This window comes from Pistacia vera, unplaced genomic scaffold, assembly GCF_008641045.1.
Source record: "Pistacia vera cultivar Batoury unplaced genomic scaffold, PisVer_v2 Contig800, whole genome shotgun sequence".
Taxonomy (NCBI): Eukaryota; Viridiplantae; Streptophyta; class Magnoliopsida; order Sapindales; family Anacardiaceae; genus Pistacia; species Pistacia vera.
The window spans coordinates 452,724-566,250 of record NW_022196669.1 but is presented as its reverse complement, the minus strand read 5'-3'; the positions used below and the strand labels follow the sequence as shown (position 1 = coordinate 566,250).

The following is a 113,527-nucleotide window of genomic DNA, read 5'->3' as shown; positions in this document are numbered from 1 at the left end:
GTACATTTGGATACTCGAATCACATTATACATATACCGGAAATTGGCACCAAATGCTTGCCGTCCAAGCCAAAGACAAGGAGAAGATTGCGAGGCGCTTCGTGAATCGTGACAGAAAACTGCATTGTGTTTGCGTTAAGATTACGTTTCTCTCTTCCTGTTTGACATTGGCTGAGTTACTGACATTATCTCACAAAATGCTTATTATAAGCAGACACTGCCGTGCAGAGCTGGGCGCCCATGACTATACCGCCCCTCATATTACTACCAAATTGGATTCGAACAGTGTAGAAGTAACAGAGCTAAAAAGTTTTTGCTTATTAGAAATGCCAGTGTCAATAATAAAATTAAAATGTTAATATTTATTTTTTACTTTCAAAGGGAGTTTTGGAGGTGCATAATGGATAACTTGAATATAGAGTATACACATAATGTGATATGTTTATTATATTAGAGATTTTTTTCTTTAAACTTTTAATTTAAATCTTTGATACTACGTTTTTTATTCCGTTTAAAAACGTTTTATTTACGGAGTAATACTACACATACATAATTTTCATACAATATTATGTGGCAAGATATGATTGACTAATTTAAAGTTAAAATTAAACTTTCATCCATTCATATCTTGCCACATAATATTGTATGAGAAATATTGTATGAGAAATATTGTATGAGAATGATATATATGTAGTATTATTCTTATTTACGATAGAATCAAGACGAATTTCAAATATATAAAAATCATTAATAAGTTCATTGTTATTTCACTTAAACATATCAACAAATCAAATCTTCAAATTAACTAAAATACATGATGAAGACCCTTTGATCGTGAACGAAATAGAGGCAACAACAAGAACAAAATATAACAGTAAAACAAATCAAACAGTAAACAAGGAAAATAACACGCGTAATTTACCTTGGTTCACCCAATGTGGGCTACGTCCAGTTGAGTCAATATTATTGCAATATGTCTCACCTCTCTCGTTTACAATGAATGGATTGCCCTATGATTTGCTATCACACCCATAACAAGAGAAAAGTTTATTTATATACTAGGTTTAAGAGACTAAATATAAGACCCTTACAAAGGGCAAGGGCATGCGTGTGGCTTTCATCCTTAGCCACAGCCTCGCCAAGACAACACACGGGTGTGTGTTGAACAAGGATGGCTGAGATCAGGCGTGGGGTGTTTGAGTGTTGGGACGCCAAACACTTTACTGATGAAATGGCCTGCGGGGGTGGGCACTTGCAAGTTGTAACATGTGCGTGTGGGCATGTTTTAACATGGTCGTATGTGCTCAGGAGCAGGCTAGACAGTGGCACACGAGCTGGGACGTGTGCAAACATGCAAGACAACTAATGGGCGGCTGAGTTCATGCATGAGACAGAAAGCTACGTGCGTGAGGTGCATGTGAGTGTGCACTAGATGATGGAAACAATCAGACAAGGCTGCATGGTTGCTGGACCAAGGCTGTGGGGTAGTTAGATGTGTCCAGGTTCATTTGTATGTAAAGCAACTGTCATGTAACTGCTGATAAGACTGTAAAACTGTTATGTAACTGCTGTGCCATTTGTATATAAGGCTGGCAGATGTCACATTCGTGATATAGAGAGTGAAAGGGCAAGGGTTATGTGTTTGTAAGCCTTGTTGTAACTTGAGTGCGAATCTGTGAGTGAGGATCAGATTGTAAACGGTGGGAAAACACTGTGTGTGTGCTTGAGTTATCCTTGTATTCGGATATATAATATAAGGTTGGGAATTTCCCGTATATGTTGTGCATTGACTCTCTTTAGCCTCTGTTGTATTGTGTTTGTGATTTGTAACAGGGGGGAACGCACAACTTGAGGTAGGCTTACAAGTGCTCGGTGTGCTTGTGCCGCGCAGTGCCTAGAGGCGAAAAATAGGCCCTGTGACACTAAACCTAGTTTTACAAGGATTCATATTCCTAAGCCCAACCCAATAAGGAATTAGTAACTTAAAAAAAATCCTACAGCGGGACCCCTGAATGCGTCTGCGTTACCCATTAATGCTGAAGTAGTCGACAACTCCAACAGATCGATCACAAATCCCCAATAGATATTAACTTGAGATTATCAACACACTAAGTGATACATTATGTATTCTCTCTTTTATCTATGCAGTGTTTGTAAATCTGTAAATTTCTGAAATTTTGCCTTACATAACCAACTGATTCGTGAAGGGAAAAGTTTAAGCAAAATGGTATAATAACAAAAATCATATAGAATTGAACTTAATAACTGTTGCTTTATTAATATCAAGCTGTACACATAACGGCAGCTTCAAAACTCTACAGCTTCTGTTATTGGATTTTGACTTGCAGTCTTAATTTCTTCGCATTTACTCTGTCTATAAAGGAACATCAGAGGGGTAGTCTTGTGGGTTTCGATATACCAAATCCACCCTCTCGAATTAAATCATATTCCTCTGATAAATCATTTGTTGCAAGATGAACGTCGGGAAAACTGTACTTAATAGAATCCTTGATATACAACTCAGTCCTCAGCCCACATGCAGCACAAAGAATAGGAACTCCTGAGGATCTCTTTCGCAAGAGATTCTTATTCTGTGAAATTTTTATCCTCTGAGAAGTTGACGAAAGTTTATGCTCTTCTTTATTATTCACGCCTGGAATATAAACAATATGACTTTTACTTACGCAGAGGTGACAAAAATGTAACTGAAATCACAAAGCAATAGCATAATATTATATCATCATAATTTTCTAACTTTTTACACTTAAAAAAAATATGTATATTTTTGTTTCTCATAAAGAAAAATATCATTCTTCGATGTTAAATGAAGCAAATTGAGAAAACCAATAAATTAATTTTTCAGTTCAATAAATATGAAAGACTTACTGACCTGATTTTTCTTGCTTAGAGTGAGCGCCAGAATCAAATGGAAAGTAATATTGCTCCGGTAAACCATAACTGGATGAAGACATCATATTGCTGTCCTCGGAGCTGTAGATTTCATGAGAATAGCTTTTGATAGAGATAGACTGCTGATCAACATTTTCACGACGGGGAACTGGCTTTGAGAAGGAGTAAAGCAAGTTGTGCTCTATAGGTGCACCTCTTTCATTTGTTGCATGAGACCTAAAAACTTCCACAGCCAAGGTATCTGTAATCATTGCAACCTTCGAAGGTATTTGTTTAAGATAATACCTCAGATCCCTCTTAAGGTGCCTGCAGGATGTGCAAGTTACTACTGGAAGCCAAATGTTGATTAGGGAAAAAAAAAATTGAGCACGTCATACACATAACATATAACAAGGAAATAAAGAGTTATTTGATTGATTGCATTAATTTAATATAATGATAATTAAACACCTATAAATTATAAATAGAGTGGCAAAAATGGTTGAACAGTAAAAGAATATACAGGGCATGCATAGCCTTCTAGACTAAGAACAGAGGAATAATCGAATGTAGAGAAATTAAAGTACCTATCAAGTACGACCCAAGTTGTTTTACACGCTAAAACCTCTTGCAGTATAACCTTCTTAAGGGGAGTCCCAGCAGTAATTTTAACTTCAATATTGACCTAAACATGAAAAAACATATTAAAATTACAAACAAAATCCAAGAGTAGTAACTGATAAAAACTCTCGTATCAATATTCAAACAATCTATAGCATATGTATTACCCCTTCATCTTCAAACGCGTCAGCACTATGAAGAAGCATTTTAGCAAATGCATCTGCTTTCTTTTTAACTTCTTCCTCCATAGCACGAACACTCGTTCCAAAGTTTCCGGTACATGCTTTGGCTTGGTAACCCACTATACCAACCCAAAACAAATAAATAAAGTTACATAGTGAGTTATTACACTTGAATCTAATTAGTTATAAGACCACAAATCATCTTATGGACGTAGTTTATGCTTTTATATATGCACAAATGAATAAACAGTGGATTTAATTAGTGGTTAATTATAGACACACCTCTTTAGCTTTCATGGAATCTCAAACGGATTAGAGTTTTGGGTAAACAACCATTTATTCCACCCTTAAAATGGACTATAATTGAACATACTTTTTATACAAATTAAGTAGAACAATTACCCTTTAACTGATGAGTTAAGTACTTATTTCAATGAACTTCTCATTTATGTTTTGATTATATCAAAGTTAAAAAGGTGCGTTATTGTTAAACCTGTATTTAGTTTTGCACTTTGGAAACCGTGGCTTCATGCACCTTGTAAAAGCAATAATGAATACAACTCAAAGGTATCAGAAAACCCAGTTGAGAACATATAAGCACGATAATCAAAGTAAATAATAGTGTTGATATAATTATGGAAGCAATCCATCAAAGACTTACAGGGGTGAGTGACCCTATGCAAAACGCCAAGCACAAGAAGGGTATCACCTCCACGAAGAATGTCTCCTCTCAGTCTGATTCTATTCACAGTGACCTTAAGCTCATCTTGACCTCGTTCCTTAGTTGCATCATATGCTATCACAACATAGGATGGTGAAGGAGGAGTCTCCATAACTAACTCGAGAGACACAACAAATCAACTGGCTAGCTAAGTCTTTTTCTTTGAAGATAATAGTAACAACGATTACGGGGTTTTAAAGAGCGTAAACCAGTTCAAAGGGTTTCGTAGAGCATGGGAAAATTGATGAAGGATTCGATTGGCTACCCAATCATCTGAATTTCGGTAGAATGATCAAGTTTTGTTTTATTTGTTTAAACGTTTATCTCTTCCTGTTTGACACTGGGGAGAGGAATTTTTGAGGAATGAGGATAGCATATGAGATATGCTTTTGGATATTCGAACAGTATACATATATAAACCAGAAATTGGCGCTGTCCAAACCAAAGACAAGGAGAAGATTGCGAGGCGCTTTAAGACAGAAAATTGCACTGTATTTGTGTGCTAAGATTGCTTATTTATTTATTTCCTTTATTTCTTCTTGATTGTAGGCTGAGTTACTGACATAATCTCACAAAATGCTAGTTATAAGCATAGACTGATCATACCCTGTTAAGCACCCAGGCCTGTGCTGGAACTCATATTACTACAAGTTGGGTTTGAACAGGGTAATAGTAGTAGAGCTAGAAAGTTTTTGCTTGGAAATATCAGTGTCAACAAGAAAATAAATATGTTAATATTCAATTTTTACTTTCAAAGAAGTTTGAGGAGTAGTAATGGATGATGTAAAATATATTAATTATGTATATAAATAGAAGTTTCGGTCGTAATGGATGATTAAATATATTGATTAGGTACATAGATGATGTGATATGTTTATAATTTTATTTTTATTTGTTTTTTTAACTTTTTTGATAATATAATTTTATTTTCAAAAATGTTATGATCAAATAGGAATATATTTGACTTTTCATATAAAAAAGCTTATTTGTTTTTAGTGAATTAAGAAGTAAAAAAGTGATTTAATGCTTATACATATACATTATCCACAAGCTTTGATCAATCACAAATCACAAATCCCATATAATATATAATTTATTGACTTGAGATCATCAAATATTTGAAGAATCTCAAGCATTGGAAGCCACTCCAAGTGATAAATAATTTATTCTTTCTTTTATCACCGCAGTGTTGGTATTTCTGTAAATTTCTGAAAATTTGTCTTACATGATTCGGTAAAAGTTTAAGCAAATATGCTACAATGACAAAAATCATATAAAATTGCACTGAATAATTGCTGCTTTATTAATATTAAGGTGTACACACATAACGAAAGCTGTTAACATAACGATAGCTTCAACACATAACAGCTTTCATTATTAGATTTTGACTAGTAGTATTAATTTCTTCACATTTCATCTGTCTATACGGGAACATCAGAGGGGTAGTCTTGTGGGTATTTATTGATAGTTTCTCTGAGCTGATTCTCCTGCTCGCGAAGGTTTGATGGGGGAACATCATAAACATCAGAGAACAAGTCTGAAACTGGTGGTTTTTCTGTTTTCTCTGCAGCTTGAATTGCCTGCAACAACTGCAGGAAGTATATTTATTTTAGTATTTAAAGAATAAAATTGCTTTGACATTGTTAAAGAGACTGTAAATGATGTCACTAATTTTTACCTGCTTTTTCAGGCTGCTTCGAAGCTCGGTTTCTTCAGTGTCACTCCACCAGCCATTGCTTTCAACCCAATTTCTAAATCTATTTACAGGATTCCTTGCCGATTTCCAATATTCAATTTCATCAACTGGCCGATACTTGGTGGAGTCGTCAGATGTAGAGTGGTGTCCTACTCTGTATGTAAGTGCCTGAAAGTTGGAACAAGTTCAATTCGTCAACAACTGAACGAGTACAATTTAATTGGTATATACAATATTTTGATTCCAAAGATAGCACTAGTTTGGCAATTTAATCAGCAAGTAGATGCTATGCAACAAAGTAGTTCTAAAAGGAGTTCAATCTCACCTCCACCAATACAGGTCTCTGTTCACTAATAGCCATTTTGCGAGCACTGTGAATTGCGCTGTAAACAGCAAGTGCATCATTTCCATCTACCCGTATGCTTCGGACTCCATAAGCTTGACCCTTAACCACAACACCGTCGCCTGCCAGAACAATATGTCATATGTAATTGTGTGACATCATAGCTGATCCTGGAATTAATTTACTGTAAAATGAGATAGATGTTTATAGATCAATGAAAATAGTACTTCGAAATTGTTCTGATACATTGGTACTAATGGCCCAGCCATTGTTGCGACAGATGAAAACAACAGGGGCGTCCGTAACTGCTGCAAAGTTCAAAGCTGCATGAAAATCTCCCTGAAGAAATAGCAATTAACAGTTAGAAACTGATGGACAAATATAGTCTCACTAAACAATTAAAAAAAAGAGAGTATGAGAAATTATGCTATGTTGCAGTTACCTCACTGGTACCGCCATCTCCAGTATATGTGACTACACATGCATCCTTTTTATCCATTTTAAGAGAGTAAGCAACACCAACAGCTTGAGGAAGTTGTGTACTGAAACATATAATTTGCATTGAATATAATCAGAGAAGTTACCATGCACATGATAATTGAAGAAATCTAAACAAGACCGTAATTGAAGTTTTCTAATCTGAACTAAATATCTTACGCGATAGGCGATGATATGGTGATATAGTTGTGCTTGTTAGAGCCATAATGAATTGGCATCTGCCGGCCTTTCCCATAATCAGCCTTGTTTCCAAACAGTTGGTTGGCAAATTCTTGTATTGTGAAACCTCGCCACAACAGAACTCCGGGCTCACGGTACTGTCATATAATCCAATTGTTTTAAGATTGTGGGAGTTTAGGCGGCAATGAATTGTAAATAAAAGGCTTATAGTTACCTGGGGCAATATATAATCCTCGGTACTAAGTGCAGCTGCAGAGGCTATGCTGATACCTTCTTCACCCATTGAGGTAAGATAAAAAGAAATTCTTCCTTGCCTCTGTGCTTCATAGAAGATGTTGTCCATCATTTGAAGTGTGACCATGTCATTGTACATCTTTACTGCAACTTCCTTGCTCACCTAGAGAACCCAAACAGCTGGAAACTTGGTATCTAACCTAGGGTAGAAAAAATTAAATAAAATCTATAATTTATTACTTGCAGAAGACAGAGGTACCAGTTCAAGATCACTGCCATTGATAATCTCTCCATTGTCATCAAGAACTCGATAACAGGGAATTCTTTTTTCCTGAGACTCGGAAATGAATCGCATTTCAGAAGTATATGAAACCATTCCACCAGGGAAATCCAAGGCCTGCCACAATACAAGAGATTCATAATGTAACTATTGAAATTCATTTCAATATCAAAAACAGTCAATGGATTAATTCCAGTACAGAAAATTAGATTAATTTCATCATGAAGCAAATGTTGTTGTACTAGAGCAACAGAAGAGCAAAGTATTCTTCCATAACCAAATCCTCCCTTTGAATTAATTTTATCAATTTCACCAACTAAACTAGCAATGTGACCACAATTGATTAAGCCTTTTTTCAAAATTAATCCTAAAAAACACTTGTTTGTAATAAAATGATGGGAAAATTTTCATGGGAAGGCCGAGCAGAAAGCCATGAAAATCAAAGTAATCAAACTGAGGAAAATTATGAAACCGGTAGGCCCGGAGAAGAAGACAAGAATTTAGTTCTGGGTTATTGTTTTGATCAAAGAACAAAAACAGAAAAGCTAAGCAGTTGTGTCTTGGACGGCATTGTTAAAAGTTCAAGTCTGTAAAGTCCGCTTTCTGATTTTAAGGGACTATCTGTATTCACTTTTGTTTATATAATCATAATTAAGTTACTGATTAAGGCTAATAATAAAGAAATGTGGTTTCAAGTAAGAGAGTAGGTATATAACTATTACTACAAACTACACAAAATCATATATAATATAATATAATATAATGTGAAGTCAATTATTGAATGAAGTTAAGACTGAGAAGAATGTGATGTTACACGTGTGAGTGGTGCCCAAAAAGGTTTGGGGGTAATGGGACAAATTGAATAATATAGATTTCGATGAGGATACAAATGTAACGCAATTTAATTGTTAAGTGTCAAATCTAACTTGTTTTATGGGTCTGCCTAATCCACGTGTGCGGTCTCTTCCTTTTTCTTTTTCCTTGTACAATTGTTATTGTTTTTACATGTTTTTCCCGTTTGGTTAGAGCCATCGTGGCAGTGACAAATTAATCAAACCTGGGATAAGGATCACCCGAAGGCGGAACGTGGACGGTTAAGGTTTATCCTCTTTGAAGTGGAGTGTTCTCAATCACGCCACACCCATAGTTCAAATAAAATTATCAGTCATACAATATGCTTTAATTGAACAATCTAAGTATTTCAATTTTGTGTGGTGGCTCTAAGTAAAAAGTGTTGACAATTTCATAGTTTGGTGACCAGCTGTTAATCCTAAAGGATTGGCCTTGTGATCAATAAAGTTTAATCATTTTATTGATTTTTTAAGTTTAAACCAATTTGAGATCACCTATCACATTTGTGGTTTATCTGGAATATGTATTAACGACCCGAATACGCAGTTATAAAAAAAAAAAAATATATATATATATATATATATATATGATGGAGCATATTTCACGTAGAGGTTATGTCTGTGTAGGCACGTGTTCATTTGATTTCACTGATTGAAAATGAAAATTAAATTCAACAGTTTTTCATGTTTAACTACCATGAATTAATAACAACTCTGTAAGCAATTCATCTTCAATAATCTACCGATGATTTTTGTTATATTGATTAACCTATTCCTTTTATCAAATTCAATGAACGAAAAAGAGAATTGAGAGTTACCTGCTCATCGTCGCTGTCACTAGCAAACGCCGTGGAATCCAGATGTTTCAGAGCAACTGTTGATTTAAGACGCTTATCAGAGACAATGGTGGTTGAGTATTTGTATGCAGAAACAAGTAAGTGCCGATCATGATTTGTTGAAGAAGGAGCAGAAGCATGCAAACGTTGAAAGGAATTGCTACTCTCCAGGCCAAGGATTCCTTTTAAACCATATTTGTGCTTTAGAGTTTGGGCTATGGTTCTTGATCTTCGCAGCCAGATGGTCGCCATAAATGATTGAAGAAAGAAGAAGAAAAAATGATTTAAGATGCTAAAGAGAGTGGATAAATTCTTATCACAAACGGCTTTGTCTGCGTCCAGGGCTAATTTTAGAAGATATATGAAGGAACAAAATTGCAGTGCTTTTTGGACATGACAGCTCACTCCTCCCTATCCAAGTATGGTCATATTTAATATAAAAAAGATTTAAGGGAGATAGAGCTCTTATAGGATCGTAAAAGAGTGAAAATCTCCTCTAAATTTTATGAAGTATAGAATACAATTGCTTTAATTAGAAAATGAGAGAGAGAGATATCAACTCTACATGAAGGATGAGATTTACGCTCAATAATTCCATCCTACAAGTTCGGCCAAAGCTGTAACGTGGGGAGAGGAGACTTGGGTAGCTCAATAATTCCTTCCTACAAGTTTGGCCAAAGCTTTAACGTGGGGACTGGGAATCCAAAAAGATTAATACAAAATTTATCTTCCCCTTCAATAAATGTACATTGATGTGGATTATTGATTTTTTTTTTCTTTTTTTTTATCACCGAGGTTATCTAGTCAGTCGCATCCTTATTAGTGTCCGAAGAAATTCGAATTCAGTAATTAATGAAACCTCTTTTTACTCTTCTACCATTATCAGGTCATCCAATGATAATTGATTATTGAAATATTTTATTTCACATTAATAAAGGTAATTTTATTGTCTGCGAAGTTGTTTGGTGTATGATGTACTACTAAATAATGTAATACAATGTATTGTAATAACTTTATAGGTCAATTATATGACATTACCTAGTCTTAAAGACAGTATAGTATTAAATAATACAATACTATGTGTGATTGACTTTTACTGTACTAACGTATACGATGTATAAGTTGTCAATGCATATACATTATAGTACCACATTATAATAATGCACCAAACGCCCCAATTATATTTAGCGTAGAATTCTATTGAACTATCAAATACAACACCAATTCTATTTAATGTAAGACCACACAATATGCATATTATACATTCATGATCTAAATACAAAAGCTAAGACTACAAGAAGACAAAAAAAAAAAAAAAATTATAATTGCAATTTAATAGACCTTGCCTGACTTCTAAGCATAAATTTATATTAATTAGTCACTCTCTTGATAATAATTGCTGTTAATTACTAATTCACACTAATCACTTTCAAGATAAGACACTTGTATGTTGCTTGAGAGTAACATTACTCTAGCACCTTCAAGAGAAATTTAATGATCCTGGATGAAAAGTCCCAGTCGATCACTAACAAAGACTCTAAAATTGAAAATTACACAACATTGAACAAACACCGCATGTTTAACGGAATCTTTTGTCTGTTTGCTGAAACAATTAAACCAATAATAGTCCTCTCTTGTAAGTTGTTACATGGTTCTAATTAATTTATGCACTACTTGATTCTGATGTTTTTGGCTTTCAATTAGCATTTTCTCTCCACGGTCCACACACAATACTGCAATCTTGAGCACTTTAACAATGATATCACGAAGAATCTGATTTCCTGCTATAAACGAATAAATTAAACAATTTGTATCATGTAATTCTTCATTTCTTCTTGTCAATATCCACTTTTCTGTATAAAATTTAACTCAAATGGCAAAACTTAACATGAATACACTAGGATATATATATTATCATACCAGTAAAACGATAAATTACTACATCAGATGGTTTGGTATAATCAACTCAAAGAAAACTTACCATGTATAGTTCAGGATTAATATCACACCAGGCAGTTCGATCAAAAAATGAACCGTATCAGAAAACTGATCTTCATTAGTATTGGGTTTACGCACACCCCCACAGCTCTAACACTGTCAGTAGGTACTGATATTTTATAATCTGTCATCGCATAGTTAATGGCTATAACAGAGGAAGTATCCACAAAACTACAACTTCGATATGAACATGAAGAATTTCCATCTCTTTAGTTGCACCATGCTGTTACTCTCCAGCAGCATCCAATTTATCGTGCTGTAAATATACACAACCTTCATCCTCCATCTCCCATATCAGTAATCTCAAGAATAAATAAATTTCTTTGCCGCCATGATGCTGTAATTGTTCAGCATTAAAAGTATATAAATGATTTCTTATTCCAATCCAACTGCATCCAGTCACCTTCTTCACCACACCTTTCTGTCTCATGGCCTTCCTCACTCTGACTACGCCCTCCCATCTGCCCCTCATCTCATATGCCTGAGCCAACAGCAAATAAGGTAGAAGTGATTCTGGTTGCAAGTCCATCATCCTCTCTGCTACATTTTCAAGGAGTTTCAGGTCTCCGTATATTGCACAAGCACGGAGTATTGATTCCCAAATTAAATAACTGGGTTCATACGGCATTGTTTTTATCACATCTGTTGCTTCCCTCAGTTTCCCAGCTCGACACAATAAGTCAATAATGCAAACATAATGCTCATCACCAGGTATCACACCATATACCTCTTTCATCGATGAAAATATGATCATTCCCTCATCAACAAAACCACCATAGTTGCAAGCTAATAGAACCCCAGCTAGTGTTACTTGATCTGGATATGGACCGTACTTAAGTAGTTCGTTAAACATATCCAGCGTCTGAGCCAATCTACCATTGTGAGACAAGCCCATAATGATGGTGTTCCAGGATATCAGATCTTTTATCTCCATGTCAACAAAAATTTTCATGGCAGAATCAACTGAACCAAATTTACTGTACATATCAATGAGTGAGCTGCCAACAACTGCATCGGACTCAAAACCTAATTTGATTGCCAAGGAATGTACTTGACTTCCACACTCGACTGGAAGATCTGTAGTAGAACTTACAACACTGCTTAGTGTGAACTCAGTTGGCCTAAAATCCTCCCTCAAGCTGAGCACAAAAAGTTGCATAGCATCCTCCCCAAAACCATGCCTTGCATAGCTTGAAATCATAGAATTGATAATTGCAGAATCCCATCGATCTAGCTCTCCAAATAGCATAACCGAATCCTCCAATCTGTTGCATTTGGAAAACAAATCAATAGTAGCACTCAAAAGAATGGAATTACAAAGAAATCCCACCTTGACACAGAGAGCAAAAATTTGCTTACCCTTTTCCAAATTTTGCATATTAGAACAGGCAGTCATTATAGTAGAGACTGTAAACTCGTCAGCTAAATACCCTGAGGATCTCATCAAACAAAACCGATCCAATGCCAGTTCTCCATAGCCTGATTTCAAACACCCTGAAATCAATGAATTCCAAGAGATAATATCCAACTCCTCCATAGTAAAAAACACACCAAATGCATAGTCAAGAAAACCAAGCTTCCCATACATAACAATTAAACAATTCCCAAGCACCACATTCGATAAACTCCCACCTCTCCTAAGTATAGCACCATGCATTTGCTTACCATAAATAGCACTTGACACAGAGGATAACATAATCGAGAAAGTGAACCCACTAGGTCTAACACCATCATTCTGCATTTTACGAAACAGTTCCAACGCAAACTTAAAATACCCACAGGAGACATAACCCGAAATCATAGAATTCCAACTGACGACATCTCGTTCAGGCATTTCATCAAACAGCTTACGTGCAGTACTAAACTGATTAACTTTCAACAAACCCTTCAAACAAATATTCCACGATATGCAATTCTTCTCTGGAATTTCGTCAAACACCTCCAAAACATCATCAACAACACCAAACCGAGAATATAAATCGAGGCAGCGGTTACCCAGGTAAGTATGGCCATTGAACCCGACTTTTATCAACTGGGCATGGATGCTTTTTGCAAAATCAAATGACTTGAGGGATAAACTGTGATCTATTAGTTTAGAGTAATAAGAGAGTGAGGCTTTGTCAAAATGAAGTTTTTTCAGATATGGGTACATAAAAATTAAGTTCTACTAGAAATCATTGTGAATGAAATATACCGTTTCAAATACCATGATCGTTGCTGCAGGTTCACCTTCTTCTTCCATCTCTAAAGGGATTGAATTTATTTAGCAGTTTAAGATGTCTTATTACAGGATTAACGTTATGAATGTTACATTACTGAAAAAATAGATTATTAAAAAAGTTTCAGATAAATGTTTTTGTGGGGTTAAAATAAATTGGTAATTTGTTATAATAATATATTTATTTGGGAGGGTAAAGTGAGCATATTATATAAATTACTTATCATCATTTTTAAATAATAATTTAATATTATTTTATTTTATATTTTTTTAATTTTTTCTTTTAACCTCTTAGTCTGAAATTTTGTTAAAACGCCTCAATTATATAAAATTTTAATTTATAGTAAAATTACTCTCACTCACCACAAGCCACTGTCAGCAACTGCAGTAATGACATACGATCAGTCGGATCTAGTTGGTCATGCGCCTGTAAAGCCTAATTCGACCATAGATTTGGTTAGAAATGGCTAGATTTGATCGTGAATATGGTTGTTTCGCAGCCAAAGATCTGGCTTTTTCACGATCGGAAACATCCTTATCGACACATGACTAGTAAAATCATGTTGGTCTCGTGCCGATATGATGACTTTCACCTGCGCCCAACAGTGGTGGCTAGCAATCGATGGTGATCTTGGATGGCTAGACGTATTTTGTTAATTTTTAAACTTTTTGTGGTTGGAGTGTTTTAACTAAATTCTCAAATATAAGAGGTCTAGGTTAATTGTTATTTGATAGACATATGAGGGCAAATGTGCCGAAATGATAAAATATTAAAGGCAAAATATGGTCAAAATTAAGATTACCTCGGTAATCTTATATTAACACCCATTGGGAAGGTAATCTAATTACCCCTAATATTACTAACAATAAATACTATTTACATTAAAAGATTACGTAATATTTTATTACTTGACAACCAAACAAAGAAATCTTGAAAATTAAACAAAAATTACAAGATTAATTTTATATTACCCTGAACCAAACGCAACCAGAAAACAGTTCTAGTTGATCTCAATTTGGTTAGGAGAAGTTACTACTTGGTAGGTTTGGCAAATAAAACATAAGTTACTCAAACCAATATACGGTAAAACTTCTTTATAGTGATACTCTATATATGAATAAACTCTATATAGTCATAAAAAATTATATTCCCAATTTGGGATTGTTATAAATAAGAACAAACTCTACATTGTAATAAGTTATAATTTTTTTAATTCCCGTCTGAAGGAAAGTTGTCTGCACATAGTAATAATTATATGTATATTGTAAAAAAGAAATATATTATGTTACATTAAATGTTTAAGATGAAATAAAATATTTATCTAAAGTTGTTTAGGACAATAATTTATGCTTTAGAGTTGTTATCACATCTTTTAATTTGCAAGTACATTACTTGCTAGCATTGACATTTTCTTGTTGAAGCCAAAATATTTATAGCTTTTCAAGTATGTTTAGAGCTTCTTAGTACAAAACTTTTTGTATTTCCATACTATCATCCTCATAATTATTTCATTTCTCTTCTTGTCTATTTGTAGCAATGATTTATTCTTTTGTTAAAGCATACATGACTTGATGCTCATTTGGATAATTAAGGAAGATATTAATATCCATTTGATTAATGTAGTGAAATTGTCGAATCTAATCAATCAATTCTATAATGACTCTTTAATTCTCCTTATCCACTTCAATTGTAACCTGCAATTCATCAACATCGGGACTCCTAATTTTGTAATGCTTAAAATAATTGGCAATTGTTTGTGGCTTCACATCAATTGATCATGCATCAATTGTATTTATAATTCTATCAAAGATAGTTATCTTTATTGATTCCAAGACACGATCTTCTGTCTTTTTCAAAAGTAGGTAATTGAAGTGCTGAATTGAAACCCTAATACTATTAAAACATGAATCGAAATCCTAATATTGTAATACTAAAACATGAATTATGAAATAAGAAATTTGTGTAACTACACCTCTATTGAGTTATAATTTTTATACACATCAATACTGCAATTATACAATATTAAAATAATTCAATATTTTAATAACTCTAGTTTCGGATTAAATGATTTTATAACATTCTCTTGTATCTCAAGTAACAATCTCAAGTTCGAATACATGAAATAAACTCAGATATATTTTACAAAGGTAATAGTTGAAACGTGATAAATCTTTTCTGAAAAAATGAAAAATATTTTATAGATGTTATATTATCAGATACTCTGTGTTAATGAAAAAAGATTTTTCCGTCTTAATTTTTGTTATAGAATGATCAGTTTCGTGGCTTACGAAAGCAGTAGCAGTTATTATCTGATGAAATTATCAACAAATTAATCATTTACAAATTGTGGAAACAAGAACATAATCCATGACACCCCATAAACATTGGAAAACCCAACAAATTTTCATTGCAGGCTACGACCACCTTTGGGTGATGAAGATGGTTTATAGTTGATAACTCTTGGGACAGCATTTCCTACAACCAAGAAAAAAGCTTGATGACAGAGAAAACAAGCAGCTTTCTTGCTATGGCCAAGTTGGACTTGTGTATAGTTTTCTGGTTGGCCGAGTTCCCATGAATCAGTCAGATCAACATGTAACTGTAAGCCCGCTGCAAAAAAAGTATCAGCAAATGATAAGTTGTAAACTAAATTTCAGTCACATGTAACAAACAAATTCCCAGTTGGTCCAGATAGCAACAGTAGCAAAAGCCGAGACATTCCTAAATGGCCATCGCACTCTGCGTATGAATTACCTGCCTCTGATAAGTATACAACCTAAAACTGTTGCCATCCCAGGGTAAAATAATCTTCTCAAACTAACTGGTAAAGGACTGCACATGGTTGAACCAGTGAACGTGATACCAAGTCAAGCTCCAAGAATGTGTTTTTTTCCTAATGAAGATGAAAGCCTCACCATTGGAACTTTCGGTTCAATAATAGCAAAACAGAAGCCAAACATGTTCACTGAATTTTCATAAAAGTGCCCTGATCAACAGAAAAGCCAGCTGCAAAAACATGATATTAGTAAACAAATAGTTTAAGCAATGCCACAGATGAAGTTACCATAAAATATAACAGAATACAGTCACTTTACCAAAATCGCAAAGCAGATAGAAGATGCTATATGGCTGGAGCACAAGCAACTATTTTGTGGAGGTGATAAGATCTTGATTGTAAATTGTGTAAGCATTTGAAATGGATATCAAAATAATTTATTTGGGCTCACTATAGATCTTGGTTAAATCCATTCATGCATGCATAACATGCTCTCCTTAAGAAGTCTCATCGTCTAATTGATTTACCCCTGTGAAAATGTCTTGTTCAACCATCAGCCCAGCTGTAACCAGGATTCTTTTTCACTTGCCTCTGCCTCATTACCTTTCTGACTAGAGATGATTTTTCCCACTCCCCAGAGGTGGCAAATATGCTTGAAAGCTGTACATAAGCACCTGAATTCTCGGGATCAAGTTCAATGATATGTTCTGCCACCTTCTTCCCGAGATTCGTATCTCCATGGGCCACACAACCTCTTAAGACTGATGACCACATGCTTGCATCTGCCTCAAAGGGCATCTGTTCTATTAGTTTCACTGCTTCCTCAAGGCAACCAGCACGTGCAAAAAGATCGACCATGCAAGAATAGTGCTCAATCTCCGGATCAATATGATAGTCCCATTTCATTGCATTAAACCANCCTATTAGTGACGCGTTCTCAGATTGAAATAGATAAAAGTGTCCGAATTCCCTTGACCCAAACCCAAGGGAATAATACTATTTTTCAACATTAAATTGTTGAGTAAACAATTTAATGTTGAAAAGGAAATATTTGTTATCCACTTATTTTTCTTAAATATCAGTGAAGACCCTAGTTTTAGGATTCCTTATCGACCTAAATGAAATTTACCATATATCATTTGCCTATTAGTGACGCCTTCTCATATTGAAATAGATAAACGTGTCCGAATTCCCGTGACCCAAACCCAAGGGAATAATACAATTAACTCTCCATATTTGTATTTTTCAACATTAAATTGTTGAGTAAACAACATTTTCCCACCCAATGTTTGGCGAATCTACAAGTTTCTACCTATGATTTCATAAATTCTAGATTCCCACTCTTAAATTAATACCATTAGTGATTTTTAGGTTTTGATATAATACATAATGTATTATTACCAAACTGCCCTTTAACTTTTACTTTTAATTATGGCGGCTAAATATCAAAAACCTCCCTGAAAGATGGAAGCTTGTCCATCGCACCCCTACAAGTTGGGCAAACCCTAGCCACCACAATCGGCACCATAAAGCCAATGGCAGCAGCGGTGCAAAGGAGACTGGGAGCGATACCCTCCACCCTTGCATGACCGTTGCCCACCAAGCAACTTTTCCTCTTAACCACTACCACTTCCAAGCCATTTCCAGCCGATTTCGACATCACCAAGCTCCCCCGTTACCACCATCAGAATCTGCATGCCACAATCACCAAAATACGTCACACTCCCACCCCAATGCACCCACAAATCGCCGACCGAGAGCCCCTGCAATCTCGTTCAATTCTCCAAGTTTACGATCAGATTCCAATTGATTTTGACATCGAAAATACCCTTTTCACAACCATTCGAATCCTCATCCTCTCCACAACAAAACCCACACCTCCACCATCCTCCCCCACTCGTCATTTGCCATCCACGAGCTGCCAAGTAGCGTTTCTGTTGTAGAGGTATGATCGTCTGATTTCAAACTTGAGATGTGGAGGGTGCTTGTGAGAGAAATTTGAGATGTGAAGGGTTATTTTGAAATTTTTATTTTTATTTCAACTTTAAAGCAGTATAAATGACACCTTTACCTTTAACCATTCCATTAAACCATTTTGTTAATTCAAGGATAGGCATTTAGAATGTATGAAACCAGGGTGGGAACGGTAGATTCACCAAACCTTGGGTCGGAATATATCTTTACTCTTAGGGTACGTTTAGTTCAGGGAATATTATATTACTGGAAAGATAGATTACTAGGGAATTTTTAGAGAAATGTGTTTAGTTGGTTGAAATAAATTGGTGGGTATGTTATAATAATATGTTTGGTTGAAAGGATAAANATTAAATACAACACCAATTCTATTTAATGTAAGACCACACAATATGCATATTATACATTCATGATCTAAATACAAAAGCTAAGACTACAAGAAGACAAAAAAAAAAAAAAAAATTATAATTGCAATTTAATAGACCTTGCCTGACTTCTAAGCATAAATTTATATTAATTAGTCACTCTCTTGATAATAATTGCTGTTAATTACTAATTCACATTAATCACTTTCAAGATAAGACACTTGTATGTTGCTTGAGAGTAACATTACTCTAGCACCTTCAAGAGAAATTTAATGATCCTGGATGAAAAGTCCCAGTCGATCACTAACAAAGACTCTAAAATTGAAAATTACACAACATTGAACAAACACCGCATGTTTAACGGAATCTTTTGTCTGTTTGCTGAAACAATTAAACAAATAATAGTCCTCTCTTGTAAGTTGTTACATGGTTCTAATTAATTTATGCACTACTTGATTCTGATGTTTTTGGCTTTCAATTAGCATTTTCTCTCCACGGTCCACACACAATACTGCAATCTTGAGCACTTTAACAATGATATCACGAAGAATCTGATTTCCTGCTATAAACGAATAAATTAAACAAATTGTATCATGTAATTCTTCATTTCTTCTTGTCAATATCCACTTTTCTGTATAAAATTTAACTCAAATGGCAAAACTTAACATGAATACACTAGGATATATATATTATCATACCAGTAAAACGATAAATTACTACATCAGATGGTTTGGTATAATCAACTCAAAGAAAACTTACCATGTATAGTTCAGGATTAATATCACACCAGGCAGTTCGATCAAAAAATGAACCGTATCAGAAAACTGATCTTCATTAGTATTGGGTTTACGCACACCCCCACAGCTCTAACACTGTCAGTAGGTACTGATATTTTATAATCTGTCATCGCATAGTTAATGGCTATAACAGAGGAAGTATCCACAAAACTACAACTTCGATATGAACATGAAGAATTTCCATCTCTTTAGTTGCACCATGCTGTTACTCTCCAGCAGCATCCAATTTATCGTGCTGTAAATATACACAACCTTCATCCTCCATCTCCCATATCAGTAATCTCAAGAATAAATAAATTTCTTTGCCGCCATGATGCTGTAATTGTTCAGCATTAAAAGTATATAAATGATTTCTTATTCCAATCCAACTGCATCCAGTCACCTTCTTCACCACACCTTTCTGTCTCATGGCCTTCCTCACTCTGACTACGCCCTCCCATCTGCCCCTCATCTCATATGCCTGAGCCAACAGCAAATAAGGTAGAAGTGATTCTGGTTGCAAGTCCATCATCCTCTCTGCTACATTTTCAAGGAGTTTCAGGTCTCCGTATATTGCACAAGCACGGAGTATTGATTCCCAAATTAAATAACTGGGTTCATACGGCATTGTTTTTATCACATCTGTTGCTTCCCTCAGTTTCCCAGCTCGACACAATAAGTCAATAATGCAAACATAATGCTCATCACCAGGTATCACACCATATACCTCTTTCATCGATGAAAATATGATCATTCCCTCATCAACAAAACCACCATAGTTGCAAGCTAATAGAACCCCAGCTAGTGTTACTTGATCTGGATATGGACCGTACTTAAGTAGTTCGTTAAACATATCCAGCGTCTGAGCCAATCTACCATTGTGAGACAAGCCCATAATGATGGTGTTCCAGGATATCAGATCTTTTATCTCCATGTCAACAAAAATTTTCATGGCAGAATCAACTGAACCAAATTTACTGTACATATCAATGAGTGAGCTGCCAACAACTGCATCGGACTCAAAACCTAATTTGATTGCCAAGGAATGTACTTGACTTCCACACTCGACTGGAAGATCTGTAGTAGAACTTACAACACTGCTTAGTGTGAACTCAGTTGGCCTAAAATCCTCCCTCAAGCTGAGCACAAAAAGTTGCATAGCATCCTCCCCAAAACCATGCCTTGCATAGCTTGAAATCATAGAATTGATAATTGCAGAATCCCATCGATCTAGCTCTCCAAATAGCATAACCGAATCCTCCAATCTGTTGCATTTGGAAAACAAATCAATAGTAGCACTCAAAAGAATGGAATTACAAAGAAATCCCACCTTGACACAGAGAGCAAAAATTTGCTTACCCTTTTCCAAATTTTGCATATTAGAACAGGCAGTCATTATAGTAGAGACTGTAAACTCGTCAGCTAAATACCCTGAGGATCTCATCAAACAAAACCGATCCAATGCCAGTTCTCCATAGCCTGATTTCAAACACCCTGAAATCAATGAATTCCAAGAGATAATATCCAACTCCTCCATAGTAAAAAACACACCAAATGCATAGTCAAGAAAACCAAGCTTCCCATACATAACAATTAAACAATTCCCAAGCACCACATTCGATAAACTCCCACCTCTCCTAAGTATAGCACCATGCATTTGCTTACCATAAATAGCACTTGACACAGAGGATAACATAATCGAGAAAGTGAACCCACTAGGTCTAACACCATCATTCTGCATTTTACGAAACAGTTCCAACGCAAACTTAAAATACCCACAGGAGACATAACCCGAAATCATAGAATTCCAACTGACGACATCTCGTTCAGGCATTTCATCAAACAGCTTACGTGCAGTACTAAACTGATTAACTTTCAACAAACCCTTCAAACAAATATTCCACGATATGCAATTCTTCTCTGGAATTTCGTCAAACACCTCCAAAACATCATCAACAACACCAAACCGAGAATATAAATCGAGGCAGCGGTTACCCAGGTAAGTATGGCCATTGAACCCGACTTTTATCAACTGGGCATGGATGCTTTTTGCAAAATCAAATGACTTGAGGGATAAACAGTGGTCTATTAGTTTAGAGTAATAAGAGAGTGAGGCTTTGTCAAAATGAAGTTTTTTCAGATATGGGTACATAAAAATTAAGTGCCACTAGAAATCATTGAGAATGAAATATACCGTTTCAAACACCATGATTGTTGCTGCAGGTTCACCTTCTTCTTCCATCTCTAAAGGGATTGAATTTATTTAGCAGTTTAAGATGTTTTATTACAGGATTAACGTTCCATTCAAAGGGTGCGTTCGGTTTAGAAATGTTATATTAGTTGGTAATGTTATATTATGAAAAAATAGATTATTATCATGTTTAGTTGGTTAAAATAAATTAATAGTTATATTATAATAATATATTTGATTGAGAGAATAAACAAGTGAATATGTTACGATAGATTACTAAATTATCATCATTTTTAAATATATTATAATATTATTTTATTCTATATTTTTAAAATTTTTTCTTTTAAACTCTTATATTTGAAATTTTGCTAAAATACTTTAACTAAATAAAACTTTAATTTATAGCAAAATCACTCCACTCATCCCAAGCCACTACCAGTAGCCATCGTAATGACGTACGAGTAACCGGATCTAGTTGGTCAATGCACCTGTAAAGCCTAATCCGACCATGGATTTGGCTAGAAATTACTAGATCTAACCGTGAATATGACTGTTTCACAGTCAAAGATGTGGCTTTTTTACTGTCAGATCTGGTCGTTTCCGACCATAGATCACAAATCCATGGTTGGAAACGTCCTTATCGAGGTCTTGTGTCGATATGATGACTTTCGCCAGCGGCCAACAGTGATGGCTAGCGACAGACGGTGGTCTTAGATGTCTAGGTGTATTTTGTTAACTTTTAAATTTTTTGTGGTTGGAGTGTTTTAACTAAATTCTAAAATATAATGATCTGGACTAATTGTTATTTGGTAGACATATGGGGGCAAATGTGTCCAAAACGATAAAATATTAAGAGCAAAATATGGTCAAAATTAAGATTACCTCGGTAATCTTATATTAACACCCATTAGGAAGGTAATCTAATTAACCCCAATATTATTAACACTAAACACTATTTGTAATAAAAGATTAAGTAATATTTTATTACATGACAACCAAATAAAGGAATTTTGAAAATTAAACAAAAATTATAGGAATAATCTTATATCACCCCGAACTAAACGCAACCAGAAAACAGTTCCAGTTGATCTCAATTTGGTTAGGAGAAGTTACTACTTAGTAGGTTTGGTAAGTAAACCATAAGTTACTCAAACCAATATACATATAATTTTTATACACATCAATACTGCAATTATACAATATTAAAATAATTCAATATCTTTATTTAATAACTCTAGTTTCGGATTAAATGATTATATAACATCGTCTTGTATCTCAATTCTCAAGTAACAATCTTAAGTTCGAATATTATTATTATTTATTGGGTTTATTCTTATATTCCTGACGGGATTATTTAATTTTAGCGCATCTAAGGTTTTTGAAAACTATCAAAAACTCCCCTAAAATTATTAAAAATCTCTGAAATAGAATTTAAAGGGGGTTTTATTATTGATAGAGTTTTTTATGGTTTCTGAAAAGTTTGGATATGTCTATCAAATAATCTCACAAGAGTATATGAAATAAACTCAGATATATTTTACTAAGGTAATAGTTGAAACGTGATAAATCTTTTCTGAAAAAATGAAAAATATTTTATAGATGTTATATTATCAGATACTCTGTGTTAATGAAATAAGATTTTTCATCTTAATTTTTGTTATAGGATGATCAGTTTCGTGGCATACGAAAGCATTAGCAGTTATTATCTGATGAAATTATCAACAAATTAATCATTTACAAATTGTGGAAACAAGAACATAATCCATGACACCCCATAAACATTGGAAAACCCAACAAATTTTCATTGCAGGCTGCGACCACCTTTGGGTGATGAAGATGGTTTATAGTTGATAACTCTTGGGACAGCATTTCCTACAACCAAGAAAAAAGCTTGATGACAGAGAAAACAAGCAGCTTTCTTGCTATGGCCAAGTTGGACTTGTGTATAGTTTTCTGGTTGGCCGAAGACTTCTTCTCTTGTTCATTGTTGCAAAGAAAAGCATATTGAGCTCAAAATATATCACGCATGGTCACTTCAATAAGCAGGCAAGAACACAAAGGCATTGTATATCTCCAGTCTCGGATGAGGTAATATTTTTTATCCATGGCTCTTCCGAACATGGAGCTTCAAATGCGACGTAAGACTAGTGGTTATCTAATGAGGTCTCGCAGCAAAATCATCTGTAATAAACATGACAATTTTTTAGCGAGTTCCCATGAACCAGTCAGATCAACATGTAACTGTGAGCCCGCTGCAAAGAAAATATCAGCAAATGATAAGTTGTAAACTAGATTACAGTCGCATGTAACAAACAAATTCCCAGTTTGTCCGGACAGCAACAGTAGCAAAAGCCGAGACATTCCTAAATGGCCACCGCACTCTGCGTATGAATTACCTGCCTCAGATAAGTATACAACCTAAAACTGTTGCCACCCCAGGGTAAAATGATCTCTTCAAACTAAGTGGTAAAGGACTGTACATGGTTGAACCAGTGAATGTGATACCAAGTCAAGCTCCAAGAATGTGTTTTTTTCCTAATGAAGATGAAAGCCTCATCATTAGAACTTTCGGTTCAATAATAGCACAACAGAAGCCAAACATGTTCACTGAATTTTCATAAAACTGCCCTGATCAACAGAAAAGCCAGCTGCAAAAACATGATATTAGTAAACAAATAGTTTGACCAATGCCGCAGATGAAGTTACCATAAAATATAACAGAATACAGTCACTTTACCAAAATCGTAAAGCAGATAGAAGATGCTGGAGCACAAGCAACTATTTTGTGGAGGTGATAAGATCTTGACTGTAAATTGGGTAAGCATTTGAAATGGATATCAAAATAATTTATTTGGGCTCACTGGTAATAGATCTTGGTTAAATCCATTCATGCATGCATAACATGCTTTCTCCTTAAGAAGTCTCATCGTCTAATTGATTCACCCCTGTGAAAATGTCTTGTTCAACCATCAGCCCAGCTGTAACCAGGATTCTTTTTCACTTGCCTCTGCCTCATTACCTTTCTGACTAGAGATGATTTTTCCCACTCCCCAGAGGTGGCAAATATGCTTGAAAGCTGTACATAAGCACCTGAATTCTCGGGATCAAGTTCAATGATATGTTCTGCCACCTTCTTCCCGAGATTCGTATCTCCATGGGCCACACAACCTCTTAAGACTGATGACCACATGCTTGCATCTGCCTCAAAGGGCATCTGTTCTATTAGTTTCACTGCTTCCTCAAGGCAACCAGCACGTGCAAAAAGATCAACCATGCAAGAATAGTGCTCAATCTCCGGATCAATATGATAGTCCCATTTCATTGCATTAAACCATTTCCTTCCATCTTCAACCAGTCCACAATGATCACAGGCAGACAGAACCCCAGTAAACGTAATACCAGTGGGTCTTATACCAGCATTTCTCATTTCATTGAACAAGGCTAGGGCTTCATATCCTTGACCATTTGTAGCATAACCCATCAACATTGAATTCCAAGAGATCTCATCAAATTTCACCATTTCATTGAATAATTTTCGTCCAATTTCAACAAAACCACACTTGCAATAGAAATCAACAAGGGAAGTAGAAATGATCTGATCGGATTCAAGTCCAATGACAGTAACTCTAGCAAAAACCTGTTCACCAAGTTCAAGTGAAGAAATACTAGCAGCAGCACTGATCACACTAGCCAGACTAAACTTGTCCATCCTCAAGTTCAGTTTATTCATCTCGCAAAAAAGATTTAATGCTTCAATTGGACAACCATTTTGACTAAGACCCACAATCATTGAATTCCATGATATCAAGCTTTTATTTGGCATCATCTTAAAGATCTGTTTTGCTTCCTCAATTCTTCCACAACTGGAATAAATTGTGATCATGGTATTAAGCAAAATCGTATCAAAGACTTTGAGTTCACTAAATAATTTGCAAGCATCATTGGGTCTACCACACTTGGAATATGTGTCAAGCAGAGAACTAGCTACAACGACATCATCAATTACTCCAAATTTACAAGCGTGACTATGAATTTGTTTACCATGTTCGAGTACTCCTAAAGCACTACAGGCACTCAAAACACTAGTAAATGTCGAGGAGTCTTCCTGAACTCCATTTTGTCGCATCTTAAGAAAGAGAACTAAAGCTTCCCTGTCCTCATTATTAGAAACATAACCCGATATCATTGAATTCCATAACACAACACACGGATCACTTTTCCGATCAAAAATCCTTCTTGCATCATTCATTCTACCACATTTAGCATATCCCGAAACCAATGCTGATAACGAGAAATCATCTGGTTCCTTCATCATATTCAAAACATGATTGGCACTATCCAAATCACCACATTTTCCATATAAATTAACCAGCGAACTCCCCAACACCGAGTCAAACTCCAAACCATCAATCACAATACGTGAATGAATTTGCTTTCCACACAGTAGAGCAGCCAAATCAGCACAAGCCCCAATCACCGTGGCTAAAACAAATGTATCACCACGTAATCTCCCAAATGTTTCTGAATCCATATCCTTAAACATCTTAACAGCATCTCGTGCACGACCATTTTTCAAATAACCATGAATCATCGAATTCCAAGCTACCCCATTTGTCCTCGGCATGTCATTTAACAAACGCCTTGCGGTATCTAGTTCACCGGATTTCGCAAACCCCGAAATAACCAGAGTCCACGAAAAATCGTTCTTGTGCGGCATTAAATTAAAGAATTCTATTGATTTTTGTTTGTGTCCGGAGTTCATGAAGCCTTCGATCATTGTGTTCCAAGAGAAAGAGTTTCGTTGGGACATTTCATCGAACAAAAGGATCGCGTCGCTTGTGTGGCCACAACGCATGTACACTTGGAGAAGACGATTGGCTATTGAAAGAGTGGAGTTTAGGATACCCTTTTTGAGGAAGAGGAGGTGGAGCTGTCTCCCTTTGTGAACGGAGTGGCGGGTGTTGCAGGATTGGAGTAGGCAAGCTAGAGAGTGTAGCCTAACATCCATAGTGATGATAATTTATTCATTCACTGATTTTGAATGCACTATGTTTTTGAAGTTCCGGATATTTATACCCGAAGCCGATTGCAGAAAGCTTACACATAAAATAACCCAAATCTTCTGATGTCGTTAAACTTGCCAATTAGTAGTTAAATGAAAATGAGTTAAATACTCAATGTTTTAGGTTAATACTTAATAGTATGATGAGCCAGTGCTAGTCAGTACTCGATACTCGATAGTAAAGATGGGAAAGTGCTTCATCAAATCAAGTCCATCGCAACCCTTGATATTAAAAATATACTGTGAATTTTTTTTTATCAAGGTTCATATCGACTTATTATCATGGAGTAGGAATAATTATCCTTGTAAGAAATGAAGGGTGATGAATGACAAAAGCTGTAGAACATTAATCGAAGATTGACGAATACAAATCACTTCCAAGTATTAAACAATTTCCTCAAAAAAAAAAAAAAAGCTTTATTTGAGCAAAGGACTTATAATTCAACAACATTTGTATGCTTATTGTCCCTTATATAAAAAACAGCTATATGATCAAATAACTATAGTCTTTTCTGCAAATACCACTCACTTTTTTTTTTTTTTTTTTTTGGTAATCGCATCTCAACTAATCTTCGGAGTCCATTAAACACCCTACAAATCCAAAGAACCAAATAAACCACAATGTTATTATGGTAAATGACCGAAGGTTTGAACTTAAGAATTTAAAGAATTAAGCAAACTTCCTTGACCGTCAAGCCAACCCCTTGAAGTTTTAATACCACTCACTTTTACTTTACTAGATTATTCTTCTACCACTTTTGGTATGTCCAATAGCTCCGGTAGATCTGTAGTGAATCCTCATATGAACATTTTGCATAGAACTCGACTTCCGTATGATATGTCCTATACAACTGAAAAAATGGCTTTCACTCCCAAGATCCTAAAAGAATGGATCCTAATAATGCTTAGACATGTTTGGACATTCTCCCGTGCACTGATATAATGTCAATTCATCCTGTTGTAGTTGGTGACGATCATGTTACCTCCTTACTGTCGATTTTCATTCCAAGAGCGATGTCAGGGGAATGTGAGGTACTTCTGTATAAAGAGGTTTAGCTACGAAGCTTAATGTCCCTCACCACTCTTGCCTGCTGCAGGGAGTTCTAACTTGGGGAATGTGGAACTTAGATTAAGTTGCAAAAGGATTCAATTCAAGTCGTTTGGCAGCCCATTCTCCCAACTTCAGGTATCCATGTTTTCTGCACACATCATCGACTTTTTTCAACATTGAAACAGTGGGATCGAATGGCATCTTCTTCAAAAAATCCTCAAGTTCCTTCATGCATCCATGCCGTCCATAGAGTTCAATCATGCTCTCATAGTGCTCCACTCGAGGTATGATACAATATTTATTGCTCATTGAATCAAAATACTCTGAACCCAACCTAACAGACCTTCATATATACAAGCTAGCAAAATTCCCTGAAAGGTAATGTGGTCCGGCTTGATTCCTTCCTTCTCCATCAAATTAAACAATTCAATTACATCTCTGCCCCTTCCATTGTAACAACATCCAAAAAATATAGAGTTCCAAAGAATCACATCGGTAGAAGGTCCCTCTTTAAATACCCTGAGTGCATACTCAAGACAACGACATTTAGAATACATGTCAACCAAAGCACCTCTGACCACAACATTTATCTCATAACCATTTCGAATCATGAAACCATGAGTTTGTTTGCCCTGTTCAAGGGCTAAGATGTCTGCACATGCTGCCAGAAGGGCGCCAAATGTAAATTTACTGGGTTTTGCCTCCCATTGCATTTCTGAGAAAAATGGCATTACATGTTCACTCTGACCATGCCTAGCAAAGCTAGTCAACAATGCATTCCAGGAAACCCTATCACGCCATTGACTCATTTGGTAAAACCAAACTCTGGCACTTCTCATGTTCCTACATTTGAAATACATGTCAAGAAGAGCATTGCTGACAAATATATTAGCTGAGAATCCACGTCGGTAGATAAAACCGTGAACCTGTTTCCCCATCTCAACATCCAAAAGGCCAGCACAAACATTTAGAAGCAACCCAACAGTGACATAGTCAATGTCTTTAGTTGTTTTTTGCATAACAAAAATAAAATCCAAAGCCTCTTCCCATTGAAGGGCACGAGTATACCCTGCCAGCATTGCATTCCAAGAGACCACACTCCGTTCAGGCATCTCATTAAAAAGCTACCTTGCCTCTCTAATTCTCCCACTTGTTGCATATCCCGACATAATAGAAGTCCAAGAAATCAAACCCCTCTTTCCCGGTTGGTAAAATATCCTATGAGCATCCTCTAATTTCCCACACTTAACATACATATTAATAAGGGAACCCAAAACCACCTCATCCCCTTCGAAATCATTCTTAATAACAACCGCATGAATCTGCATTCCCTCCTTTAACTTGGACAAAACCGAACAAGCAATTAGAGCATTAACAAAAGTAAAATTCAAGGGCCTAATATCTTCCCTAAACATTTTAAAAAACATGAAAACAGCCTCATTCTCATCCCCTGCCTCAAGATACCTCCTAACAATCACATTCCAAGAAACAGCATTCTTATTCTCTATCCTATCAAATATTCGCCTCGCGTCACTCACAATCATACACTTCCCATACACATCCACAAGCGAGCTTTCCAGAATCATATTCCCACAAAACCCACGTTTCACAATCACTCCATGAACTTGCCTCGCAAGACCAAGCTCCAATTCCCCACCACAAGACCGCAAAACGCTAGCAAAACTAATCTCATTCGCTAAAATCCCCGCCTTATTCATACTTACAAACAATAACAACGCTTTCTACGCAAACCCATTTTGCGTATACGCGCTAAGCATTGCATTCCAAGACCCACCATCTCTCTCAGGCATTTCATCGAACAACTCCCATGCGTCACTCAAATACCCGCATTTTTCATAACATTCTATAGCTCGGTTCAAGAGAAACGTGAGTGGCGTGGGACAGATCGTAACCAGGTGAGATTCCACTTTCCGGGCCTCGACAATGGCGTGCTGGGAAGAGCAAAGGTTGAAGAGTTGCGCATAGAGAGAGTAAGGGACGGGATCTGGAGAGGCGAAGAGGACCGAAACGGCTTCGCGAAGACGGTTGGCTTCGAGGTGGGTTAGGATAGTGTTGGTTAGGGTTTTGTTAGTAGCGCGTAGGGTTGGTGATTTGTGAAGAAGATGCTTCAGTACAGTGGCTGCATTCCCCGCCATGCAAACACATGCAGAGCTGGACTGGTTGAAACGGTCTTTGTGTGCTCTTCATGTTGTTCTTTCAGCTACTTTTCTGCCTTTGTTTGTAAATTAATTGTTTTTAAAATAAGGAAATTACCTAAATGACCTTTATTTTTATTTTTTTCGCATAGCAATTAAAATTAAATTCTTAGACAATTTGAAGAGAAAATTAAATATTTATACTCACCTAATTAGCACCATTAACATTAATTTAACACTTATAATTTATTTATCATGATACTAAATAAATATAATAATTTATTTTTCATGATTGATGATACTGAATAATGTATATATGTTGATGTAGTTAAATTATCTTAAATGTGTTTTAAGGATTTTTTTTTTCATTTAATTTAAGTATTTTTACTAATGTAAAAAAGTGTAATGCAGAATGTGTTATTTAGATTAGTTTTCCTATAAAATAACCAAACTGTTTGAAACGTGTTTCAATATAATCATCTATAACCTAATATTTTTCTTTTGGAAAAAGGGTTCCTTCCATCACTTTTCATTTTATGTTGTTATGACTGGGGAAATAAGGGCTGATGTGGGAAAGTCACGTGAAGAGTGACCTGCTCCCGTCAGGGCAACACGCACACGTCAGACCTGCTACATGATATGGGGCTCACACGCGTCCCTTTCCCCTGCAATAAATCATGCGAAATCAGCTTGGGAAGAGAGCAATGGGACATAAAGCCGGATTATATTCTGACAATCACACCAACCCATGGATTTAATGATAATTACACGCTTCAGCTTGGTATAAAATGAGGAAGACCCCTTCATTAAGGGGATTCGGCCATTTTTGCAAGGACTCTCTCTCTCTCTCTCTCTATCCTGTAAACACATTCACTTTTCATAATTCCTCTGTAAGTCAGTCCGCTTACCGACCTGACCCACACTAATATCAATACAAATCAGTGGACGTAGGACTTGCTACCTTAGCATCCGAACCACTTTAAAAGCTTTCTCTGCATTTATTTCATTTCGAATATTCATTATCACGTGTTAATCCACCAATCAGTAGTACGCACGTGACAATTAGTTGGTGTCAAAAACGAGCATCAACATATGTTATAAAATATTCAACTCTAAGTAGAATTTATAAAATGTTTGTTTTTTTTTATACAAAATTACATATACATATAAAATTTACAATAATACTAGATGTACAAACAAATTTTACTAAAAATTGTATACAAACTAACGTAACATAAAATGAATGAAAGAGTGAATATAAAAAGTCAAACTTATTATTTTTATTTTTTTATTTTTTTTGTGTCACATCAGTTTGTACACAAATCTTTATTTGATGTTTGATGCAAAATTACCTATACATATAAAATTTAATAGGCGGCAAGCAACCCTTCTAACAAAATTGTCTACCTCAATGAGTAGATCTCAGACCGATGATACTTGCAAAGAGGATAAAATATTTAATCGTCATAGGCTGGGAAAAGGTCCAATCATTCTCTTTCAGCTTATTGTCGTGTGAAACACTCCGATTACTAATGTCATGGGTTGGATTAGATCGACACAAGATCTAACCAATAGAACTAACATTGTTGCTAGACACGCCCCATTGACCAAAATTTGCCTTATTGGCTAGTTTTTTATTTTATGTAAGGGATGTGATCTTTCAATTTGGTCCCTTTTTTTTATTTTTTTAATGATCGAAAGTATCCAATTCAATTTACACCTATCTCAACTGGTTATCTGAGACCTCGAAACTATTGATCGAGTAAGAGTGTCAATGACTATCCCTATTAACAATTAAAAAATGATTCAAAGTTAGGACATCTTGAATAATACACTCAAGATTCAATCGTAATTTCAATACAATCCAAAGGTGTAAGAATTGTTGAGCTATCAACATGATAAGTATTTTCAAACTCTTTTTGTATCCATTAAATTGCAAAATATCAACCATTGAAAAAATATATCTCAATTTAAGTAAAAAGTTTAAGTTAAAAGATCTGATCTCTTTATATAAAATTAATATGTTGTCTATTGAATAATTAATTTAAATGAAATAATTATCTTTTAAAAAATAATTTAGAATTTTTACTAATAGATAGAGTATTTGGGTAATTAATACAGTGGTAGTTTTAGATTTTTAAAAGCCAGAATTCTTTTATAAAAAATAAATCATTTACTATTAAAATTTTAATATAATTTCTCTTTAAATTAGTTGATAGAATGCTTTTTAAATTATAACTTATGAAATAAATGATTAATAAAAAAGTTATAACAATGCCGACTACAGCTAAGAATGTTTTAAATAATTAATGGGTTATTAATAAAAGTCATGAAATCTATTTTTATTTACATAAATAGATAAATATATAATACTGTCATCATCTTCTTGAGCCACAAAATTAGAATTTGCATATGTTTCATTTATGTATAGTAAATTATTTTTAAAAGATGCAATAAATAATAGAGAACTTGGGAGTTGGGAGATCACTATTAACAAGGTTACAACATCAACAGTCTTTTTCATTAGCAGTTAGGCAAACATCACCCAAATAAATATCAGATGTGTTTGTTCGCTACTTTGGAATAGTATTTTTTGAATATTATTGGTAGGTGAAGGGGGTGACTATTGCAAGTTATAATTTAAAAATTAATTAAAAAATCTCTTAAGTTTGCTAATTTAACTAAACATCTCAATATATAAAAATTTTATAAAATAACAAAAACACCCCTATTCACCCCAGTTGCCAGATTCCAGTCACCATAACTGGAATTAGGCTGGAATCTAGCGTTACAGTGCACGATCGATTGGATCTGGCCGTTTAGGCCAGATCCACCATTAATATGATCAGAAAATGCTAGATCTGGTCGTAAACGGTGATCTAACAGGAAAATACTAGATCTGCTCATTATCGGTCAGTCCCAGCCAGTAGTGCATCGTTGTGATAGGTTTCAATCATCATTGATGATGGTTGTCAGAATCTAGCAACTATAGATGAATAGGAGTGTTTTTGTTAATTTATAAAAAAATTGTTGAATGTGTTTTTATCGATTAATAAACTTAAAGGGTTTAAAATATTTCTTAATTTATGATATGATTTTAAAAACAAGAAAACAAAAGGTGCGTTAATATTTGGAATCGGGAAATAATGAAACAATGGCAGCCTTTTGTCCAAGTGTTCAACACAACAAATTAAATATCAATCTCACCTTCTTCTTTTTTTAATGAACCCGGATAAAAAAATAGTACTGTAGTTGATAAAAAAAACATTTTATATAATTATTTCGTGGGTACGCTGAAGTTACCCAGATTATCGAATTGATTTACGGAAGAAAAATAAAGAAGGTTGACGCAGACTAAGATATAGCAGATGAAGTTGATTCCCTTCTTTCTAGATTGTTGGTGAAGTCAAAACTTGGAATTATATGTATTTTCTACAAAATAATAAATTAAAAATTGTAAACACGAGTGATTACGATATTTAGTTTTACTTTACACCAAAGTCTACGGCATTTTGAGAACAATGTATTAACTAAACGGATGAAAATATATTTCTTTATTTTTATTTTTTAATAACAAAATTTCCATTCATTTTTTCAATGAAATAAGGAACTTTTTTTTTTTTTTTTTGGTAAGATAATTACTTATTCCATCATTACAACACAAAATTCTTAGATATAACTTACTCCAATAGTTAAATAGTTTATCGTTTGACAACAAAAGAAGAGGTTAAAATAAATACCTTTTGAAAATCTTAAAAGGGTTTCAACGTAATTTAATAATTTATTATTTTCATTTATTTTAAATAAAGTTTGGTGAGAAGAGGAAGATTATTTTCCAAGATTTTGTGTTTATGGTGGTCCTTGGGGTAAAGTAAAAGGAAGATTGAATGAATGAGAAAGAGAAAGAGAAACTTGGATAAAAAGAAACAAATAATTCATGAATTGGGCTCCATGATTGGAAGCAAAAACAAAGTTGATAATATACCAAACAAATCAAAATTAAGTGCTATAAATTTGATTTAACTTCACTACACAAAGATACTTTGATAATTGGTGAGGACCACAATCCTTGTTGTGTGTAGCTGCCCCATCTTTCATTTAAACTTTTTACCAATACTTTGGTCTTGGTGGACGCTTCGTCAGCTATGAGCTAAGACTTCAATTTTATGTTTTCAATTAGTCTTTAATTAATTTCACACAATTGCTTCCTTTGGTATTTAATCATTATATTTTGCAAACCGTGTTAAGGTATTATCCTAAAAAATGGGGTTTTTCTAATACTTGGCCATTAAGCAAGTAGTTCATTTAGATTAGTTATTTAATTAATATAAAAAATAAATCCTTTGGTTTCGTTTTCAACAAGGCAACCGTTAGCCAAAACAAAAAGAAGTCGTTAAATGATGACACGAGGATTTTCGCAATCTAAACGCCGCTAATTAATGGTATTCTAATCAGTACGGCAATCGCTCGTGGGCTATTTACTTTAACTTAAATCAATTTAAAAATTGTCTCAGATAGAAGAGCGTCGAATCTGGGCTTTACACATGTATCCAAAAGGGACTAATTAAAATTGTATAAAAAGGACAAATACCACTAAATCCTGAAAAGTTGCAAACGGTCGTGGCTTTATTTAGACATTATCATTGCTCAATGGCTCACAAAACTTAAGATATTCTGCTTTGCCATTGTTTATTAACTAATTAATCAATCTTATTAGTAGCTCCGTATTTCAGATAATCTCTTATTAAATAATTAATCAATTTAAACTGGGAGGTCTATTCAATAAAAATATAAAAATTATCATCTGAATGAGAAATTTAGAAACTGTAAGGATAATATACGATATTTTCTCATTTAATTTAGATACGTCAGGAGATGCTAGAAAAAGTCAAAAGGAAATTAGTGGTAGGCTTTCTTTCCACATGAAAAGACAAGATATAAAATAAAAGCAAATAAAGTTCCTCGAAAGACGAAATAAATACAAGAAAGAAAAATAAATAAATGATAAGAGATAGAGCCTAGAGGGCCATTCAGGCATTCAGCAACTGCTTACGCACCATCTGCCATCTAGAACTTCTTGACTTTAATATCCAACACCCCCCACCTCAGCCCCACTGAAAACAATTTTTTGAAAACAATTTTCGAAACAATTTCTTAATGCTAAAAGACAAAGTTTAGCATTAGAGTCGGTGGTGATAACTGTTAACACCCTTGCACCTCACTTTCTTTCTCAAACAAACCACAATCACACCCTCTGTTTTTGCTTCAACCAAAAAATCTCACTTTCCTCAGGAAAAAAACCATGCTTGAACCCCAAACAGAACCCGCCAAGAATTATGGTAGTTATGGTAGTTACCATGTTAAAGAGTACGGTAACCGGCCGAGAAAAGCGGCTCAGAATTATGCGAGTTATATGGGTTCTTTGAGTCGACGGGATGCGGAGTTAAATGGTGATGATGAGTCTTCGTTATTGTCACCACCGTTGTGGAAGATGAGTCCGACTGCAAGTCCACAGCATCGAAGGAATAATTATAGAAGTTTGTCCCCTGCGTCAAAAGCTCAAGCTATTGCCAGAGGGCAAAGGGAGCTTATGGAAATGGTGAGTAAAATGCCCGAGTCGTGTTATGAGCTTACTTTGAAAGATCTTGTGGAGCAGCAGCCCGTGGATGAATTTAGTAATAGACAAGAAAGTTTTAGAGAGGAGAATAGAGATCCGAGGGAAATAGTGAGAAAGAGTGATCAGAATTATAAGAAGGTGCAAATGAAGAGAAATGGAAGTTTAAATAATAAAAATAATAATAGCAATGAGGGGTTTTTGCTTAAGATGGTGTTTCCTGTTGCGTTCGGTTCCAAGAAAACGAAGAAGAAGAAAGAACTGGTGAGAAACAACAGTTCGAAAATTTCTCCGAAGTCGCCTGTTAATGATGGATCTGATAAAAGTGTTGATAAAGAGTGGTGGAAGAAGAGTTTTTCGGTGTCGAGTGAGAACAGTGGAAGCACTGGATCGAGTAGCAACGGTGGGAGTGGCAAGAGCAGTTCTAGCAGCATTAGTAGCTCTAGTAGCAGGTATGTTTTAAAACTTGTGATTATTTTCTTGGGTTCGCAATATTCAATAATACTTATAAATCTGGTTTTTTTTCTTATTGGGAAAATTCTGAAGAAAGTGAGTTTTGGGGTCAAAGATTTTCAAGAATTGAAACTTCTCAGTGAATCTGTTCCAATATGAAACAGAGGAATCTTGTTTATATGGATTACAGAATCTGTTAAAACAATAATCTTTTTTTTTTTTTTTTTGTTGTAGCAAGTTATAGTAATGTTTTATTTGTTTATCTGCATTTTTCTGAGGATTTTCCTCTAAAATCTTATAGAATAACCATCAAACTCTGTTAAAGATACAGAGAAGGAAAAGAAACGGATCTTTTTCTATTACTTTTTCTTTGTTTACTCAAAACTCATATCATAGGTCTCATACGACTAGTTTAAGTTGCAGAAAACTTTATGGTCTTTAAAGTCAATCTTTGCCTTCATAGATTTAAACCGGTTTCCCAGGGAGAGGAAAACTTGTGTTAAAGTTTTTGATAATCAGTATTAGGCAAAAGATTTGACAGATTGCAGTACATAGCATTGTACTACTTCAAATTTTTGCAATATGAAATGATAGTTATCAGAACCTTTATTTGAATTTGGCCCCTGCTTAAATGTGCTATATTTTGTTAGCTGCAAGTAACATTTTAATTTTAATGCAGGCATGAGAAGGATGGTTGCTGGCCTTTCGTTCGCACCAAGAAATGCATAAAGGCAGCATGAATCAGGTGCCTCAATCCAGTTGCAGTACAATATAAACGTTTTGTAACTATCCTTTAATTAATGTTTATATAGACTAGAAATTACAATAATATTAAAGGAAAACAAAATTTCCAGGATAGCATGTATATTCGTTAATGGTGTTTGGTTCTTTCTTTCTTTTTATTTTTTGTTTGGGAGGTTATTTTCTTGGATTTTATATATATATTTTCAATCTTTGCTTTGTGAGATATGAGTGTTGTTTTTGTCGATCGATGAAGACCGATCAGCTGACGATTAATATTGTAATGAATATGAAGCAAGTGCTACTGTAAACAAAAACGAACCCGTGATGCGCAAGAGGAATCTGTGACTAAAGCACAAAGTATAAAATGTAATGATGTTGAGGTTTCAACTTACAGAAAGAGCCAAAGGATAAAGAATAACATTTTATCTTTTTGCTGTCTTTGTCTTGATCAAACATATATTATTTAAAACATAACAAAAGTTTAAATGATACAACAACATTCCTAGTCTCTAATCGATTGAATCTTCTTTTATAGTACTGTCGGTGCACAATCTAATTAAATACCATTGTTTGATTTTTTTTTTTTTTCTATATCATCAAATATAACAACCTTAAATCGCCTTGATAAAAGTTTTGAAAGTGGGATTAGAAGGCAGAAATAAAAAGATTGGTACTGAAGAAATAATAATTTGGATGTGGGCGATCTTTGTATTGGATCATGCCGGCCTTCTAAGCAAGGAAATTAAATAGAAAAGTTGCTGGTGAAATGCCATTGCCAGCCTTGATGATGACCTTCCAGAAGAAGTACGCTATCAGATAGTACACAAGAAGAAGAATGGTATTATTTACAATCACTTGCTATAATTGATATATAATAAAGAGCAAGAAAAATCCCTTATCCAGTGCAGGCTATGTTTATATAAGGTGGGTGATTATGATATTAGTGTTATTTCCCCATGTTCATATTAATGTTTGTGGTACTAAAAATCATATATTCTTTTTTCTGAGATTATGGGAAATTCTTGAATGTCTCGAGCCATAGGTTTCCTTCTGTTGATGCGTGATTTGAACACCAACTAATCGACACGTGCGTAACGTTGATTGATCAAGGGACACACGTGATTATGGAGAAAATGTAGAACAAATGCAATGAGAGCTTTTTAAAGTGGTTCGAATGCTAAGGTAGCAAGTCCTACGTCCACTAATTTGTATTAGTATAGTGGGTCAGGTCGCAACAGCGGACTGACTTACAAATGATTAGTAAAAGTAAATACGAAGTTTGCAAGAGAGAGAGAGTTTAAGTGAAAAATGGCCGAATCCCCTTAATGAAAGGGTCTTCCTCTTTTTATAACGAGATGAATGCATGTAATCATCATTAAATCCATAGGTTGGTGTGAATGTCAAGACATAATCCGGCTTTACGTCACATTGCCCACGTCCCAAGCTGATTTCACGCGATTTGGAGCAGGGAAATGGACACGTGGGAGCTCCATAGCGTCTGACAAGCTTGACGTGCGCTTACCGTTCTGACGGGAGCAGGTCACACTTCATCACGTGACTTCCCACGTCAGTACTTGATTTCTCAGGCATAACAGAAGTCCCCTAGTTTTTAAGGTTTGAGGATCGAACCTTGAAAACTAAGTCATGCCGCGATTGGAGGTTCTGGTAATTTCGACCTGAATGGAAGAAGCTCGGGACAGGGCCTTTTGCGAACACGATCTCGCACAATCTTCGCCCAAACGACCTGACAATCATCATCCTAGCACCTGGATTCATCGGACGTTTCTTACCGTGCCTTAGGGTCGGAGATTCAATGAGCTTGTTTCCGCACTGTCAGGCGCTCTGCACGTGTTAAAGCGTCTGCCAGACGCATTAAATGCGTTGTGTGCTGATCCGGCGTTGTTTTGACAGCATTAATTGCACGACACATTTGAAACGACGACCCTCATCACAACATTGAATGCGACGTGGGGCGCATTTAATGCAGAGAGAGAGAGAAGGTTGTCGTTTCGATTGCGAGAGGTGGTAACCGTCAGTTCGCAGTCCATATAAAAGGCCAAATTTTTCAGATGATGCCACCAGAATCCCTTCTACCTCGAGCGAAAAATCTTTGCAAATCGGAAGCTCTTCTTTTCCGATTGGCATCTCTTCGACATCCAAAACAAGATCCGTCCTCGGTCACGTGCCCCAGAAGGTAAGGTCATTTTCCTTCTTCCTCTTTTTTTTTTGTTTTTGTTTTTTGTTTTTTGTTTTTTGTTTTTTGTTTTTTGTTTTTTGTTTTTTGGTTGGCTTGCTCAGGTTCAGATTGGCGGGCCATTTGTTGCTGTAGGACCAGTAGGTTAGAGATTCTCCTGATGAAGGATGAACGCTAAATCAGCCCTTCTTCTAGCGCCAAACTGTTGATGCGTGATTTGAACACCAACTAATCGACATGTGCGTAACGTTGATTGATCAAGGGACACACATGATTATGGAGAAAATGTAGAACAAATGCAATGAGAGCTTTTTAAAGTGGTTTGGATGCTAAGGTAGCAAGTCCTATGTCCACTGATTTGTATTAGTATAGTGGGTCAGGTCGCAACAGCAGATTGACTTACAAATGATTAGTAAAAGTAAATACGAAGTTTGCAAGAGAGAGAGAGAGAGTTTAAGTGAAAAATGGCCGAATCCCCTTAATGAAAGGGTCTTCCTCTTTTTATAACGAGATAAATGCATGTAATCATCATTAAATCCATGGGTTGGTGTGAATGTCAGGACATAATCCGGCTTTATGTTACATTACCCACGTCCCAAGCTAATTTCACGCTATTTGGAGCAGAGAAATGGATACGTGGGAGCTCCATAGCGTCTGACAGGCCTGACGTGCACTTACCGTTCTGACGGGAGCAGATCACACTTCATCACGTGACTTCCCACATCAGCCCTTGATTTCCCAGGTATAACACCTTCATTAATCATTAATTGTTGCTGATAGCTTCCTTTGTGGGTGTTTCTCATCCACAAACTATAGCTTCCTCAAACCTGACAATATCTTTAAATTTTGTCTTAAAATATCATCTGTTGCTTCACATGTATTTTATGCTGCAGAACCTCAAAGTCAATTTTCTAATTTTCGTTGCCACTTCACCTGAACCTGATTTGCCACATGTTTAAAATTATCTTATCTTTTGTTAAAACTATACTCTCCTCAATTCCACATCTTATTACATTTGTTTCTTATGTAAGAGTCTGAATGCCACACCAACCACACGTCATTGTTCATGAACACAAGAGTCAAAACACTCCTCACAATTAACAATATTAAACATTAAATTATATACAACCTGTCAATTTCTATTCATACAAAGGAATTGAGCAATGACTTAACAACTCTTTTCTTTTCCAACAAGTCTTTAATTCTTACATGTCAATGTCATTTATTCAACCTCATTTAATTTTGTAAGGGGATTTTTTTTTTTTTATATATTCTTAAATAAAGGTTTTGCTAATTACATGGGTTTTTTTAATACTATTTTAATAAAGTGGACGAGTTAATATTAAATAACTTAGAAAAAAACAAAATAAATCATAATTTTAATTAGTTAAATTAAACCTAAAATTCTTAATAAAAAATTAAACTTTGAAATCTTAACGAAATTTTATCAAAAAAATAAGTTATTATTTTAGATACATGAGACATTAAGCTATAAAAAAAAAAAATATATTATCAGAAAATGTAATTTTCCCTGGTGGAGTGGTGGGGAAGAGACTTGGGGAAAATGAACATGATGACGTGAAGTATAGAGACCAGACCGGCTACTTGGACCATGGATCGGCAGTAAATTTCCCGGGTTGGACCGAGTCAACCAAAGCGAAGGATATGGTCCCACATAAGCTCGTTGACTTTTTAGGATTAGAGAAATCAGCCAAACTCTAGCCGTTCACACACTTCAGTGGGTCCGGTCGGCTCTACAGCAAAACGCGTTTACGGCTGAGATTAGATCAAAAGTCAAAATTATAAACATCCAAATATATTTAACTTAATTAAACATATAAATAATACGAGGAATTGTTTAGGTATAACTGTGATGCCATGGTGTCCGTCACCTGTTCCCCGTGACTAACCAATTAAAAAATTATTCATTAATTATGTACTTTTAACCTTTTATATAAAAAATATATATATGAATTTATCCTTCGGAAAGGATGATTAATATTTTTCCAAAAATTTGTTGAAATTAACATCATATAATAGCAAATTATATTAATCCTTTTGGTATTACTTTTTCGAACAGATCTTATAAAAGAAGAGTTTATTTAAAGGGAATTTATCATAATAGAACTTTTATGAAGAAAAAAAGTAATTATTTAATAAAAAAACATAAAAGAGTTTTTAGTATTAATTTACTAAAAAAGATTTAATATATAAAAATGAGTCCAAGTCAAAAATATAAAATAGAATAGAAATATTTTTAAAATTTTAACATTTTAAATAAGCTAAAAATGAATTTATGAAAAGCTTCTCCCATAAGTCTTAAAATAGCTTATTTATAATTCTATAAATTTTTTTAAAATGTAACTAAACAGCTTAGAAATATTTAAAAGGTGCTTATACTAAGTTGTTTTAACCAAATAGTCTCTAATTATTTTATTATAGATATAGAGCATTTCACTCCAAATAAAAATAAACGATTCGTCTGTCATTAAGGCTACCATCACAGGCAGTTACGTGGAACCATTTTAAGCAAAACCCATAGTAATAAATTAATTAAAAATAATCTCTTTATCTTATTTAGAACTGAGAAAAATGCTAGAAAGTTCATTAATTTGATTCTAAAATAGCAGAGAAAATAAAATATTAAACGCCACCAAACTACTCAAACCTATAAATTCTTTAATCTTTCTTTTTTAATCATATTTCCTCTTATAAAATATTCTTCAATCTCTTTTTCTCATTCTCTGCTTGTTTCTGGGTTTTTCAAACCGGTAAGCTTCTCTCAAGATCCTAACCCACTTCGTCTCCCTCTTGATCCTTTTCATCAACTGCGGTTTTAATTTTGTCTCCAAATAAGATCAATTTGATTGCAAAATTTAAAATTTCGGTTAATTTCGATGATGGGTCTAAGAGATAATGGATTGTTTCTTTTTTGTTTTTTTGATTGAATTTTGTATTGGGTTTTGGAAGATAAAGTTTAGAGCTAAGTTAGTGGCAAGTGGCAACTGGGTGTTTAATTTGATCTGATCTTCTTGTTGTATGATGAAAGATGTTAGTTTCGCTGCAATTTCGTGTTCTGGATTGAAATTTAGGATTGATTATTGTGTGGTGAATTGTGTTTTAGGATTGTAAGTGATTAGGGAATTTTAAACAATGGCTAATAATGCGGCGGCGTTTGCTGAGAGGGCGACTAGTGACATGTTAATCGGTCCAGACTGGACGATAAACATCGAGCTGTGCGATATTATCAACATGGATCCTGGGTATCATTCTTTCGCTTTCTTATTTTTATTTTTTTGTCCATATGTTTATATACGTTGTCAATTTTGAATTTTGCAATATGGGATTTCATGTAATTGTGAAATTTATGAGTATAGTTGAGTGATAGCTAAAATTGAATTTTGCATTTGTTGATGCTAATGATTCTGAAGCCAGTTCCGTAGACAGATTTGTCGTCTCCTTTTTCTGTTTCATTTGTTCACTTAGTGTATGTTTATGTGATAAGGAGAATAAACTTAGGTGAGTTTATTATTTGTATCTGCTCGTACTTCTATGTTTTATGGAACCTTATCTAATTCTTTTCCTGCAATGGGCTTCGGTTTAAAATTCATAATAAGTTTTGGAATATGGCTCTGTACGGTTTACATAGTGTAATCTTCTTGAATGAAGGAAGCTGTAGACAGTGTTTGTGGGAGAAAACTTTTGTTTCTTGGTACATTTATTGATATTTAAAGGCTAGTTGAGGTAAAAAATGGCTGGTTGAGCTGTTAATGAAATCTGACATAGGTTTTGAAGGGAAGTCCAATTTAACTTGGAACTCATAAGTGTTTGCCTTGCATCTGTTTATGTTCCGGAGAAAACTAAAAATTTGAAAAACGCATTATTATATTAAGTGGAAACATGAGCAGAACTTGTTCATATTTAAGCAGTGAGTGATTAAGCATTCTTGCTTAATTGTTTAAGTACAATTGATTGTTGTAGTCAGCATTTGAAGAGGTCTGTAGCTTTACCACTTAGAAAAATTGTAACTGCGTTGTTAAACCTCTGCTCTGTTGGCTAGAACTTTTCCACCACCACTCTGTGTTTCAGTGTTGAGTGCATTCTGACCTTTTAATAACTTTAAACGCCAGTTTGCATACTGTAATCTGAGGTGAATTCATGGCTTCCCTAAAATTTAACTGCATAATTTTTTCTTCAGTTTTTAGTCATCCTTGATTGTGTTGCAGGCAAGCTAAAGATGCATTGAAAGTACTGAAGAAGCGCCTGGGCAGTAAAAGTCCTAAAATACAGCTTCTGGCTCTTTTTGTAAGTAATATTTTTCAGTGTTCGAAACTTCCTTGACATGGCTTCTTTATTTGTTTAATTTAAAGTCATAATTTTGTTTTTTTATTATGTAAATTATGAAATACTTTCTTCTAAGTTTTCTTCTTGAATGATCTTTACCGAAAGTCTAGTAAGTGGGTGTAAATCAGTATCGATATTGTCAGTAAGGTGATATATATGTCTTGCTCTGTGTACAATGAAATAGGATCAACTATCTGACAATTATGATGTTTGTTATTGTAATTTTTGATCTAGGCACTTGAGACTATCAGCAAAAATTGTGGTGATAGTGTATTTCAGCAGATTGTTGAGCGTGATATCTTACATGAAATGGTTAAAATAGTAAAAAAGAAGGTGCTTATTTTCTCTTTTGATCTATTGACAGATTTTTCTTCTTTTGCCATTCTGGTACTGATTCATTGTATATTGTATCTTTCTGATTTGATTCTTCAGCCAGATTTGAATGTGAGGGAAAAGATACTTATTTTAATTGATACGTGGCAAGAAGCTTTTGGAGGACCAAGGGGAAGGTATCCCCAATATCATGCTGCATATAATGAACTGAGGGTAATTATTTATTTTGCCTTTCAATTTGCACTTTGCTGTGCACATTTATCTTTTCTTTGCGAGCATCAATTCCTTTTGAGGACGTAAATGGATTAACATTTACAGGGGAAGTCTATGCCTGACTTCTAGAACTTCATTCTTTCTGCTTAGATCAACACATGCAAGGACATGTTTTCAATTAAGTGGTAGTATGTGGATATAGAGGCTAAAATGGTTGTGTACTCTTTCTTCTAACAATTAATAACATTGTACTAACTATTTATGTTTCGATATTGTATATTTATATCCATAGCCCAGAGAACTGTATTTCAGTCATCACATTTTTTATTATTTTGCTAAGAACTTCAGTCATTAAATCTTTGTGCTCATATTGTGTTTGTTGTGATGTTGACACAAGAAGGGGATGGTTCTGGTTATTATTTGTGCTATTAGTCTTCATATGTCATTAAATGAATCTTATTTGGTAACTGACAGTCTGCTGGAGTTGAATTCCCACCCCGGGCTGAGAATAGCGTACCATTTTTTACTCCACCACAAACCCAGCCTGTAGTTAACCCTACTTCATATGATGATGCTGCCATACAAGCCTCTCTACAGTCAGATGCTTCTGGCCTCAGGTATCAATTGAAGAATATTCTGTGTCCAATTTCTTCAAAGTTTGTGTGTAAGCCAATAAGGATTCTTAAAGCCTTCATCATTATAATTTGCCATCAGTTGGTTTTGGTTATAAGATCAAACATGTGGCTTCATGTTAATTATATAAATACAGTTATCTGATTTCATCAAATCTTGGGGTAGTTAACTCTTTGGAAAAAAAGTTGAATAAATTAGTTCATTTATATGGCTATTTGATGTGTCTTGCACATCATGATTTTTTTATGCTGCAGATGTTGCACTGTGATTTGACCTATGCAGAGATTTTCAGTCTGTGCTTTTCTTCTTCCAATATATAATATATTTTTTCCTTTTTCAGCTTGGCAGAGATTCAAAGTGCCCAGGGAATAGCAGACGTACTAATGGAAATGCTAAGTGCCTTGGATCCAAAGAAACCTGAGGTAGAATTTTCTCTCCACCTCTATTGTTTTTTTAGTAGTGTATGTGTGAGAGAGAGAGAGAGATTTGCTTTGATGTTGAGTAACTCCTAAATAACATAAGCATGGCCAGATGAAAAATTGCTTGCCTATTAATCAATCATCGTAGGATTCCTCTAATTCTGGGTATATTTGACAGGGTGTGAAGGAAGAAGTAATTGTTGACCTTGTTGATCAGTGTCGTTCTTACCAAAAACGTGTCATGCTTCTTGTAAATGATACAGTGTAAGAATTTGATTCACATTGTCATCTTTACCTTCATTTAGCATTGGTGATGCTGATAATTACTGTTGCTTTTCTTACAGGGATGAGAAACTTTTATGTCAGGGTTTGGCTTTGAATGATAGCTTGCAGCGTGTGCTTCGTCGGCATGACAACATTGAGAAAGGAACTCCTTCTGCAGAAGTAACAGAGACTCCAGTTGTGCCATTTGTTAATGTCAACCACGAGGATGATGAGTCGGAAGATGATTTTGCCCAGTTGTCTCACAGGTGACTTTTTAAAACAGATACTTCAGTAGGTTTTCTTTTCTTCTTTTTAATTTTTTAGTCTTTTATTCAATTTCTGTCATTTGCATTCATAAAGCTCATTGGCATACGAGGTATGATGGACTTGTGCTTATTGTATGCTTGTTCTTTGCTTGAATTGCTGCACAATCTAATTTTGGGATATGGCAAACCCCATGTAAGTTTTCTTCCGAGATATGGCTGTTGAGTGTCTCGGTGATTTTATTAGGGATCACCATTGATTTTTTTCACTTTTTTCTTTGGGAGAATATGTGGGGGTTATAGACATGGAGTTGAACTGGAAGTATAACATAACTTTATAAATGAAAATTGAGGACTTTAGTAGGCATTATCTTCTCCTCATCTTATAGTATACATACATATGTATGATTGTACAATTGTATGTGCGTATATATATTCATTCTCACAAGTTGTATATTCATTCATTGCAGGAAACCAGCCAGTACTAGGAGTGAACCAACACGAGTCAGCCCACTTCTTCCTCCTCCTCCATCATCAAAAAAGCCGGTCTTCACAGATGCTGGCACAATTGATTATCTCAGTGGTGATGTGTACAAATCTGAAGCATATAATGAAACACCTGAACGTACACCTTTTGCAGCTCCAACTCATTCGTATACAAATTCCTCTCCGCCATTGACCCCAACCCAATCTTTCTCACCCCCTTCCAATGCTGGTAACTCAAACTCATCACCTCTCTATTCTTCACGGCCTGTATATGATGAGCCAACTCCTGAGAAGCTACCCTCTGCTCCTTGGGACACTCAACCAGGTGGAAACCTTCCGCCGCCACCTTCCAAGTACAATCAAAGACAGCAATTCTTCGAGCAGCAATATGGTTATCCTGCTCAATCAAGCAGTGGATCTGGTTCCTCTTATGACAGCTTAGTGGGACAAACCCAGTCTCTCTCTCTGAATTCATCTACCCCCAAGAAAGAAGAAAAACCTGAAGATGCTCTCTTCAAGGATCTTGTTGATTTTGCCAAATCCAAGTCATCGTCTTCGCCAAAGCCCAATAGGTCATTTTGAGTTGAGTGAGTAGCAGAGAGTACTTGTGATACAGGTTTGGAGTATATTGTTAGTTGATTAGGCTTTGCATCAGATAAATAAACATGGGTTTCTGATTTTGGATTCTGGTTTGACGTTGCTCTTTAGCCTGTTAATCTTTTCAATCAACTCCTCATCGGATATTATTTTGGTATATATGCTCCAGTATATCAATGTATCATATGATTCTATTTGTTTCTCTACTGCTTCTTCCTCTTCAATAAGCGATTATTCTTTTTTTATTTTTTTTAAACATGGGCTCCAAGCCTCCAACCACTAATATTAAATTACACATAATTTTAACCATATGTTAATATGATTTTTGATATTATAAATTCATGTTAATCATATTATTTATTGAATAATGATGAATGTAATCGTCGTTTTGTTAATTAACGACACTAACGCAGCTTGTTATTTAATTATCATATGATAACAAAGGTAATAATGATGATATTAATGGTTTAACTGCATGTAGTTACCATTGTTCTTTATAGTAATGAGATTGATTGTACAACCATATAAATGTTTGGCTATTTTGTGTTAAATTTAACAATCAATGATTATGAATGTAATGATCAAATTTGTGGACATATTGATAGTAAAATTGCTGTTTTCTTCTTAGAAATTTCTTAGTGTTCTCTATTTATTATAGGATGTGTACATTGAATTGAATGAAGTTGCAAGGTGAGAATGACTTAAAAAGATCTACATGCAAATTAGTTTAAATAACTTGCAAGTGATACCTGTTAGTAAACTCACACAGGAACTCATGCTCACCTTGATTTATTTCTAACAGAGGAGAGCTCTTTATCTGGAGTTGTTGCGCCTCTTAAGGGCAAATTCTCTGCACATTTGGCAAGAAGTTCAGATACTGATTAGTTTTAGTTTCTCGTATTACTGTTATTATAGTTTGGATGCCTAAGAACTCAATATAATGTCCTCTTCTTTGGGACAAAATTGAAACACTCCGGTCCAGTTTCAAGCCCCTTTGGACGTGATGTCTACTGTCTAGCTGGCATCCTTGGCTAAACCATTCTTGGGCTATTCTAAATCATCTATACACTTTTGGTTTTGTCTTGCTCAGCACGCCAGCCCACTGTTAAAATATTGTGATTTTTCTCTTATCTACCTTAAATAGTAGGGTCAGAGAGTGCGTCTCCTTGATTGAATCCTTGGCTAGTTCAATTGTAGGATATTACAAAAATAGTTATAGTAGCAATACCAAGTCAAGTCATCTTGGGTTGGACAAGAGACATTGTCAGACAATGAAAGCCTAGTTTACTTTAGGTTTTAGTTCAGACTTTATACATCATCCCAGGGGCTGTCAATTGTGGAAATTTATTTTGGTTAGCCCTACTCTAGCAGAGGAAAGTTCACGGAATGCGAAAGTCATTAAGTCATGACAGTTACCACTTTAATGCCTGGCCTGCTTCTCTAATAATGCTAGCCCTCATTAACTGGTCGCTGATGTCCTGTGGCTTCAGCCATCATCATCAATCCTGGTTTTCTTCCATGTTCCTACAAGGAAATAGTCGTAATTTCTTGCTTCTTTTATCAGCTGTGAAACTTAGTTAACTAATTATTGTTATCTCTATTTAGATTAGTTTTATCTAAATAGATACGAGTGTTAGTGTTCGATTTAATTGTTTAGTATTAGGATTCCTAGTTTAATTGTCATTTTATATGTGAGAAAAAATTATGTGATTGACAAGTTTTCTCCCCCCTGTTGTTGTTAGCTTGATTGTGTTTAGTATCATATTAAAATGAAAATTTCTTACATGTTTGATGTTATAAGGAATTACTGATGTCTCTATTCCTTCTTGTCCTGCTTCTTCGTCAGGGTAAAATCTCATCTTTATATGATGGGTGCTTTACAATAAAAAATGAACTGTAATCTTCTGATGAATGGGTTTTCATATACCTTGATTTCCTTGCATGGAGAATTTAGTTGAGTTAACTTGTCAAAGACTTGACTTTTCTTAGCCGGTGAATTTCAATTGGTCTTGCAATCAAAATTTTATATCTGAAATGTGTTTCCAGGACTGTTTTGAACATTCATTTTAGAATATTTAATGCCTTGTTGACTTGTAGGTGTAGACTTAACAAATACTCTATTTAACATTGTATAATACAGCTCAACAGACGGGACCCAGCTGAGATAATTTATAATTTGACATCTGATGTCATATAAATCTGATATCTGGTTTTTTTTTTTTTTTGCCTTCTTTTGAATGGCTTTTGAATTTTCAAAACTCCAGTAGTCGCCTATGTGTTTGAATTATTTTTCTGGCCATAGGATTTTACACATGATCATTCCTAGAAGGCACATATCTTGGATTTGTCTTCTCTGTTTTCTTAGTGATCTGTTCTCCTTGGTCCTATATAACTTGTAATTTAATCATTTAGTTATCCAACTGGAAATAGAGGAGTAGCTTATAAAAATGGTAGCCATGTTATTCTTTCTTCTTCTCTTTACAAATTTTCGGGCAACAACTCAACAGGAGCATCTCAATATAAATCTGTACTCTTCTCTAACCCCCACGGGAAACTCCTCCTGGCTGTCCCCTTCTGGTTTTTATGGTTTCGGATTCTATTCGCAAGGAAATGGTTTTTCTGTGGGAATTTTTATCGCAGGAATACCTCAAAAGACTCTTGTTTGGACAGCGAATCGTGACAGCCCTCCAGTTCCAGGAAATGTTACCTTGCATCTTACGGGTGGTGGCAGTCTCATGCTACAATCAGCAGATGGCCAAGAAGAATCTATTATAAGTACTTCTGTGCCTATTGCAAAAGCCTCTATGTTTGATTCAGGGAATTTCGTTCTCTACAATTCCGATGAGGAGATAATATGGCAGAGTTTTCGGAAGCCCACAAATACAATATTGCCAGGCCAAAGTCTCTTGGCAGGGGAAGAGCTGTATTCAAGTGTCTCGGAAACCGACCAATCAACAGGGATCTTTCGTCTGAAGATGCAATACGATGGAAACCTGGTGCAATATCCGAAGGATACTCCAGATTTGGCTCCATATTCTTATTTTTCATCTTTCACAGATGGAAGAGGTGGTAATGTGTCTCTAAACCTTGATTCTGATGGCCATCTGTATCTGCTTGATTCTAAAGGATCCAATATAAAAAATTTTACACCAGGAGGCAATTCTACAAAAGAATTATTTTATTTGATGAGAATTGACATAGATGGGATCTTCCGAGTGTATTCATTTACATTAAATCAGAGCAATCTGTCAGTTGTATGGGTTTCTTCGAATGAGAAGTGTTCCCCAAAGGGTATTTGTGGTTTAAACAGGTATTGTTTTTAAAATGATCAAGAAATTGGCTGTCAATGTCTTCCAGGATTTGCAGCTAGTGGAGAGGGCAGCAGAATTTCGGGAAGCTGCCAAAAGAATTTCTCGACCGAGAGTTGCGAAAGCAAGTATGGAAACATCATATACAGTATTGAGAGGGTTGCAAATACCACATGGGAGGACAATCCGTATTCCATTCTGTCATTACCGACGGAAGAAGAATGTGTAGAAGTGTGCTTAGAAGATTGTAATTGTGAAGCTGCAATGTTCAAAGATGGAAAATGCAAAAAGCAAAAGCTTCCTCTCACATACGGAAGAAAACTTAGCGATTCAAATATAGCTCTCATCAAAGTCGGCGTTTCAAAATTTGCAGCTTCCCCAAGAGAAGGGGTTGAGCCTCAGAGAAGCAAGAAGGAGCGCCAGGCACATTTTTTAATTGTTGGTGTTTCACTGATTGTGTTTGCACTCACTATTTTGATAATTTCTGGAGTCCTCGTCTACAGGAATGGAGTTTACAAGTACAAAAAGATCTCAAGTAAAATTCGATTAGATGAGGATGTTGGTCCAAAATCATTTACTTACTTGGAACTATTGAGTGTGACTAACAATTTTAGTGAAGAGATTGGTAGAGGAGCATTTGGGACAGTTTTCAGGGGGGAAATATCTCATGGTCAGAAGGTTATTGCTGTTAAGAGACTCGATAGAGTTTCAACTGAAGGAGAAAGAGAATTTCTGATTGAGATGAAAGCAATTGGGAGGACTAATCATCGGAACTTAGTCCGTCTACTTGGCTACTGCCATGAGGGGCCTAACAGGCTCTTGGTATATGAGTACATGAGCAATGGTTCACTTGCAGATTTGCTCTTTACACCAGAAAAGCAACCTTATTGGGATCAGCGGATGGATATTGCTCGCAACATAGCAAGAGGTCTCCTATACCTCCACGAAGATTGTGAAACCCGGATTATTCATTGTGATATAAAGCCTCAGAACATTCTCATAGATGAGTATAATTGTGCAAAAATATCAGACTTCGGATTGGCAAAACTTCTGAACCCTGACCAGACTAGATCACTTACTGGGATTAGAGGGACAAGGGGGTATGTTGCCCCGGAATGGCATAGGAAGCTACCCGTGACAGTGAAAGCAGATGTTTACAGTTTTGGAATTGTACTATTTGAGATCATATGCTGTCGACGATGTGTGGACTCGACCCTTTCTGAGGAAGAAGCTATTCTTGAAGAATGGGTTTACCGTTGTTTTCAGGCCGGTGAGCTTAGAAAAGTTGTGGGTGATGAAGTTGTTGATAACCTGGAGTTGGAAAGGATGGTTAATGTGGGACTTTGGTGCATCCAATATGAGCCACCACTCCGTCCTTCAATGAAAGCGGTTGTATCTATGTTGGAAGGCGTAGCAAATATCCCACGTCCTCCAAGTCCTACCTCTTTTTCTTAGTGCCAATTATAATTTTTGTGCTTGCAGTTATTGTAAATTTGATGAAAGCTGGGTTTCCTCGTGGTATATTCCTGAATTGTGATTTTATAATTTGTGTAATTTCCTCTGTTTAGAAATGCTATAGATGGAAGCCAAGATTAATTACATAGATATCTATATGTATTCATGTACTACATAATACAAGCTTAGAGCACAAATCTTTTACCATTTCTATATGGAAAGAATTAGAGTTTCTTCTATTTCAAAGTTAATACACACAACTTTTGATACTCAATCGTACTGTTTTGCCTATTGGCACATCACATAGGAATAGTATTGTGCATGTAAATTTTCATAATATAACTATAATGAAACTTTTGAATAAAAGACTCTCATGCCATGTAAGAGCAATGAGAGTTGGTAAAATTGTTTATGTAGTATTGTTTGCAGATAGTCCTGAAGCATTCTTCTTTTGTTTATAAATTAAGCTGGTTGGAATTATACTCTGTTTTGAAATGTGGTTAATTTAAGTTGTGAATTTGATGAATAATGTGATCTTCTTTATCATAATTCTTTTAATGCGAGGCTGTTGAAGATTTCGGATTCTTTAGTTAGGAAGTCCTACAGTTTTGTGAAATATGTGATATAGAATATTCCCAATGGTGAATTGTTCAAAGTAATGATATTTTGCTTGAAACAAACATTTTTTTATTATTAAACATAAGCTGGAAACTGGCGGCAAAAGGGCAGAATTTGAAGTGGTGAAGTTGGCTTGGGAGCAGTTCACCGTAGCTGGTTTTTAGTCATGATGAAGTGATTGTTTTTGGTGAATTCAGCATACATTAAGCTGCCTACTTTATATCAAGTTAATGTGATGTAATTTGAGTTGCTAAAGATGTATGGTTAAGATGTATTTTGGGATTAAAATATGTTTTATGTTAGGTACAAGTAGGATTAAAATGTATAAACTTTGTTGCTTCTTGATGAACATATATTGAACACAAGTCTTCCTCTCTATCATCTCTTCCTTCCTTTAGTCTCCCGGGTAATTATTTGTGTTCGTGCTCCAATAACCAACATGAATATGGTTGGACATAAAAGGATACTGCAATGGATATCCTTTTCCTTTTGCTATGATAAACGGGAAGCAAGCATGGGCTGCACATTTGTACCACAACTTACACGAATGCTAATGTCCAAATCTACTTTCTGACAGATTTGGAGCATTTGCTTGTTCTTCATATTTATAAGGTCAGGTGTGACACCTTCCAAAGCAGACACTTTCTATTTGGTTGGGCTCATCCGTTAAGGTCATCACACCCACCCCATTAGGTAGGGGGATACCTGCCCTCTTGGGTGGCAAGCTTGCTTTGTCTCCTCGTGAGGTCTTCACCTGATGAACGTGATCTCCTTGTGAGGTCATCGCACCCGCCTAATCCGTCCATCAGACAACAAGCTCACTTTGTCTTCTCGTGAGGTCCCCACTTTATGTATTCGCCTTCTTGTGAGGTAATCACACTCTACCCAATGACCTACTTGGTAGTGAGTTCACTTTGATACAAATATCATCCCATTTAAGAAAGGGGATATGCCCTACCAATTGGAAATTTTCCGCTTTGAGAAATGGATCATGCCCGCACAAGTTTATGTATGTTGATGCGCATTTTTGCACCAACGAAACGCATGTGTAAAATCCTATGCGGACCTAGAAGACACACGTGAATGTAATGGATAAAGAGATAGTAAATGCAATGGGGACAATTTTTAAAGTGGTTCGGATGCTAAGGTAGCAAGTCCTACGTCCACTGATGCTTATATAAATGATAAAGGCCAGGTCGCTTTTAGCTGACTGACTTTACAATAATGTTACAAGGTATCTAATGCTGAGAATTCTAGAAAAGAGAGAGTAATTAATCAAGCGTAAAATATGTCAATCCCCTTTAATGAGAGAGGAGCTCCCATTTTATAGTGGGATTCCTTGAGGTAATGATCACTAAATCTGTAAGTTGGTGGGATTATCCGTGCAAATCCTTCTTTATGTCACATTGTCTACCTTCCAGAGTGATTTACGCGATTTAGAGCAGGGATTGGACACGTGGGAACACCACAGCTCTTGACTAACCTGACGCGCATCCACTATCCTGACGGACGCAGGCGGCGGTTGTTCCAATGATCTAACTTTTGTGGGCTAAATGGACCTGATGTCGGCCCTTGTATTTTTTAGGCATAACAATGTACATCTACTTACTTAAATCCTGTCCCAAAAACTTCTCTGTTCACTCTTGGGATATTGCAGTCATCCTCTTGCAAGTTTCTCCATTTGTTGCAGAAGATCGTTTATCACTTATCATTCACTGAATTCTATCACCATAGAATGCAGAAGGAAAAGAGTGGGAAGCTGAGAAAAACTTTTGATATTCCGTGAGTTAGCCTTCCCTTGTATATTAAATCAGGCATCATCTCTAACTCTGACATTGCTAGCACTTTTATATTGCACAGAAATTTCCAGGGGCTTTAGCCATCATCATTGTGTCATGAACATCAATCCATGTTTTGCTTCAGTGTTACTTTAGGGAAATAATCATACATAATTTCTCACCAATGTAGCATATTGAGAAACAAGGTTATACTGTTATAGTCATGTCATGGGTTCTCATTGTAACTTTGATTTGTCTTCTACAGCAATTGTTTTTTTCATCTACTTTTGGATTGTTTGCATGCATGTTCACTCTTTGGCTTTCTTGTTTAGACTTTTCTTGGGTTCTCTAGAGCCTTAGAGTGAACCAATTAAACAATTTTAAGTGCAAATTGATTTAAGTTGCAAGTTTGAGAAAATATAATTGCTTAAGCTATCTAGAACATAGAAATTGTTTCATTTCTATTGCTATATGTTTGAAAATTAGTTTTTACATGACTGTAGTCTCATTATGAAAGATTTCTTACCTTATTATTATTATTATAATTATTATTATATGAGTGAAGTGAGTTCAGAATCCTCCAGCAAGAAAACGTGTTATAAGGTCGGATAATTTTCAACTTACAGCAAAAGTTTTCTGTGAGTCAAGTCACAGACGAAAATGGTGGCAGATAACGCTAATTTAACCGCAAGCTTGCTTTTGGGTTTTGAACTAACTTTTATTCTACTTTCTATCAAATAAATTCACTAAATGGTAAGTCAACATGTTTTCTTTGGTAGGTTTAGAATCATCTTGTTCTTGTTTTTGGTCTTTATTTTTCTGAAGAATGCGTTTGTCAAAAATCAAACTCATTTCGTAAAGCATCTATCATGGCTTCTGTATTAGTTATGTGCTTATCATTCTTTCCACTTTTTTCGCATATACGAGCAGAAGTAGAAATAATTTAGACTGATAGTCATCTTTCCATGGTCAAAATGCGTAAACTTTTTTACTAAAAAGGCTTTATTTATCTTCTCTTTCAGCGACAAATCTTAAGAACTTCAAAAAATACAACCGCTTTCAATCAGTCCCTATAATGGCTTTGCATATGTATTTTTACTATCACTCTTCTTCTTTTTCAAAGCTATTGTTGCTAAACATCTATCACACTGGATAAGCCTAGGCGCTTCACTGTCTCCGACCAGGGATCCTATGTCATGGGACATCTGGCCATTTTAAGTTTGGATTCTACAGAGAAGGCAGTGGCTATTCAATAGGAATCTGGATAGTTACTTTTCCAGAAATCACGGTCGTTTGGACAGCAAATCGAGATGACCCTCATGTGTCATCAAATGCAACACTTACAGTTACCATGGATCATAAGCTCATGCTAAGAACTGGCGATGGCCAAGAAAAAACAGTTAGTTACACTCGAGAGTGCTTCTTTCAATTCCATGTTTGATTCTGGTAACTTTGTGCTCTTTATCAACCCTTCTAAGATCATCTGGTCAAGTTTTTGATTTTTCTACTAATACGATATAGGAAGGTCAGAATCTATATTCCGGATGTGAACTGTTTTCCAGTGTCTCTGAAACCGATCACTCAACTGGGCAGTGCTGGATGAAGATGCAGAAGGATGGGAATCTTGTTTTGTATCCCATAAACACCATTGACAAGTATTCTGAGGCTTACTGGACCAGTGAAACTGACAACAAAGAACAGCATCATTTGTTTCTGAATTATAGAGGTGAACTACTCACAACAGCACCATGGCTAGAGCAAAGAGTTTTAGCTCTGATTATTATTATGACGAAAGGCTCAACAGCTCAACCATCTACCTTGCAACACTAGGCTATGATGGGATTTTGTTGTAGATGTGCATCTAAATACTACTACAACCAAAAAGTGATGCCAAGGTGGCAAAATTTTTGTTAGTTTTTTTTACAGTTATTGTTCAGTTTATGTGCAGTTTGTAAGCAGTTGTTTTGCAGTTTTTTTTTGGATGCTCTATAACTTTTAAACGCTTTCTAGTGTGTGAGTGTGTAGTAGAAAAAAGTTCAGTTTGATTAATGGTGAATCAGTTTTTTTCTGCAATTGATCTTCTTAATTTGCTATTACATTTGCTTTAATTGTTCTATGCTACAACAAATTGGTATCAGAGCATAATTCTCAAGGGACTTGTGAGAGGTGTGTGAGTAAGAATGACTTCTAATTCATTCAATCCAGTTGCTCCACCAGTGTTTAATAGTGAGCATTATCATGTTTGGGTTGTAAAAATGACCACGTTTCTACAAGCTGTAGATCTTTGGGAAGCTGTAGAAGAAGACTATGGAGTAGAGCCTTTGTCGGATAATCCTACGATGCAGCAGATTAAAGCTCACAAGGAGAGGGTTACAAAGAAGTACAAGGCTAAAATGTGTCTTCATTCAGCGACTTCACAAGGCTTGTTCACGAAGATAATGAATTTTCAGTCAACTTATCAGATTTGGCAGTATCATAGGGTAGAGTTTCAGGGTAATGAAAGAACAAGGAGCATGAATGTGTTGAACCTGCGAAGAGAGTTTGAACTCCAAAGAATGAAGGAGTCCGAAACTGTCAAGGAGTATGTAGACAGACTTCGTGGGATTGTCAACCAGATTCAACTTCTTGGAGAAGAGTTTTTAGATAGGAGAATTATAGAGAAACTCCTAGTTACTTTGCCTGATAAGTTTGAGGTTAAGATATCAACCTTGGAAGAGACCAATGATATGGCAACGATTTCGTTGGCAGAGCTTTTGAGTGCTTTGCAAGCACATGAACGAAGATTGCAGATGAGAGAGGAGGGGTCTGTTGAAGGTGCATTAAAGGCTAAATTACAGATTTGTGATAGCAATAAAGAGAAGAAGAAGAAGAAACAATGGAGGAAAAATAAAGAAGCTGGTGCTAGTAGTAGTAACACTAGCTTTGGCAGATTGCCTCCATGTTGCCATTGCGAAAAAACTAATCATCTAGAAATCAGATGTTGGAGGAGACCTGATTTAATTTGCAGGAGATGCAAACAGAAAGGTCATATAGAGAGGTTTTGCAAAGGCAAAGTTGTGCAACAAGAGAAGCAGCAAGAAAATGAAGCTCAAGTTGCAAACCAGCAGGAGCCGCAAGAGGAAGATCAGTTGTTCGTAGCTACTTGTTATGCCAGCAATAGTTCAAGTGAGTGTTGGCTTATTGATAGTGGCTGTACCAATCACATGGCTTACGACAAGGAGATTTTCAAAGAGCTTGATAAGTCTTTAATTTTCAAAGTTAAAATTGGAAATGGAGATTTTATTAAAGTCAAGGGAAAAGGAACAGTTGTCATTGATAGTGTATCAGGTACTAAAGTTATTCATGATGTGCTTTATGTTCCTGAAATTGATCAGAATTTATTAAGTGTTGGGCAATTACTTGAAAAAGTTTTCAAAGTAATTTTTGAAGATAAAACTTGTAGAATTTATGAAGAGAATGGTCAGGAGTTGTTCACTATTAGAATGAGAGGCAAGAGCTTCTCATTTAATCCAATTGAGGAGGAGCATGTTGCTTGTTTGAGTCATGTGAGTAGTGGAGAAATTTGGCATAAAAGAATGGGTCACTTTCGTCATAGGGCTCTTCTTTATATGCAAAGGAATGAGTTGGTTAAAGACTTACCAACTCTAAAGGAGGATGTTCCTACTTGTAAAGCTTGTCAATTTGGCAAGTTAGTTCAGACACCATTTCCAAAATCTGTGTGGAGAGCATCTCAGAAGCTGGAACTAATTCATACTGATCTTGGAGGACCAATGAAGACACCATCTTTGAAAGGAAGTAAGTATTACATTCTGTTTATTGATGATTTTACCAGAATGTGTTGGGTTTATTTTCTTAGATTTAAATCAGAAGTGGCTGGTGTGTTTTGGAGGTTCAAGGCTTGGATTGAGAATTAAAGTGGTCGTAGTATTCAAGTGTTAAGATCAGATAACGGTAAAGAGTATACTTCAGGGATGTTTAATAGATTTTGTGATGAAGCTGGAATAGAGCATCAATTAACAATTCCTTACACTCCACAACAAAATGGAGTGAGTGAAAGGAAGAATAGAACGCTTATGGAGATGGCTAGGTGTATGTTGCATGAGAAGAATTCGCCTAAAAAATTCTGGGCTGAGGTTGTGAGTACAGCAGCGTTTTTGTTAAATAGACTTCCATCAAGAAGTTTGAATATGAAGATTCCATATGAGGCATGGTACGGGTTCAAACCATCAATTAAGAATTTAAAGGTGTTTGGGTGTTTGTGCTTTACTCATATACCTAAAGAGAAGAGAGATAAGCTAGATGTGAAGGCTGAAAAAGGTATTTTTATAGGCTATAGTAATGTTTCAAAAGCTTATAAGATATTTCAGCCACAGTCAGAGAAGTTTCTTGTGAGTAGGAATGTTGTTTTTCTTGAAGATGAATAGTGGAATTGGGTTGAAGAAGAGAAGAATGACAGCCCTAAATTCGTTCAACAAATTGAAGACAATGTTGATGAAGAACCAGTTAAAGGAACCAGGTCATTGTTTGAAATTTATCAACAATGCAACGTGGCTGTTTTGGAGCCAGCTGGATTTAAAGAAGCTGAGCAGGAAGAGAAGTGGATGGAAGCTATGAAGGAAGAGTTAAAAATGATTGAGAAGAATCACACTTGGGAGCTTGTTGAGAGACCTCAAAATAGAAAAATTATTGGGGTCAAGTGGGTGTATAGAACTAAGTTGAATGCTAATGGTTCTATTAACAAGCATAAAGCAAGGCTTGTGGTGAAGGGTTATGCACAAGTATTTGGTGTAGATTTTTCTGAAACATTTGCACCTATTGCTAGGCTAGATACGATAAGGATGTTATTAGCAATTTCAGTCCAAAAAAGGTGGATTGTGTACCAATTAGATGTGAAATCAGCCTTCTTAAATGGATTTCTAGAAGATCTATGTAGAGCAACCTGAAGGGTTTGTTAAAAAAGGGTATGAGAGTCATGTATATTTGTTGAAGAAAACTCTCTATGGGCTTAAATAAGCTCCAAGGGCTTGGTATAGCAAGATTGATGAACATCTATTGGGACTAGGATTTGTGAAGAGTCCTAGTGAGACGACTTTGTATGTAAAGAAGGTGAGGAATGAAGTTGCTGATATACTTGTTGTAGCCATTTATGTTGATGATTTGCTTGTGACAGGAGGTAATGAGATGCTTATCAATGAATTTAAAGTTGAAATGTTGAAGGTTTTTGAGATGACTGATCTTGGGAGAATGACTTTTTTTCTTGGGATGGAGGTGAAACAAAGCCAGGAGGAGATTTTTGTATGCCAACAAAAGTATGCTAAGGAGATTCTTAATAAGTTTCAGATGAGTGAGTGTAAGGCTACAAATACTCCTATGAATCCTAAAGAAAAGTTCAGCAAGGAAGATGGAGCTGAAAAGGTTGATGAGGGGCTGTATAGGAGCTAGATTGTGTGTTTAATGTATCTCACTACAACAAGGCCTGATATAACGTATGCAGTGAGTTTGTTATCCAGGTTCCTGCATTGTGCTAGTGTGGTTCATCTACAAGCAGCAAAAAGAGTTGTCAGATATATTAAAGGCACAATTGATTATGGTATCAGATTTTCCTATTGTCAAAATTTGAAGTTTCGTGGATTTTCTGATAGTGATTGGGCAGGTTCAGTAGATGACATGGGGAGTACAATAGGTTTTTGTTTTAGCTTTGGTTTGGGAGTGTTCTCTTGGTGTTCAAAGAAGCAAGAACTTGTTGCACAAAGTACTGCAGAGGCTGAATATGTAGCAGCTACAACAGCAGTAAACCAAGCTTTATGGTTTAGAANTTAAAGGCTTTGCACTATAACATAATAATGTATTCTTTGTCATTTAATTGAGTGAAGAAAGATTTTTGATGGTGTGCAAACTGCAGACTGCAATTTTGCAGTCAACATTTTGTAAACTACAATCTACATTTTGCAAACTGCAGTATGCAAAATTGCATACTACAGTTTGCAAGCTGTAAAATTGCAATTGGCATTTTTGCACTAGTGATTGTGAAGTTGAATATTTAAACATGTTCTTTTAAACTTGCATGGTGCCATTTTTTAGAACTAGTGATTGTGAAGTTAAAGATTTAAACATGTTCTTTTCCTCTTTCTTTTGCATTAAATATTTGGGGTGTTTTTGTCTTAATCTTTTTTTGAATTTACAATATATATGTGTTGTCATCTTTGAGAATATACAAGGGAATTGAAGATTTTTTGTATTAATGGTTTTGTATGTTGTGAAAATGCATGAGTATTTTTTTGGTAAAGCACAATTTGGAATGGAAGATGGTATGCATGATGGTTTTTGTTGTTAAATTTTTTTGAATGATTGGAAGGTATTAACTATTGCTCATAGTTCATTTGTAAAAATGATAGGTGCATATTTGTTAGGCATATATAAAACTTTTTGTATATGAAGGTTTATATGTTACAAAACGTGATATGATATATAAAGCATATTAGATTTTATGGATGTAAAGGATGTTAATTGGGTGTCTATTTATTAGGCATATATGCAAACTTTTTGTATATGAACCATCAATGAAATGTTCTTTGGAAAATTAGTGTATCATTGTTTATAATTTGTATTATTTAAGTAACAACTATAACAGTTTTATATATGCTATAACAGATACATTGTAACACTTTCAAAATGTTATGGAAAATAATTTTGTAACATTTACTAAATGCAATGAATGATACTTTGGTAGCACTTTTAACATGTTATTAAAAACTCTTCTGTAGCATTTTAACAATGTTACAGAAAACTAAACTGTAACAGGTTAAGAATGTTACAAAAACTTATTTATAGCATTTTGAGATGTTACAGAAAACTAACTAAACTGTAACAAGTTAAGAAAGTTATAGAAAACTTATTTATAGCATTTTGAGAATGTTACAGAAAACTAAACTATAACATGTTAAGAAAGTTACAGAAAACTTATTTATAACATTTTGAGAATGTTACAGAAAACTAAACTGTAACAGGTTAAGAATGTTACAAAAAACTTATTTATAGCATTTTCATAATGTTACAAAAAATTAAACTGTAATAGGTTAAGAATATTACAAAAAACTTATTTATAGCATTTATGCAGTGTTACCAAAAACCATTCGTAACTACAAATAAGTGCTACAATATACTTAACAACATCATTTTATGACAGTTACTAAAATGATTAGTAACATGCAAAAAGTGTTACCAATGTCTACTTTTTTGTAACATGGGCTGTCATAGCATCCTTATAAATGCTACGAATTGCCTACGGTAACACTTTTTGCATGTTACCGTAGACTATTTATAAGAATCACATTGTTGCAAAAAATCCTTCACCGTCTGGCGCATATTAGACCAAAAGAAACTCTGTGTGATACGGGAGAGAGTTTTATGAAACCCAAAGTGCCCACCTATGGGTGATGAATGGCAGTTAGCCATTATCTTTGGAAGCAAGGGTGAGGTGGGGCTCAAATAGACTTTGTCTCTTTTGAACTACACGCCATCACGTTGGAGCAGCTTGTGGGTGGCTTGAGAGGGGTGTTTCTGTAATAAGTCTACATAAAATGAGTCTTGTCGGACTTCCTTTTGAAGCATTGGCCACCAATCTGCACGTGGTTGAGAAATGGATAAAAATTGGAATTCAACTACAAGTGACAAAGAATTTGCACCTTGATTTTTAGGCCCACATTTATACTCAATTTCGTAATCATAACCAAGGATTTTTGGCGGCCATCGTTGACACAACCCGTCCCGAATTTCCTCATCCCGTAGGATCCGGGCGCTCCCACAAGACTCGGATACCCGAGACGTGCCATGTAGAAAAACTGTGAAACCTGTTTAAAGACATACTTTTCTTGAATAACATCATAGTATTTCCAATTCCAACATCTCAAAAAAAAAACATGCATCATCTTTTGTTTTACAAAAGAAAAGCTTAGGGAAACTTGTGGTATCAGGTTTTCCACTTATACTACACATTCCAAAATATGAAACAAAAGCAAACACATGAAGGAAAACATGAGTTCTTGAAACGAAAGTCCAAATTTTACAATGCGACATAAATATAAAAACCCACATAAAAGATGTCAACGCGTGACACAACCCTGAGCGGAGGCTCACTGCTCGGCACGATCTCCTGAAGGTCCTGGTGGGGGGAAAAACATTTAAAAAGGGGTGAGCTGAAATACTCAGTGAGTGGGGAAAAAGGGGGAGTTTGCAAAACATTCGTCAAACAAAAGTTATGGCATGCAATGGTTTTTATAAAATACAGAAAACAACATGATTCCATGAACATTCTTTTATGGTGGCAGCTAATCATCCATGTATGCATGCATAACTCATTTCTAATTGTTCTAAGTATTATAATCTGATCAATTAAACTGACATCAATTTCTGAATCCTAGCTCATTACTAAATGCTGAAAATTCTTTTATGAGAACTTAAAGAATTGCTGTAAAAGCTTATGCTTCTAAAGACAATGTTTTCTATAAATCGTGCTACAACATCAACTGTTTCATATAACTAATGCAAACTATCCATCAGATACTGAAAACTGAAGCTATTAACTGATACTTAAAACTGTAGGTTGGTATCTGATAACTTTTAACTGATATCTTGTTTCTAATCAGTAAACTGATACTAAAGGTTCTCACCACAACTAGTACCCTGGGGAAAAATCTCGATACCTGGTGGGCATCCCACACACAGGCAGAGCTGGGAAATACATCTCGATACCCTGCAAGATCTATCATCGCGCGGGCAGAGCCTGAAGAAAACCATCTCAATACCCGGCGGACAAACTCAACGCCCAGGCAGAGCACTAAATATCTCAATACGCATGCGCAGAGCCTGAAGACCAAATATCTCAATACCCAGCGGAATCCTGCATCGCGTGGGCAGAGCCTGAAACTGGGGGAATGGGTACTTCGTAGGGTGGTTTTAGCACCACAATATATTCATGCATAATCTCATGTAACATGTAAGTCAAGAGTATATTACGTATGTGCTTATAAATCATACATATATGACATAATATTTAGAAATCGCATATAGGGGTGAAACTGCAATTTTCTAAACATGTTTCAAAAACTGACGGTATAACCCAGATTAAAAATTACTTCAACATCACATGATCTTAGCATATAGCCGATACAAATCATAAGCAAATATCACTTTTAAAAGTCAAAACTCATATAACACGTTATAATTATAATTAAACCCAAGAGCAATAATAATAATAATAATAATATAAGAATATTTCATATAAGGATAAATCATGCCAACATATGAGATTTCATGGAAAACAGGGGGTAAAATGCAAGTTTTTAAAGCATACTTTCAAAACTGACGAAAAGCACCCCATTTGCCCTTTTTACTGAGAATTATTTACCAACATCACAAATCTCAGTCCTTTCTTTCATATGCTGTCCAGTCAAGCATGCAGTTTAATACCCAGCAATAATTTCATCAAAAACACTTAAAAACTCAATCAAGCACTTCAAAGATTCGTCCAAAAACATGTAAAAGAAAACAATTTAAGCAGTCTTCACAAAATAACAAGGCTCTCAACAAGATATTAATATACAAACATGAGTCTTGTGTTTTTAGGAAAAATCTGGTGACATGCAACACAAATCAGCTTTGTTAAATTCAGATCTGAGACACTTTCACTCAAAAATTTGCTCAGCCGGGACATGCTAAGGTAAAATATCCAGCCTACATCACAATTTAGTCAAACAACCGAATGCAAACAGGTGCAGCTAGCAAGCAAAATACACTCCATTTTAAGCACCAAATTAACCAACCAAACATTCATCCAAAAGCATGGAAAGGAAAGCAAGTTCAGCAAGCTTCAAATTCAGCTCAAAACTCATCAAAAAGCAAAAATGGCCAACTATATTTAACATGCAAACATAAATCTGAATTTTTTAAGAAAACTTTCATTTGATCCACTCACAATTCTAACTCAGCCGAAGCTCCCTGCACTCTCCTCCACTCTTCTCTCTCACTCTACCATTTTCAGCCCAAACCCATTCTCCTCTCTTCTCCTTTTTCTTCTTTTCTTCTTCTTTCTTTCTTTCTATCCTCTCTTCTATCTTTTCTCTCTTATCTTTCTCTCTTTCTCCTTTCCTTTCTTTCTTCTCTCCTTTCTCTCCTCTCTTCTTCTCTGTTTTTTTTTTTCTTCCTCTGCTCTCGTTTTCTTCTTCTTCTTTTGGGCGAACTGCCCAGTTTTCTTCTTCTTTTAAACAAAACATTTTTCTAAAATTATAATATGCCCCCCAAAAATTCTAAATTTCAATCTAACCCCGCCACCTAAGCTTTTCTTTACAAAAATTTCCAAATTTTGTGCCCTTGTTACATGCAAACCCAACAGCTTCCATTTCTTCGTTTTCACCACTAACCAAACTTTAAAATTTGACAGAAAAGTCCCTCCTTATAAACAAAACCAAAGGGAATATATGTATATTATTAGAATGGGGTTTTACAATCGTGTTTGTGCTGGTGTAGTAATTCGTTGCTCCAGTAGGTACTTGAGACTTTTTTGGTTAGTGCAGACGATAAATGGTTTTCCCATCAAGTATGGACGCCATTTCTTGATTGGTTTGACAATAGTCAACATTTCTTTCTCGTAGGTGGACAATGCCAAGGCTGAGCCTTTCAATACTTCGCTAAAATACGCCACTGGTTGATTTTGTTGGGTAAGAATTGCACCAAGTCCATGTCCGATTCCAATTCCGCTAGCATCGCATTCAATTATGAATCGTTGAGTAAAATCAGGAAGGTGTAAGACTGGTGGTGATGTCAATGCCTCTTTTAATTGTTTGAAGGCCATCTTTGCTGCCTCAGTCCATTGAAATCCATCCTTGCTCAAGAGACGGGTCAAAGGAGCTGTTATACATCCGAAATGATGGATAAATTTCCTGTAGTATCCTGCTAAACCGAGGAACCCACAAACCCCTTTTGTTGTTGTTGGTGTTGGCCACTCAATGACAGCTTGTATTTTGGTTAGATCAACTGATACCCCCTACTCTGAAATGATATGACCCAAGTAGTCGACCTGTAAAACTTCGAATCAATGTTTCGACTCTTTTGCAAATAAACTGTTAGTTGATAAGATCTGTAGAACAATTTGCAAATGTGTGAGATGGTCTTCCCATGATTTCGAATACACTAGAATGTCATCAAAGAAAACCAAAATAAATTGCTGAAGATAGGGATGGAAGATATCATTCATGAGACTTTGGAAGGTTGCTAGAGCGTTACGTGAGACCAAATGGCATCACAATAAACTCGTAATGCCCTTCATGCGTCCGAGATGCAGTTTTAGGAATGTCGTCTTCGTGCACGCGGAGTTGATGATATCCAGACCGTAAATCCAATTTGGAGTAAAATTTGGCACCGTGAAGCTCATCTAACAGTTCATCAATGATAGGAATTGGATACTTATCTTTAACTGTGATGTCATTTGGAGCTTGGTAATCTACACAAAATCGCCAAGCGCCATCTGCTTTCTTTACCAATAGAATTGGGGATGAGAACGGGCTGTGGCTTGGCCATATCAAACCAGATTGCAAAAGCTCTTTTACCATTTTCTCTATCTCAGTTTTTTTGGAAATAAGGGTATCAATAAGGCCTTACAGTGACTGGTCCCGTGGTCTGTTGCAATGGAATGTGATGATCATGTGACCGCCGTGGAGGTAAGCTAGTAGGTGTTTCAAATACCTGAGAGAATTTTGCTAGGAGGTGGTCTATCGTAGGTGGGTAGGAAGTTGGTTGGTTGCCGCTGTTAGAAAGAATTATTTGAAAAAATAGCCTAGTGCCTTGTAATCCATTGAATTCTTTGTCAGTTAAGGCTTCAATGCCAGTTCGTCCCAATCCTTGGAATGTAAGGGAAGGTTCTGCCATATTGAAGTTCATGGTGAGCTGCTTGTAGTCAGTCTTGATGGGTCCGAGAGTTGCAAGCCATTGCACTCCCAATACCAACTGGCATGCTGCGACAGGAAGAATATAGTAGTCGGCAGTGACAGGAAGTCCTTGAATGGTGAGGATGAGCGCCCGACATTGTCCAGCACATTCTATCTTCTCTCGGTTAGCAACCATGACTTGGAATTTCTTATCCTGGATTACTGGTAACCTGAACTTAGAGACTATAGCCTGATTAATGAAGTTGTGAGTGCTGCCACTGTCAATTAGCACCGTTACATGCTTGTTTTTCAACTTGCCAAGGACACGTATGGTTTGTGGGTGTTCGGTGAAATTTCAGGTAGAGCTTCATGAGGTTCAGGTTCTAATTGATCGCCCTCATCATCCTCTATGCCCGTATGGGGTGAATCCTCAATCATAAACAACTGTGGTCATTCGCAACAATGGCCTGCAATGAACTTCTCATCACAGTAATAGCATAACCCTTTCTCTCGACATTCTCGTGCCTCTTGATTAGTGATTCGGCGGAAGGTTGGTAGTTGAGTATTGGAACTTTGGTTTATGCGCTGGGTTGTTGGAGGTCCTAGTACACTAGCTGTTGGGTTGGATGACACTCTTGGTGTCACTAAGGCTGGTTGGAAACGAATTTGCGGACTGGTTTCCTTTGCAGCTGGTTTCGTTCCTCAATTAGTCGAGCCACTCCTATTGTATCTGCCAAGGTTCTGGGTTGTTTGATTTTTACATCGATGCGAATTTCATCTTGAAGTCCTGCAATAAAACAACCAATTAGAAAATTTTCGGGTAGACCGTCAACTCAGTGGGAGAGTCTTTCGAAAGCTTCTTGATAAGCGGCCACGGTTGTGGTTTGTTTGAGGCAAGTCAAAGCTTCCGACGGGTCCTCATAGTCGGTTGGACCAAATCGAAGTTGTACAGCCGTGGTAAATTCATCCCATGTGAGTGGTCCACGAAATTTCGTCAACCATCTGTGCCATTGTAGACTGATGCCTTCTAAATGGAAGGAGGCCAACTGAACTTGTTGGTCTGGTCCCACATTTTTGAAATCAAAGTATTGTTCTGCCTTGTAAATCCAGCATGTGGGGTCATCTCCATTAAATTTAGGAAAGGACAATTTGAGGTGTTGGCGATGGTGGTCATTGATGGGATTAAGACGAGAAGTATGTGGATGTGAAGATTCTTCACGTGCTAATGAGTTGGTTTCGGAAGAGCTAGTGTTTGAGGTACGTGAGGTTCGAAGAGCTTGAAGCTCAGTTAACACCGCTTGTAAGGCAACGCTCACCTGATCGAAGCTTGATTCATGTCGTGCTAATGTTTCGTTGACTTCGTTGCAGAATTCTGCATTGGTTTTTTCGCAAGTATCCATGGTCGAAACCGCGCTCTGATACCACTGATATGAAGGAATTTAGAATAAGAAAGGAATAGAAGAAGGAAGGAACTGTGTGAGAATAAATTGCATAACTTTATTGACTCATTCAGGCTATATATAGCCATACAACTAGGAGGGAAAATAACAACAATGCTAAAGAATGGCACCCATGTAACAGACTCAACAATACTAAAGAATAGCACCCACGTAATAGACTCAACACACAACTAAATGCTAAAGAATAGCACCCACATAACAGACTCAACAATACTAAAGAATAGCACCCACGTTTAGACCAAGTCTTCCATCTTGCCACTACACTTCGTGGACTGGTTTGGTGCATGTAAAGTGGCACATATCATACTATTGTAAGCTCTCACAACAAATATAAAAATAGTGGACGTAGGCTCAATATTCAAACTTGCCGAACCACTTTGAAATTCTCGTGTTATTTATTTTACTGCATTTTGTATTCATACATGACTGGTTATCTTTAATTACGCACATATTGGTTCCGATTCAATCAAAGTCAATCGGATCACTCTAATTGATGCGAATTTTGTATCAATAGAAGCAAACCTCCTTGATCGCCAGGTCAACACGTTAAGGTTTATATTATTTAGAAGAGCTAAAAGACCTCATTTTGTTAATAGGAATTAGGAGGAAGAGGTTTGTTTTAGTTAATTATAATATTTTATTTTGCTATTAGTATTAATAGTTTTGTTATCCTACGAATAAATATCAATGATTTATGAGTAAAAATATCTAAATGGTTCATTTTGAAGTTTTTTTATTGTGGATTCAACAAGTCCTCCACATTTACTGTTTGTAGATTCGTACGTATTTATAAATTCAAACCGTTACGTTATATTAAGTGTTTATCCTATTTCGCTGCCTCAATCTCCTTTGGGTGTGTGCTGGGACCAGCACCAGCTGATAAACATTTAGTGTGGAAGATCGATTTGGATTCAAATTGTATGCATATACATAAACAGCTGACAGAGAAGATAGAAAAGAAGATAAGATAAATAAATACTGAGAACAGTAGATAGATAAATTCAATACAGAGCATTAAATTCATTACAAACCAAAAGGCCAACAAAGCTAGCTAGCAGAAGTCAATACCCGAACCACCACCCTTGCTGGCTGGTGAGGCCCCATCTTATTTAAGGCCTTACCAGAAACCCAGGGTTTATATCTGGTGCGCTCTTGACTCCTCCTTCCATCACGCATAATATCAACTACTTCTTCATCACTTACACATTAATAATATAATGTTGTTTCTTATTTACCCAAACCATAATATTACTTCTACTACTTCTAATTTATTTCACATCCTCCTAAAATTTACCCTAAACCTTCCCACCAAAAAGAAATGGATTAGCGGTTGATCAAAAATAACAAAATGCCCTTTTGATTTTATGCAAAGGTAACCTTTTTTTTGTGGGGGAAGGTTTCCGGTAATTGACTATTGCTTCGGTGCACCATTCGGCTCCATGCTAGAGCCTGCAAGGTTGCCATTATTCTCAGTGTAGCTGGTGTTGGTGGCCATGGCTGCGTTATTGCCATTACTGAGAGCAGCGCCAATTTGGTTCACTGTGTTGCACAAATGGTTATTGATCGTGGTGACACTGGAGAGGTTAAGTTTGGCTGATGGGATTGTGCTAGCGAGAACTTGAAGACCAACTGTCAGTAGACATCCTGAGTTTGGGATATTGGCATCTTCAGGTGATGAGATTGAGTTGCCCTCACTGCTTGTAGTCTCCTTGATGGGTTCCACCGGGACTATGACAAACCCTAAGGGGAGGAGTGGGACGCAGGATGGATCCTCGCCGCTCATTGCCAGCTGAATAGAATCAACGTCAATGGTTGTGTAAACGACAAGGCTGCCGGACTGGTCTGTGCAGCTCTCTTGCAGCATTAGCTCCACGTGCTGGGATGAATTGCTCGCAACCTGCATGCATGCAAAGTGAAAATCAGTTAAAAAATAACAGTCCTATCAATGCCAGGATACTTTTGTCATCTGAGCTCATCAGAGCTTTTTAAAGATTTTATGACACCTACACATATTTATTTATGATTAAGATCTCTTTGTCCAGTATATCTCTGTTTTATAATTATTAATTTCAAATATTTAAAAACTCAAATCAGGAAATGATTCTGGCCCGTCTTATAAACTATGAGGTTGCACAACAAATGAAAAGCTCACATTGATTCGAAGAAGAGAAATGCAGTTTCCTGGATGAGAGCCATTAGCAATATGAGCCACCTCATGTAAGGCGTTCCCATTGGAAAGAACATCAAGCTGCTGAACATCACAAATAGTTCATTATTAATTTTTGTCCCAGGACTTAATTTATTAGCTTTTATTCTTTAAAACAAATAAAAGATCAGTTTAATTGAACCTGAGATCTGCGGCGTTCATCTCTCAGGAGATCAAAGACTTGGGAGTGAGAATATGGCAGCCAAGTTGTTGATACGGCACAAAGAATGACACCATTAGGTTGACCAGGCTCTGTGATTTTCCTTGTTGTGATTCTAACGGTGTCAATGGAGGAATCCGACAAAGCTGTCCACGACTGGCCGCTACAAGTGCTGATGTTGACACAGAATGTTCTTATCATTCTCTGGGCAAGTCTCATCAAGTTCTTTCGTGCTTCTGGAGACGGTATCACTGTGAATAATGCCGTGGAAACAAATGTTAAAAATTGATGGAAGAAAAAAATTAAATTGAATATAAAAACTATTTATTCAACAACCTCCCAGATCAGCAATGTTTCTGGCCATCAGGCTGGCCATTCTCTCGCATTGCCGCTGTAAGACTCCCAACCAGCGATGCGCTCCGAAGGCCATGCCGCTGTACACAAGGTGACTGAATATCTGATGAACAGGTTTCTCTTCTATTTGGGCGTGCTCCACCCATGTAACCTAAATAAACATACACAACAAAAAGTTCAGAGGAATAAAAAAAATATATAAAAGAATGAACTAAGAAACAGTTAGTACAAACCCTTGAGTAACCATTGGGCATGTCTTGAATAACACAGCCAGATGGGCGTCTCCTGTATAGAGGAAAGGAAGGCTGAACGTTTTCATGGAAGCTATCAATGGGAAAATCAACAATAGCCCAAGTTCCTTCCTCGACATTTTGTTGGCAATAACGGAGAAAATATGCCTCTCGAGTGGGAACCAAAGGAGAAAGAACTTGCAATTCTGCGTACATCTGCTCGAATGACAAGAAAAATATTATACTTGAGCAAGAAATTTTTCCCATTCATAAAAATTTTAAATGGGAGTGAGGGGCTACCAGGTTAAGAGAACCACTTGCTCCAGAAACACCAGATGCAATAATTTGAACAGTCTTGGCTCTAGCAACAATGGAAGGAAACAACTCCATCCATTTATTCTAAACTAGTGAACAAGAAATAAAATCATTCCCTGGGTGATTGATAATCTAAATGATTAAAGGATCAGAAAAAAATAATATAGGCTTCACTTTTCAGAGAAATTGATTTGAAACATTTCTATTTGACTTACTGCATCGAGAAAGGCATCCACCAGAGTGATGCTGTTCATTATAACCACGGCACAATCACGGGTGGCTTCGGTTCTGAGCTCGGTTGAGTGTTGTTTGAGATTCAAAGGCCATGGAAACATCCTGCCATGCTCTTCAAGATTTAGGATTTCCTTTCCATTTTCATTGTTACGAATCCACAGAGGCTCGTTTACTCGGCACATCTTGACAAGTTCATCCATGGATGAGATGGCTAGCTCCATTGCAAGAGATTTCTCCTCTTCCATCAATACCAGACCACTCTCAGGAAAATTGGAAGTTTCAGGCAGCATTTGCATAGGCATCATGTCAGTGCAAGTAGTCATAGGCTCCGGAAAATGCCTTGAATATATATTCATGTCCAAGTCCAAGGAAGGAGGAATTAGAGAAGGAGCTGGAGCCATTGTTTGCATTGGACGACCACTGTATCGCGAAACAAGACAGCACACACGATCTAACTGCATACAGTCCCAATACAATCATCATTTTCTGAAGGTACACGTTACACATGAAATGAAATGAAGAGGCATCCAGTATTGAATGTATGTTATAATAAATATGGTTCAATAATAAGGCAAAACCAAGGCACTTAAAAGAATAATTTTAATGAGTAAAGAAAATAAATCTTGTTGAACACGTTTGTGAAATAATTAATTAATCGAATTTAAGTGTTAATAACCAAAACTAACAAAATAAATGCCTACAGAAAGCTATACCTCTTCTCTGAGGCGGGCGTTCTCGAGCCGAAAGTCTTCAAAGGAAATGCCCCCTAGCATGGCTGGACCTCCACAGTTAGGACATATAACATTGCGCAACTCGGTTTGTAGCCGGAAATTCTCATTCTTTAAGGTCTCATTTTCGGCTCTAAGTATCGCATTATCGGTCCGGTCTTGTTGCGCCTAACAATAATTAATTTTACAACAAAGAAACCAATGCACGAAGTCAAAACATTAACCCCAAACACATTCTCACCTACAATAGTACAAACTAATCCTTGAATATGCCTTGGGGACTTTATTACTGGAGCCTAAATGGTATATAGCATTAAATCTGTGTACCCTTTGGGTTGCACATGTGCAGGTAAGAGTTTAATGCGCACACCAGTGCACCATTAATGTATGACCATAAGAAGTGATACAAAAAATAAATGTGATTCTTCTTCAACAGTGTTCGTTCATGATGATGGATAACAAATGCATCCTGGTTTAGCTGTTTAAGGCTAGCTAGCTTGAAATATTTTATAATAAAGACGGGTTTCTTGGAAAAAGTGTTGCCTTGTCTGTGTTTGTGTTAAAAAGTTTGAAGGGTTTATTAAGTGCTGTTACAGTTTAGGGTTACAGAGGAAGTAATTAAAGTTGACGCTAACATGCGCACCTTCATTTGGGTACGCCGGTTTTGGAACCAAAACTTCACTTGCCGTGGCTTGAGGCCGAGTTCTTGGCTCAGTCTCATCCTCTGTTTATCATCTGGGTGTGGACATTCTTTAAACAACCTGCAAAAACAAGAATTCCTTAATAAAATGATAAAAAAAAATGGGGTAAAATTTTGCAAAATAGCTTAAAAATGGGAGAGAGTAATGCATGCCGAATATAGAGAAAAGTTTCTGTCATTAACTCTCTAAGGAAGAAAATTTCTTTTAAAGATATCATCAAAGAATTTTTAAAAGAAACGTTGATGATCAACTCTCAACGCATGGAGTGAAAGAGAAAGAGAAACAAAAATATACGCTTCCATTTCTTGGATCTGGCGAGCAGTGTGCCTGTGGTAGCGTTTCTTCTTTTGGCCGGGTTGTTGTTCATTACTCTCTAGCTCATTCCCCGACTTGTCTTCAGCTTGTTCACTCCCAGATCCGCTATCCATCTCTTCTTTGGTACTTCTCATCAGTAATCCATTCTCTTCTTTCTGAAAAAAAAGAAACACCAATAATTCTTGAACAAAAGATAACTAAGAGGACAGTGGAAGCAATAATACAAAGCATAAATAATAAATGATATATTTAAAGTTGAAGAAACTTACAGAAACCATGGGAGAAAAAGGATGGAAAGGCATGAAGTTGTAGTTTTGGTTTTGTACTACTGGCTGTGATGAAAAGAGGTTTTCTGTTGAAACTATGTTCCCTCCCATCGTTGAAATCACTTGGCAATCTCCAAACATTTTGTTAACAAAAAGAGATACCAAAAGTTTTCAACTAGGTTTCGAGTTTTTATACTTCTCTTTACCCAAAGCACTCCTGTGTTTCGTCATAAAAGGTTCAGTAAGATCTCAACAATAACTAGAAAAGAAGAAAACCCTAAAAACATAAATGCACACACACTACTATTTCATGCAACTCAAAAGGAAGCAAAAAAATTGACCAGATTTCTAAGCAAAAAACACAGAAGATTATGTGAAATTTTCAACACCTAAACGATAAGAAATAAAAGTTTCATGATCATGGTCTTCAAGTCAACAATTAAAGAACCCAAAAAACCATTGCATTTGGTTAGTAGTTCTTGAGATGAGTCCAACTCCAACCACAACAATTAATGAAACAAAAGAAATTTGAGAAGAAGATAGTAAATACCACCACCAGTGTGTCGGTGTTTTTGGGAAACCTAGAAAATCTCAAAACTCTCTTCTCTTTTCTTTCTCTTCTTCTCTTTTGCTTTGGCTTTGGCTTTGCCCTTCTTTTCTAAACCCTCTTTTCTCTCTCCCTTTGTAATAAATTTTCAATTTATTGATATTATACCGTACGGGATTATCTTTCATTTTTAACTGCGATTTCTTCACAAAACTGATCCAACGCCACCCCCACTTACTCCGTTTACCGTTTTAATACACGTGTCCGTTCCTTAATGGAAACAAGCGTTTTCCAAAGCTTTTAAACCTAAAGTCAAACCTTTTTTTCTTTTCTCTTATCACTCCACACGCGCGTTTTCGTTGCGTGTTTTGACTCTGTAGATCGAGTGAGATTTATGATCTGCTAATTGAGATTTGGTTTGGGAGAATTATTTGAGTCGAATCGTAAAGTGGAAGGTTAGAAAGACTTATAAGGAAAGTTAAAGATTACAATAATGTCGGACATGGAAGAGCTCACTAAATTATTCACGTTACCATTTATTAAAAGAATTACTATATCAAAACTATAAAATGATTTTTAAAATCAAATTATTATTGATAAAATCGAAATTATAAAAATTATATGTATATGTGAATACATCTAGGCCGTTCATTAATTCGTTACTTTGGTGGTCCTCAATATATTATCAAATTTTGTGTGCCAAACGAAGTCAATTTAGATGGGGGCCTCCCTGTAATAGATGATTTTAATAAGTTTTGACCACACTGTATTAAGTTAAAAGGGGCCACTTTGTTGCTTGAATTTTAGAAACAATGGATAAGAATTCTTCGTCGGATTCTCTTAAATCAATAAATAAGACGTTGTGTAATAAATTATATATATTAAAACATATTTTTTTGTATATTTAAGTATATAATCATTGTTGATACGAAGATTCACATTAATCAATGAGATCTGATTGACCTTGATGAAATCTGAACATATGTGTGCGTGACTTAAGAAAAATCGACAATGTAATGTGAAAATGCAGTAAACAAAGATCACAAACAAGTTTTTTTAAGTGGTTTGGCAAAGTGAGACTTAAGCCTACGTCTACCGTTCTCTTATTATTTTGAAAGCTTACAAAAAAATATGTAAAGTGCATATGCTAATTTGCCAACCCCTCTCTTATAGTTTGAGGGGGGTATTTATACAAGTTTTTGGTAAAGGAAAGAGAGACAAATTTGGGATTGCGATCAGACTTGGTATGCAATCCCGTGATTCCAGTGATTGAGCACTAAGATCGCACTGCCAATGATGTTGATTTTATCTGTTACGAAGTATTAGAGATTGGAGCTTATCCTTGATCTATTGAAAAGTTGTTAAGATTGGTCGTTGTGATAAGCTTTAGTTGGGTCAAGCTTACTCTAGATCGTGCTAAATCTGGGTCGCGCTGATTCTGAGTCGGATTATAGCTCTACGAGCTTATGGGATCTCCAAGCTTTCTGGCAAAATCAAACACAACAGTGACAAGAACTATTCCTTCTCCCAAACAATGTCATTTATATATCATTCTGGGTCGCAAATTATTATGATTTAATTACATTACTGCATAACTATGGATGCCAGTTCAGGAAGAAGAAAATCGATTAGGTTACAAAGGTTAAAATGGAAACCAAATACACACAAATATTTAAGTGATCAATAATTCATATTATATGCTCTGTGGAAAGAATAAGAAATAAATGGGGAAATAGAATAAGACATCAATTATTACCTCTTACCCAACTTCTTTACGAAGAAGAAATCTAAATTCAATTTTGTCTCAAACCAAATGATAATGTTTGAGAAGTTTGGCACAGATTATTTATTTCCGAATTCTGCTTAAGTAAATTAAATACCAACAACATACTATTCCATTAGCAATTAATTTTTGGTGGTACCATGTTTGATTTCGAGCTCATTTATACTTTAATTTAATGAAACTGATAATAATACGATTCGAATTTTGCAGTTACGTGAAATTGATTGAAAAAAGTAAAAGAATCGGAAGTCGATAAGCACCTATAACTACAGCTACATGGTAAATTATATGATAAAAATTCACTCTCATTTTACTTAGAACTGATACAATGATAATGTATGATTCATGAGTAATACTACACATACAATATTTTTATATAATATTTTTCATAAAATATTATGTAGTAAAATATAATCGGTTGATTTTAAATTAAAAATAAATTTTTATCCAATTATCATTTGTCACATAATGTTGTATGTGTAATATTATGTATGATTCATTGGTGTATCATTGTTTCAGTACTGTTGTGCTACTGTATTCCCGATACTGTTACAAGGTGTTACCAGCACTTGGATCATAGGTTACCGTGGTGTCATGGGCAGAGGTATAATAAGTTGATACTGATACAGTAATTTTATTTGTCACATAACATTGCCAAATGCCAACCATATAATATATATATTATATCCAAATGCATTTAATTTTCTGTCTTTCAATTTGGTCAAACAAATCAATACCAAACTGTCCAAGCTGCATTGAAATGAAGGAAAAACCTGCCGCTCCTCGACCTGTCTGTCACTATGACTTCAATAAGACATCACCTCACCAATTATGAATTGCATAGCATAAAACTACCCCATGTATAAATAAAAACACTGCCGTTTTGTTGTTTTATTAATTTTTGGAGAGTTCACCCCCTCGAACCTTGATGAATTGATGTCCTTTTCATGCCAACCACTATTTTGTTATTTTGAGTTAAAGCCTCTGATAAAATCTTACATTGCTTGAGAAGGTGAAGTGAATGTTTGTCAAATATCTGGTGAGCTCTTAAGGTATTAAGCTGTGTTTTAGGTCAAGAATGCTTGTGTAAAACCTAAAAGAAAACTTAAGTGAACAGTATATTGATCGTGGGTTTGAGTGTTTCAATTAGTATCGGAGGAAAGCCCAACTGAAAGTCTATGAATGGTCTAAAATTGCCAAGAATGCCAGTGAGAATGCTAAATCCAAATAAGGGTGAATTGTGACATCCCACATCATTTGGAGCAAGGCCTAACTAGAAGTGTGTGGATGGTTTAGGGTAGCCTAAGATGCCAGCGAGGATGTTGGATCCAAAAAGGGATAAATTACGACATCCCATGTCGCTTAGGAAGGAGAAACGAAGGCTAGTTAATTATCTTGTGGGCTCTTAAGTTGTCAATATGCATTTTTTTTTTTCTTAATTATTTTTTTTTTTTTTTTGTTTAAGCAATAATTATATTCGCACTTGAATATCTTCTGCTTGTTTAAAACGTTGCCTTTTAACATATTCATCGTCCTTAAAAGCAAATTGGGGATTAAGGGCATTTTCTGCGTTGATTCTATAATCACAGTTGCACTTCAAAACCTTTCGTATGTATCAACAAATTGAATTACATTACTTTACTAACTAAATTTATTGTTTTTATTGTCTCACATAACTGTTCAACTCTGNCAAACTTGTTTAACCTTATACCCAAAGCGGATGATATATTAACAATGAACTAGACTCAAAGTGGACAAACATCTTAAACAACAATGCTACGGACACTGGGACTTTACACTGAATCACGTGTCCCATGACTCACACAAACCACGTTTCATGTACACAAAAAATTTTCTCGTGAACGGCCGTTCACTTACCATGGACTTCCGTCCATATTATATGGATGGGAGTCTATTTACTATGAACGGGAGTCCACATTTAAAGGATGCCCGTTCATCAGTAAATGGAAAAAACAATATAAACAAAAATAATGAACGGCTGTTCATAGGCTATGGACGACCGTCCATAAATAAAGGACGGGCGTCCACATATAATGGACACCCATCCAAACTTTAAATAATAAAATTTTTATAAACAAAATTAATGGACGAACATTCATATGTTAATAGATGCCCGTCCATTATTAATGCTTTTAAAAAATTAAAAAAATTTAGGGACACCCGTTCATCAGTTATGGACGGTTATCCCTTAATTTTATATGGGCGTCCGTAAATAAGGGATGCCCGTACATAATATAAATTAAAAAAATAAAACAAAATTTTGGACAGACGTCCCTGACTTGTGGACGGGTGTCTCTAATGTGTGGACTGGCATCCACATATAATGCACATCCGTCCATTATGTGTGGATGCTCGTCCATAACCTATGAATAGCCGTCTTTCATTTTTGGATGGGCGTCCGTATTGTAAATTTTTGTGGAAAAAAAATTAGGTTAAAAACAAATTTGGGGGAAGTTTTTAAAATTAAAACACCGTCGCTTCTTCTTCGGTCTTCTTCTTCGTCTTCATTCCCCATCTCCGCTCTTCTTCTTCGTCTTCATTCCTCATCTACGCTCTTCTTCTTTTTTGAAGTTCTCATCTGCTGCGCTCTTCTTCTTCGTCGAAGATCCCCATCTACCGTGATTCTTCTTCAAGTTTAATTTCTCATCTGCCATTATTATTGTAACATAATTAGTCACACCAAATTCTCAATTTTTTTTTTTTTTATGTTGGCTGAATGTGTTGGATTTGAAATTTGTGTTGAATGGAGTCGAGGTGGAATATTATTTGTGTTGTGATTTCTTGAATTGAGTTGATAAAGAGAAATCCAGTCAATTTGGTGGGACTGGTGGGACTGATTTGTGTGATTGATATATAGAAGTGTTCACAGTTTGCAATTGTGATTTCTTGCATTATCTCACCTCAAAATCCTCCCAATGTGTTCTCAAATAACAACCTGCAATTGTGATTTGTAATTGTGCTTTTAAAAGCCACTTCAAAGAAATTTATCTCTTTTTAGTGTTTTTGGCTTGGAAAAAGCTTAAATTATGTTTACTGTACTGTTTTTGGTTGAATGGACTCAAATTCTTGTTTCACCAACCCTGTTCACTAGCATCTTCTATTATTAAGGTAATATAATGCTCCCTGCTTTTAATTGTTGCGGGCAGCATTGAAAAAGAAGCTATTGACCGCCCTTGCATGAAGAACGTATGAATGTGATTGTGGATGGTTGGATTTTCTTAAGGCCAGAAAGAGAAGTCAGTATTTTGTATGAATTTTGGGAGTCTGGATTAGAGCATTATTGCATGTGTGTGTGGTATTTTTATTTTTGGTTTAATTTATGATAGCATTTTTTAACTTCAATTCAATGATGTTGAAAGGGAAGTTGTGTGTATATATGTAATGTGTGTGTATATATATCCTAGTTAGTAAATACGGGTACGGCAAAAAAATGGTACGGGAATTTTACAGGTATAATACGACAAACAGTGAAAAATACGTTTATAAAAATTCAGCCATAAAATTTGGATACGGGAAAAATACGATACGGGTTTAATACGGTGCATTGTTAATATGTTTTGAAAAATACGGCAATATCAATCTTAGTTTTAATACTTTTATGGATTACTTGACTAAAATCAATATAGTATTTCAAATGCAAAGTATTCAATCAACCAATAACACAAATATACAATATATAACTTATATTCAAATTATAGTCTCCAGACTCAAACACAATATTTAGCCATGATTCTTTACTAATTTAAAACTTGATAAGTTTGATATTAAATGCAACCAATTTTAACTTCCCATTAATCCATTAAATTATTTAAATCAAAAACTAAAATTTTGTCTCACAAATCTATATAAAAAACTAGTGTTACAATAGTCTAACTATTATTTTATACCTAAAATATATGACAGTTTTTTTTTCACAATAAATTATTATTTTAATTTCATTAATCCAATCTAATTTATTAGATAGCATGGAAATAATTTAAAATATGAAATGTGTTTTGAGTTTAAAATGTAAAGGTGTCAGGTGTGGGGGAATGGGCGGGAAAGTGGATGTCTTTGAGAGGGTTATTTTTTTATTCCCCTCTTTTCCAATCTCTTCTCTTACGCCTTACCACTGATTTATTCTTCCCCACTAAAACGACGTCGTTTTAATTAGTTTTTTTTTTTTTTTCAAAAATTCACAAATAATTCGGTAGTCCTTTGTAAAATACGTAAATACGTGTATTTACTAACTAGGATATATATATAACTGAAATTTTGGGTTTGATTTAGTGATATCATTTGTTAATCATTGATTAATTTAAATTCAATGATGTTGAAAGGGAATTTTAAGGTTGGTGTTTTTAAGGCCAAGTTAGCAACTCTCAACAACATTGGATTGAAAAGAAATCAATTGTTAACAAATAGTTTCATAGATTAAGTTACAATATCTCAACCTAATGTATATACATATAGATTCAAGGCCACCACTTTTGACACAAACTATGATACAAGTTTTTAGCCACTAGATTAAGACACTTCCAAAACAGTTGAGATTCAATTTCACTTGCACAATTGATGTTATCTTGGAAATTATGCACTTTGATGCAATCTTAACCATTTTTATGCATTTTCTAGTGTTTGAAAACTGTGTCAAAACTTGTGTTACAAAAAGGGCTCTTAAATATATGCGAGTTCTTTCCTTGGGATGTCTTTACATTTCAAAAGGTCTTGACCAGACATAAGAGTTGTTTGATATATTTCGGCTCTGATTTTATCTTTCATTTCTTGGTATAATTATATAATTTTCTTGATTTGTGTTAAATATAAACATAATCGAAAAGCTGGCAAGCAGAAAGCATTTTCTGAGTGCTTGTCAACCTTGAACACTGCCAAAAATGAATTTCACACTTTAAATACCCTGGCACCTTTTGAACTATTTTCTTCACTCCAACAAAACTGCATTAGTTGTTCTCACTCAAATACTATGTTATATTCAGCACAACTGCATTTGTTGTCCTCAATCAAATTAAATAACCCTCAAGATGGATTACAGTCATGTGCTACAAATTTCAACTCTTAAGTACATTTGATTGGAAAGACTAGCATCAATTATATGGTTTCCATTTGCATCCTTGCTGAACTCACACATGAAGGATTGAAGAGAACAAGATACAGAGAGGGCTGAGGTTGAAAGAGCTCTGGATTGATATGAAAATTGAGAATTGACTAAACATCGTTTATATTTTCAATCAAATCTTTTGTCATGATGTCTTTGTTTATTTAAGCCTAAGTTATGGGCTGATCATTTAAGTGCTGCTTTTTTCTACTAACTGGATCTCTACTTACTGAAAGCTTTCATGTGAAGGTGTTGATTAAATAAGTTCCTTGTTTCAAAGTTTTCATATTGTCTTATCTGCAGACTAACAGTAAGGAATGATGATGAATTCAGTTATGACTGATTATGATGATGAATTTTTTATGTATATAGGTTTTAGAAGAAAGCAGAAAATGGTGAGAGCAAAAAATACAACCATTCCTCATGAAGGCACATCGTCATCTGCAATCCAATTTCGAGACTTACAACATAAAAAACAATACGAGGAGGTGTCGAAAAGAGATATTTGCCTTAGAAGAAGTTTGGATTTAAGACTTATAACAAGTTTAGGCTTAGGTGATGAAATCAATGGTTGGATTCATAATTTGAAATGGGACCGATTGGTGAGTATTAGATATGATGGATATAAGCATTTGATCTATAGGTTTTTTGGTAGTTTTTAAGTTGTGGACACAGATACTGATGAGTTTCCGGCGTATACAATGTTTTTTAGATTAAAGAATCAGAACTTTGTAGTGAGACCACAAGATTTAGCAACCTAGATATGATTTGATTTTGAAGGTTTGGATAACATATCTGGAACGTGAGATTCCAAATAAGATTGGATAGATATTTCTGGGATAGGGACTTACCATCCACATAGGTGTAAATCTACAAAGTTAAAGAATCCTGCTATGAGAGTATTTCACAGATATCTGACTTACACATTTAATGGTAGGAAAGAGACAAATGGAAATGTGACGATTAAAGATTTAATGTTCATGGAAGCAGCACTAGCAGGGAGGCAAGTAAATTCAGCGAAGTTATTGATTAAGAAGTTGGGAGAGATTCAAGCAGAAAAAAGAGAAATATATTGGGGGATGCTTGTTACGTTAATATGTGAGAAGTTGGGTATTGAGATCACCCCTAATGATGCTAAGTTTTTTGCAAATAATGTGTTGGAGGATGTGACATTGAATAAAATGGGTTTGATTAAAAAGAATATGACAGGAGAATGGTTTGTGATTAGAGATGAAATGGAGGGAGATGCAACGGTTCAAGAAAATGTCAGTGTTCCAGAAGGGGTCAATGAAGGACAAGTCTATGTGCGCAAAAGAAAAAAAAACGAGTATTGAACCTGGATCATCTCAAAATGTAGAAGATATGTCTTTTCATACTTTAGACGAAATAGTAAGCAGATTTAAGCGGATGGAAAAGTTTCAAGAGGAGCGTTTTTCATGTATTGAGAGACAAATGCAAGAACAACATGATCAATTGCAAAGTGATTTCAACTCGTTCGCATCAAGAATAGAAGAAACAATAGACATCATTGGGGAATGCATGACAGAGATTTTCAGCATGATGAAGAACTTCTCAACAACCTCCTCCTCCTCCAATCAATCTCCACCCCTGCATCATAATGAAGAATTTCTAAACAGCCTCTTCTTTGTCAACATTCTTGGGGAACTCACTATGAATGTTAATTATGTGTACTTCAAATACTAAGCTTTATGTACGAAGATTATATTTGCCTTTTGTTTATAAATAGACTAATTTCAGCGGATGTTCTTGATAAAGATTGTCTTTTGTTTATAAATAGATTTGCCTTTTGTTTATACATATCTCAACTACTCTTTTGAATGCATATGTATATGTAATACTAGACATACCCGAAGACATCAAATTCAAATCTGAAATGAAATGTATATCCAAAATTCCATCTACAACCGGAGTCTACAATGTGACGATAATATATACTGAAACCATTCATAATAAGTTACATTGAGGTCATTATCATGAATTCACAATCTTATAGCAGATAGCCTACTCATACACAACCAATGACCAAAATACTAAAAACAAAACAACTGAATTAGCATACGGTAGAAATTAACCAAAGCATGAATAATTTCTACCAAATACAATTCTATATGCTTCAACCTATCAACAATATCAAACATCTCCCAACGAAACATGTTCATCATTTACAAACTCCTGTCCAGTATAGAAATTACTTTGTCCTATAAGATTCTAAACTGGACCAGTGGACATCTGTCATTGTTTAACAACCATAATTTAGCACACGTTATAGAAAACTTAAGCCAATTACAATTATACAACATACATAACACATACCTCGGTAGTAACAACATCATTCGACAACACTTGAATTTCCACATCGGCTACGAAAGTAGATGAAAGAAACTATTCCTTTTCTCGCTCTACTGGTGATCATTTTCCTAAAAAGTAGCATAACACATTAATAATCAAGTCGATATTATTCTAAACTTCAAATGAGTAAATAATGTTTCAAAAAAGAAAACTCATGTAAGAATAGGTGTATAACTCATACCAATTTTTTGTTTTTGTAATTTTTTCTTTTTAACCCTACGTATAATTTCTTCAACCTTTGATTGCTTTCTTCTATATGGAGGACGACATTTGCTACGAACTGCCTGTGGACTAATAATTAGACTATTCCCCTCTTTCGGAGGACTGTCCCCATCTTGACTACTCAAACTGGTTGTGGAAGAGATGTTCACTTTTGTACCAAGCCCTCCCTCACTTTCCTTTCGCTCTAACTTTTTTCGCATGTCAATCATAAACTCCGTCAACATATTATAATCTTCCTCATTGTTTGATGCCATATCGACTACTTCAGCATTAAATTAGACAACTTATCAAAACGTTTCCCTTCAATGTTAGTGCTCCACCTATTATAACTCACCTTAATTTTTGTATGGCATCTGTTTATATTTTTCCTCCAATGCCGTAAAATGTACTTTTCTAAAATGTGTGAAACCCTTTTATGAATCAACACCATAATGGCATGTCTGCATAAAATCCCCCTGAACTCAAACAAATGACAAGTACAACGAATATCACACGAACTTTTTTCAAAGTATATCGCAAACGGAACACGATGACTACTATCTCCAAACCAAACATCTTCCAAAACTTTATACATCTCGTATGAATCACATTTATTCAGAAAAGATAACTCACAATAAATATTCTCCGCAATCTCTTCCTGAAACTCTTTAAACTTTGCAGTTGTGTATGCACTTTGAAATTATTTCTCAATAGGGTAATTAGTTATGCATGGCATCCAAGATTTGAAAGATCTAAAATCAGCCTCCCTTTCTTTTTCCACTTTATCTCGCAATGCATTATCATATTGTTCCACAAATTGTTTCAAAGTAGTTTTGGAATTTACATACCCATCAAAAAATGCATGCATACTTTCATTATTTTGTGTAGTAGACATACCTGCCCAGAAAGTATCTTTAAGAAATGCAGGCACCCATCGTACTCTTTCTTTGTACAATCCACATAACCATGCATTCTCGTGAATGTTGTGCACATCAACAAATTGGTTCCACCATTCTTCGAACTCTTCACGCGTAAAGGAATTATACACAATATTTTGCAACTTAAACTTTATAGTTTCATATTCCTTATACCCTTTTAACTTTTCAGGCAGTTTCTTCATTATATGCCACAAACACCACCTATGTCTTGTACCAGGAAAAACAATCTCAATTGCATTTTGCATGACCTTATCTTAATCAGTGATAATTCCATTAGGAGCAACATCCATGCATTCAAGCCAAGAACGAAATAGCCATACAAATGTTTCAGTGTCTTCATGAGAAATTAACCCACAACCTAACAACGTCGAATGTCCATGATGATAAACCCCCACAAAAGCAGCAAATGGCATATCATACTTGTTCGTCAGATACGTTGTGTCGAAGGTGATAATATCATCGAATTCTTTATATGCAGCCCTACATCTAGCATCAACTCATAGCACATTCTGTAATCGACTCTCTTCATCTACATCAATCATGTACCAGAAATTTTAATTCTCCTTTTGCATTTTCATAAAATACTCAAGTACTGCCAAAGTATCTCCAACTCCAAGTTGTAGCCTTCTCACTTTTTCAATATAGTTCCTACAATCTTTTTGTAGAAACGTCAAATTCTCTACACCTCCTGCCTCAACTGAACATGACTAAAAATTTTTACACGATCTAATCCCAGCCACATCATTAACTTCGCCTTTTCACATAAGGTTGTATCATTCGATTAACCTTGAAATATCTTTTTTTTGTCGGACTTGTAAGATCATGGTTATGTTCAAGTACAACTGATTTAATTTCCCATTTGCATTCACCATTCAAAGTTGCACTAATCCAACTCTTACAATCTGTTTTGACAACAGGTTGCTTTTTCAAGGTATTTTTTTACTTACATCTCTCCTTCCCAGAACAAGAACATGCCAATGTCACATATCTCATCTCTCCATCATCGTCTTTCTTTGACGTACGTTTCATTTCTTCAAATCCCATTTTGTTACCATACCATTTGTAATACTTCACTAAACTATCAACTGAATCAAACATCATTCCAATATGAGGCCCCACTTCTTCCTCTGCACATCCCATATCTTCTAATTCATTATGTTCATTTTCCTGATCATTTAATAGTTTTATAATAGACGAAATTAAAATGTACTAATACAACACATCAAAAGAAACAATTCAATATAATAAATTTAAAATCATGTTAATGAAAAAGTTAAGGTTTCGAGCACAATTTACCTCAACATCATTGAAATGAGGCAAACTGGACTCTTCCATATTCTGTAATTTAATGCAAAACCAATAATAGTGTTTGCGTTCACGAATCTGATTCATAACAATCACCAACCAATATTCTCTATCAGTTATTTTCTATTGTAACATATATTCAATCCAAAATAGAATACAAAACTAAATAACTGCTTAAGTTTAATAAAAACCACTTAACAACCTCAACAAATCTTTCTAATCTGGACCAATTTTGATCTTCTTATCTCCCTTTCCACTGTAAACAATTGTTTTACGAAAAATTTATGGCTTTCGTTCTTGTCACGGTAGCTGGTTGTTGAGGAAGAAACTCGAGAAGAATGCAGACGTGAAGAACAGACGGGAACGATGAAGCAGAAGGCGACAATAGGTATAAAATGAAGTTTTTTCTTTTTTCTTTCGCTCGAAGAATTTTGGCGCTGGTTTTTGGAGAAGCCGTATTGGAGAAGCTAATGTTTTTCGCAAATAAAAAAAAAAAGTTAATTAAAATAACATTTTATTATAGTATGGACGATCGTCCATATTATATGGATGACCATCTTTTCTATATGGACAGCGGGCGTCCGTTATATGTGGACGCCAGTCCAAAATTTTGTTTTATTTTTTTTAATTTACATTATGGATGGGCGTTCCTTATTTGCGGATGCCCATCCAAAATTAAGGGACGACCGTCCATAATTGATGAACTAGAGTCCCTAAATTTTTTTAATTTTTTAAAAGCATTAATAATGGACGAGTGTCCATTAAAATATGAACGCCCGTCCATTACTTTTGTTTATAAAAATTTTATTATTTAAAGTTTGGACGGACGTCTATTATATGTGGACGTCTATCCTTTATTTATGGACGGCCGTCCATAACCTATGAACGACCGTCCATTATTTTTGTTTATATTATTTTTTCTATTTACTGATGAACGGGTGTCCTTTAAATGTGGACTCCTGTCCATATAATATGGACGAGAGTTCATGGTAAATGAACAGCCGTCCATAGTTGATGAACGACCGTTCATGAGAAATTTTTTTGTGAACGTGAAACGTGGCTGGTGTGAGTCATGGGATACGTAATTCGGTGTAAGAATTCGGTGTAGAGTCCCGGTGTCCATAGCATTATTGCATCTGGAAAATGATTTTTAGCCCCTACAGTCTATTTTTAGTGAGGATATAATTGTAATAAAAAAAATTCTTCTTCTTATTCTATATTTTTGTTTCAAATTAAGCTTTATATTTGTAGTTAACAAAGGATTAAAAAGAACATCAATTCAAATTTATTTGTATATGATTTAAATTTAATGCTACTTATTAACATATAACAATGGTATATTAATTTCAAACAACTCGTCAATTCTAATATAATTTATAGGACTTTGTTTTGATTTTGAGAAAAAAAAAAATAGTTTATTGTCATACTTTTACAAAGCCTTTTTCAGAAGCAGAGCATTGCGAGGGCTGAGGCCTGAGAGTGCTAAATTAAACTTTAAATTACATATTTAACCTCTTTTCAATTGGGAATTGGTGTGATGATCAATTATGTGGGCAGTGGGGCTAAAGAGTACTTTCCCAAATTTCTTGAAAACAGCGTCACAAAATTAACTTTAGTGAACGAATTTTGTTAGCTTTAAACTTTAAAGCCGTCCAAAGATATCACTAATAAAATGTTATCATATAATCAATCTATTTAATAATTCATCTCATTTATGGCTTGTTTAGTTTACTGGTCAAAATTGTAACAAATAAATTACTCTTTGGGAGCAATTCATCCTTCCCGAACATAGCATACAATACAACTCTCTATTGTGGTATGCTCTCTAGGTGTATTACCATGATAAGAATTTGTGAAATAACTCCGATGAGAAGGAAAAATAAGACGCTAAGAGACCCTTTTGGTCGAACCCTACACACTCTAATATCATTTTTCAAACCTACTCTCATTTTGAGTCTAGAGATAGATAAATAGACATATTCCATTACACTAATCAGGGGTGTTCATAGTGTCTGAGGGGGTTGAAGAAAAAAAAAGTGAGTTATTTATCAGCCAAACATTCTTTTTACGACTAGATCCAATCTCTTAGTCCCTACAGAAAGGAAAAGGAAAACGAATTTTGCATTCTTCCTTTCAGGCATGGGAGGATTAAGAAAATCCTATTAATTGTAGCTTTCTTCGAACCTCCATGAGAAGCATGAAAAAAAAAAAGGTTCAAATGGCTATCATCTTAGAATGAAAGAAATGAGCAATCTCATAGTTCTTTGTCTACGAAGATACGTTGCTAGGTTCTTTTTTTTTTTTTTTTTTTTTTTTCCCATTGAGACCGAACTTAAACTTATGCTTGAGAGATAGTCGTCCATACACTGATAATGGATTATTGTTAAAAAGCATTTTATTGTCCTTATAAAGGGTATTTTCACCGGGAATTTCTTATTTTTATAATTTATTAATTTTACTTCCTCAGTAAGATTAACAAAATTAGCTTGAATGAAGTTAAAGTAGATGAATTTAGTTAAATCAATTGAATTATTTTAAATTTGTAAATTCTTATAACTATTAATATTAAAATCTTTGATAAGATTATTTTAACTTAGATATTTGATTTAAATTATTGAAATATATTAGTTAATAATGTAATTAATATTTTGAGACAATATAAGGAATAATTATTTTTAATATCCATTCAGTTATTTCTTAATTATTATATTGTCTCGGATAAATAATCATGCATTTTGGTTAACTTTGAATCCATACATAATGCCAAAATGAAATCCGCCTCTCCTTTCATTTTTCCTTCTTAAATTTCCCTTTGTTTTTATTTTTTTTTTATTTTTTTCAATTTTAATTTTATTTTTTATGGCCCTGAGCGGAGCTCCGTAAACTCAAAATAATGGAATCCGCTAAACTCTGAAAAGAAAGGACGAAAAAGATCAAACACATTTGACAATCAATTGACTTGAAATGGCTCTCCTTTTCACCTTGCCATCATCTCTCTTCTCCTTCTCCTCCAAAAACCCTAAACCCCTCCTATTGTCTTCCTCTAAAACCCATTCTTCTCTTTCATTCTCACTCAAAAACCCCACCAAAACCTTCACTCTTCGTTCTTTAATCTCTCACTCTTCTTCCCAGCCTGACCCCACTCCCAAACCCGATTCAGAATCCGCCGCCGAAACCTCGGCTTCGATCACTGACGAATGGGGCGAAAAAATGGAGCCCGAGTCCGAACCCGAACCCAGCAAGTTGCCGGATTCGGACCCTCCCAAGAACGAGGACGAGTGGGAGGAGGAGTATGTGAGCCAGGGCAACGGTACCGCTGCACAGGTGGCGGGGGAAGATGATAATACTGAATTGGCTGATTTGAAGAGGTGCTTGGTGGACACGGTTTATGGGACGGAGTTCGGGTTTCGGGCCGGGGCGGAAGTTCGGGCCGAGGTTTTGGAGCTTGTTAATCAGTTGGAGGCGCTGAATCCTACTCCAAGCCCCGTGGAGGCCGCTGGGGTTCTTGATGGCAACTGGGTCTTGCTGTGAGTTTCTCTTTATCTAATTTTATCTGTTTAATTCTGAATTTAACTCAACAACAAGAAGGAAGAGAAATAGAAACAAATTGAATTTTTATTCATTCAATCATTAGCCTGATTCTGTAAAAGTTAGTATCAAGAGAAGTTTACGAGAATCATCACTGTCAATGTTGGCTAATTTACAGTTGCCATATTGCTTGAGTTCTGAGAGCTAATTGGTTCCAATAATTATTTATATATTAATTCATTCTTTTTACTGTAATCTGTATTTGTGAACATTCGCATTAACCAATAGGTGAAATCATTCATTTTAAATGGTTTCTCTTCTCCCTTTTTGTGGTTGTTTATTTATGTGTCAAATCAATATGGGAGGGGAAAATGTTGTGTCCTGTTTTCCTTATCTTGAAAAATATTTCCATTTATCTCCCTAAGTGGCTTGAATATATGCTACCCGTCTGTGTGTTTATTCCTTGCTATGAGCGATCATCAAACAAAGTTGTTTTTTGACCTAGTTAACCATTCAACTGCAATTAGGTTTATATCTTTGTGTAGGTATACTCTTAGTTAGAAAAAAATACAACTTCTTCTTAGAGCACGTCTGAGTACAAATCTTTTATCTTCCACTTGTCCTGTTGTGGAGTGGTTTGATTCTATTTCTTTGAAATCTAAACCAGAAAAGAAGCTCCTTTTTTTTATCACATATTCCAAAAAAAGAAACCAAAACCTCTTTAATTAGCTAAACTGCCCACTTAACACATCTCCAACGAGTCAAATTAAGATCGATACATGAATTATTTTCCCTTTTAATAATGGACATCATGAAATCTAAAATTTTTAGCTCCAAACCTTTCCAGTCTTTTCTCTTCTCCAGCCTTGTTTATTTGCCCTCCAGTGAAGAATTCATTGAACAACACATATATAGACCAATTGTCACTCTTGTTGTTGTTAAAGCTGTGTTGGGTGTTAGAGAGGTAATCCTGAGCATGATAAGGAAGAAAAGACAGAGAGTGATCTTTAAAAGAAATGATACAAGTAGTTTGTAACTTTTAATTTCTAAACTCAGGACGGTGGTTGGCATGCTTCTGAACCACTGGTAGTTCCTACTATTTGTTAATTAAGCCAATCATCAGGGGTCTATAATTTTGCATTAATATGTGAAAAGTCATTTTAATAAATAGTGGATATTTTAAAAGCGAAAAGGAAACAGTTTTTTAGATATATGCTGATAAGACCTGCACTATGCTTTTCTCTTTGACTTGGGCATAGATTACATAACATAATATGGGGATTAGATTCACTGAACTTGTTGCTTCTTGCAAACTGTATGATTATTGGAATGTTTTTTGCATTTAGATTTGGATGCCTAAAATGAAATTGGGAAGCCCTTGATGAAATTTGGTGATACCGTAGCATATTTTTTTCTTATGTTGATGTTACTTCTGGTTTCAAACTTATCAGGTACACAGCATTTTCTGACTGTTACCCCTTCTGGCGGCAGGTGCAACACCTTTGTTGAAAGTGGAAAAGATATCTCAAACAATTGACACCAGTAGCCTCTCCATTGAGAACTTGATACATTGTCTGGCCCTTTTGCTACGTTTCTCTTTCAGTGCTTCTGCGACCTTTGAAGTTCGAAGCCTTCTAGAATTCAAGTAATCCTTGAACCAAACTTGAGTAGTTGTTTATGAAATTAATTCCAAGCAACCTTTTTGTTGTGGAAAATATAAATGAATCAATAAGAAACTTTTTTAAACTGATTTCATTATGATAAATTATGGATTGTTTTTGGAACCTGGGTTTTTATAACTGATTTGTGTGAACTAAGTAAAAATAATTTTGAGAAACAAAGCCACTTGAAAAATGAATTTGAAAGAGTTGATAATAAATATGCTTATCATTAAATAAATTAAAATAAAGAAGAAAAAAGATTACCGATATTCAGGAGCTGTCTGCAGCGCTTGGCAGGTTAGAATATATATGTAACAGTGCAAAATCTTTGTGTAGTTTGCTAAATGTTAGTGAGAAATTTTAGTTGCATAAATAACTTCCTTAAAACCTCTGAGAACTTCAGTACTGTAAATACATGATACCATATCTTAGAATCTTTTCTAACAAGGTTCAGTTTCAATTAAGGAAGGTACCTTCCACCTCCAGAGAATAAGTCAACTGTTTCCTCCCAGAAAATGTGAATATTTTGGACAGAACATCAATTTGTTGCCCGTGCAGCAATCTCTCTCCCCACTGCAGGAGGCTGTAGCAAATATTTCTAGAGTGATTTCGGTCAGCCACCCCTGAAGGTACCCATTCCTGGTGAACGGACCAGTCCTGGCTTCTTATTACATACCTTGATAAAGCCCTTCGAACTCAAGAGGGGATGGTGGTCTTTTTGTGCTTGTTAAAGAAGGAAGTCCTCTTCTAAACTAGTAACCAGGTACATTCCATTGTGTGTTATAGATTATTAATATGCATACTCCTCATCATATTTTTAAGGTTTTATTACCTAATACATAAAGTAAAGAGGGAATCTATTCTTGTATTTACATCGATCGGGCATTAAAATAGTGTCGATGATACTTTGACTGCAATTCTTTTTTCGTTTACCCGCTGAGAGCCTAATGGAAAATGAAATTTTGAAACCTTTCTGTGTTAGACGTAGTTGTACCAAGTAAAGTTTTCTTTTGATTGTTCTTTAGAGTCCAAGCGATCATAAGGTGGCCATACGATATCTGAAAAGGAGCTTAACAGTTACTAGTCCAATTCTTGCAGTTTGATAGTCACTAATATGCGTCAATTTTGCATCAAGTATGAACCGCCTACAAGTAAATTAGCGAGACATGAAAAAGAGTGACAGCCAAAACGGAGCCCGAATCTGGGCCATGATATAGGCTTTACTTCTTGATTGAGGCCTAAATTTGCGTTAATCCTGAGTTGGTGCCAGGGGACATCTCATACAACGCTGAGTTTGATAAATTAGCACATCATTATTTGGATCCCAGCCCACTCTCCTTCATCATGATTCCAAATTTCAACAATCTTTTGAGTCTTCTCAGTTGAGATCGTATTTTATGAACTCAATCATGGTACAGTGGACTCCTTCAATTGGTAGAAGTCAAGAATTAAGAAAAAGAAATAAATTAATAAATCGAATTAAATTTGATAACAACCAAAAAATGATTAAATTTTAGTGGAAAAAAAAGATAAGACACATAGATGGCAGCTAACATAACAGCACCGTCCTTGAATGAAATGTACTCACCGTTTGTTAGTGATTTGCCAACCACACATTCAACGCACCGTTTCACCTATCCCAATTGCCAACTCACGTCCCGCACTTAATATGGTGAAATGTCAAATTTTAAGTGGGTGATAGCACACTGCCACGTGTTAGCCGATAAGAAGTGAACCCGCTTGTTTAAGCCTTAAACGGTTGATGAGTCTCTAAATTTAGAAAAAGACGTGCGCCGGTCACGCAATTCCCGCCACCTCTTACGCGTATCAACTTTCTTGCAATGAAAATTACAAAAAATAAATAAATAAAAAATATTTTTTAAATACTAAAATGTTTTGGTTTTGTCTCGGGTGTTGACTCGTTACCAACTGTTGATTTTTTCAGAGGGAAAATTCATTAATCGATTTTCCCACTACGTGTTCATCATTTCAAGACAAAGAAAGCATCCTGTTTGAGATTACATTACATTACTAATTAGATCTTCTTTTATCGGATCCGATATTTGGGTCATCATCATCATTCAATTCAATTCTCTGCATGTTAATTCGGAGGATCCATCAAAAGCGGAGGAAGAAAGAACGATTTCCCAGGCTTTTTTGGATCTTTCTACTTCTCTCTCACCCCTAGAAATCTTCATCTCTTTTATAACACAACATCAAGTTTCTAAATAAAGAAAATACACTGAATTCATATTCATAACAAAGAGAGAGAAAAGAGAATTAGGGTATGATCCAAACGCAGAATTTTATTTCCCTTACTCTTTCAATGCTTTTGTTAAGAGATTTGTAGTGTTTATTTTTTTTTTTTTTTGGTCATATAGCGGTAGTTGTTAATATGAGTAACAAGCTAGATGATGAGCAAATCGCGGAACTTCGTGAGATCTTTCGTTCTTTTGATCGAAACAACGATGGAAGCCTAACTCAGCTGGAACTCGGCTCACTCCTTAGATCCTTAGGGTTAAAACCGAGCTCTGATCAGCTGGAAACCCTAATTCAAAAGGCAGATACTAACAGCAACGGACTAATCGAGTTCTCGGAGTTCGTCGCCCTCGTGGCGCCGGAGCTACTCTCCAGTAAGTCACCGTACAGTGAGGAGCAGTTGAAGCAGCTGTTTAGGATGTTTGATAGAGATGGCAATGGGTTCATTACTGCAGCTGAGTTGGCTCATTCGATGGCGAAACTAGGGCATGCGTTGACGGCAGAAGAGTTGACGGGGATGATCAGGGAGGCGGACACAGACGGGGATGGGAGGATCAGTTTTCAGGAGTTCGCGCAGGCGATTACTTCGGCTGCTTTTGATAATTCTTGGGCTTGAAACTTTTGTGTATGCAAGTTTTGTGGTATGAACAAAGTTTGTTTTTGGTTTTTGCTTTTGTTGGTTAATGCACGGATTACTTGTTAATAGTTACGGTATAGTTTCTGTTCCTGCTGTGGTTGATTTAGAACAGTGAATATTTCAGATATGGTTATTGAATTGTTGTGTAAATAGGTTTCTTTGAGCGCAAATGAAGGTAGTAATTAAGAGTTGAATTGATGACCGATTTGATGAAAAAAGTTATTATTTTTGGATTAGTATAAGATTCTGACATCAAGGATTTGTTGTTGTAGAGCTATCATATGATCATTGACATTGATAAAAGGATGCTTATAATTATGGGAATTCAATAGACAGAATTACTTGCTTAAATTGAAGACTTATACTTGCTCAATTGACTTGTTCATTGCTTTGTGTGTAGAGGTAGAGGGAAAGTTGTCAATGGCTGTTTACTTTGCAGCTTGATAATTGATGATATGTTTTCTTTACTCTTTAGAAATTAGTTAACCCTACTCTTACATTCGTTAGAGGCCTCTCAGTCTAGTTATCTACATGAGAGCATAGATATGAAGTCCCCTGGTTACACCTTCACATCTATTTTCTTCATGTAATCTCTTTATTTTCGTTTTTTCCTTTATATAAACCCCATGAAATGATAAAAAAAGAGTTAGAGAATTTCCATAAAACTCTTGTTGTAAGCTCTCACAGCAAATATAAAAACAATGGACGTAGGCATAAGAAGTTACCTCACCGAACCACTTTAAAAATCTTATTATTTTTTACTTTATTACATTTATCATTCATCCATTCATTATCCGTAATCACGTCCACATTCATTCTAGTTCCACCAAGGTCAATCAAATCTCTTTAGTTAGTGCGAATATTCGTATCAACGTGGTGATTCGATGTATACCTTTTCACATGATAATCAGGAGCTGAACATTATTTTGTGCTGTGCCCTCTTAGTTTTATTTAGTTAAAGCTTGGCATGCTTTAATAAATTCATCGAAATTTATATTGATAACAAATGGCAACACAGAAGAAATATAATAAAAGTGATGATTTTGGATGACCAGAGGTTGTGGCAACAGTGTTTCACGAGGAGAATTTAAAGTTTAAACCCACGTTTTGTTTGGATTATGGCGGTGGTCACATGATTTATTCCCACATAGCGATCCATTCAATTTCACTGATTTTTTCACCTCCAAATTTTATGTCTACGTTAAGTATCATCCAACAACATTAATGCATTGAAAGAAAATAAGAGCCTATGATTAAGAATAATTTGATCATATTTATTATTTAATTCAATTCAATTAAAAAAAAAAAAAAGGAGCTTATTTCAATAATTAATTAGAGGCGGCAAACGGCATTACTCTAATCACAGTTAAAATTCTAGAACTCCGACACAGACGGTTTACATGTGGTATTAATAGTGGTGATCAAGTTTAACAAGAACATGATTCTCGATTTCTTTTTCCTGAATATCTTTATGGATAAACACGTGTAAGGATGAAATAGTTATTGATAATTAGGGATGTGCTTGTTTTATTATTTTGGATAGAATTTTGAGAACAATATTGAGTAGTTGAATAGAGTGAGTATTACGAGGTAAAATATAAAATTTAACAAAAAAACCTATAGGTTTACTAATTTAACTAAACACCCCAATGTATAAAATTTTTGTAAAATAACAAAAACACCCCTCATCCACCCACAGTGCCAGATTCTGACTACCACCGTTGGAATCTGGTCGAAAGATGGCGTTATGACGCAGACCGGTCGGATCTGTCTGATCGTGCATCGATATGGCATTTTCCCACCAGATCCACCACGGATCTGGCCGAAAAAGGCTTAAATTCCTTTTCCATTAAAATTCTTTACCACAATTGAATTTCAGAAAGTTTCTCTGACAAGTGAAAAATAGAGCGAAACAAAAAGGCTTTTGACATACCCAGCTACATTGTCAAGTCAAATATTAGCAGTGAAACAGTAACACAAATCTTCTAAGCTGCTCTCATTTTCCAGAAGTCCAATCCAAATAACAAATAGCGCCAAGTATGAGAAAGAAAATTAGAATTTTTGGATGTTTTTGAAGATATGAAAATAGCAATGTAGATGCATCATGCCTTCTTCTTTTTGGATTTGAGTGTCACAAACCCGATAAATATGCATAAGAAGCAGAGAAGCACCACTCCAGCAAATACTGGCATCAGTATGGCATACTCTTGGGGAAGGAAATATTGGTGGATGAAGTGATCACTGTCTACAAATGGCTGAAAATCCAAAATATGCAAAATTAACAACAGCCTAAACCTAGTGCAAAATTCACAAAGAAGTACAGATACTAACCAGGATGATGACCCAAAAAGTATAATAAGTGAAAATGGATAAGCTGATAAAAGATAATAAAAATCCAACTGCTCGATCTGCTAGTTCCATTCTGATTCCACAGCTCTAAAATTCTGCAAAGAAAAACTTCAGATCATAGCATTGATCAAAAACAGAGTGATTCAAATGAACATATCAACCAAATTATTTGAGAACGAAAAATATTTGACGATGTTTTCCACTGTAACAACCAAAGTTTCAGCTTGACTGATAGAAAGTTCAGTTAGAGACAGCCAAGATCACCTTCCACTCTTAAGTCTTTTAAGTTCAAACATACTTTTGGAACCTCCTCTTCTTCCATTGTAACTCAATAAATCAATCACAACACTACATATAATGGCCGAAGGCCTTACGGAAACTAAAATTTTAACCATAAAACATCATATGATATAAAAAGATCACTAAAATTCAATATCCAAAAATCCAAGAGTAGGAATTTTCAAACCAATTTGAATACACCGATCTAATTATCCTGCACCAGTTGCGTGGCCAACGTCAAAAGACGAATTTTTAAGCCAACCAAACCCTGTGATCTCCACAGGACTATAAATTCTCAATACATATACTAGTATTTTAATAAATCATATGATACAACTCAATACAATTCACATCAATTCCGTTACTGAAACCTAAGCGACTAAAATGAAAACAATAAAGAAATAACAAAGTAATTACACACCTGCAAACAGATGCACTTCAGAATTATACCATTCTACTAAAATTCAACAGCATGAATATCATAGCTAGCTAATCATCTTGAAACTATATTACAGTCACGATCTCGATAAATTCAATTTCAGGTATTCAAATACATAAATCATCGTTGTTTCACCACAAATCAAAATTTATCAGAGAGGGTAAGCAGATTTACCTTAATTTCAAGTGAAAATCCCAATAAGAATCACTGGGTTTTTGTTCTCAATCTTCAATGCCGCCCACGCCCTCTCGATCATCCGACCTCTCCTCATTTCACTGTTTTCTTTTTTTTTGTGTTTTATACGTTGGGCTGGTTTGGGCTGTGATAGGCCCAAAGTTTTTACTAAAAGCACTTCACTTCTTCCATTTCCATCAGTGATGTTCTTTTTGCTTCCATCAAAATTAATTTGAATTTATAAATGAGCAATAACACTCACAGACTTTTTTTATTCATAATTATGAATGTAAAATTTTGTAATTAAACAGTTAAAATTTATCAAAATAGGCCAAGAAGATCTATTATCATCTGACTAATTGAGAGTAATCTTGTTAGAAAAGATTGTTTGGTATATAACAATTTTCCTTTATAAATATACCAAAAGATTATCCAAAGTTATCACTCAAAAATCTTTTGGAAATTGCTATCCTATGTTCCCAGGGATTAAATTATGACTCATCATTTGAATTACTTACTTCATAAACTTAATTCAAATTCAAAACAATACCTTCTTCATTAAGCACTGTTCCTCAACTTTAGCCTCCTGGAATAGTTCGTGTGTTACACTCCTCTTGTTCAACCATCATCTACTTCATAAACTTAATTCTCAAATTAAAAAGACTCTTCTTTTAAGCAACATTGTATCCTCAACTTTACCCCTGGAAGTACTCGTGTTACACTGCTCTTTTTCAACACCATTGGGTGCTTGATGGTAAAAATAAAAAAAAGATTTAAGTTTTACAATGTTTTCGAGTTTAAGTCTGTCAGGATCCACATGAAAGGGAAAAGGGGTGAGCATATGGTTATAAAGGCTGACACCTCCTTGGCAATGCCGATTTTCAAGGGAGAGTTCTACCAAGCCATCAAAAACCTATGGCCCAACCCAAATTGTTGATTATGGAGTGGGTTCCTATCAATTGGTACAGAACATGACCTACGCTACGCGTAACAACTTAACCGTGGCCCGGCTGCTACCCCAAGGAAAAGGTCTGTCGAAATACACCCAAGGGGTAAAGAGGTCGACGTGAAGCCCAAGCCGCAGTGGCCCAATGGGCCGCCTCGAGGGGTAGAGAAGGAGAGTTGCTGACGCTTCTAGTGTGAAGTAAGGACCCAAAGGGTAGAGGCAGTAAAGGCCGGGAGGTGAGGTAGCCGATGAGGGGGACCACTCTCTGGAAAGAAGGACCAACAGGGCATGATCTCGAAGCATGATGGAATGTTAGGATCCCACATGAAAGGAAAACAAGGCCGTGGCATATGGTTTTATAAAGCTTTGGGAACTTCCCTTGGCAAGCCGGTTTTCCAAGAGAGTTTTACTCAGCCCATGAAAGGAACTATGGCTCAACAAATTGTTGGGTTATTGGAGTGTGTTTCCTATCAAAGTCCTCATGACCTCTATAAGCCAGTGGTCATTGGAGCTCGTACCCAACAATAGTTTTCCAGTAAAAAAAAAAATTGTATCCTCAACTAGACCTTTGGCTCATCAACCCAAAGCTTTTTTATGTAAAAAAACTTGCTAACATACAGCAATCCTTAATTTCTTTTCTGATGTAAAATGCTTGCAATTTGTGGATGTGTCAAAATTTGCTGAGCAAGTAAACCCAGGGGAACATACAAACTCATTAACATTAAATAAAAGCTTGGTTTATAAGATTAAAGCCACGAAGTTAAGAATGTCAGTCCTCCTCTGGTTAAATAGACCTGGTTCATCCCGGTTTGTATTGCCGCGGTCTGGTGTATTTACAGGATGGACAAGTACAACTAGAAAACAACAATAATCATCATACTATTTTTTGTGATCACAATAACCAGAATCTCACCAGAAAATGCGGGTCAAGAAAATTAAAGTCAGAAAATCAAGGGAAACAAACAAAAGCTTGATCCTAATGTGTTTAGTTCCGAATGGATGCAGTCTCTGATGATACCAGCATCAACCAAATCTCCCTTAGAGTGAATCTCAAAATTTAAGATCCTCCAAAAACACAAGAAATCTGAACTTTTAACTTTTTTTGGCAGCATCCACAGCATTAATCCTTCCTACTAACCCCATCAAACCCACCTCTTTTGTAGTTCAACATCGACATATCAGCCCCCACTGTTGTAGAGATGCTACACTGGGTATGACCCAAGCTGTCCTTGGTTGGCGCAACCATCATTGCACTTGAAGGAAGTGTTTAGGGTAATCTTTGTTTAACGAGGTGAATAGATGCTGTCTGAATCCTGTTCTAGATGTACTGATCCCATTAGTTTTTGGCTTGGAAATTGTGTACTTGGTTGCTCATGTTCATGTGTGTGACCAGACACCAGTATGGGTTTCTCGATGAACCACGATTGAGCAGAAGGCTTCGACGGGTCAAGCCATCGCAGAATCGTAGGTACCAAATATTTGCACCAATTCTGTCTTCCTTTCTGTATCTTACGGCGTTGAAACTTGAGTGCCAACATCAACTACTAGCACTGTTCTCTGTGGAACAAAATGAAGAACATATGAGATTATTGTAACAACAATTCTGGCACTTCAAAACCTGGGGTGGTAAAAAAGGTAAAGAAAAATTACAATTCTCTACGGTAATTACTCGCATATGGTAGTACAAGAACAGCAATAAACAGTAAGCCGCAGAAGGACGCATTTCAGTAATATCAGCTTAAAATTAGCCAATGTCGAGTAGTCCAAGTTTTTTTTTTTTTGTCTTTAATCAAACAAATTAATTCATGAGTCCAAAGCACACCAAAATGCTTACACTAATTATGCAACCATATCACGGATATTATATAGTTATATTTCGGATGACAAAATGTGCTTCTTGGGTTCGGCATTTAGGCATTAATATAAATGCCAGCCAAATACACTGTTGGAAAACTCTAAACCAAACATCTATTATAAGTTCCAAGCCCTATCTAGCTATTAGGCAAGCATATGAACAGAAAATAAAGGCTCTCTACAAAGTCAATTCCAATCTTGTGATGCTCAAACATCCAAAAGCACTAGATAAATCAACAGCCATTAAAAAAAATCCCTACAACTTAAGCCAAACATCTCACTTGAAAAGCACACACCATCGCTTCCGAGCCACAATGATATTTAAAGATCATACAGCAAAACTACAAACTGAAAAATGAACTATTATCAGATTCAAGGGAAAAGTCCACTTTCAAAGATGCCTGATTATTTTTCAATAAGAGAAAACCATGTTGTTATTAATGAAGAAATTTTATTTCATAGATGTTTGACGGACATGGCACTCCAGTAGATGCTTCAAAACATGAATTAAATTTTATAAAACACCATTGGAGACTTTGTGCAAGTTAAGAGAGATACAAGGGGAATCAGAGGGATAAATGTCGGCTAAATACTCCTAATATAACTCATACATAACAACAAAAGATACACAAAAGCTTTTAGTACTTAATAGCAAAGATTACTCCCATGACAAATCTAAACACACTTCAATACAGAATCCCCCTAGAAGAGATTCATGTTGTGACTCCTTAAGTCCTCATAATTATTCTTCATAAACCACTTTCCTAATTAACTTAACCAAACTTGGATATACTGTAAAGTTGCGGCAGCACCTTAAACTGAGCCGAAGCACAGTAATTCACCACCAACCTTCCACTTCTCTTATGAATTACTACACTAGAGGTAGGTTCTCAACATTGTTATCATCACCATCATGTTTCGCTTCTCATTCAAAAAATCACAAGCTGTAATTATTCACTTGCAGGTTAGCAACAACCTAAAAACCAAATTCCCACAAATAGATTGGCAATATAATTAATAAACTCTCAGTGTGAGAAAAGGTACACTATTTTCGGGACATTCATTATAAAACTGTCTGTTTAATCCATAAAATTTAAAAATACCATCTACACGTTCCAAGTGCCATTGCCATAAATATCTTACAACATAGTGGAGAACGAAAAAATTCATGCAAATAGAACTCAATAACTTTCATCAAAACAATACTTTATTTTCCTTATTACAAAAACAAAATCCCTAATTGCTCATGATCATCAAAAATAAAAATAAAGAATAAATTAAAAAACCACAACAGAAAATCAATAACACAAATCAATGTCCGAACAAAACGATGAAAACTCAATAAGAAAAAAGAAATCAAAAAAAAGTACACCTGTGAGCAAAATGGAGTAATCTTGGGTGTTTTTGGCTATTAATGCGACGCTGAATCTTCAAAGCAGACGTCTGTAGTCGTTTAAAGCCCCAAGAAATAGGCGTCGCCAAAGTGATCCCCATACCCCATTTCTTCGCATGTTATTGTTGTATGCGTTAACGTTTTACAAGATTTGTGTTGTGTTGGTTAAAAGTAATTCTATTACTTTGGTGAGATGATTCGTTTCGCAAGTAAGAATCGGGTTTGAAGACGCCAGAAATTTCGACACTACTGCTGACGTTTTGGTTTAGTTTCTACTTTCGTGCGGCGTGCAAAAAAATCGCTTCCCGTGGATTCATCACAACGTTGCTCTCTACATCTCGATCTAAACCGTTGAACTAATTGAAATTGGGCCTATTTGGGCGAGGTCATCGAACCCATATCAATTTCGTCTAAACTTTATAACCTATTTTACTACGTGGAAACATTAAAATTCTAAGAATTTTTTTTTTTTCATAACTTTTAAAAAAATATATATTTTATAATCAAATTTATTTTGTGTAAGATTTCAATGACTGAAAATAAAATTTTTGAAAGAAAATTTTCTAAAAAATAAGTCTTGAAAGAAAATTCAAAGACTTAGACGATAAACTTGAAGTTTATGTTGTTCGTGAATCATCGCCTAAAAGTATGGCAATGTTGTTTCTCCAAAGTAAGCTTAAAAATCGTTAACAAAATGATCACGTGATAGATAATAATAAGTCCCATAAACATGTTATCATTATTGATATTGGTGATTTTTCGTTATCGATCATTACACATTATTATTCTCCAATCAGTATTAATAAGAAATAATGGTTATAATTATAGATATGTGAAGCCTTTCTAGAGGCTTCAATTATAATGCATTGATGTAAATTCAAATTAGTTTGTATATGTAACGATAATGAATTATAAGAGTGTTTCATATGTTTCAGAAAAAAGATAATACAAATTCTTACATTTTCATTATTTATAGTAAGCCCTAGTTTTTGTTGGAAATGTCAAAATGAGACATTGGCTTGAAAATTGTTACAATTTTTTTGTTAAGATGAGATATTATCTTTTCACCCTTGAAAACCATAAACATTTAATCTTTACCTTTAAAACACTTTGATGTCGTCGATGGTTTCGTGGTATTGCTTGAGGATGTGGAGGTCTTGTGGCATTGCTAGATACCTCATGACACCTATGAGGCCTCATGGCATCGTTGGAGGCTATAAATGGCCTCGTGACATTGATGAGGTCAAATTTGACCTTGAAGGCGTTACTTGAAGTTGAATTCTACCCATTGTTGGAGGCTATCGCTATAAATGGCCTCGTGACACTGACAAGGTCAAATTTGACCTTGAAGACGTTTCTTGAAGTTGAATTCTACTCACACGCATTGTTGGAGGCTATCTCCAACCTCTTGACGACATTGGAAAACAAATCCAGCCTTATAAAGTTCTGAGAAGCTGGATTTAGCCTCTTCGGAAGTTTTGGAAGTGAAAAGAAAAACAAAATTAAAAAGGTTCAAAATACCCTTTAATAAAAATTGAAATCTAAACTCTATCCCCTCCATCAATTTATTAGTGAAAATTAAAGGGGTGAGCACTAAGGTTGCACTTTCAAGAAGTGCATTAGTTAAACCTAGGGTTGTCGTTGTAATTCCCTTAATTTTTTTTTACATATTTTTATATCCTTATCATCGAAAAGTTCGCATTAGCACCCGCAAAAAGGTTTCCATTTTATCTAATTTCCTTTTTTAAATTGCAAATAAACATACAAATTGTTTTAGAAAGAACTTTTAACCACTGATTAGGAACCCCACCCCAATGCTTTAATCAGTTAGACTGAGACCCGGGGCCTTCATCGGTTTAACCGGCAAAAGTAGAAAACCGGTCCTCAAAATTACAAACACCCCTTGCTCCGTCCAATCACTCCCTCTCACATTCCAACACTTTCTCCCTCATTTCGGTGAATTTCGTAACTAAAATCACCCCCGAACCCTCCATTGGCCTCACTGGCATCTCCCTACCGAAAACCCCAAAACCCTCGACCTTAATTGCTCGCCAATCGTCGTCGACCACATTTAGGGTTTTGTGATTTTACTTTTTCCGGTCGTTCTCAACGCTGAAAATCACCCTGACCCCTACATTTGCCTCATCGGCATTTCCCCACCAAAAACCCCATAATCCTTAAGGCTAATTGGCCGTCGATCGTCACTTGTCTATAGGGGTGTCTTTGCTGGATTTCAAACCTATATAGACTAATGTGTATTTATCAGAGATGTGTTTATTAGATTTTAAACCTATAGGATAGACGGTTAAACCCTTGATCAAACCGGTTAGACCGGTTAAACCGTGACCCGGTCATCTAACCAAGTTGTCAAACAGGCCGAGTTCTTAATCATTGCTTTTAACATTCGATAACCTCATCTAAATAGGGATTTATAAAAATGATCTAAATTAAATCTATGTCTATGTTTACCTTATTTCTATCTTCTATCAAATTAAACAAATCTATATTTACTAAATTAAAACAAAACGTTAAAAAGAAAATAACAAACAGGGAAGTAGTTTCCAATTAGAGTGGTTGACAGAAAAGGAGGTACCACTACCACCTGGGTTGAAATTTATGAGTAATTAACTGGCCATCCAACAACTAAGGTAACTAACCCTTACTATATATAACGTCTCTCAACAAACAACTCTAACATTCTATTATGTATCTTAGTCAATCAATTAATTTTTTTTTAAATTAATACCATCATATCATTCTTGAAGGGAAGTGTTAGGTCGTAATCTGTTAACGAGGTGAAGATGCCTGTCTGAATCCTGTTTCTAGATGTACTGATCCCATTAGTTTTTGGCTTGGAAGATTGTGTTACTTGGTTGCTCATGTCATGTTGGACCAGAACCATGTATGGGTTTTTCGATGAACCACGGATTTGAGCAGAAGGCTTCGACGGGTCAAGCCATCGCAGAATCAGGTACCAAGATTTTCGACACATTCTGTCCCTTTCTGTATCTTCGGTTGAAACTGAGTGCCAACATCAACTACAGCACGTGTTCGTCTGTTGGAAAAAATGAAGAAATATGAAAGATAGTTGTAACAACAATTCTGGCACTTCAAAACTGGGGTGGTAAAAAAAGGTGAAAGAAAAATTACAATTACTCTAACGGTAATTACTCCATTGGTAGTACAAGAACAGACAACAGAAAGTAAGCCGCAGAAGGAAGCAATGTTCAGTAATATCAGCTAAAATAGCCAAGGGTGCGAGTAGTCCAGTTTTTTTTTTTTTGTCTTAATGCAAAACAAAATAATTCATGAAGTCCAAGCACCAAAATGCTTACATAATTTATGCAGACAATATCACGGATATTTATATAGAATTTCGGATGACCAAAAGTTGCTTCTTGGGTTCGGCATTGTAGTGCAGTTAATATAAATGCCAGCCAAATACACGTTGGAAAACTCTAAACTCAAACATCTAATTATAAGTCCAAGCCACTATCTAGCTAATTGGGCAAGCATATGAACAGAAAAATTAAAGGCTCTCTACAAAGTCAATTCCAATCTGTGATGCTCAAACATCCAAAAGCAACTAGATAAATCAAAGCCATTAAAAAAATTCCCAATAAACTTAAGCCAAAACATCTCACTTGAAAAGCACACACCATCGCTTAGGCCAAATGATATTTAAGAGTCATAAGCAAAACTAAAACTGAAAAATGATACTATTATCAGATTCAAGGAAAAGTCCTTTCAAAGATGCCTGATTATTTTTCAATAAGAAGAAACCATTGTTATTAATGAAAAATTTTATTTCAATAGATTGTTTGACGGCCATGGCACTCACAGAGATGCTCAAAACATGAATTAAAATTGTATAAAACACCATTGGAGACTTTGTGCAAGTTAAGAGAGGATACAAGGGGAATCAGAGGGATAAATTTCGGCTAATATCCTAATTCACTAACCTATAAAACAACAAAAGATAACAAAAGCTTTTAGTACTTAATAGCAAAGATTACTCCCATGACAAATTAAACACACTTCCAGACAGAATCCCTAGACAGCTTCATGTTGCTAGACTCCTTGAAGTCTCATAATTATTCTTCCTAACACCAACTTTTCCTAATTAATTAACCTAACTGGAATCTTTAAAGTTGCGGCCAGCACCTTAACTGAGCCTAAGCAAGCTAATTCACCCACCAACTTGCCACTATCTCTTATGACTTACTACACTAGAGGTAGGTTCTCAACATTGTTATCATCCCATCATGTTTCGACTTCTCATTCAAAAAATCACCAAGCTGTAATTATTCAACTGAGGTTATGCAACAACCAAAAACCAAATTCCCACAAATAGATTGGCATATATTAATAACTCTCAGTGGAGAAAAGGTACACTATTTCGGGACAGCATTATCAAAACTGTCTTTGTTTCATTCCATAAATTTAAAAAACCATCTACAAGTTCAAATTGCCATTGCCATAAAATATTTACAAAATAGTGGAGAAGAAAAAGACATGCAAATAGAACTCTAACCTTCTCCAAAACAATACTTTATTTTCACTTAGTTACAAAACACAAAATCTGAATTGCTCATATCTCAACAAATAAAAATAAAATATGAAAAAAAGAACCACACAGAAAATCAATAACACAAATGCAATGTTCACGAACAAAACGATGAAAACTCAATGCAAGAAAAAAGAAAATAAAAAAAAAGTAACACCTGTGAGCAAAACTGGGTATCTTGGGTGTTTTTGGCTAAATGCGACGGCGAATCTTCAATAGCGACGTTGTAGGCGTTTAAGCCCCAAGAAAAGGCCGGTCGCAAAGTGATCTACCCATACCCCATTTCTTCGCAGGTTATTGTGTATGGCGTTAACGTTTTACAAGATTTTGTGTTGTGTTTGTTAAAATGTAATTCTATTACTTTTGGTGAGTGATTCGTTTCGCAAGTACAGGAATCTTGGTTTGAAGACGCCCAGACATTGCGACCATACTGCTGACGGTTTTGGTTTAGTTTATACTTTTCGTGGGACGTGCAAAATCGCTTCCCGTGGGATCATCCAACAGTTGATCTCTACATCCGAGTCTATAACCGTGAACTAATTGAAATTGGCCTATTGGGCGATGTCATCGAACCCTATCAATCTTCGTCAAATTTATCAAACTATTTTACTACGTGGAAACATTAAAATTCTAATTTTCCTTTATAAATATACAAAAGATTATCCCAAAATTATTCATCAAAAAATCTTTTGTAATTGTATCCTATGTTCCCAGGGATTAAATTATGTACTCCATCAATTGAAAATTACTTCATAAACTTAATTTCAAATTAAAAATACTCTTCTTCATTAAGCAACTTGTATCCTCAACTTTAGCTCCTGAATAGTTCGTGTGTTACACTCCTCTTTTCAACCATCATCTACTTCATAAACTTAATTTCAAATTAAAAATACTCTTCTTTAAGCAACTTGTATCCTCAACTTTACCCCTGGAAGTCTCGTGTTACACTGCTCTTTTTAAACACCATTGGGTGCTTGATGGTAAAAAATAAAAAAAAGATTTAAGTTTACATGGTTTTCCGAGTTTAAGTCTGTTAGGATCCCACATTGAAAGGGAAAAGGGTGAGCATATGGGTTATAAAGGCTTGGACACCCTCCCTTGGCAAGCCGATTTTCCAAGGAGAGTTCTACCCAAGCCCATCAAAAACCTATGGCCCAACCCAAATTGTTGAGTTATTGGAGTGGGTTCCTATCAATTGGTATCAGAACATGATCCTACGCACGCGTGACAAACTAACCTTGGGCCCGGGCTGCTACCCCAAGGAAAAGGGTCTGCGAAATCACCCAAGGGGTAAAGAGGTCGACGTGAAGCCCACGCAGCAGGGCCCAATGGGCCCCTCGAGGGGTAGAGAAGGAGAGTTGCTGACAGGCTTCTAGGTGAAGTAAGACCCAAAGGGAGGGCAGTAAAGGCCGATGAGGGTGAGGTAGCCGATGAGGGCGGACACTCTCTGGAAAGAAAGACCAACGAGGGCATTGGATCTCGAAGCATGAGGGAATGTTAGGATCCCACACTGAAAGGAAAAAAGGGTGGGCATATGGGTTATAAAGGCTTGGGACCTTCCCTTGGCAAGCCGGTTTTCCAAAGAGAGTTTTACTCAAGCCCATGAAAGACCTATGGCTCAGCCCAAATTGTTGAGTTATTGGAGTGTGTTCCTATCAAAGTCCTCATGACCTCTAATAAGAGTGGTCATTGGAGCTCGTACCCAACTAATAGTTCCATGGTAAAAAGAAAAAACTTGTATCCTCAACTAGCCTTTGGACCTCAACCCCATAAGCTTTTTTATGGTAAAAAAAGATGCTACATAAGCAAATCCTTTAATTTTCTTTTCTGATGTAAATATGCTTGCACTTTGTTGATGTGCAAATTGCTGAGCAAGTAAACCGCAGGGGAACACTAAAACTCATTAACATTAAATAAAAACGTGGTTTATAAGATTGAAAGCACGAAGTTAAGAATGTCAGCTCAATCCTCTGTTTAAAATAGACCTGGTTCATCCCGGTTTGATTGCCAGGTCTGGTGTATTTACAGGATTGACAAGTACAACTAGAAAACAACAATAATATTCATAACTATTTTTGCGATCACAATAACCTGAATCTCCCCAGAAAATGCGGGTCAAGAAAATTAAAAGTCAGAAAATCAAAGGGAACTTAATTTATTATCCATGAGCACCAAAGAAGCATAACAAAATGCTTGATCCTTAGATATGTTAGTTTCCATGGCATGCAGTCCTTTGATGATACAGCATCAAACCAAATCTCCCTTAGATGAATCTCAAAATTTAAGAGTCCAAAAACACAAATAAATATGAACTTTTACCTTTAATTTTGCAGCATCCACAGCATTATATCCTTCCTAATAACTCCATCAAACCCACCTCTTTTGTAGTTCAACCTCGACATATCAGCCCCACTGTTGTAGAGATGCCTACACTGGGTTATGGACCCAGCTGTCCTTGGTGGTCGCAACATCATTGCAATTNGCCGATTTTCCAAGGAGAGTTCTACCCAAGCCCATCAAAAACCTATGGCCCAACCCAAATTGTTGAGTTATTGGAGTGGGTTCCTATCAATTGGTATCAGAACATGATCCTACGCACGCGTGACAAACTAACCTTGGGCCCGGGCTGCTACCCCAAGGAAAAGGGTCTGCGAAATCACCCAAGGGGTAAAGAGGTCGACGTGAAGCCCACGCAGCAGGGCCCAATGGGCCCCTCGAGGGGTAGAGAAGGAGAGTTGCTGACAGGCTTCTAGGTGAAGTAAGACCCAAAGGGAGGGCAGTAAAGGCCGATGAGGGTGAGGTAGCCGATGAGGGCGGACACTCTCTGGAAAGAAAGACCAACGAGGGCATTGGATCTCGAAGCATGAGGGAATGTTAGGATCCCACACTGAAAGGAAAAAAGGGTGGGCATATGGGTTATAAAGGCTTGGGACCTTCCCTTGGCAAGCCGGTTTTCCAAAGAGAGTTTTACTCAAGCCCATGAAAGACCTATGGCTCAGCCCAAATTGTTGAGTTATTGGAGTGTGTTCCTATCAAAGTCCTCATGACCTCTAATAAGAGTGGTCATTGGAGCTCGTACCCAACTAATAGTTCCATGGTAAAAAGAAAAAACTTGTATCCTCAACTAGCCTTTGGACCTCAACCCCATAAGCTTTTTTATGGTAAAAAAAGATGCTACATAAGCAAATCCTTTAATTTTCTTTTCTGATGTAAATATGCTTGCACTTTGTTGATGTGCAAATTGCTGAGCAAGTAAACCGCAGGGGAACACTAAAACTCATTAACATTAAATAAAAACGTGGTTTATAAGATTGAAAGCACGAAGTTAAGAATGTCAGCTCAATCCTCTGTTTAAAATAGACCTGGTTCATCCCGGTTTGATTGCCAGGTCTGGTGTATTTACAGGATTGACAAGTACAACTAGAAAACAACAATAATATTCATAACTATTTTTGCGATCACAATAACCTGAATCTCCCCAGAAAATGCGGGTCAAGAAAATTAAAAGTCAGAAAATCAAAGGGAACTTAATTTATTATCCATGAGCACCAAAGAAGCATAACAAAATGCTTGATCCTTAGATATGTTAGTTTCCATGGCATGCAGTCCTTTGATGATACAGCATCAAACCAAATCTCCCTTAGATGAATCTCAAAATTTAAGAGTCCAAAAACACAAATAAATATGAACTTTTACCTTTAATTTTGCAGCATCCACAGCATTATATCCTTCCTAATAACTCCATCAAACCCACCTCTTTTGTAGTTCAACCTCGACATATCAGCCCCACTGTTGTAGAGATGCCTACACTGGGTTATGGACCCAGCTGTCCTTGGTGGTCGCAACATCATTGCAATTGAAGGAAAGTGTTTAGGTCGTATATTTGTTAACGAGGTGAATAGATGCCTGTCTGAATCCTGGTTTCTAGATGTACTGATCCCATTAGTTTTTGGCTTGGAAGATTGTGTTACTTGGTTGCTCATGTTCATGTTTGGACCAGAACCATGTATGGGTTTCTCTGATGAACCACGGATTTGAGCAGAAGGCTTCATCCGGTCAAGCCATCGCAGAATCCAGTTACCAAGATTTCGACCAACTTCTATGTCCCTTTCTTGTATCTTCCGGTGAAACTTGAGTGCCACATCAAATACAGCACGTGTTCGTCTGTTGAAAAAATGAAGAAATATGAAAGCTAGTTTGTAACAACAATTCTGGCACTTCAAAACTGGTGGTGGTAACACATTGATTATTTTTCAAAAAAGTAGAAGAAAAATTACAATTCCTAACGGTAATTAACTCAGCATTGGTAGTACAAGAACAGCAATACAACAGGTAAGCCAGCAGAAGGAATGCAATGTTCAGTAATATCATGCTAAAATAGCCAAGGGTTCGAGTAGTCCAGATTTTTTTTTTTTTTTTTTCATAATGCAAACCAAATTAATTCATGAAGTCCAAAGCACCAAAATGCTTACACTAATTTATGCAGAGAATATCACAGATATTATATTTATTCAATTTCTGGATGACCAAAAAAGTGCTTCTTGGCTCGTCATTGTTGTGAAGTTAATATAAATGCCAGCCAAATACACTGTGAAAACTCTAAACTCAAACATCTAATTATAAGTTCCAAGCCACTACCTAGCTAATTGGGCAAGCATATGAACAGAAAAAAAGGCTCTCTACAAAGTCAATTCCAATCTTGTGACGCTCAAACATCCAAAAGCAACTAGATAAATCAAAGCCCATTAAAAAAACTCCCAATAAACTTAAGCCAAAACATCTCACTTGAAAAGCACACACCATCGCTCTAGCCAAATGATATTTAAGCTCATTACAGCAAAACTAAAACTAAAAAATGATATTATTATCAGATTCAAGGAAAAGTCCCTTTCAAAGATGCCTGATTGTTTTTCATATAAGAAAACAATTTGTTATTAAAAAAACTTTTATTTCAATAGACGGCATGGCACTCACAGAGATGCTTCAAAACATGAATTAAAATTTATAAAACACCATTGGAGACTCTGTGCAAGTTAAGAGAGAATACAAGGGGATCAGAGGGATAAATTTCGGCTAAATAATCCTAATATAACTCATACATAACCAACAAAAGATACAAGCTTTTATGTAATTTAATAGCAAAGATTACTCCCATGACAAATATAAACACACTTCCATACAGAATCACTAGAATAGCTCATGTTGCTAGCCTCCTTTAAGTACATCATAATTAATTCTTCCTAAACCACTTCTTCCTAATTAACTTAACCTAACTTGGATATCTTTAAAGTTGGCGGCCGCACCTTAACTGAGCCTAAGCACAGCTAATTCACCACCAACCTTCCACTTTATCCTTATGAATTACTACACTAGAGGTAGTTCTCAACATTGTTATCATCACCATCATGTTTCGCTTCTCATTCAAAAATCACAAGCTGTAATTATTCACTTGCAGTTTATCAACAAAAGCTAACAACATTCCCACAAATAGATGGCAATACTAATTAATAACCTCTCAGTGTGAGAAAAGGTACACTTATTTTCTGGACATTCATTATCAAAACTGTCTTTTTTCAATTCCCATAAATTGAAAATTTTTAAAATTTAAAATACCATCTACACGTTCCAAATTTGCCATTGCCATAAATATCTTACAAAATAGCTGGAGAAAGAAAAAAGATCATGCAAATAGAAACTCACTAACTTTCCTCCAAAACAATACTTTATTTTCCATTATTACAAAACCAAAATCCCTAATTGCTCACTGATCATCAAAATAAAAATAAATGAATAAATAAAACCCACAACAGAAAATCAATAACACAAATCAATGTCCGACAAAACGATGAAAACTCAATCAGAAAAAGAAAATAAAAAAAAAAGTAAACCTGTGAGCAAACTGGCGTATCTTAGGGTGTTTTTGGCTTATAATGCGACGCTGAATCTTCAAAGCGAGTCTGTAAGTCCGTTTAAGCCCCAAGAAATAGGCCGTCGCCAAAGTGATCTCCCATACCACCATTCTCTCGCACTGTTATTTGTATCGTTAACGTTCTTTACAAGATTTTGTGTGTTTGTGTTTGTGTTTGTTAAAATTAATTTCCTATTTCTTTTGGTTAGATGATTCGTTTTCCGCAAGTAAGAAATCTTGTTTGAAGCCGCCAGAAATTTCGACACTCACTTGCTGACGGTTTTGGTTAGTTTTCTGTGAGCCAAGTGCAAACATCACTTCCCGTGGGATTCATCACAACCGTTGATCTCTACCTCTCGATCTATACCGTTGAACTCATTGAAATTCGGGCCTATTTGGGCCGATGTCATCGAGCCCATATCAATTTCGTCAACTTTATAAACCTATTTTACTACGTGGAAACATTAAAATTCTAAGAATTTGTTTTTTTTCATACTTTGAAAAAAAATTAATTTTCTAATCAAGTTAATTTTGTGAAGATTTCACATGGACTGAAAATAAAATTTTGAAAGAAAATTTCTCTAAAAAATTAGTTTGAAGAAATTCAAAGATCATTAGACGATAAACTGAAGTTTATGTTGTTGATGATATCGCGCAAAACTAAAAGTTTGGCAATGTTGTTTCTCCAAGAAGCTTAATAAATATATTTTAAGCATTATATTATATCGCAAATAGTTTTTGAACCAAAATGATCACGTGATAGAATATAATAGTCCGATAAACATGTTTCATTATGTATTGTGTGGATTTTTCGTTATGATCATTAACATTATTTTCTCCAATCAGATATATAAAGAAATAAGCGTTAAATTATGATATGTTGAAAAGCCTTTTAGCTGGGCTTCATTTAAGCAATTGAGTAAATTCAAAATTAGTCTTGTATATGGTGAAAATCGGAATTATAAAGAGGTTTCATATGTTTCAGAAAGAAAAAAGATAATACAAATTCTTACATTTTCATCTATTTATAGTAAGCCCTGGTTTGTGTTGGGGAAAATGCAAAATGGACATTGGCTTGAAAATTTGTACATTTTTGTTAAGATGAGGATAGTATCTTTCACCCTTTGAAAACCAAAAACATTTAATCTTTACCTTTTAAAACACTTTGATGCGTCGATGGGTTTCGTTTGGTATGTTGAGGATTGTGGAGGTCTTGTGGCATTGCTAGATGACCCATGACACCTATGAGGCTCATGGCATCGTTGGAGGATCTAGATAAATGGCCTCGTGTGACATGATGAGGTAATTTGACCTTTGATGAGGCAGTTACTTGAAGTGGAATTCTACCCATGTGTGGAGGCATCGCTTATTAAAGGCCTCGTGACAATGACAAGGTCAAAAAATTGGACCTGTTGAAGAAGTTGTCTGAAGGTTGAATTCTACTCACACGATGGTTGGAGGCTATCTCCACACCTCTTGACGACATTTGGAAAACAACTCCAGCTTATAAAAGTTCTCGAGAAGTTGGATTTACCGCCTCTTCGGAGAGGTTTTGGAAGGTAAGAAAAAAAGAGAAAAAACAAAATTTAAACCAAGGTTCAAATATACCCTTAATAAAAATTGAAACTCAAACTCGATCACCCTCCATCAAGTATTAGTGAAAGATTAAAGGGGGTGAGCACTTAAAGGTGCACTTTCAAGAAGTGCAGTTAGTTAAACTAGGGTTGTGTTGTAATCTCCTAATTTTTTTTTACATTTTGTTCCTACATCGGAAAAGTTCGCATTAGCACCCGCAAAAAAAGGTTCCATTGTTGATGCTAGTTCTTTTTTAAATTGCAAAAAACATACAAATTGTTTTGAAAAGAAAAACTTTTAACCATGTAGGAACCCCACCCCAAGCTTTAATCAGTAGATGAGACCCGGGGCCTTATAGGTTTAACCGGCAAAAAGTAGAAAAACCGGTCCTCAAAATTACAAATACAACCCCTGCTCGTTCCAATCACTCCCTCTCACATTCCAACACTGTCTCCCTCAGTTCGGTGATTTCGTAACTAAAATACCCCCCGAACCCTCCATTGGACCTCACTGGCAATCCCCTACCGTAAAACCCACAAAACCCTCGACCTTAATGCTCGCCAATCGTCGGCGTGACCACATTTAGGGTTTTTGTGATTGTCTTTTCCGGTCGTTCCAAGCGGCTGAAATCACCCTTGACCCATACAGTTGCCTCATCGGCATTCTCCCCACCAAAAACCCAAATCCTTAAGGCTAATTGGCCGTCGGACGTCACTGTGTCTATAGGGGTTGTTCCTTGACTTGGATTTCAAACTATATTAGACTAATGTGTATTTATCAGAGATGTGTTTATTAGATTTTAAATATAGGATAGCGGTTAAACCTGACAAACCGGTTAGACCGGTTAAACCGTGACCCGGTCATCAACCAAGTGTCAACACAGGCCGAGTGCTTAAGATTGCTTTTAAAATGCGATAACCTCATCTAAATAGGGATTTATAAAAATGATCTAAATTAAATCTATTTCTATGTTTACCTTATTTCTATCTTCTATCAAATTAAGCAAATCTATATTTACTAAATTAAAACAAAACGTTAAAAAGAAAATAACAAACAGGGAAGTAGTTTCCAATTAGAGTGGTTGACAGAAAAGGAGGTAGCACTACCACCTGGGTTGAAATTTATGAGTAATTAACTGGCCATCCAACAACTAAGGTAACTAACCCTTACTATATATAACGTCTCTCAACAAAC

At 35.6% G+C, this 113,527-nt stretch overlaps 15 protein-coding genes, 1 long non-coding RNA gene and 1 pseudogene across 22 annotated transcripts; 5 read left to right on the top strand and 12 right to left on the bottom strand.

Annotated features, from left to right (window-relative positions):
- Window positions 1-2,327: 2,327 nt before the first annotated feature.
- LOC116117251 lies at window positions 2,328-4,743 on the bottom strand. The gene is made up of 5 exons (XM_031403287.1): window positions 4,353-4,743; window positions 3,677-3,810; window positions 3,476-3,573; window positions 2,890-3,215; window positions 2,328-2,652 (listed from the first exon to the last, which is right to left on the bottom strand). Exons 1-5 carry the CDS (start codon window positions 4,522-4,524, stop codon window positions 2,387-2,389), a joined length of 996 nt encoding a protein of 331 aa, XP_031259147.1. The 5' UTR covers window positions 4,525-4,743; the 3' UTR covers window positions 2,328-2,386.
- A 741-nt stretch (window positions 4,744-5,484) lies between these two features.
- Window positions 5,485-9,764, bottom strand: LOC116117190 (2-oxoisovalerate dehydrogenase subunit alpha 1, mitochondrial-like). The gene is made up of 10 exons (XM_031403219.1): window positions 9,313-9,764; window positions 7,623-7,760; window positions 7,344-7,526; window positions 7,109-7,266; window positions 6,894-6,993; window positions 6,679-6,790; window positions 6,434-6,573; window positions 6,091-6,276; window positions 5,825-6,001; window positions 5,485-5,628 (listed from the first exon to the last, which is right to left on the bottom strand). Exons 1-9 carry the CDS (start codon window positions 9,580-9,582, stop codon window positions 5,834-5,836), a joined length of 1,455 nt encoding a protein of 484 aa, XP_031259079.1. The 5' UTR covers window positions 9,583-9,764; the 3' UTR covers window positions 5,485-5,628; window positions 5,825-5,833.
- Window positions 9,765-11,233: 1,469 nt separating this feature from the next.
- On the bottom strand, window positions 11,234-13,615 carry LOC116117238 (pentatricopeptide repeat-containing protein At1g43980, mitochondrial-like). Of its 2 annotated transcripts, XM_031403270.1 has the most exons (3): window positions 12,994-13,615; window positions 12,688-12,822; window positions 11,234-12,593 (listed from the first exon to the last, which is right to left on the bottom strand). In XM_031403270.1, exons 1-3 carry the CDS (start codon window positions 13,478-13,480, stop codon window positions 12,559-12,561), a joined length of 657 nt encoding a protein of 218 aa, XP_031259130.1. In that variant the 5' UTR covers window positions 13,481-13,615; the 3' UTR covers window positions 11,234-12,558. The 2 variants fall into 2 exon arrangements, with proteins under 2 accessions (XP_031259130.1, XP_031259129.1); XM_031403269.1 differs by having other exon boundaries at window positions 12,688-13,615.
- On the bottom strand, window positions 11,555-12,529 carry LOC116117229 (pentatricopeptide repeat-containing protein At1g43980, mitochondrial-like). Its single transcript, XM_031403260.1, has one exon. It carries the CDS (start codon window positions 12,527-12,529, stop codon window positions 11,555-11,557), a length of 975 nt encoding a protein of 324 aa, XP_031259120.1.
- Window positions 13,616-15,861: 2,246 nt separating the features above from the next.
- LOC116117260 lies at window positions 15,862-17,232 on the bottom strand. Its single transcript, XR_004125931.1, has 3 exons — window positions 16,643-17,232; window positions 16,302-16,553; window positions 15,862-16,157 (listed from the first exon to the last, which is right to left on the bottom strand). It is a non-coding gene; the product is annotated as an uncharacterized LOC116117260 (long non-coding RNA).
- Window positions 17,233-19,343: 2,111 nt separating this feature from the next.
- LOC116117239 (pentatricopeptide repeat-containing protein At1g43980, mitochondrial-like) lies at window positions 19,344-21,667 on the bottom strand. 2 transcript variants are annotated; one of them, XM_031403273.1, is made up of 3 exons: window positions 21,104-21,667; window positions 20,798-20,932; window positions 19,344-20,703 (listed from the first exon to the last, which is right to left on the bottom strand). In XM_031403273.1, exons 1-3 carry the CDS (start codon window positions 21,588-21,590, stop codon window positions 20,669-20,671), a joined length of 657 nt encoding a protein of 218 aa, XP_031259133.1. In that variant the 5' UTR covers window positions 21,591-21,667; the 3' UTR covers window positions 19,344-20,668. The 2 variants fall into 2 exon arrangements, with proteins under 2 accessions (XP_031259133.1, XP_031259131.1); XM_031403271.1 differs by having other exon boundaries at window positions 20,798-21,661.
- On the bottom strand, window positions 19,665-20,639 carry LOC116117228 (pentatricopeptide repeat-containing protein At1g43980, mitochondrial-like). The gene has a single exon (XM_031403259.1). It carries the CDS (start codon window positions 20,637-20,639, stop codon window positions 19,665-19,667), a length of 975 nt encoding a protein of 324 aa, XP_031259119.1.
- A 2,923-nt stretch (window positions 21,668-24,590) lies between the features above and the next one.
- Window positions 24,591-26,648, bottom strand: LOC116117253 (putative pentatricopeptide repeat-containing protein At1g77010, mitochondrial). Its single transcript, XM_031403288.1, has one exon. It carries the CDS (start codon window positions 26,635-26,637, stop codon window positions 24,592-24,594), a length of 2,046 nt encoding a protein of 681 aa, XP_031259148.1. The 5' UTR covers window positions 26,638-26,648; the 3' UTR covers window position 24,591.
- A 464-nt stretch (window positions 26,649-27,112) lies between these two features.
- Window positions 27,113-29,901, bottom strand: LOC116117211 (pentatricopeptide repeat-containing protein At3g26540-like). Its single transcript, XM_031403246.1, is given in 2 exon segments — window positions 27,113-28,083; window positions 28,086-29,901. Coding segments are annotated over 2 exon segments (2,076 nt in total). The 5' UTR covers window positions 29,899-29,901; the 3' UTR covers window positions 27,113-27,820.
- A 5,155-nt stretch (window positions 29,902-35,056) lies between these two features.
- Window positions 35,057-36,918, top strand: LOC116117202. The gene is made up of 2 exons (XM_031403230.1): window positions 35,057-35,964; window positions 36,645-36,918. Exons 1-2 carry the CDS (start codon window positions 35,201-35,203, stop codon window positions 36,703-36,705), a joined length of 825 nt encoding a protein of 274 aa, XP_031259090.1. The 5' UTR covers window positions 35,057-35,200; the 3' UTR covers window positions 36,706-36,918.
- A 4,597-nt stretch (window positions 36,919-41,515) lies between these two features.
- Window positions 41,516-46,659, top strand: LOC116117197 (TOM1-like protein 4). Its single transcript, XM_031403226.1, has 10 exons — window positions 41,516-41,674; window positions 42,028-42,166; window positions 43,130-43,208; window positions 43,482-43,580; window positions 43,680-43,793; window positions 44,268-44,410; window positions 44,767-44,848; window positions 45,024-45,109; window positions 45,190-45,375; window positions 45,843-46,659. Exons 2-10 carry the CDS (start codon window positions 42,057-42,059, stop codon window positions 46,438-46,440), a joined length of 1,497 nt encoding a protein of 498 aa, XP_031259086.1. The 5' UTR covers window positions 41,516-41,674; window positions 42,028-42,056; the 3' UTR covers window positions 46,441-46,659.
- Window positions 46,660-48,719: 2,060 nt separating this feature from the next.
- LOC116117213 (G-type lectin S-receptor-like serine/threonine-protein kinase LECRK1) lies at window positions 48,720-51,439 on the top strand. The gene is given in 1 exon segment (XM_031403248.1): window positions 48,720-51,439. A coding segment is annotated over 1 exon segment (2,316 nt). The 5' UTR covers window positions 48,720-48,902; the 3' UTR covers window positions 51,219-51,439.
- A 16,507-nt stretch (window positions 51,440-67,946) lies between these two features.
- LOC116117208 (homeobox-leucine zipper protein HDG5) lies at window positions 67,947-73,176 on the bottom strand. Of its 4 annotated transcripts, none has more exons than XM_031403240.1 (12): window positions 73,055-73,176; window positions 72,508-72,721; window positions 72,218-72,393; window positions 71,866-71,983; window positions 71,208-71,390; window positions 70,476-70,949; window positions 70,246-70,344; window positions 69,949-70,161; window positions 69,698-69,866; window positions 69,344-69,612; window positions 69,148-69,246; window positions 67,947-68,892 (listed from the first exon to the last, which is right to left on the bottom strand). In XM_031403240.1, the coding sequence occupies exons 2-12, from the start codon at window positions 72,643-72,645 to the stop codon at window positions 68,407-68,409; spliced, it is 2,424 nt and encodes an 807-aa protein (XP_031259100.1). In that variant the 5' UTR covers window positions 72,646-72,721; window positions 73,055-73,176; the 3' UTR covers window positions 67,947-68,406. The 4 variants fall into 4 exon arrangements, with proteins under 4 accessions (XP_031259100.1, XP_031259103.1, XP_031259102.1 ...); XM_031403243.1 differs by having other exon boundaries at window positions 69,148-69,243; XM_031403242.1 differs by having other exon boundaries at window positions 73,058-73,128.
- Window positions 73,177-85,750: 12,574 nt separating this feature from the next.
- Window positions 85,751-93,018, top strand: LOC116117199 (probable calcium-binding protein CML18). Of its 2 annotated transcripts, XM_031403228.1 has the most exons (2): window positions 85,751-85,767; window positions 92,354-93,018. In XM_031403228.1, exons 1-2 carry the CDS (start codon window positions 85,751-85,753, stop codon window positions 92,826-92,828), a joined length of 492 nt encoding a protein of 163 aa, XP_031259088.1. In that variant the 3' UTR covers window positions 92,829-93,018. The 2 variants fall into 2 exon arrangements, with proteins under 2 accessions (XP_031259088.1, XP_031259087.1); XM_031403227.1 differs by lacking the exon at window positions 85,751-85,767 and having other exon boundaries at window positions 91,859-93,018.
- On the top strand, window positions 87,565-90,709 carry LOC116117198 (annotated as a pseudogene).
- Window positions 93,019-94,752: 1,734 nt separating the features above from the next.
- Window positions 94,753-95,270, bottom strand: LOC116117179 (dolichol-phosphate mannose synthase subunit 2-like). The gene is made up of 2 exons (XM_031403207.1): window positions 95,181-95,270; window positions 94,753-95,104 (listed from the first exon to the last, which is right to left on the bottom strand). Exons 1-2 carry the CDS (start codon window positions 95,268-95,270, stop codon window positions 94,952-94,954), a joined length of 243 nt encoding a protein of 80 aa, XP_031259067.1. The 3' UTR covers window positions 94,753-94,951.
- Window positions 95,271-108,289: 13,019 nt separating this feature from the next.
- Window positions 108,290-111,049, bottom strand: LOC116117210. The gene is made up of 2 exons (XM_031403244.1): window positions 110,739-111,049; window positions 108,290-109,014 (listed from the first exon to the last, which is right to left on the bottom strand). Exons 1-2 carry the CDS (start codon window positions 110,867-110,869, stop codon window positions 108,549-108,551), a joined length of 597 nt encoding a protein of 198 aa, XP_031259104.1. The 5' UTR covers window positions 110,870-111,049; the 3' UTR covers window positions 108,290-108,548.
- Between the last annotated feature and the right edge of the window lie 2,478 nt (window positions 111,050-113,527).

Excerpts from the sequence above, each read along its gene's own strand:
- LOC116117251 (XM_031403287.1), bottom strand. The coding sequence starts at position 4,524 with ATGGAGACTCCTCCTTCACCATCCTATGTTGTGATAGCATATGATGCA. Across the intron at positions 3,811-4,352 it reads GCATAGGGTCACTCACCCCT|TGGGTTACCAAGCCAAAGCA; the intron begins GTAAGTCTTTGA and ends GGGTTGGTATAG. Across the intron at positions 3,574-3,676 it reads ACGCGTTTGAAGATGAAGGG|GTCAATATTGAAGTTAAAAT; the intron begins GTAATACATATG and ends TTTCATGTTTAG.
- LOC116117190 (XM_031403219.1), bottom strand. The coding sequence starts at position 9,582 with ATGGCGACCATCTGGCTGCGAAGATCAAGAACCATAGCCCAAACTCTA. Across the intron at positions 7,527-7,622 it reads ATGGCAGTGATCTTGAACTG|GTGAGCAAGGAAGTTGCAGT; the intron begins GTACCTCTGTCT and ends TGGGTTCTCTAG. Across the intron at positions 7,267-7,343 it reads AGGATTATATATTGCCCCAG|TACCGTGAGCCCGGAGTTCT; the intron begins GTAACTATAAGC and ends ATTATATGACAG.
- LOC116117229 (XM_031403260.1), bottom strand. The coding sequence starts at position 12,529 with ATGATTTCAAGCTATGCAAGGCATGGTTTTGGGGAGGATGCTATGCAA.
- LOC116117238 (XM_031403269.1), bottom strand. The coding sequence starts at position 13,480 with ATGTACCCATATCTGAAAAAACTTCATTTTGACAAAGCCTCACTCTCT. Across the intron at positions 12,594-12,687 it reads TATGCAAAATTTGGAAAAGG|ATTGGAGGATTCGGTTATGC; the intron begins GTAAGCAAATTT and ends CAAATGCAACAG.
- LOC116117228 (XM_031403259.1), bottom strand. The coding sequence starts at position 20,639 with ATGATTTCAAGCTATGCAAGGCATGGTTTTGGGGAGGATGCTATGCAA.
- LOC116117239 (XM_031403271.1), bottom strand. The coding sequence starts at position 21,590 with ATGTACCCATATCTGAAAAAACTTCATTTTGACAAAGCCTCACTCTCT. Across the intron at positions 20,704-20,797 it reads TATGCAAAATTTGGAAAAGG|ATTGGAGGATTCGGTTATGC; the intron begins GTAAGCAAATTT and ends CAAATGCAACAG.
- LOC116117253 (XM_031403288.1), bottom strand. The coding sequence starts at position 26,637 with ATGGATGTTAGGCTACACTCTCTAGCTTGCCTACTCCAATCCTGCAAC.
- LOC116117202 (XM_031403230.1), top strand. The coding sequence starts at position 35,201 with ATGCTTGAACCCCAAACAGAACCCGCCAAGAATTATGGTAGTTATGGT. Across the intron at positions 35,965-36,644 it reads ATTAGTAGCTCTAGTAGCAG|GCATGAGAAGGATGGTTGCT; the intron begins GTATGTTTTAAA and ends ATTTTAATGCAG.
- LOC116117197 (XM_031403226.1), top strand. The coding sequence starts at position 42,057 with ATGGCTAATAATGCGGCGGCGTTTGCTGAGAGGGCGACTAGTGACATG. Across the intron at positions 43,209-43,481 it reads TACAGCTTCTGGCTCTTTTT|GCACTTGAGACTATCAGCAA; the intron begins GTAAGTAATATT and ends TTTTTGATCTAG. Across the intron at positions 45,376-45,842 it reads TTTGCCCAGTTGTCTCACAG|GAAACCAGCCAGTACTAGGA; the intron begins GTGACTTTTTAA and ends CATTCATTGCAG.
- LOC116117208 (XM_031403240.1), bottom strand. The coding sequence starts at position 72,645 with ATGTTTGGAGATTGCCAAGTGATTTCAACGATGGGAGGGAACATAGTT. Across the intron at positions 71,391-71,865 it reads ACCGGCGTACCCAAATGAAG|GCGCAACAAGACCGGACCGA; the intron begins GTGCGCATGTTA and ends AATTATTGTTAG. Across the intron at positions 69,247-69,343 it reads ATGAACGCCGCAGATCTCAG|CAGCTTGATGTTCTTTCCAA; the intron begins GTTCAATTAAAC and ends TGTGATGTTCAG.
- LOC116117179 (XM_031403207.1), bottom strand. The coding sequence starts at position 95,270 with ATGGAACTAGCAGATCGAGCAGTTGGATTTTTATTATCTTTTATCAGC. Across the intron at positions 95,105-95,180 it reads CTTTTTGGGTCATCATCCTG|CCATTTGTAGACAGTGATCA; the intron begins GTTAGTATCTGT and ends TTGGATTTTCAG.
- LOC116117210 (XM_031403244.1), bottom strand. The coding sequence starts at position 110,869 with ATGGTGGTATGGGAGATCACTTTGGCGACGGCCTATTTCTTGGGGCTT. Across the intron at positions 109,015-110,738 it reads ATACGCCAGTTTGCTCACAG|ACGAACACGTGCTGTATTTG; the intron begins GTTTACTTTTTT and ends TTTTTTCAACAG.